General features: G+C 46.9%; 1 protein-coding gene across 2 annotated transcripts; it reads right to left on the minus strand.

The window, feature by feature from the left end:
• Window positions 1-9,219: 9,219 nt before the first annotated feature.
• On the minus strand, window positions 9,220-61,195 carry FITM1 (fat storage inducing transmembrane protein 1). 2 transcript variants are annotated; one of them, XM_069634007.1, is made up of 3 exons: window positions 61,101-61,195; window positions 60,453-60,728; window positions 9,220-10,183 (listed from the first exon to the last, which is right to left on the minus strand). In XM_069634007.1, the coding sequence occupies exons 2-3, from the start codon at window positions 60,641-60,643 to the stop codon at window positions 9,565-9,567; spliced, it is 810 nt and encodes a 269-aa protein (XP_069490108.1). In that variant the 5' UTR covers window positions 60,644-60,728; window positions 61,101-61,195; the 3' UTR covers window positions 9,220-9,564. The 2 variants fall into 2 exon arrangements, with proteins under 2 accessions (XP_069490108.1, XP_069490107.1); XM_069634006.1 differs by lacking the exon at window positions 61,101-61,195 and having other exon boundaries at window positions 60,453-61,094.
• Window positions 61,196-144,179: the final 82,984 nt, after the last annotated feature.

A 144,179-nucleotide genomic window follows, 5' to 3' on the forward strand; every position in this document is an offset into this window, starting at 1 on the left:
CAGAGGCGAGACTTGTTACCACCCGATGGAATAATTCAGAGTTGCTGTTATAAAGATAAGACCTAAAGTGCTTTGACTGTGATGTAACTCTGGACATGATGTAGTGTATCTGGTGGTTTTCAATATATCATTGTATTTCTATGTGATGAATTATTCCCCTCCCGCTGTTGTTATTATGATGATGTCACAGGCTCTCATTAATGCTGTGTTTATTTTCGGCACCATCGACAGATAAGCCCAGCTGAGGAGAGCGAGGGGTACGGGCGTCGTACCAGATTGGCACAGGCGTTTCACACAGAGTGCAGTGTGGCCGGAAACTCGCAGCTTTGAAAGAGGAAGGAGGAAGAGGGCTTCAGCCATTTAAGGCGCTAGTTCAATTAGGAATGGCGTTTTGGGGTTCACATCTTACACTGGCTGCAGTGAGACTAGCAAAGACTCTCTGGAAATGGACTACAGTTGTGGTTTTCATCACAGTTCATTGGTTTTGGTCATAATGTTTTGGCTATTGGACGATTCCAGCAGTCAAGCAGGTTTTCAGGATTACTTGAACAGTTTTGCTTGGCTAAAATCTTGCTGCTGAGTTGTTTGTAATAAAGAAAGAGAAGCTTAATGCTTGCCTCCATATTTTTAATAGAATCAAGACTTTTCTAAATGTTTCCCTGGAAAATCTTAATTCTGTGTTTCTTTTGTCTATATATTTTCGTTAAATAAGTTTGTTATTCTTTAATCTAACTTCTCCTAATTTGTTTTATGCTTCCCCACCCAATTTCCGTCAAACAACCCAGAAATGTATTTTCCATATACACAGTGTAATATTTTGGGCCTTGTTACGACGCAGGCGGTAGGGGGTTAACGGCAACCGCTGAGCTGCTAGCGCCGTTAACCCCCTACCGCCTCATTACGAGGTTCATCTTCCTTGGGCACCAGGCTAGCAAGGAGTCCTTCATTAGAAATTGCATCACCAAATCCCAGTCCATGAGGAATTTCTGATGCTTCCCCCTGATTGTATATTTTGTTTTTCCATGGCTGCCAGGCTCTAAATTTTTCCCAACCATTCGTGTTCCATGGGTGCCTCTTTTGCTTTCCATTTGCCGGCCACTAGCAAGACCTCGGATTACATATATTTTCCGCTTGGCTTTCGTGGGCAACATTTCTAGCTCCCCATCCAAACCCATTATAAACAGGCCCTTACTTGCCGTCTTCTCTATGGCCAGTATATCCCTCATCGCTTCTTGAATCATCCCCCAAAATGGTTCGGTTGTTGGGCATTGCCACCATATGTGACCGCAAGTCCCTTCCTCCCCGCACCCCCTCCAACATGCTTTGGATGTCGTCTGGTACATTTTGGACAGTCTGCTAGGAGTGAGGTGCCATTGATACATAATTTTTATCCAGATTTCTTGAATTTGTAGAGAGTGTGTCAATTTGGGTATATTCGTCCACAGGCTTTGCCATTGTTCGGTGTTGATCTTGTGTTAATTTCCCTTTCCCAGTTGAGCATGAACTGTCTTTCCCCCGAATCCTCCCCTTGTTTGATAATTCTGTATAGTGCCCCCACTAGGTGCCTGTCCTCTGCATTATTGCAAACAAATTTCTCGACCGGGGTTAGTTTGCATGTTGCTGCTTCCTTTACTTCAGGATTTTGGGCCCAGTGTCTCAGCTGGGCATAATGAAATCTTTCCCCTTCCTCTACACCAAAGTCACGTTTACATTGGAGAAAGGATTTTTATCTCCTCACCTTCATATAGATCCCTTAGCAACCGACATCCCCCTTCCTGCCATTTGTCAAATACTGTCCTGGCCCACACTGGCATGAATTACGGATTCCTAAAAATCGGTGTAAGCAGCGATGGGAACGTAGTGATTTTTGACCGATTTACCACCTCGTCCCACGTTTGCCCTACCAGGGATTCAATGTCACTACATTGTATTTTAAGGGTTCTGTCTTCCCGGGGTAGCCATAGTACCTTCTCCAGATCTGTACCCACCACCACTCTATCCATTTCCATCCACTTTTTTCCTCTGCCCTCCTTTGCCCAATACCTCAATACTCTAATGCTGCGCGATAATATGCTATATGGTCGGGCTCTCCCATCCCCCCTTTGATCCTAGGCGGCAGCATCAGTTTATGTGAAATTCTCAGTTTCTTCTGCTCCCAAATAAAGACCTTTGTGTGTTTGCCTAGCTTTCGGAAAAAGGACGCTGGGACCTTAGCGGGGATTGCCATAAATGCATATAGTAGTTTCGGCAGAACAACCATTCTCAGGGCATTTATCCTACCGATCCATGATATGGTTAAGGGGCTCCAGCTGTGGAGCATGTTCTTGATGACCTCCATCAAAGAGGGAAAGTTAGCCACGAACAGTTGATCAATGGTTTTCGTAATATAAATTCCCAGATATCTTATTTTAGTCAGGGCCCACGAGTATGATAATCCGGCTTTTATCGCCCCTTCCCTTCCTGGTGGTATTTGAAAGACTCAGTACCTCCGATTTGTTCCTGTTTATTTTCAGCCCGGCTAGCAGTAACACCACTTTTGCTCCTTCCATTGAGGGTGTTATTCCCCTCCCTCCCCCAAAACTGTTGAACGGGGAGGCCAGGCGTGGAGCCAAGACCTCCTTGTAAGTCTTATAAAATTCCAATGTGACGCCGTTGGGGCCCAGAGCTTTGTTGGTGTGGAGTGCAGAGATTGCCTTGTACACCTCTTCTCTAGATATCCCTTTCTCCAATTCCTCCCTTTCTTGGGCCGTTATCTCCGGTAACTTGCAGTTTTCCAGGTATTGCGCCTGGCTCCCCGCATCTGGGGCTGCCATTTTATATACTTCCCCATAACATTTCTCAAATTCCCTCTTAATTGTTCGCTCATCCCCCACTGACGTCTTAATTTTCTATAATAGTTCTTTCTTTTTCCTCTCTCGTTAGCATTTTTGCCAGAAGTCTGTACGCTTTATTCGCCTTAATGTAGTAATTCTGTTTGAAGTGCATAAGGGCACTCTCTGCTCTGCTAGTTTGTAGTGTTTCAATCTGGACTCTGACTGCTCTATACTCTCTTTTTGTCTCTCATGATTGCCTTCAGCTTTTCCTCTACGTCCTCTTCCAGCTTCCTGCTTTCTCTGTCCCTCCATGCCTTTATTTTCCCTCTTATAGAAGCCTTGAAAGCGTCCCAAATTGTGTGTGGGTCTACCTCCTGGGTCTCATTTGTTTGGAAGTATTGGTCTACCCCCTCCCTCAATTCTCCCCTCAGGATTTCATCCTTGAAAATGGGTGCTGGGTACCTCCATCTCCAAAGCCCCGTCAATTGTTTTGGTTGCGTGAATGTCAAAGTGATGGGAGCATGATTCAATAGGGCGATGGCTCCCAGCCCACATCCGTCACTCTTCCTAGCAAGGAACGTGACACCCACATATAATCTATCCTTGATGCCATTCTGTGGACATGGGAGTAGAAAGTGTAACCCCTGGATCCCCCCTTCTTTTCCCTCCAAGTGTCTACTAGTGACATGTTTTCCATTTTCCCCTGTAATTCCTTCGACGGTTTGTTTTGGGTATGGGAAATTCTAGCACTCCTGTCCCTTACTGGATCCCATGCTAGATTTGAATCTCCTACGAATATTATGTTGCCCTTGGCGAACCCTTCTAGTTTTTGCACCATTGATTGTATGAAGCGATCTTGTGCTGTGTTGGAAGCGTAGAGTGAGGCTAGGGTTATTATCTCCCCCTCTCTCTGGAGAGTTATTACTATGAATCTGCCATTAGTGTCACTGCTCATTTCAATAATTCTCAGCTCTAGATTATTTTTAATTGCTGGAAGAGTGCCCCCTTTCTTCCCTGGGTTATTTGACTGTTGTATTCGGTCATAGCCCTGTATTCTAATTCTGTGCTTGTTTTTTGTTGTAAGTGGCTCGTGTCATACGAACGTGGAGTTCTACATGTAGAACTCCACGCTCGTAATTCCAAGGTTCCAAGATTGTTTACCTTTGGTTTGTGGGCTGTTAGAGGACTGTTGAAAGAGCGGAGGAACCCGTGGCACGGCTGGCTACAGGTTGATCAATAAAGGTATTGTTTCACCACAAGCGTGTGTCATTGTTACTACACTGGTGACGAGCGATCAACCTGTGAACCCACGCGCCTGACCACCAGCCGTGCCGTCCTGTCTTTCCGCACCGCCGGCGGCTTACTTCCTGTTCACGGCCCTGAGCTCATGGAGCTGTTGGAGGCGGAACCCTCATCCGGACCGGGACCGTCTTCCTTCGGCGGCGCCGCTTTGGGACACGCATCCCATGGCAACCGACTGCGCTCCCTGCTGGGTTTGAGTGCGGCGCGGGACGGTGCCGCCATGTGCTGCAGCGACCAAAGTAACGAGGAACAAGAGCGGAGCCCGGTGATCAAGGTGAGGCGGCGAGCGCTGCGTCTGTGTCTCCTGGCAGGAAGCGCCACCCCGTTCACATTAGCACGTCCCTGTGAAGTCTGCCACTCCTGAACTAGTGCGCGTCCACGGCAGAAGGCAAGTGAAAAGGGGGCAGGGCTCCGGTCTCCAACCAGCGTACAAGCGAAGACGTGCCTCCCAGGGAGGCGGGCGTGCTCTGGCCTTCAGCACCAGTTAACCCTTCCCTGCCTGGGGTTTGCTAGGGTGTAATTGAAAGAAATGGGAAGGGATAAGGGAGAGAGGTGGGCACCCACACAGAAAAGATCACTCTGTAATGGAACCCAGAACAAACTCATTATACTTAGAAGGAAACTTCCTTACGCTCACCGGGGCGGAACCCACCCGTACCAAACCCAGAGCTGGGCTCTCCGGGAGTTGTTACTGCTGCCTTCCCATAATTTGAAGAACTCCACGCTCGTAATTCCAAGGTTCCTAGATTGTTTACCTTTGGTTTGTGGGCTGTTAGAGAACTGTTGAGTTGAAAGAGCGGAGGAAGCTGTGGCACGGCTGGCTACAGGTTGATCAATAAAGGTATCGTTTCACCACCAGTGTGTGTCATCGTTACTACATTTTTCTCTTGTATATTAGTTTCCTGCAGGGCTATTAAGTTTGGGTTCTCCCTTGCCAGAAAATATTCCAGTTTTTTCCTCTTGGCAAGTTGAACCCTTTAATATTTAGGGATCCAATTTTTAGAGACCTATTCCTAGCCATTGTTTACAGGTATTCTGAGTGTTCACTTTCCTTGGGTGGCATATTTGAACACCTACAGACCTGGTTCCCCCCTTTTCCCCCAGGCCCCCCTCTCCCCTCACTGGGGTGGCTCAACCGGCCTCTAGCCCCTCCCGAATCTCCTCCTCGGGTGTTGAGATCCTTTTCTCTGCCTGTGCCCCCTTTAGCAGGTCTTCCCTGACCCATGTGTCGAACCAAGATTCTTCCCCTCTACCCCTCCATCTGCACCGCTTATGTTGCTTTACCTCTCCCCAGGCATTCTTGCTTCTCTCTCTGAGCCGTGGGAGTTACGTATTGGAGCTCCTTTCCAGGGGCTCCGATTCATGTGCTGAGTCTTTTGCTGGGGGTCTCGGGCCTAGTGAGCCCCTCCTTTTCCTTGCTTTTCTCTTTGACTCCTGAGTTGACCATTCCCATGCCTTCCTTTTTGGGTGGTCCCTTCCTGGGCTCTGCGATTCGCTCTGTGTCGGTGTCTGTGTCGGTTCCACCTCTATGCCAAGTACGTCTGCCCCTTCTTCCGTTGTGGTGATTCTTCTTTGCCTTTTGCCCACTTCGAACAAGAGGCCAAAGGGAAATTCCATTTATATCTGATGTCTCCCTTCAGTAGCTCTTGCACTATCGGGCGCTTCTACCTTCTCTTGGTGAGCGTAATTTGGGAGAGGTCCTGATATAGCTGTACTCGTGCATAGCTACTAGGACATCTCTCGGCCTGGCTCCCGGCTCATTCCTCTTTGCCCCCACTCTGTGTACCCTGTCCACCAGGATTTCGTCAGGGTCAGAGACATCAATCAGGGTTGCAAATATTTGTTTTACTTATTGTTGCAGCTCTGCATCACTGACTGTTTTGGGAATTGCCTTGACCCTGAGTTTTGCCCTCCTTGACCTGTTTTCAAAGTCTTCGGTCTGGATTTCCAGGTTGTGCATGGCCCTGGAAAGGAGCTCCATCATGTCCTCCATTTTATGAGTGTCGTCCGCCAGCTCCTGCAGGGATTTTTCATTAGTGTCTACTCTTGCTTCCAGTGTATTTAGTTCATCCTTTACCTCTTTTAATGCTCCCGTCAGTTACTCCTTCATTTTGTCCATTTGTGCTTGCGCCACGTTTGCCATCGTGTTTCCGAAGTTCTGAAAACATTGTTCCATAAATTATTTTTGTGACCCCTCTTTCTTCTTGGTCCTCTTCCTGGGGGATTTCTTCCTTGCTCCTGTCTGCTCCCATGTCGCTATCTGGCTGGGATCCACCCTCTTTCCTCCACCTTTTCTGTAGCGCCCCCTCAAGGTTATTTTTGTTTCTTTTCGCAGGGGTCTTTCCCTCTGTTTTTGACATCTTAACTCGTCTCTGGGGTATCCGGTCAAAGAATTGCAAAACCCTGTCTGGTGTCGCTGTCTTGCCGCTTACCGCCCCGCTGGTATACCTGGGCAGACTATTTCTTTATTGTTTGCTTTTCCTGCTTTAGTTTTGGGGGCGCAGCATATCCTGGTTTCCCCTTGTCCCCACTATTGGGGGTGGGTGGATCTTAATGCTTCCACTTATTCTGTACCTCAGATTGCCCCCCCCCCCCGGCTGACTTCCTCCTGCCTTCTTCTCCGGATGACCACTGCCCGAGGGGGGATGCTCCCTTTTGGCCCCCAGCCTCTATGGAGCCAGACTGAGGTCCATGCAGTTCTTGTTATTGTATTTAAAAGACTCCTGTTATGCCGGATTCAGGCCTGGGGTTCCACTAACTGGCCTTCTTCCTTATATGTCCAGTGCCCTTCTCCCATCCACTGCAGCTCCCTCTGATCTGTTATGTCTGCACTGGGGGGGGGTTAAGTTCTGCAGTGCTGTTGACCGTTGCCCCCCTGCTTTAAGCTTGGGGCCTCTCTTAAATGTTCACTTTTCCTGGAAGGGGGATCTGCACTTTGCTGAGGAGCTGGGTATTGGCATGCCAGCTTAACATATGTTCTTCAGTTTCGGCCCGCTTTATGGAGTCTCTGCATCCGGCTCGTGTTCCTCTGCTACTCCGTCCCTCGCCGAGTCAAGCTCCCTTCTCCAGCCTTGCCAGTGCTCCATGCTGTCCCGAGCCACCTCTCTTCTTTCCACCGCCTTGTGGCTAAGTTCAGCCTTGCTGCTTCCCACTGCTCCCTGTTGCTCCGCCGGTGGGAGCCGCTCTTCTCCCGCTGGTCTGCAGTGGTGCTCAGCTTCGCCTCCTCCTGCCCGCCGGCTGGATCTGTTCTTTCTCCGGTCCTCCCAACGCACACGGTCCGGCTCTGGCTCCTCCTCCACTTCGCGTCTCCTGGGCCACTCCGGGCGAGAGCATCTACCCTCTCCCTCTGTCTGCGGCCCGCGGTCATGGTCTTCCGCTCCGCTATCCTGACAGCACCACTGCCACTCCACTGGGCTTTAGGTTCCTTTTTGCGGGTCCCGGCGGGATTAGGCTCCAGACCGTTGCAGCTCCACAGCGTCCCTCCGACAGGCTTTCCCTGTGTCGGTCGTCATACAAGAGCCAACCCGGCTTCCCCTGAAGCAACTTGCCGCATTCTTCCTCTGTCCCTGACTAAATTTGCCCGGGGAGGGGATTTTAGCTTGTTATTTCCTTATCTAGGGTGGTGGGGGTGTGGAGAGCACAGTTTCATTCACAGTGTTCTCACCCTGGCGGCCATCTTGGATCTGGAATAGCTGTTTTTTTAACACTTTATGTATGGCAGTTTAAAATGTGCATCCTACTGCTCTTCTTTTTACTGTTTGTTCTTTCCTACTGTGCATTTATTTTCTGTAGTAATGTGCCAATTGCGTTTGTTTAAATTATTGTGCCATATCTTATAGTATGGGCAAAAAAGACTGATTCTTTAAGGGTGTAAAATAATATATCTAAGATGGTGGTCGTTAGAGATGGTAATAGGTGTGGGTTTTGTTTACATTTACTGATTTTATTTTCCTTTATAACAGCATTTAGTTTTTGCTTTTTTCTGTAAAAAGTATGCATTTTCGAACTTTGACTTTGTCATTGAATTGTTTACCTATGTAGATTTTTGTAGCAATGAATATTCATGGAGATAAATGGAATAAGATGAATACACGTAGACTGATGTGTTCATCTTCTTAAAATCGGAATACTGGGTCTATCGTAGCTCCAATAGTAATTCTGCAGTAGCATGCTAACATGGTTCACTGGTGACACGTCTGACTTTTTCAAAGCCCCACAATAGCAAACATATGACCCTCCTCGCCCCTTGCTTTGATGCTCAGATTGATGCTCAGAAATTTGAAATAGTGAGAGACAGTGATTATATGGCCACTGATGAGACCAACAGCTGCCATCTCTTCCCTTTTACATGCAGCCTCCTTTTATTGGAGAACAATAAAAGAGTTTCCCAGAATGGCACATGTACTTTTCCATACCACAAAAACTTGATTTGTGCATATTTATTGTTCCTTAACAGAGATAGTATCAACTGTCCGTTGTTACAGGACAATCCCTGGGATAGCTTTAGGCCTCAGCCATCAAACCCCAACCTCCAATCCTTCATTAGCCGTCGAGACCCAGAGGGCACATCTTTTAACAAACATAGCATATCTAAGCTGCAGCTGGATTCTGAGGTACTTGGAGCTCTGGAATCCAGGGGACTTATAGTCTTTTAGTCTCCAAATAGATGCAAGGTCCCTGGACCAATAGGGAAAAGAGTGACCCTTAGAACCCTCAAATAGCATTTTCAGCAAAGAGATTGTTCATTAGGCCTCTGGTTACATTGTCAGAGAAACAAGACCTTGAAAGGGCATAAAATCCTCCACCGGAACAGGGAAATCCCTGAGGGGTGAGGTGCAAACCTCGACCCAACAATAGGAACACTTCCAAGGCAGGACTGGGGATCCTCTTCAGAGACATCAGACAGTAAAGTGCCACAGTACACTTGCCAGAGCCAGACAGTAGACATGGCCATCTGGTTGCATCATTCCCAGAGACAGCAAGGCTATGAGGATGTCCCTCTCAGGCATCTAGCTTCCTATACTATCCATAAGGTCACAGGGGTAAATCATTACCGACTCTTAAAGATGACCACATTATTCCTCACATGACATTAAGAAAATCCTTTGGTACACAAATAGAGTTTATTGTTCAAACAAACTCTCAAGCATGCACTGTCTGTACATCTGTGCACCGAGCACATCAATATTGGTTTGATCGATCTCTTCAAGTGCATTTCATAAGTAAAAAAATGAAAATGCATAGCATGGTCAGGTGTTTATAGTCCATACAGGCACAGAGACTGAACATACTTCTACAGTCTATACAAGTATTTTCTATGTATACATACATGCACAGACCATAAAGGCGTGCACAGTCAATACAAGCATGTACAGTCCATATATGCATGCACACTGTACAGATTTGCACATCTGCAAAATCATGGGTGGTCCTGTCTTCCTGTTCACAATTAGTTTGGTTTCTGCTTATCTGTGGCCTTTAAGAAAAGTCCATGGCCTGGCCGGCCCGGTGACCAGCGGCTCCGGTACCAGTAGCGGTAGGTAAGGTGCCAGCACAGGGTGCCAATGGCGGCACCCACAATCTTGTGTGAATACTCATGGAAGTAGATAACAGTACAGAATAGCATGAAGTTCCAAAGTGCCAATAAGGTGGCATTGAGCAAGAAAACTAAACGCAGTGGTATGCCTGCCTCAGCCCCCTGTGCAGTAAGGTAGCGGTGAAAGACAGCCATCTCCTCAGCCAAGGTCAAGCAACAGTAGGTCAGCATGAAGGCATGACCCGAGACGTCATATCCATGCCAGCGGTGGCCCTCACGTTGACAGGAGGCTTTATCATGTAGGTGACCCAGAAGCAGCAACCCATCTGGTACCGGTTGGAAGCATGAACCTGTGACATTCTCAATGAGCAGGAAGAGCTGGCCAGAGGAGAACCAGACCGCTGCGCCCACTGCCAGACGGCTAAGGTGGCGAAGGGTGATTAGTATGCTTCCACTGGCAGTGTACGCTACAAGCAGGATGAATCCTCCTACAAAGAGGCACGTCCAGCCCCATGCCGACTGTACAAACTTACTGCAGAGAAAGAGAAGAGAATTGGGTCATTAGAGAAGCACAAAGTCTGGAGAAAAGCACACATCCTCCCTCCTCCCAGAGAAAGATAACAGGCAGGTCATGAGGACAGGGAGACGCATGGAAACAATCACAAATGCTCCCTGGGATATCATGAGAAGAGCACCAGATGCCAGCAGGGTACAAAGAACAATGGAAACCAAACCACAGGCTTCTCTTATCACCCATACCTCCAAGAAGGGAAATGGGTCAGAATGTTAGAGAGAATCATGGGACAAGAACGTTTACCTCACCTCACCCACCCAGGTAGCAGGATGTGACACCAGACAGATAGGTGAGATGGCAAAGTGCTAGACTGGCACCATACCAGCCCCCTCTTCCCCAAATGCAGCAAGTTACAGGGAAAAAGCACTTGGGTATAAGGATTTGATATCTTATGGAGAGAGACAGGAGACCTAAGAGACAAGTGAGAAGAGCTGAGAGAAGGCAGAGGAGAATCATACATTCCAGCTGTAGAGGGAGAGAAATGAGAAAAGGTAGAAAGAACAGCACATAGTCTTGCAATATACACACAAACTACTTCATAGAGGGAAAGAAGGGAGGCATGGGGCAATATAGATCAAGTGGAGAAGGATACAGGGGAGTCTTGGGACTAGCAAACATCCTACACTTTCACTTGCAAAAGGTTAAGGGGAACGGGTGTGGAAAATGGCACTCTAACTATGGAAACCCAGATTGTATCCGTAGGGAGAGGAAAGGGGCACACGTGAGAAAAGCAAAGAAAACTCTGGCGACATATACATCAAATGACAAAGAAGGTGCTTGATAAAGGAAGTCATTTGTAAAGGAGCACTGCTATTCCTCCTCTAAGGCACCACAGTGCAAAGTGCAAGGGCCCTACAATGTTTATTTTCTCACTTTACTTTCTATCTTGTACTTTCAAGTGCCAATCCTTTAATTCAAATGTTGGTACTACTCACAAGCAATATCACAAATGTGTTTGACTTTTCTCAGTATACCTGTCTGCTCCTCCTACACCCTTTTTTTCTGCAACGAGGTAGGGAGGGTACTTACAATTTATAATTTTATTACACAGGGACAAAGGGAATGGATCCTAAAATGGGATTTTCCTTTTTTAATCTGTCAGTCCATAGGCTCTCCAGGAGATAATCAGCTAACATTGTTTTCTTTTATAAAAAGTGGGTGGGGACAGCAAATACGTTTGCCATCGTCCTGGGTTTGACCTAGATCAGGCAGGGGTCTCCAACCTGTGGCATGCCTGATGTTTTTTTCAAAATTAAATTGTATTGTAATGTTCTTCTCACATGAACATTCAATACTCATTATTGCATGTTTGTTAACAGCACCATAACACATTTCCGTTCTCGATCTTTCCTCATTAAGACCATTATGATGCCCTCATTAAGACCATTATGATGCCCCCGTGTTCATTAACTGCCAAAGCCCTCCAATCCCTCCACCCTCACACTTCCCTTTTATCCAAGTAACTCATGAACTTTTAGAACAATTCAAAACACCTTATGTGGTCCCACCTTGCCAGGCTCCTTCTATATTTGATCCGGATTCATCTAGGAGGTGGGTCAAAAACTCCATGTCATACATACTGCACACTTTTGAAACCCATTATTTCTCAGTGGGGGCGTTACTTCTCTTCCAGAATTGTGCCAGCAGCTCCTGGTGGACACAAGGAGGATTCTCAACATATACCCCATGTTGCCTCTTTCCTCCCCCCTCTCCTCAACCCCAAAAGGCATTAATAAGGGAGAGAGTTCTATCAATCCGGTCCATTCCCTTTATCCACAAGAGAAACTCTTTGCAGTATTTCTGGTCAAGACTTCCCATGTTAGTTGCACACGAATCTTGGGATGTAAAGGGGCCCCGCGATCCACTTTCTTCAATAGCTTTGTTTATCATAGAAGAACGTTATGCAACCACACCACAAATGATAGCAGTCCCTGTTCACCTGCCGACATTTCCAACAATGAGAATCCACCCCGAGAACATCCTAGCCAGGCTAGCCGGCGAATAATGCTACCTATGGATCAATTTTAAACATTGCATCTCATATTGGAGACATTCTTACTTATCGTAGGCCATAACAGATCCGAGATGTGTCTGTCGAGATCTTTTGCCTAGTTGTCTCTAGCAACTAGTTGGTTCAGTGGGCCAGCTCGGAGCTGCTCCACATATAACCCTGCTAACAAACCCCTTGTGCCTGTAGCCTGAAGTATCCTCTTCTCAAATGCAGTCGGCTCTATTTGAAGGTTTTCCCCCCATTTAGAATCTGTGAGTGCCCCCTTGAGCTGCAAAAATCAAAACATCGATAGCCACTCTATTCACAGGCATTCCTCCAACCTCTCCAAGGATATGAAAATGCCATTTTCCCATAATTGTCCCACCTTACTGAGGGCCCCCTTCATACCATAATTGAAATTGAAGCGGTTCTGCTGTGTAGTTTCTCAATGGGGGAGCCCATATACAAGTTAGGAGCGAGGGCTGTGTTGTAAGCTATTGAGTGTCACCTCGCTCCTTCCAAATCGACCAGAATACCTCCAGAAATAGGTGCTGTAGGACCCTCTTCGAAATCATGTCCTGGGGAACCTAAAACCACTCCGCCAGTGAAACCAGGGCCAACCATATTGTCCATTTCTATCCACTGTTTTTGGGGTACAGAGCTCAAATGATCTACCATTATCTGTAGTTGTGCTGCCTTGTAGTACACTCCTAGATCCGGGAAACTCACCTCCCTTCATTGCGCACCCTAACTAGTGTCTTACATGCTATCCAGGGCTTTGCCCCTGCCCACAGAAACCTAACCAGCACTCGCTTGATTGTCTCCACAAATGTTTGGGGGGACCACCACGCAGGGATGACATCACATTACCCTTGACCTCCAATGACATCACAGGAAGTAATGGCACACAGCCTTTCCGCCTTGACAAAACAGTAAAAGTGGCATCACATAGCATTGTTCCTCAGCAAACTAAGAAAAATATGGTTATGATATCACTGTAATATGATATACATTTAATGCAAGAATGGATTACCATATGTAGCGTTAATATCAGTGTGTATAGGGCCATATTACCAAATTACTGTGAATGTAAGCAGACGTCCAAAACAACAACATGGATTATTGTACATCACACACCGGCTTTTTACGTCCTCCCCAAATACACAAGAACCCACTAGTACCACCAGGAAGACCCTTTGTGGCAGCCATAAATTCGATCCTAGAACCACTGCCTATTTATTCTGACTGGTTCCTAAGGCCCTTTGTCTCAAAAATGACATCTTATGTTAAAGACACTAAAAGCATGCTAAGGACTCTTCAGACCATTAAGCTAAACCCCAATGAAATCCTAGTGACCCTGGATGTGGTGAGTCTCTACACCAGTATCCCCCAACACGACTGTTTAAGGGTGATGACTAAATACTTGAATGATCGAACCCAAACACTAACGAAAGTCCCAACTGCATTCATCCTAGAATGTATTAGGTTGGCTTTAACAGACATGTTTTTTTCTTTACAATGGTTGTTTCTACAATCAGCTACAAGGCACAAGCATGGGTGCTACATTTGCACCGGATTTAGCTAACCTTTATATGGATGATCTGGAACAACAATCGATCTAGGGGACTAACAACCTTTATTCCAAATTCATCAAGATATGGTTTTGCTAAATCGACAACATCTGTATGATTTGGAGCGGTACTTCTGAACAACTAACCTCCTTTTGAATGGCTTAACACACAAAACTCCTTCATTCAATTTACAATACACTCCAACCCAAAGAACATAGCCTTTCTGGATCTCGAAATACAGAAAACAGATTCAGGCAGTTTAGAAACAGTCCTGTATAGAAAACCGACTGATAAGAACATGTTATTTAACTACCACAGTTTTCACCCGTGTAGTCTTAAAGAGAGACTCCCATACTGCACACAACTCAACATGTACAAAGAACATGGAAAGACACTAAAATCTAGGTTTAAGGATAGAGGTTAACCTAAGACCACTGTGCAGCGGGCATATAAAAGGGCGCTACATGTAAACAGAGCCAGCTGTCTGGAACCGTCACAGCGACATGTAAACAGAGCCAGCTGTCTGGAACCGTCACAGCGACATACCCTGGATAAAATGACCTGTGTAAGTACATACAGTCCTATCAGTAGCCATTTGAGGAAGACCATCCTAAAACACTGGCACATGATAAAAATGGATGATTTTAATCCATCTACACCACGTTTCGCCTTTAAAAGGCAAAACAATCTTAAAGACACCCTTGTACATACATATCCCTTTGCCATTAGGGATAGACCATCACAAACACCTCTGTGGGGTTTTCCTCCAGTAGAAGGTCATCATTGCTGTGGTAAATGCTCAGTATGTGCGCAAACTTCAAATATGAAAAGTATCAAATTGAGAAACACTGTAGTCAAACTTACATCTTTCACCAACTGCCTCAACCAATGGGCAGTCTATGCCATTAAATGCCCATGCGATCTGGTCTACATTGGGAAAACCAAGCGCCAAATACGCCAGAGAATTTGCGAGTATAAGTCGTGCATCCAAAACAAGATAGAGACCAAACCATTAGTGGCTCACTTCATAGCTAAACAGCACAAATGTACCGATATGCTATGGTGCGTTATCCAGGTTATCAAACAATCTCCAAGAGGAGGAAACCGAGATCTAAACCTCACCAAATGTGAACAAAGGTGGATTTATGACATGGATATGGTAAAACACGGCCTTAACATCGCCGTGGAATGGAGTGAATTTATTTAATATCGACATCCCTAGAACAATAAAGGACTATCCTCACTATATGTTACATAATGGCATAAATACGCCGAATCTTTGATGGTACTATTATCTTGACAAACCAAATGCTCCTTTCTTGACTCAGCCCTAAAATATATTTCAATATGGGCCTCCACTGCCTGTTGCGTTCCTATAGGCATATAGTGCTGCAGTGTAGCAGTCAAATTTAACAGCATTGCTCTGTCACGTGATCCACACGAATAACAGCTATGGGAGCCTTAATTTCTTTGTATAAAAACACTTTCTTGTAAAAATATCTTATTTGTAAACTCAGAGAGAAACCAGTACTCACACCTCACATCATGAACGATACGGTCTTGTCACGGGAAAAATCTCGTTGGTACTTAAACTTAGACAATATCACCAGTATATGCAGCCCCTGAATATATTGTAACACGGGCTCTAACTGCTGGGTGCGCATTGTAATACTAATAGACACACAGCGCCTTAGCGCAACAATATCAGCCAGTAATCAATGTGACCCGTAAATTTAAGAACATTACGGTGCCACGCGGCTCACACTAGTAACCAGTGTGGGAGCCCCTCCCAACTTAGTGAGAAATGTATAAGATTTACGGTACTCAACTAGAAGACCCTATACTACCTATTATACGGTAATGACGCGTGAAACACCCTGGTTTACATTTTGTGAATCAGGTGAGTCTTCTTATTTAATAGCACAACACTATACTATATATCGAACTAGTTCAGAAAACATGTAAAATATACTCTCCTCACGCAATATGTCACGTGACTACATAAGCATAGACCCATGACCTCGAACGAGGCAGACAAACACGGCCAGCCCGCTAAGGCACCACACACAGTACGGAAAGGCTGACGAGCAGTATTCACTCCTGCAAATACTACAAGGTAAGCAATGTAGACAGCCGCGCACCCAACAGCAGTTAATCGAGCACAAGGATACCATTTTTTAAAAACCAGTCAGAGATTGAATGAACAAATTCTGCCGTGTAACACAACCTAGCAGTATGTTGTTCTATCCGACCAACAGTACTAATGAAAAACATATAGCAACCAAACAAAGGGGTAAACTGAAACAATTCACCCTTGTATTGACAGATATCATTAAAAAATCACTTTGGAAGTGCCGCTCCAATTCAGTGGATTGCCACACCGGATCTCTGACCTGTCGAGATGCTAATAATAGAAGGCACGGCCTGACACGTGAATCTCTGTAAGTCCTCTCATGGTTTCTAATTAAGGATATATCCATACCCTAAATGAATGTTGGAACATTTACAAGTTCCTTTTTCCTTATTTCCTAAGCAACTGCATACTGGATGTCCAAATTAAATTTCCCAGTATACAAGCTCAGAAGTCCCAAGTAACATTATATGGAGAACACGTGGGTGAAGTGGTTGATTCTTCCAGTAAACAACACGAGTCATCACCTTTACAAACAGTTGGGTAGCACAAGCTCCTTTTTAAAAAAATCCTTTGTTTTGTATATTTTTGTAGATCATTAAACCTACCTTTGGGGAATGAAACTGATCTTCCAGAAAAAACAATTTATGTCCTGAAGATGGCCCAATATTTCAACCAGTGACTACCCAAGACAAGGGTGGTACACATCCAAGGGCCGAAACATATGTCGACCTTAAAGGGAATTTAATGTATCTTTACCATGTTCTATATGCATAATTTAGTGACTGTTATGCCTGAATAAAAACAAATTTAATTTACCCCGCGATTGTATAAATATATGTTGTATGGAAGTGGTGAATGATGATCAAAGGATCAAATGTTTAAACGTTTTTTTAATATGTTTTTATAAAAATTAATTAACGAGAATTTTGTTCTGCAATGAAAGCTATTTGCTTAAATATCTAAGTCTAACCAGGTGACCCTTCTACTTATCAAAAAGGTAGACCCACATCACTCTAGCCTGTTGAACATAAAGGACCTCTAGAGAGGGGTAGTCAATCTGTTCTTTACTCTAATACATTGTACACTCTCCCTTTAATACAGATTTGACCCCCCGTCAACAAAAATTAGGGAGTACCCAATTCTATATTCCCACCAGGTAGAGTGGCCTTTTCTCAGTTATTGTTATGTTTACCAGCATAGACAAAATAAATCAATTCACCTGGGTACCCAGGCTCTTCCTAAACCCAGACTGTTTAGGATCGTAATGTCCTACACTTCTCGTCCAAGCATCCAAGGCCTCAAGAACCAGTGTTGAGAACATTCTGCTGCATGAGTCAAGAAGGGCAATATGCCAATAATACATGGGTATAAGCCTATCGCCCTTCTTGAAAATGGGCACGAAGATAGCGGTTTTCAAGGACTCTGGGATCCTTTTCCATTTCAGAATGTCTTGAAATAAGAGTATCTAGTATATCCGCCCAGAGGGCTGAGGCAGCTTTAATTGTTACGTTTGGAATCCCGTCAGGCCCTGCTGCCCTTGAAGATTTTCACCCCCAAATCAGTACTCTAATTGCTCTATATCTAGATGAGTTCCCACCTAACAGGGGCTACCTCCAGAATGAAGTTACCAATATTATTTACTAGAGCATAAGATTTCTTAAGATGGTGCACCCACGCCTCTTCTGGAATACCATTTGCCTGCATAAAAACTTGCCTGTCTGGATTGTCGTTCATAATACTCCAAAATTCTTTAGTGGCAGGGGTGGACTGGCCTATAGGTAACTCTGGAGATTTCCCGCCAGCCCTCTTCACCCTGGGCCTCTTTTGTGTAGTAAACTATTTTATTTCCGAATCTCCTCATTGGAAAATGGGTGGGCTTGCTGAACGTGTGTAATATAGGGCCATTTTTAACATTATTTCCCGGACCTCTTTTGGTTCCCTATCGACCCCCGTTTAGTGGCCCTGTTCTTTATGATCTGGAGAATCCTCTCTCCCTCTTACTGAAATAGGAGACCCTTCTGGCGTTTTACCCAGGTCCTTAAAGTCTGTTTCATTTTTTTGGCTTTGATTCCATATTCCCTAGGTGTCGCTACTTTCCTCAAGTCACGCAGCTTCAACCACAACTCCCTTTTATGGTCCTGGATTGTCCAATCATAAATGCAGCCCCTGGTTCTCCCCCTAGGCATTCCTAAAACCCCCATTGTTATCTCTCCGGTACCACCTTTTATTAAGGGCAGGGCATTTAGAGCAGAAAGAGAATCCTTTACCTCCTCCACCGAGTTTGAATTCAGCCATCCCCTAAAAGAATGATTACATTTACGTAAGGACCTCGGACTCCAAATCAGCCGATTCCCTGAATGATTCACCTTTAGGTGGGTAGCAGAGGAAATTTTCCTCTCTACAAACCCCAGTTGTAACTGACAGTCCACCAGTGAATGTTCACTTCTGTATATGGAGAAATCAGTAGCAATTTTTAACAAGGAACTAGAGGCAAAAATGTCATCCAGAGTTGAGAAGACATTAAATCCATACCACGTTTTACACCAGCCATTTCCACATTCAGACAGTGGACATCCCACTCCCCGCGTGGCAAAGTGTGAGCCACAGGCTGCCACTTAGAGGAAGAAGGAAGCTGTCAGAGGAGGCTTCACCAGCCCTGACCACGCCGCAGGACTACATAATCTACCCAGAAAGCTCTTGCCGGCGATGCCTGGCAACAAATGGTGAGAGGCTGCTGTGAGCCACAGGCTGCTACTCGGAGGAGGAGGGAAGCTAAGAGGAGGCTTCACCAGCCATGAGCACGTCCCCAGGACGCAAAATCTACCCGGGAAGCCCTTGCTGGCAAAGAGTGAGTGGCTGTTGTGAGCGGAGGCTGTTAGCAGCCGAGGGGTGTGCAGAGATCAGGGCGAGCTGTCATTTGTTATTAATTTTTTTACATGTATTTTACATTTTCTGAATTCTTAACCAACATACACAACAGTCACCAGGATTACTTTTGTTTACAGCAATAATAAGTACTTCAAAAGGTATTGGGACTACAGCCTAAAAAAAACATTTCCCTAGCAGGGTACCAGACATGCGATTACCTCTCACTTCCAGCCCTCCCGTAACAATTCCATCAACACGTGATTCCCATTTCTCCTAAGCCAATCCATTCAGCGAGCTGTCATTTATAATTACTGTGAGCAACTTTTTTCATGACATCCTCCCTTATGGTGATTGCCTGTTATTGTGTGAGGTAACCTTCCCAGGGTTGATAACATTGCTACTTTACTTCCTGCTGTGAGTAGCCAGGAATGAGATGCAGACACAGAGAGCTCATATTTTTGGCTATAAACTTGTATTAAAAAATAAAAGGGGGTTGGCAAATTCCTAGCTGTCCCTATTCTAAGAGGTATTTCCCTACCGCAACCAAAAACAAAGTGTCTGTCCATTGTCAAGTTGCCCATAGCAAAATGTCCTGTGTCCGAAATCCTACTCACACTCCACAAGGAACTCTAATGTGATAAGGATAATGCCTTTGGGCTTGAAAGTGCACAAATGTTCAAGCTCAAATTTGTCGGCCCCAATCTGAGCTGCTAAATATTGTCCTATACATGCCTCCGCTCGTGCCTGAAAGGTTCATCGGCTGCTCTTGCTGCCTATTGCATTACACCCCGCCTGATTAACTACTCTGTGCTTGGGCTTATATATGCTTTTCATACCGTTGTTTATTGCCCCTATGTATACTTTTCTCTAGCACTCCTTGTCTTTGCCAATCATGTACGAATTACATTAATACACTTTTTACGTTAATACCCCTTGAATGACTGTGAACTAATGCTATCCCGCATCACCGACTCCTGCATCATACACATTTATCACGGTAATACGTGCTGATAATTGCTCCGCATGTTCCCAATTGAGTGTTAGCACGTTGCAGCATTCTCGCTGTGACTAGTTCCTGCAACAACTGCCTTCAGCTGGTGCTTTACTTACTCTCGCCTCACCATGTTTCGCCAGCCTTGCTGTCTGCTAGTGCGATGCGTTGCTTTGTGATGTCCATCATACATGCCTTGCAGAACTGCCCTTTCGAGCCTTGAATACACCTACTCGCCCCAGCTCCACCTACTCTACAGGAGACTTGGGTGCACCCTATGCCTTTATAGCACATCCCAGGGCACCTTTAAACTGTTCTCATGCTTATTATCGTGTGCAAGTGATGCCACACGTGCGACACCATTGCATTGCACAGCTGGCTTCAACTGTCTTTGTCCATACTACTTCGAACTTACCTCACTATGTCCATGCCTCACTTATTATGCTGCTCTTTTATGTTACACTATTTGAAAACATTGTTGGCTGGGTCTTATTTCAGTAGTGCTGCTCACTTACACACTACCGTTACTAAGAAACCTAATCTCACTATGCTGGGCATTGCCAGCTCCCTAGGCCTTTCTAGGCTACCACACACTAGAGTTCCCCTTCCTTCTTCTCGCCTGCCTTACGGCCTGCTGCACAGCACCTGTACCAAGACCAAATCCATGCCTCCACCTAATAATCCCTACCTGAATTCCCCTGCCTTATGGCTGGAACACTTCGCAGCCAAACCCACCCCCAACCAACCCTGCTCTGTGCTCCTCAGGAACACCAGACTAGGTTCCAGATTTATTCACGCATCCCATCATGCGCACTCTCTCAACTCTACTTCGAAATCCACGAGCAACACAGGCACCAACTCACACAGCCTTAAGGCCCCAGGCCTCACTAACACCTCTCCCTTAGGCACCCCCAACAACACCTTGTTTAAAACCCCCATCTCCATAGAGACCCTGATTAAAGGCGCCCTTGTCAACGCCAGGCCCCTCCCAGCGCAAGCACTGGACATTGCTGTCTTTATCACATTGCATGATCCAGACTTCATTGCTATCACAGAGACCTGGTTACATGCAGCATCATGTCCCTTACTTTCCCTTGCCTTACCCAGTGGTTATGCCATCGTTAGATGTGACCGCAACACCAACCAATCTAAAGGCGGTGGTGTTGCCATCATTCACAAAACCTCCCTCGCTCTCAGAGTCATCCCTAATCAACAAATTGTGTCAGCTGAGTTAGTGACGGTTAAGTTACCTATCTCACCTAACCAAACCGCCACCTTGCATCTTATCTACAGGCCCCCAGGTCCTATCACTACCTTTGCAGATGATATTACATCCATCTTTGCAGATAACACCAAGACTAACTCGCAAATTATTTTACTAGGTGACTTTAATCTTGGTCACCACAACCCCAATGACCTCAAAGCACTAGACATCGCCAATACCCTAACATACATGGGCTTCTCCAATCACATCTTCGAACCTACCCACATCAAAAGAAGAACCCTTGATTGGCTGGTCGACCTGAACTGCACCATTAACTTAGTGGCTAACTCACCGTGGGTCTGGTCTGACCACCACATAATCTACTTCAATATCAAAGCCAACGACCAATGTCAAAATCAGGACATTGCACCTGCAATACACACCAGAAATAAAAGGGACATAACAAGAGAGAAACTCCTCCCTCTCATCCTACCCATATTAAACAATGTTTCACTGTCATGTACAGATCCCACAGTCTTAATAGATACATACAACCACATCATACTCATAGCCATGAACTCTATTGCCCCAATCAAACGGAGGAAACCTAAATCGCGTGCTCACCTCAATTCTTGGTTCACGCCACAACTGAGAGTGTTACGCAAATAAAAGAGAAACATGGAAGTCCGCTGGAAAAGTCATCCTTCTGATGCCAACAAAGACAGTCTCATTATAGCCTCCCTTAACTATAAAGAGACTATCTTTCAAGCCAAAACAGAGACCTATAATAAGAGTATCATGCAAGCTGAATCCAATACGAAAGAGCTTTTTAAGATAATTAAAGAACTTGAATCACCATCCACCTCTCCAGACACCTGTAGCAAAGACAGTTTATGGTGCTCTAATATTCAAAAAGTGCTGCTTGACAAAAATCGCTACACTTCAATCCAAAATTTACACTAATAAAACAGCCTACAGACTGACCTGCAGCCTAAGTCCCCCGCACCCCCTGGGAATACTGCCCCTATACCTCACACCCTCAAACCATTCAGCTTCTCACCCCTAACCATCTCTGAGGTTGAAAACCTTATCAGCAAACTCAAACCCTCCAACTGCCAGGGTGATTCATGTCCTGCTCCCATCATCCCATCATCAAGGAGGCCACCCACGAATTAGCCCCGTTTATTACTGCCTTTATAAATTCTGAATTTATCTCAGGCATAATCCCTGATAACCTCAAGGACGCATGGGTCATCCCTCTACTCAAAAAACCCTCCCTAGACCCTAGCATACCCACCAATTATACACCCATCACCACGGTCCCCTTTCTGCTAATAATTCTGGACCAAGCTGCCTATCTGCAGATCCAGAGCTACTTAGAAACCAACAAACTACTTGGTCACAGGCAATCCGGCTTCCGACCAAGGCACGGAACTGAAACCGCCCTCATTGATTTAAAAACCCAAATTGACGATTTAAAAGACAACGGAAAACTGGTCCTCTTGCTATTACTTGACTTATTGGCTGCATTTGACCTGGTCAACCACCAAATGTTCTGCCGACATCTAAAATTAGCAGCCCATTTCTCAGACAAAGCTACCATCTGGATTAGCTCCTTCCTGGCCAATAGATCCATGAGGGTCTTCTCCCCGTCTGCTTCAGCTGAACCCTCGCTAGTTCCTTGCGGGGTCCCTCAGGGATGCTGCATCTCACCCACACTCTACAATGTGTTCACGAAACCACTCTTGATATTCTTGACTATCTGGGTGTCACCTACACTAACTATGCGGATGACACCCAGATACTCATCCCTATCACAGGAGATCCTACGCTGGACACTAAAGCCTTAAATGATGTATACCTGGTCATTCTGGCTTAGATGGCTCAACACGAACTCTGTCTTAACAACGACAAGACAAAGCCCCTCATATTGGGTTCCCACCACCGACTTAGTAGACTTGATGGCAACACCATCAAAGTGTCCAACGATACCAAAACCTTAGGCATCTATCTCGATTTTACCCTATCACGTTCCAGACAAACTAATGCTGTAATCTCAGCATCCGCCTACACGTGCAAACTCATTACAGCTTCTCGTCCCTTCCTCACCACACCGAACTGCATCACCCTTGCTAGAACCCTTATCATGTCGAAACTCGACTACTGTAATGCACTCTACTTAGGGACTAGCCAATGAAATCTTAGCAAGCTTCAGGTCACTCAAAATAACGCTATCAGGGCAGCACTGAACAGTCCTAGGAATCAGCACATATCAGACACCAGACGTAGCCTACACTGGCTTTCAGTAGCCCAAAGAGTCTCCCTCAAATCACTTGCTCTTACTCACAAGTGTCTTGCCAAACAAGCTCCTAACTATCTGGTGCGCCGGTTCACACCTCACACCTCTTGCCGACCTCAGAGAGAGGCTCAAGCTAATTGCCTATCCCCACCCAGATTCAAGCTTCAGAAAGCTGGTGAACAGCTTCCCGGTCCTTGCCTCCAAACTATGGAATTCACTTCTCAACCATCTTAGAGCAGAACCTTCCTTCCACTCCTTCAAAAGCAAAGCTAAATTATGGCTCATTGAACAAGACACGCAAACTACCGGTTTCATCAGCCACAATCCCACCACATAATGACCTCCTAAGTCACCTACCAGCATCTTCCATGTATATATTAATGTAAATTCACTGTAATTATCCTGTAAGTATTTTTTGTATGAAACTAGCTTTAGTATTATTTATGCTGTATTGATGTTTGACTGTTTTTTTTGGTGTATAATATGTCATTGTAACATTATGTAACCTAAGATATGCGCCATGATGCCTTCGGGCCAGGCGCGCTATACAAATGAACTAAATACAAATACAATCATGTATGTCGCATCCAAGGAAAAAAACAAAAAAATTCTAAAAGCAGCAGGAAAGCTGCTCTCTTTGGTTTTCAGATTATGTGCATACAACAATGATGAACCAATAGAGGAGAAATCAGGTAAAAGGCAAAAAGGGAACTTGAGATTACCGAGCAGTGGTAGACAACACGGACCAGAGAAAAACCTCTGTAAGATCAATGAAATGTATTCGCTCATCTTTTCTGCCCTGGTGAAGTACAACCTTAACATTTTGAAATAATATGTCTCCAAGAGACTTGGCTGCGGGAACATCCAATACTGGAGGGATATGATTCTATATTAATCACGTAGTGAAGGGGAAAAAAGGGACACCCGACTGCTGGGTTACTAACGGCCTTAAAAAAGAATATTAAAAGCCCGGTGATTAAAGAATACTGTCCATCGCCTCTGATTCAAGCCCTCGTGATTGAAATTAAGACAGAAAAGATTAAATCGATCAGAAATCTTCTACTCTTAGATCTAAACTGGAACCCCGTGGAAAAAACAGATGAAGACTTTGTGAAATCTGTATTAAGAACCATGGGCGATGCATCCGAATCAAGAGCAGATTTGGAGTTTCTCATATGGGGTGATTTAAATTTTCACTACTTTAGTGATAAAGGTAATATTATAAAAAACCACTACATAAATTCAACCCAACAAGTTCTAAGAGGACTCTCCTAGAGAGAGGAGATGGGAGAGAGAATCATTAACATGGGAAATGGGTCAATACAGGGTGATGTTCCTCCTAAAGCCACCTGGAAAAGAGGGAAAGATCGACAAACCCTTGAATATTTGTTTGCTTCAGACAAACTGTTTGCAAACTTAATAGACATGAACATTAAGGAATCTGAAGCAAGCGATCATGATATCTTGACTGTAAGTATTCGTAACTGGCTACATTGTAAACCGACTGAGGATACTCTTGACCTATTTGTTGAGCATGGACGTAACAGAATTCAAAGCAGTTATGGAGCCAAGGAAAAAACTCAGATAAGTCAAAATTTAGAAATCTATATGGCCACGAATACTGGAACCTCAAAGGGTGGCTTTAAGAAAAACCATGTGTTTGATATAGGGCTAATGAGAAAGAAGAAGACATTAAGATGTGAAATACTTCAAGCTAAAAAAGATTTAAAGGGCCATTTGTTTATCAACAAAATAAAACAACAATATAAAATTGGTTAAAGAACAACAAATGGCTCCTACATCAGCGCGACGCAGAGGAGATGTTAAGACTGATCTCTACTAAAAATACTATGGGAATATGGCGAATCATAAACGCCTAAAACGCACCTCAACATTCCTTAGTGGCGAATGGAGAATCAGCGATGGAGAGACTACTTTCAAACACTGTTTAAATCAGATCTGGTGTTGGAAAAGAACCCACAACTTTCCAATACAGATTGGTCCTTCCTGACAAAAAGACAGCACATCAAAGCTCTGATCCTAGCCGCAAGCCACTCAAGGGCGCCAGAGCCCGATGGCTTGACTAATTGAAAACTGAAAGAGGATCCAGATGGTTGGGCCAATGTAATGTTTGACCTGTTCAATGAAGTTAAAAAAACAAAACTGATCCAATTATCATGGACCTCATCAATAATTGTGCCAATTTTCAAGAATGGCGACAAGCCGGAACCGGCCAATTACAGACCTGTCGCCCTTCTTGATGTAATGGGGAAGATCTTTGGAGCCTTAATCCTTAGGGCTTTTAATATCTGGAGAAAGAGCTCAGGCCATTACGACAATTGGCAGGCTGGCTTTGAAAAGGGCATTGGAACAGCTCTGAATGTATTTATAATCAATCATATCAAAGCAGCTACAAAAGCTAAGTGCGGGAGCAGGGTATATTTGGCATCAATCGATCTTGACAAAACCTTTGACCTGATTGACAGAACCAAATCGTGGGATAAATTAAAACTCTGGAACTGTCCCAACGACTTGAGAGAAGTATTGATGGCCCTCCATTCGAATACCAATGTGAAGGTAAAACTAGATAAAAAAGGCCTCTGTACAAGTTCAATTAAAACAACAATAGGCCTTAAACAAGGGTGCACTCTGGCGCCTACGATGTTCAACCAGTTCATTTTAGACATCCCAAACGCCTTTGATAACATCAGAATGTTCCCCCCCGAGGCTACTTAGGGACACTTTAGAGGCCACTTCATACGATGGCCACCTCCCCCTTATCTCTAACATCATGGCCTAACAGATAGGTGAGGACACGATACATAATCAGGTATCTCAACAGCGACCTGACCATAAAGACAAATAGACAGGCCAAGAATAGTAAGTTCAGTTAGGGTCAGAAAGATTAACTCACTAATGATGTGAATGTTTTGTGGAAAGTGCAAGGGTGCAGAAGGTGGAGATAGACACACATGTGGCATGTTAAAAAATGAAGGGAGGCGAGGCGCGCACTCCAGGTCCTGGTCAATTAGACCTGTTGCAAAAAAATATATATATCTGGGTTAAATCCCAAAATGAACAAGTTGCTCAGTGTTACAGGGTTAGATCCCTTCAGCTGCAGTTCTGTTGTCAGTAGTTGTACACCTTCAAGCACTTTCTTATCTCAAATAATCATCAGGAAGGCTGAGTTTCATTAGCAGGTGTTACTGATTAGTCTCAAAGAATTCTGGTAGTTGCAACAGGTCTAATTGACCAGGACCTGGAGTGTGCGCCTCGCCTCCCTTCATTTTTTACACACATGTGGCATGATTGTTGGCATAGACTTATTTGCTCAAAATAAAGAAACATATTACTCCCTAACTATAAGAGGGTTTCCTTGCCTCAACTAAGGAACTAAGAAATCTACCAGAATGTCCACGTAAATGAAAAAGAGTCGACTGTCGTGTGTCAAAATGCCTACTTCCATCCCTTACACTGGTAACTAAACTAAAGAGATACTGCATCTTCTTGGCCCAGAAGAATGGCTCCCTTCTTCTGGAAAACGGATTATAGTTTCAACTGGCAGGTGGGAACTGCACCTAAGAGAATGACTCCATTATCTAGGTCTCAGTTTCATTCCAAGATACACCACAAAGTTCCAGCTTGAGGTGCTGTAAAGCTGGATGTATACGGTTTAGCCGTGGCACAATGATTCGCAGCAGAACTGACCGTGGTCAATTCGGCTGGGAAGCCAATTTTGTCATGGCAAAATCTGCCCAAACTAAGACCCCCCACTGTCCCCCATACACTCTCTCCACCCAGCCCCTACCTACTTTTTCAGCGTCCGCTCATCTTCTTCCCCGCCTCCAAACCTCCGGAAGCAGAGGACACCCTGTTCCCTATGTTTGGTAGTGATTACCCAAATTGATTGTTTCCAAACGATCGAATGGTACTGGCTGAATTCGGCCAGATTTACCATACGGTCAATTGGAAACAATCAATTTGGGTACTACCGTAAAGCTCTCAGTTCAAACTCAAAAGTTCCAACTCAAACATCATTCCTTAATGCCCATAGTTTTCTTCGCTATTGGGTTCCTGGAGAATGCCTCCCTACTCCAGGTATCCTGTTCTCAGTACTTTCGGTGCCAGGAGAATGACTCACTACACGCGGCCTTCCTCAGCTCAGCTTCACAGTACACAACACCAGGGGGTCTGGCTTCCTTCCCCTGATCTCTCTTGGTTTGTAGTTTCACCGTAGTAGGGAGAAAGTCTCCCTTCCCTGGGCCCTTCTCAGGCTCTTTACCACAGTTCACAAAGGCTGGGGGAATGAATCTCTTCTCCGGGCCATTCTTAGGCGTTTGCAATGTCACGGGGACTGACTCTCTTGCCCTGGCTTCCTTTCACCTTGTTTTACTGGCTTGTAGGTGTGGGTCCCAGTCCCGTAGGATTCTGATGCTTTCCTTTGTGAGACCTGGTTCACTTTCCTGCCAAGTCCTGTAGCAAAGAGGAGGATTCGTGATGCTCTTCTCAATTGGGTGCGGGTCCCAGACCCATGCTTCTCTTTCTGACTGCTCTGGTCAGCCTGGTTCACCCCGCTGCCAGGTACTGTGCCGAAGGTGAGGATTTGTGATGCTCTTCTCAACTGAGTGCAGGTCCCAGACCCAACTTTCGTATCTGTTGAATCCTTCCAAAGCCCCACCAAGCGCCCCGGCAACCCTGGTACCTGTGAGGGTCTTGCCCATGCTCTCCGGTTGGTGTGCAGCTTTGTTGCGTCTCCAGTTGAGTTCCTGTAGGCTTCATTTGCCTTTCCATATGCTGCTGCAGCTCTGCAGCTCTCTACTCTTCGCTGGCAACGTACCTGCCTCTGACTGGGACGCCCTGCGGTCTTCGTCATCTGGAGGTTGGCTCTTGTAGCCTTCCGGCCCGTCCAACCTCTGTGAACTGTAAGAGAGGTTCCCAGCGGATCGGTAAGAGTCGCATACGCAGTCTTCGAGTCCCTCTGCTTTCCGGCTCTCATGATCCCGGCTCTTCCAGGGATGACTTCTCTCTGGGTTCCTCCAGGGAGGGTTGAACACTCTTTTGGGTCCCGTCTCACTTTTTGTGCTCATACAGTGTCCACATTGACTGTAATGCTTACTTTCGTTCCGCAGGGCCTTCCTTATTGCTCCGCACTTTTTGTCCATCCCAGTATTGACATGGTCAATCTCTACTGGGTTAGTTGGATTCTTCGTCGTCCCAGTCTTGCAGTGTACTTCAGGTGGGTAGTCCCTACTCTTCCTCGTCTAAGTATTTCTCAGGAGGGTTGTGATATATCTACCCTACACAAATACATGGAAGAGTGGGGGTCCAGTGTGCCCTCTATAGGGTAGGAGGATGAGAGAGGTTGTAGTGCAGTGTGGACATACCGCATTCTCCCTGGCTAGTCTTCCCAAGTCCCATAAGGGGGATCCCTCCCCATGAGATCCACCTGCTGATTGCCACCCCAGGGGGACTATTGGGTAGTGGCCTGACCTAATGGGAAGGAGCGCCCCCTCAGGGAGAAGGGACGACATCAATGAATTAAAATTCGTCACAACAGCTGTCCAACAAACTCTGGGCCTCTCGTGCATCAATGAAAAAGCAACTTTTCCCATGTAACACAATCAAAACTTTGCCAGGAATTAAATCGAATATGCTACCTTCTAGTCTCTTAGTTGCCAACTGACTGTTTTCAGGTTTTTTGCTACCCCTCAAGTTTGAGTTCAGTGTTGTCAAAGCACATGCTCCGAGCTTCCCTAATCCAACAGGATGCATCCCTGCCCCTTTAATTCATAAGGCAAGAAATCACAGGCCTGGTGCATGCCAGGGTTGAGACATAAACCCAGAGTACAGCACACTCCATCAATTATAAAGTGATGTTAAAGTAAAATCGCCTCAGCTAGGAGTTGCAGCAGCACCTTTTCCAGGCACTCATATTTGGTCTCCTCCCTCCCCCCCACCCCTTACTCTCAGATCTCAGACTTTATTGTGCCTAGATGTCGCTCCAAAACCTGCATCTTCTCATCTTTCCCCTTGACTACATCCTCCTCTAATAGAGATCAACTAGCCATTCAGTCCCCTTGGATATATTGCAAATAGCAAGGCACAGACTACTGCAGGTCTAGGTACCCCCAGAACATCAAGGTTCATGACTAAAAGGGGTTAGTCCATAGATGGTTTCAGCAAAGCTCAGTTGACATCAGGCCTCTACTGAATCACCAAATGCAGTGGTGCTGCCTCCATGGAGCAGTTCACGTGTAACACATTCAGAGTATGCAAATACCCTCACACACACACACACACACACTCACACACACTCACACACACACACACTCACACACTCACACACTCCATCATCCAGAAGTTCCAGCACACGACTTCTCACTGCCAGAGCACCAATTCAAGGATGAGCAGTAAGTGGTGAGGAGCTGAGGATCTGGAGCCATAGAACAAAGGTCAAGTCATGGATCCCAATCAGCTTGAGCCTCCCCGTGAACATCAGTTTCTACGTCACGAGCGAAACCTAGATTCCAAATGCTCAGCGTCTGCCAGCCTCTGTTTGAGGAGGGAAGTAGCATGGTGCAGAAGCCCTGACCTCAAGCCTCCAATTTATAATATACAGCAAGTCCCAGGGACAACACCAAATAAGGAAAGGTTCTTCATCTATCCCTTCACCAATCACTGGCTTCTGGGGGTTACTGGGGTGCAGCGGAATAATGTATTCGATACTGCACAAGAAGGGAGCTCCAGGTCCAGAGTCCCCTTCACTCATGTACCATCACAAGACCCTGATGCAAGAGTCATTTCCAAGCCCTGATGGAAGACGTTGCAAAATCACATTTTGCCAGAGTCAAGTACCCCGATTGATTATTGCAGGAAATGGTTTAAGATCCCAAATGGGTCTGCACGGTGGTACTGTAGCTTAAATAAGCATAAAAATATTTACCATTTTTTGTGCACATGCCCTCTCTTTGATCGATACCATAAACAATTTCCAAGACCTGGTGTAGAAACATGTATTGGTCAGAGGATAGTAACTCTGGACTGTATTTGTTGTTTAGAACTTGGATTGGGTTGTTTTATTTGTCTGTGGCTTAAGCTACTGTGTGGATTTATATTATTGAACGGTAGTAGGGAGGTTCAACATTTCATAGCTTTCTGCTAGATTGATTTTATTTATGCTATAAGTCAAACAACTGTTTCGGGCTGCTTATAGCGCTTTCTGAAGGCTTTTGGAAAGTCTGACCATTATATGTTTTGTGAAATGTCCCAGTATAATAACTGGCCCGATTTATTTTCTATTTATTTTATTGTGCATTTGTAAGGCGCTTATACATCAAGTAAATTGTGTTTCAAAGCGCCTACAGGACAACGGGAAGAGAACATGGGAATGGAAGGCAAATATAATAACAGTGAAGAGAGAGAGAGAGGTGGTCCTACTAGGCCTTGTGAGCAATCAGAACATGCAAGTGAAGAGAGAGAGAAGGGATGAGGGGGTGGGGAGAGTACTAGGGGGTACGTTTGTAAGAAGCTGGTAAGTGCCCGGCAGAGATCACTAGGTAAGAGTGGTCAACGGACATCGCGATAAGTGCAGGCCTGTAAGAGGCACAGGCCAGTGGGTGCCCAAAGCCAAGTGCTGGGAATGGGCATAGGTTGAAGGCGATTGGGGCGGTGGGTAAGGCCAAAACCCAGAAGGACACATAAGGGCCCTGGCCACCAATCTCAGCGACTGTGGGGTTTAGCACAGGAGGAGAGGGGGAAGGAGGAGGTGAAAAGGAAAGTTCTTGAGGAGCTTCTGGAATTTGAGCAGATCCCGCTCAAGACAGAGAGGAAGAGGGAGGCTGTTCCAGAGGAGGGAGCCCGCTGAGGGAAGAGATCAGCCACAAGCTCGCTGTTTAGAGAAGCTCTTGACACGCAGCAAGCTTGTGCCGGAGGAGCATACAGATCTGGAGGGAGAGTATTTGGTGAGAGCCAGTTGTAAATAGCCTGGTCCCAGTCCCCAGACAGCCTTATGGATGATGCTGAGGGATTTGAATTTGATCCTTGCAGCAACCGGGAGCCAGTGGAGAGATTTTAGGGCTGGAGTGATGCAGCCCCTGGGCTTGAGGTCAAGGATAAGTCTCACAACCCTATTATGGATATGTTCGAGGGGACATGGAGAGGAAGAGGGTAAATTAAGGAAGAGGCTGTTGTAGTAGTCCAGCCTAGAGAGTACTAGAGCTCTAGAGACATTGTGCTTCTTGAGGAAAGTGAGGAAAGGAAGGATTCCTTTGAGGGGGTGCAGTTGAAAGTGGGCTTTCTTGGCAAGGTCTATATGTGAGAGAGAAAGGAAAGTGAGGAATTGAAAATGACTCAAAGGTTTCTGGCTTCAAATGCAAGAGAAGGGGGATAGCAACATACAGGGTGGCCAAAGTGAAAGGAAGAAAGAGGGAGCAGGGCTCCCAATGGGAAGGATCTCATTCTTGCTGGCATTGAGGCAGAGATCATTGGAGGCACATCAGGACTGGATAGCAGATGGGCAGTCAGGAATGATGGAGGAAGTAAGGAGAGGATCAGAGGGAAGCTTGAAGAAAAGTCATGTGTCATATGCATACCAGTGGAAGTGAGGGGAGAAAGTGGAAATTAGGTGTGCAAGCGTAGCAAGATAGATGTTAAAGAGCCAGGGAGAAAGGTTGGAGCCCTGGGGAAAGCCACATGTGGAGATAGAGGTGGGAGGAGAGAAAGATCCCAGGATAACTTGGAAGGGACGGTCTGCGAGGAAGGAGGTCAGCCAGTCCAGTGCCCGCTCCGATATACCAAGGGTATCGTGGAACCATTCGATGAGGATGGAGTGGTTGATCGAGTAGAATGAGAACAGCTGGAGAGTTAGAGTCAAGAGAGGCAAACAATTCTTCACAGGTTCAGCAGAGCAGTTTCTGTGCCTGTGGATGCTCAGAATCCAGATTGATGCTTGTGTAGGCAACCGACAAGCTCAGAATGCTGGGTCTGTTGGGGGAAGACCAGCTTCTCCAAGAGTTTCCCAAGGAAGGGGTAATAGAGATGGGGTGGTAGTTAGACAGACATGAGAGGTCGGCGGAATTTTTTTTAAGGTGGGGGCGCACAATAGAGTGAGCAATGGGTAGACAGGTTGTCTTTTTTAAACTTTTTCCTTCCACACTTTGTGAGAGAGGGAGGATAGGTGATAGTATAGCAGTTAAAATAGATAGGGGAGATGGTGAGTGCCAAAGGGGTGGTTGGCAGAGAAATAAGGATGGAAGATAGAGGAAAGATGCACGGTACGAGCACAAGCTCACCAGGCAGCCTAGTAGACAAAAAAGTGAGATAAACAAATGCGATAGAAACACTTGAGTACCAAAACGGCGATGAAGAGTGGTTAAAAGCACACCAGGATTTGAATTTACCAGGCACAGAAATGCATTAAGCAGAAGGGATAGTAGGCACAGGATGGCAGAATGGCAAAGGCACACCGCGATTCCACAGTTTTGTGAGTTACTGAGACGGCATAACAATGTCCAAGACATGACTCACAGATTTTCTTGGTGGGAGACCAAAGCGCCAGAAGCACAAGTACGTGGGGTAGCTGGCTGCATGCTGGGTAGCTGTTCCATGGGGCTGAGAGGCAATGGAGCGTGAAGAGATGGGGGCTCTCAGGGCCCTCCACGGCCCAGACAGGCACAGACAGGAGCCTTAAGAGTGGGCCTTAGGTGGGGCCTGGCGTTCACATGCCGGCTCCGGGATTGATGTAGATGAAAGGCACTGCAGCCAATCATATTGCCGCATTGGCTAGATGCACAAAAGCACTCCAGTGCTTGTGAGTGGGGCGGTCATCTTGGAAGGTGGTGATTCCCAGTATGAATATGGCCCATGTAGTAAAACAACGAGATTTAAGGTGCACACCCAACATAAATCTGATGTTTTCGAGGGTATATTGTTCCATTTCATAAATATATATCCTGTTCAAAGTTGCCAAAATAATTGAGACTGTGCCATGAACAGGCGGGACGCATTTTGCCAATATGGCATTATAAATAAAACCAATCTGAAGTGTGGAACATCCCTTTTTCCATTTTTGAGACTTGTTTCCGTTCAATATTGGTTTGGATCAAGAAGAGAAGTGTTCCACCACTAATGTTATGCGAGGAGCTTGATTGTTGGAAGCAATTGCACGATTTATGAAAGTGGCATTGCTAATGAAGCCTTTCGAAATGGGTAGATGGATCCTTCAATTGCATTGCAAGCATTGAGTGTCCTAGTAAAACCAGGCCTGTAATATTGTAAATATGGATGCACAGAAGAACTTTGGGTGTGTATACATTTTAGCAAACGTAGCCATAGACACAACTATATACCATGTTTTAAAATGGTGGTATCAGGGCACAAGTCCAAACAAATAAACATTGGCAAAGCCAACAGATTTCGCTTTTGTGTAGGCTTTGTGTCAGGCAATGTCATAATGGTACTACCTCGACATAAGAGGGCAAAAGCTGGAAAATGGAGCAATTTCCTGGACATAAGATAGCAATGCATGGCAAATGTGTATCCAATACCTACTGTAAGGAACTCTTGGTGGCAACAGTAAAGACAGACACACGTGATCACAGTTCAAGGGTGTTAATTAAACTGTTTGAAGGGGTGAGAATAACGCCTAATCTAAATTTAGATCTAAGATGGGAGCAAGCTACGACCATCAAATAATAATAAGGCAGTCTTAGTGGCGTCTTGTCAAATAAAAAGGGCCTATACTAAAAACAAACTATTGCCAATCCTTACCACTAAGTTACAACAGTGTGGGATAAAGTTCACCGGAAAAGAAAGAAGTGTTCACAAAATGATGAGTCAGGATGGTATGGCTGGGGTCTATCTTCTGCAAGTTTTAAGTACGGGACACTGTGTGACTTCTGAGCACAGCACACTTCTGGGCCTTGTTAGCACGAGGTTACAGTTCAGTTCCAAACATCAGGGCCTTCTGTGGCCAAGTCTCTTTTACACAAAAAGTCTCTTGCCTCAGAGGACTTGAAGATCCAAAACAAACAAAAAGTTATTTCAATAAATCTTCCACATTGGGAGATTACCCTTTGACTTAGGATCCCCCTCTGCTGGGCTCCGATCCTTCTCTCAATGTTGGCCTCCCTGTCGAGTTCACTACGGCCTTTCAATCACAAGTTCAACAATCTTTCACTATGTACAAGCCTCGGCCGGGTTCACTCTTGTCATCACAATGTTCAGCTTGCTTTATCACATTACGGGATTCATTCTTGCTTTCCCCTTGGAATCCCTCCGTTGGGTTCACATAGCCATTCTAACACAATATTCAAAATCTCATCAGAAAGTGGGGGTCTCCCTTCCCTTAGCTTTCTCTTGGCTTCGGGTCAGGGACTTTCGATTGTACAAGGGATTTGACATGACGCTTGTAGGATAACTCTGACACCTCACATCATCCTCTCGTACGGCCTCCTGGTATACTTGTAGTTCCAACAAAGGGGCCAGCCAGAGTCCTTCAAATGTGCACTCTTGCGTCGCCTGACCACTCTGCATCTGGCCCTTCAGTGGCCTTCCCAAAAGCTCAAACACACACAAGTCCTTTGTTCAAATGTCCTTGCATTCACAATATGTTGCCGATTGCAACCTTCAGCTCAACGCAGCCCGGCTTCCTATCAGCTCTCTCTCCGACTCACTGGCTGTGTTGAACTCCCTGGCATTTCTTGTCTCTGGAATCAAGGACGGTACCATGGTAGTTAGCATGCCTCCCCGCCTGGGTTATTAGTGCGGGAGGCCCCTATGTACTGTTGACATCTGCTACGCCGCACACCAGCTGTATATATCGGTCTTATGATCCCTTTCACAGAGGATTCGCAGGTCTGGGTTGAAAAGGGCAAGGGAACTTCCCTCTTTGTCGTCCTTTCGGGTCTCGCCACCTTCCTTCTCTGTTTGAACTGCCAGTCCAGTATAGCTGGTTCCTCGTGCGTTTGGCCTTGCTCGCAGTGTGCTCTCGTGCCCCACTGGGGAAGGGAAAGGGCCGTCAGGTTTGTGTAGTTGTTGTCAATTGCCTGACTCTGCCTGACCCTTGTTTTGGGACATGTCAGGTAAACGGCTCTGGTGTAAGTCTGTTGTTTGACATTGTGTCGGAAAGTGTTTGTGTTGGAAAGGGGTCTAGAGCTTCTAGATACATTATGGGGTATGATGGGGAAAAGGTGTTACAAGAAAGGGGTAACACATCTCACCTGTTGGTGTCCCATTAACTTCCACTCCTGTAAGACCCCTCGTTCAGGTGATCCTTCCCCGCTGGTGCACCCCAGGAACTGGATCCAATAGCGATGGCTATGTCCTGGCCACCTGGATGACAGCACTCTAGGGACCAGCGGGTGAGACACCTTCAGGTTTCTCATACTATACACAAAACAATATTGTTGGCTTTGTCAATGCTTGCTTTTAATAGGACTTCAGTGCAAATAACAGATATACACCAAAAAGGCATTCACAGTTGCAGTTAAGCCATTAACACTCAGTAGAACGCTTATAACACTGGCACGCCAAAGGCTGATGTTACTGTTTGAAACAACTAGTTGAAAGAGATCCAAGAAGGATGTGTTTTGGGCTGGGGTGGGCATAGCGTTAGGGATCATATGGTCATGGGCAGTCAATGGTGGGTAAAAATAAAAACAAAACCAACAACCTATGTGTTCCTCCTCACATGTCATCTCACTCCTAACTGTACTCCAAAGTACTAGTTTCAAATTATATGTGGCACTTTAGCACCACCTAATAGCCAGAACTAATAAGGGAGTAATTAGCATACCTAGCGACCCTCAAACTTCAGCCAATTGGAATTTTCACAACGCATGAGCTTCACTTCTCAGAACATACTTCTTCCAAACCCTACTACATTTGCTCCCATGACCTCAGAATCTTACCAGCCCAAACAATGCCACTACTGAGTTTCATCACTTCGAACCCGCCCACCTATGAACCGAGCCACCTGGAATTTAACTTTTATGCATTTAGTCATTTTTAATCTCTATGGTTTTGAATCTATCCACCTGTAAACGTGTGTGACCACTGAATATAGACACCTTTAACCTTAGCCACCCTAAACTTGGCCACATTGAATTCTGCTCCCCCAACTCAAGCCACTGTACAGTTCCACTACCTCAAACTCAGCCATCCCAAAAATTACCAATGCTGAACACAAAGCCACAAAGGTGATCAACAACGAGAAGCACCATGCAGAGGCTTTCAGCCCCATGGAGCTCCATCTCTTGGCACTATAAAACATCAGCCACTTCCAAAATGTGCTTCCATGAATCTGAGAGAAATGCCCCACCATAAGGGTTGGTGGCCACAAAACAGTCCACCACATGAGGGACCCCCACCACACTGGGGACTTCCGTCCCTAGGCCAACCTCACAGACTACAATGCCAACTGTTCGGAAGTATACCACGACGAACATCAGAAAACCCCCGAGACCACGAAACAACTTCACCAAAAGACAGCTTTTGCCCCCTTAACAAAGGAGCAACCAAAGAGCATATGAGGCTCCACCCCCACCATGACCCTCTAACTACAGCAAGGCATTTGCCACTGCGTTAGCCAAATAAACAGGGTCGACTGTTTTTTAATTGCTTAACGTCACATCATAACCAGCATGATTAGAATCAACAGGACCTATCAAAATCAATGAACCCCCCCAACCAATGTAGCCGACCACCAGAATAGCATAACGCACACCAACAACATCGACAGACACACAACAATCACGAAACATCCATAACTACAAAAATGCCCCGATTCAAGAAGGACAAACAAACAAGGCTGGAAAACAGAACAAGAAAGACAAAAGAAAAAGAAAAAACAAGAACTACCCATAACAAATCACAACTCCTTTAAATCACCTCCAACCCCATCTAAATGAACTAAAGATCCAGACAAAAGCTAGAACAAGATATCATACATCTCCCGCTACCTCTCCACCTACAAACCAGTCACACCAGAAATCAAACAGCTCACAAGAAAGGACCAACAGAATACTAGACTAGTCAAACCACTGACCCCATCAAACAGAGCCAGACAATGGAGAAAACAACTTCAGAAAGACTCCTATAAGAACCAGAGTTAGACTAGAATCCGTCACCACCTACCCCCCTTACATAACCAGACTTCGGAAAAAGAACCACCCCGACAACCAAACATCTAACTACATTGACACGGAACAGAGAAACCCATTGCGCAACCTAATGGAACTCCTCAACGCTGGGACAGATGACCACTGCACACCAGGCAATAAACAGGCAGACCCAACAGAGAGTCGAAGGACTGACAGACACTGCGCCCACCAAAACACCAGAAACAACACCTAACACAAAATAAGCCAAATCACACACACTACACTGCAGCCTACTCATGGTCTATGGCAAATCACAAAAAAGATATGTATGACCTCCTAAGCGAAGGCGGCACGGGAGCTCTGTTCTTCACAGAAATATGATTCTTAGACTACTAAAAAGTAATCGCTCATGAAGCCATACTGCACAACTACAAACTATTGCAATCTAACAGAGAAACCGGAAGAGGAGGAATCATTCGAGCACACAAAAATCACATCAGCTTCTCATCACTAACCTCAATAGACATAGAAGACTGAAAATCACTCCTAGTCAACTCTAAGCTCAACGACCAATTGAACTTACTCTGTCTTCTGATCTACAGAATGCCCACCTATAACCCTAACTCTGCCGCAAAACTCACTGACGCCATAGCTAACCTTTCCACAAATCACAATAACATAATTGTTCTGGAAGACTTCATCATCTGGTTTGAAAGAGAAAATGAAACCATAAAAAATCCCTCATCGCCCTACTGCAAACTCTTAATCTCAAACCAATAGTGAAGGGACCCTTTCACACTGCGGGACAAAACTAGATGCAATTTTTTGCAGGGATGAACTTTCAACCACCGCCCCACCGGTACCGATCATATGAAGCGACCATCATATGATCTCTTTCACCATTAAAATTGTGAGCCACATGATGCCCACAAACACAAAACTCCTGGTGACAAACCCACTATTCCCCAGAGATCTGTCATCCAGTTGGCCAGGACACGGCCATCGCTATTGGATCCAGCTCCTGGGGGTGGGCCAGTGAGGGAGGATCACCTGGATGAGGCCTCTTCGGGGAGTGGAAGTGGGACATCAAGGGTTGAGACACGGTGCCCCCTTCCTTGTAACACCTTTTCCCCATCCTACCCCGTAGTATATTTGAAAGCTCTACCCCCCTCCTTTTCTGATAAAAACACTTTCCTACACTGTGACAAACAACAGACTAACACCAGAGCCGTTTACCTGACATGTCCCAAAACAAGGGTCAGGCAAAGTCAGGCAACTGACACCAACTACACATACCTGATGGCTCTTTCTCTTCCCCGCAGGGATAAAAGGCAAAGCACGAAAGCAAAACTTCGAGCAAGACCGAAAGCATGAGATAGAGCTATACCGGACCGGCAGTTCAAGCGGAGGAGAAAGGCGGCGAGACCTGAAAGGATGAGGACGACAGAACTGCCCTTGACCTTTCAACTCAGATCCACTTTGCCTCCAAAAAGGGAATCACAAGACCAGGAACTACAGCTGGCATATGGTGTGACAGGTGTCAATGGCACACAAGACCCTCCTGCACTGATAGCCTAAGCAGGGAGAAGCGCTGGCTACCGCGGTGCCGTCCTTGACTCCCGAGACAAGAAATTTACAGCAACTTCAGCACAGCCGGTGAGTCAGAGAAAAATGATTAAAAAAATGAACTGTGCTGGGTGCAAGGTTGCAAGTGGCAACATTTGAACAAAGAACTTTAAAGAAAGCCCAGTTAATGTCCAGGTGCGGAGGGGTCAGGTGCCATGTGGGCGCTCATTCGAATAAGACTCTGACTGGGACCTGTTTTGAAACCAAAAGAACCTAGAGGCCTTGGGGAAGGCCGGCGTAGGTGTCAAAGGGGTCATACGAGGGTCAAGCAAAACCCTTCGTACAATCGAATGTCTTTGACACGTGAAAGAAAGCGAAGTGCATTGGGGAAAAACAAGTGCACATTATTGTGTGAGCAAGAACTGTGTGTAGCCTCACTAGGGTGGAGACCCAGACTTAGGTAAAGGGAAGAACCTAAGGGATCTAAAGAGACTGTCTTGTGAACATTGTGTTAGATTGGCTTGGTGAGCCCGACGGAGGAATGCCAGGAGGAAAGCAAACTAGAGTGAATCCCGTACTGTGATAAAGCAAGTTGAACATTGTGCTGACAAAAGTGAACCCAACCAAGGGATGTCCATAGTGAATGATTGTTGAACTTGTGATTAAAAGGCCATCATGAACCCAACAGAGGGAGGCCAACACTGAGAGAAGGATCGAAGCCCGACAGAGGGGGATCTGAGGCAAAGAGTAATTGCCCAACGTGGAAGATTGATTGAAGGAACTTTGTTTGTTTTGGCACTTCAGGTCCTCTGAGGCGAGAAACTTTGTTTAACAGAGACTTGGCCACAGAAAGCCCTGATGATTTGGAACTGAACTGTAACCTTGTGCTAGCGAGACCTAGGAGTGTGCTGTGCCCAGAAGTCCCGACTTGTCCCGTGCTTAAAACGTGGGGGAGGGAGACCCCAGCCATACCATCCCGACTCATCATTTGGTGAACACTTCTTTCTTTTCTGGTGAACATTGCCTCACACTATTTTGTAACTTAGCGGTAAGGATTGGCAAAAGGTTTTGTATAGGCCCTTTTTATTTGACGAAACACAACTAGAACTGCCTTATTATTATTTGATGGTCGTAGCTTGCTCCCATCTTAGATTTAAGTTTAGATTAGGTGTTATTCTCACCCCTTCATACAGTTTAATTAACACCCTTGAACTGTGATCACTTGTGTCTGTCTTTACTGTTGCCACCATGAGTTCCTTACACCGGGCAAAGCAGTAGCCGGATGAAGCGGGATTACCATCTCTGACCTTTCAAGAGGGAGTGGGGGCGAGATTTGCATATAGGAAGTGTTTGGTGCAATAAGGATTCTCTCCTGGGGTAAAACACCTGGGATAGATGGGACAGCGGTGGAAGTGTACAGGGAGTATGGTGATACCATACTCTGGCTCCTAAATTACTCAAGGCTTCCCTGGAAGCCAAATCAATGGGGAGGTTCCCAGAGTCCATGTGGGAGCACTGGTAATAACTCTACCCAAAGAGGTTAGGGATCCGGCTTTCGGGACTGACCATCAATAAGTCCAAATCGGCTGTTTATGCACTCCCGGTGGAAACTAAAGGGGAATTAGCCCATCTGTGGATGGTGGTGTCATCTGTGGGGTTTAAATACCTTCGGATACTGGCGAGTGTGGATTGGGAATGGGTCTATGACAATAATGTAGGGAAGATGGTTACAATGTTTGAGAGACTCACAGGGTTCTGGCGTAAGTTTCCTATAAAAACAAAAAAGTAATAAAGGGAATAAAAGAAATAAACCTCCCCATCTTTTGACCTCCTGGACCATCATACTGTGGTAACTGGTGGATTCAACAAAGGTTTTTGAGTTTCTTTGTGGATGTATATCCTATAGAAAAATTGTAGTGGAACATTGATTGTACACCATTATTTGTTTTTCTCTGTAGATAGAATTGTATTGTTAGTGACCCAATTGACGTGTTGGTTCTTGGGTTTTTTAGCTACCACAGCACTCCACAGTGCACTTACTGTAGACATAGACGTGACAATTCCCTGACGAATTTCCCTTCATTTGTGTTTTATACCCCTCTTTGGTTGTATGGGTGATGGAAAGAAACATGTTGGAAGATTGTATGTTGAGAAGGGTGTGTATGAAATATGTTGAGTGAGATATTGTTTGAGAAAACTCTGTTAACTGGGTTAAACCTATTGCGTAATTTCACTTGCACATAGACACTTTATGTGCATTTAATACCTCAAATGTAAGAGGAAAATCACCTTGTTCTGTCCTCCATACCCTAGACTGACTGACTGTGCTTTCTCTATGTTGTTGCACTGATGTCTCGTTTTACTTTTATTGTTGTTGAAACTGAAGAGCAAGGGAGGTCTATTTGAATAGAAGTAAATCACAATTTTCCTCTCTTTTGAATCACTCAATGTCAGTACAATTTCTACACATGTACTGCTTTGCTCTTCATATCATGTATTGTCTTTGCATATTTTTATGATTGACTTTTCGCTTATCAATAAAAATGTATTTATTTTTCTAGAAACTGTCTGCTAATTTAATGAAATAAGGGCAGATCTTTTTTCAATTACGTTGTTGATCCAAAGGTTACCGTTGTGGAAAACAAACAAGATGCCTGTTTGACCCTAATGTAAAGTAATAAAGGTTGTTGACCTTATTTTGAGGGTGGTCTATTACAGGCTTTCCTTCCCTTCTACCTCTTTTCGTCTTATTGGTAAGTTTCCTATCTCTCTGATGGGGAGAATGGCCCTGGCAAAAATGATTATGTTGCCCAGACTATTAAATATCTTTCAGATAATGCCGATGGTCTTGAGAGCTTCCTGTTTTTAAGCACTACAAGGCACCCTTAACAGGCTACTCTGGAAGGAGGAAGATGTCGAAGATTGCTTTAGCTATGTTACAATTGCCAGCAGGTAAATGTGGGTTTGGAACGCTGGATTTTAGAGCATATTACTGGGCTTCGGTCTTGCAACACATGGTGGAATGGTTTGCCCAACCACATAAGTACCGCGATACGATTTGGATAATGAAGGAGTCGGAGCCGCAACGGATATTAGAATTGTTCGGGGGGCGGCACTCCTGTGCGCACTATTATTTCGGGTTTGGTGGCTGGCTACTGTATGTGCTCGACAGAGGTTTCCCTTCCTACCAGCGGCACCACTGAGTTGCAGTAGTTTGAGACGGGTATCGGCTGGAAGGAGTGGGGAGGCGATCAGGAGATTAGGGCAGGGTTGGACCATGGACGATTTATATGAGGGGGACAAGGCGATTACACCTGCAGAATTCAAAGCCGGTCATCGTTTGGTTCGGCTGTACTTATTGGAGTTTGACACATTGAAGGCCAGGGTTTCGAGGAGCTTGTGGGGGTCCCTGATAAACCACCTTATCAGTTGATAAATGGGCCTTTTTTTCGGTTAACAGAGGGGGCGAAGTGTGTCTCGGAATTGGATGCGGCAAACAGGGCTGAATGTGTGGTCACTGTAGCAAAACACAGATTGAAGTGGGTGTCAGATATGGGTGAGCAACTCACAGATATTGAGGGAGGCAGGGTACTTGACCATACCAAACGAGTCTCAAGAAAAGTCAAATTTCAATGGATACAATACAAAGTGGTGCAGAGGGGAAATGTTACGCCGGTACAAGTGGCTAACATGGTGTTAGGAGCGGTCCGAAAGAAGTTGGGACCTTTCTCCACATGTGGTGGGGATGTGATCGGGTAATGGGTTTCTGGGATAATATTTGTTCGGAGGTGTCTGAAATACTCGGGATGCGATTCCAGTTTACAAATAAATACTGTTTGTTGGGGTTGCTGCCGAGGGGGAAATGCAGACAACTGATGGGTGTAATCAGAGCTATGGTGCTGGGATTATTGTAAATCAAGAGAGCTGTGGGCATGGCATGGAAAGCACATGGCGGCCCCAAGATGGGAGACTAGCACAGAGCATGGCGCAAATGGGTGAGAGCTGAGAGGGATTTGAGTCTTCGGTGTATCCAGGGGAAGGTGGTGAACCGCGATATAAGGTGTGGCATGAGATATGGGATAAATTGGAGTTAAATCCAGACCTGAGGCCTCCATGAGCAGGTGGTAATCCAGGATGTTGGGTGTGTTTATGTGTTTGAGGTGGGGTGGGATTGATGTGGACAGTGGGGACTCAAAGGGGACAGGGGGTTCCTGAGTGTCATGGTGTTGTATTTTTCAGTAACAGGAAATGTTTTTATGGAACTAAGTGTTAATATATGGTGCGGCCCTGTAATTCATTATCTACTGTTGGACAAAGTTGATTTTTAAAATGTAAATAAAAGGTTTAAAAAAGAAAGAAAAAGCTACTCACACACAAAACACTAGCTAGCCCTCTACATCCGACTACCAATCAATCTATCCCTAAACATGGGAACAGTACCAAAGTCATTCCAATCAATGTACATCAAACTGGGTGCTTTGACCGAGCAAAAGGCTCTGCTCAGGATAAGAGCTGGGAAGACAACCGTATTCTATGGTGGCGTGAACACTGAAGAGCAGTGGTGGGCCGGGCGTCCAGCAACCTATGCCGAGACCAGAGACAGGAGAGGAGCCAGGGTCACCGAGCTCCACCCGTCAAACACCTGTTCTGCCAAAGGAGGTATCGGGGGGAACACGGATGCTATTGAGTTGTGGATGCCAGTAAAGCCTATAACGGATGGTATCACAGAGTAACGAAACCTACGCAGGTACAGAAAACAGGGTGAAAGAGATACTAACACTGTATGTTATGGCTGGAATAGCCGCCAATAGCTTAAGAGAAGCTGAGAGGCTCAGGGGCCCACTGCAACAGGGTGAAAGAGATACTAACACTGTACGTTATGGCTGGAATAGCCGCCAATAGCTTAAGAGAAGCTGTGAGGCTCAGGGGCCCACTGAAACAGAGTGAAAGACTGTATGGTACGGCTGAAATAGCCACCAAAAGCACAGGAACTTAAGAAAGGCTAATGGCACATGGCCCCTACTAAAGGAGTGTGAAAGAGATAGGAACTTTGTATATCAAGAATGGAATAGCCGACAAGGCTACTAAAGGGAACCAGAGTGAATGGAAAGTGAATGTTATGCAGCAAGGATAGCCAAGGGCATAAGGCAACAGGAACCTGCAATACACAAACAAGCAGACACCACAAGTTACACAATGTTGTGGAGAAACAAGACATCTAACAGAGAAGCACCAGACTTTGGGGAGTCAATGTGCTACAAAAGTGGGAGGAAGAGACTTGTTGAGTAATCCTAGAGGGATTTGGACATTTGAAATAAAACTGAAAGAGGAACAATTAAGCAACCGATTTTCTTTGTCGCGGGGGAGAATGAAACCCATACCGAAGATACCTATAATTTGCACCAAGGCAGTCTATCAAAAAATTTTAATTATTATATTATTGTTTTCCAAAGGAACTTTGCGACTGAGAAGACGTCCAATGCAAGTTGGGCCAGGCAGAAGCCCATACCGAGGCTATTGTGCAAGCCTCCCCTTGTTCTCCCTTTATTAGGTGTTTTCTAAAGTGATAGGGCCAGTTAGTTGTTTGGGATTCGGACAAAAGACTTTACTTTGGACGTGCACCCTTAGCTTTAGTTTTGCCAGGTAGGGAACTTCCCTCATGCCAATAGGGATAGTTAGGCGTTTTTCTTTTGATTTAAATAAACATCTTCAACTGTGACCCAATCTAGTCCGAGTCCTTCTTCTGGTTCACTGAAGTACAAAGAACAACTAAATCATGTAGAAAGCAATGGAATACTCAACCAATTCCAAGTTGGCTTCAGATCCATGAGAGGAACAGAATCAGCACTCCTCTCCATTTGAGATGACCTAAAAATCAACGCGGACAAAAACACCGAATCGCCCTTCACACTACTGGAGATGTCAGCTGCCTTCAATATGATCAAACACACTCTTCTAATCAAGAGACTGGAGGACTCTGGTATACAAAGCTCAACACTACAATGGCTGAAAGCTTTCATCACTGACCCCAGAGGGCTAGTGAATCAACCCACCAAACCACGGGAACAGTACATCAGTCTCTAACCAAGCTACGAACCCAATAACCTCTGACAACAAACAACTCAAGCACTGGACATCACCCTTCTGGGTACAACAATCCCAGTGCACAAAACAAAACACGCGAGAAACCTAGCATGCACAGACGCCAGTTCCTCCTGGTTCTACATGCATCAACAGATGAGCACAACCAACCCAGCAACTTTTCCTTACAGAGCCACGTGATGGCCTGGAGACCATGAAAATGGCAGCGGTACGCAGTATAAATAAACTTAACATAACATACAAAATATGCAATTCCACAGGAAGTTACATCACAGGACAAAATGTCACATCAAGGAAATGCCAGCCCTTTTAAGTAAATGGGGTATCTCTGGCCCCTTTGGATAGTTACTTGATTTACAGCAGAGCATGTTTTCATTTCTGACACAGTTGTAATGTGCGTCTAAATGAACTGCTAAGTAGGGAATGTGGATTTCCAATAAACCTAGTCATTAATGTCAACAGACCACTGCCTACTTTTCTCACTCCTTGATTACTCTCACTTATTTTTTAAAAAGATGCAGAGCCTGTGAGTGATGTTCTTGAAGTCCTGGTGGATTTTAGCTTGTGTCACGTTGAATTAATGGAATGTATATGCAGTGTTATTTTTACTTTATTCATTTGGGAGTACAGTGTAAGCTTAAAAAGCCATGACTGACTGACGGAACAGCTACATCGGATACTGGGAAACGTGAGATCTCTGTAAACTCCTCTAGTAATTTAAAGTCTTAAAGTCATACTTCAGAAGACCGTGTGATAAAGTCACCTGCTTTTAGTCATTCATTATTTGAAACAGATATGCAGCATGGTGTTATACCGGATGACATTAAATCTGCAGCTTAACAAATCAAACGTGTTTTTTCACCTGCGAAAACAGCAGTCTGCCAATTAAATGGAATAGACAGCTGGGAACAGCATATTCATTGTATAGATTTTTTTCTCTACTTGAATGCAGGTAAATATTGGGCAGTCAGTTGTAGGCTGCTCAATATTGTGATGCAGATGTGCCGCTAAGAAACGCAGCTCAAAGCAAAAAGCGACAAATGATAACAAATAATTGCAGCCCGGTGTTAAATTCTAAATGAGGGTCCCCCGTGGCCCCACTCCAAAGGCCCATGCTTAAATGTGACACTTGCTGCTACTTTTCTGTTTAGCCTAAGAACCTCAGTCACAATAGTACAGGAACTCTTCCCGCTCTCGTGAGCCCTCGATTGGGTCGGTGGTATAACGAACTGTCTTATTGGTGCTTTTACATTTTGTTCAGTGTTGTTTGGAATTCATTCAAGTTTGGTTTTATGGAAATATTCTAATGAACAGTTCTCGTGTCTATTTTACTATTGATAGATTTTAAAATTAGAGGGAGAAAAAAGATCATAGGCACTAGCTACCTTGAAGGGGATTAGTCTGCCAGTCGAAAGAGGATTTACTGGGATAAAGAAAATCTTCAGTCACTTTATGGATATGAATTAAGAGAAGCCTTGCCCTTAATTTTAGAATGTTTGAAAGACACATGGGTCGACATTGAAAGTTAATAAGCAGGGGCTAAAAGCAGGTCGTCTGTATTAGGCATCACCCGGTAGGCAGGAGCTACCTCAGTAGAACTTGAACATGAGATGCAAATACTATATTTCTGTCCATGATGTATGTGCCATTCTGATTCAAATGTCCATTAGATGTGTCCTTTAGTTGCCTTTATTCATATTATCAAACATACATAGTTAATATCACAAGTGTATGTTTGTAGGGTGCTCCTGATAGTTTCGAGCTAAACGGGCACTCCTTGGGTAGGTGCCTACCCACCTACCAGCAATGTCAAACCCTGAAGACATGTTTGCAATTAGATATATTGCAGCTTATGAAGATATGGTAAGAGTCATCTCCAAAAGGCTGAGCAAAAATGTCTCACTCAAAAGGTCCAATAAGGGTATAGGTTGGTTTGATGCAGGGCGTAAGGTAGAGAGGAAATAGCTATTGGAGGCCCTTCGCACTATTCTTAGGGATAGTATATGGATATGTAAAAAGGGAGCGGTTATAAAAGAACTCAAATGATTAGGAAGAATTCATTGGTCAATAAGGCTTGGGAGGATCTCTTGGAGGTAGTAAATAACAAGGATCATCGGGTCTTTAGGAAATTGGTCTCCAAGACATCAAATCCAACAAGGAATCATCAGAATGAGGCCAATGTGCAAACAGTAGAGTGGGTTTCCCATTACAGTAACATATTCTCGACGACCCCCAAAGCCGAAGTATGTATTCCTAGAATGACTAATAGGTCAAGGAGATTGGGGATATGAGGGTAAAGTCCTTATTTTGTTACTCTGATGCAATAAAAGCAAATGAGCATCAAAAATAAAATAAGTCTCCTGGGCCTGGTTTTATTCCCTGTGCCCAGTTTAAGTCAAATATTTACCTATGGGATCTGTTTTTTACAAACCTTTTCTAGCCATAACACAGGGTACCTACCATAATACCAGGCACATGGCATTGTGCGATTATTGTACCAATTTATAAAAAGGGGTACAAAGCTCAACCTAAATCATATTGCCCAATATCCCTATTAGACGGAGTCTCAAAGATCATGGGGAATGATCTTCGAAAACGTCTATTGTATTGGGTTACTTCATTAGATATCATGAGGGATACCTAATTTGGGTTCAGGGATGGCTTGGGGACATTAAATCAAGCCCTGAATGTATGATTATTACCTCCAAACATATTATAAACAAGGAAGGCTCTATGTATTTGGACTTTATGGATCCCTACAGCATTTCATTTAGTAGACAGGGAATTGCTCTGGAGGATCTTATTAGAATTGTGCATGCCGGAGGGGTTGATAAGGTTATTAATAAAGCTATATACAAACACTGAATGCATTGTCAGATCTGGGCTGGGTGGACGGTGTACAAACCCCTTTGGTACAAATAGGGGCCTCTGACAGGGATGAATGTTAGCAGCAATTTTATTTAATGTATACATTAATGCTCTCCAAAATACTACTTCTATTGTATTATGCAGACAATGTTGTACTTTGGTTAGGACACCAAATGCCTTAGAGATCATGTTGGGTAACGTTGAGGTCTTCATGGCCAGTAGGAAATTCAAAATCAACGTTGATACGTCAGCAGTTATGATGATGGGCAAAGCTTGCAAGTACACTAGCGTTTTATGGTAAATGGGTCCCCATTGGATAGAGTCCAGTACTTTGATCAATTGGGGATTCATTTTGTTCTGTGTGTGGTAATGGCAGATTACACATCGAGAAACTGGAGATCGGGATGACAATCTATAGCGGGTATGCATCAGTTTGCCAGTGGATATAATGCTTATAGTCTATAAAGTAAAGGCACTTGTTATAGAGCTTTATGGTACAGAGATCTGGAGGAAGAAGTCAGTGGTTAGACTGCAACAAATAGAGTACACCTTTTTCAGAGATTTACTGACTCTGCTTCAGGGTGTGGCCCCCTTTTCTGTACACTTTGAACTTGGTATGAGGTTTATTGAGGATCAGTGCCTGATAGCCCCAGCCTTGATGTGGCTTGCCACTTGGGTGAACCCAAAAGCTGTATTATCGAGACAAATAATTAAAGACGTAATGGCGAATTCTGGTTCTGAAACAATTAATTGTTTAACACATGTTAAGAACACCTTAGCTTCCATAAAAATCAGCCATTGGTTCCAAAATCCTGAGCTTGTTGATAGACCCAGTAGGGGAAAGGCTAAGGTACTACTCCTGGAGCGAATGAATCTCCAAAGAGAACATTAGGACCTGTTAAAACCCTCCAATGAAGCGCACCTAGTAATTTCTTCCCCATTTAGCCTGCAACCTTATTTGGAGTGGTGTTTGACTAGTGGGAGTCGTTTTAATTTAATTTAAGAATTAATCTCCTCCCTCTATACATGGTGGTAGGGAAATGGTTGTGGAAAGTGTAAGACTCCCAGATGCATCCCTTTTATCCTTCTGTTCTGGAAACTGTGGGTCATTTTCTTCTTTTCTGGCCAATTTATTGTCTCATTAGAAGGAAAACCATAAAGTATAGACGTTTTTATCAATTCAAACCTGCTTTGCTTTATTGCTTCAGGCTGCAAGATGCTGCAATAGCAAGGGGGCATTCGTTTTATGTATTACAGAGGCAATGCGCATCAGAATCAGAAAGCCTCTTATGAAAATGCATTCTTAAAGATGGGAAAGATCACAGGCAGTGCTAAAAGAGTATTTCATAGAAACAATCGTTATGTCCATAAACATAATCTTAAACGCTGATGGGATTATTTTATACAATACTTGTTATGGTTTTTATCTTGTCCTGTATGTTTTTATGGTAGTGTTGGAAATGTTTTCTGTGATTTTATATGTCAAGTGTTTTATGATTGTGTATCAATCGAAATAAACATATATGAATTGAATTTTAAGATGTTCAATAATGCAATTTTTTGTTCGCCATCTAGATACCACAACCCCCGGGAGCCAGAGGCATAAAAGGTTGAACAGAAAAACGCGGCATGCTGTATGTCAGGCTTCCGGGGACGCAGTATCTAGACCGCAGGAAGGAGGCAGCCAGAGCCTGCAGCAGGTGAGTGGGAGGAGTGGGAGTGTGTGATGGGGGAGGATGGTGCTACACAGCAATGAAGGTGTCCGGTGGGGTGGCACCTAAAGTGACCGGGAGGGAGCCGGGTGCAAAAGGCTGAACCTGCGGAATGCACCCTTTTGTTCTGGAATCCGTAGGTTCACCCTTTTGTAACCGGACTTTAGACATAGATCCCAATTGTTGTGTTGATGTTAGGAAAATATTCGTTTGTTTACCCTTGTTTAAAGGTTTTTGCCAAATAAGAATTCTTGCATCAACCTATACCTTCCCCCTATGGCCCTCCTTCACATGTCTCTGTGTCCGCCTTTCCCTAACTTAGGTAACTGCTGAAATCCCCTGCGCCCCCTAGTCTTGCTTGAGCATCAGCTCACCATGTCCCAGCGTTCATTCAACTTACACTAGCGCTCTGGAATGCTCAGTCTATATGCAACAAAACTTCCTTTGTCAACGACTATTTTCACGCCAGCTCTCCTGCCCTAGACCTCGTTGCTATTGCTGAAACCTGGATTTCTTCATCTGACACTGCCGCTATGGCAACCTTATACAACTCCAAACTATCCTTCATTCACTCTCCTCGTCTGACTGGCAGAGGTGGAGGCGTCGGACACCCTCTCTCTTCCCGCCTCACAAATCTCGAATACCATGTCTTTTTCTACATCTTTTGAATTCACCATCTTTACTATTGCTCTGCCTCACTCAGTTCATATAATTTCCATCTATCGCCTTCATGGTCCCACTGACCATTATTTGATTAACTTGGGCAAACCCTTGATTCTCTTTCCACTAAACATCACCTCATTCTCTTAGGTGACTTTAACCTTCCCTCTCCAACTACTTCTCAGAAATCTGAACTTCTGACATTTCTTAGTGACCACGCTCTTGACTCTATCCATAACCTACCTAGCCACACAGGGGGGGGTAACTATTTGGATCCCTTATTCATCTCCACCTCTCTCAGCCACTAGTACTAATGCCCCACGATCCCTATATGATCATCCCATTGTTTCCACCACCTTCTCCTTTCCACCCTCTGACCTCTCCTTACCACTTCACCTACTACTTAAAGGAAATGTAAACCTGTTGCCATTTCGCCCTTTCTCTCTGACCTACAGTTGTCACTCTCCTCCTTCACTAACACTGCCTTCTCCAGCTTCCAACCCCTAATATAATGACTCGTTCTCCTCTCACTTCCTACTTCTAACTTCCACCCCCAGGTCTCAGCATCCTCAAACATGGGTCACCCCATTCATATGCTGCTTCCACAGAGACATGCTTCGTCCTCTGTGCAAATGGAGTCATACCCACTTGCATGAGGACCTGCAACTCTGCTTCTCTGTCCCAAACGTTCTCAAGTCTCTCTTGATAGAGCAAAACCGGATTTATATTTCAACCATTTTTGCCAGCTATATGGCATCCTAAACTCAATCTTCCTAAACGTATGACTATCAACTCCACTCTCACAGCCAATGAACTAGATGAATACTTTGCTGCTAACATTTTAAAAATTAGAGACTCTCTCCCTCCTTTTGCATTCCGCCTACTCTGCCATAATCTTCTACCTCTAGCTCCCACTTTAGTCACACTTATACGGAAGAAGTCATATCTCTACTAATGAAAGCTAACCCCTCTTGTGCCCCATCAGACCTTCTTGCCCCTCAGGTAGTCAAGTCTATTGCTGCTTTAGTTGCCTATCCTCCTCTTTACACTCCAAACCTCTGCTCTTGGGGCACTAATGCCCTCCTTTGGGTTCTCGTACCAACTCTTCGCGGATGACACACAAATCTTCTCTTTTCCTAAACTCTCATCTGATCTCTCTATCAAAATGTCCAACTGTCTCTCTGCCGTTAAATACTAGACGGCTTTGCCCACTAGGGTGTTAAACTCTACCAAAATAGAGGTGCTCTTCTTCCTTGCCAAATACTCCCTCTCAACTCTTCCCATGCCTATCCAGTTCTCACCTAACACTCTCCTCTACTCTTCTTCATCTAGAAACCTTGGCATCATCTATGACCCCAATCAAACATATGGGTTGGAAAAATAATGAATTAAATCAGACTCTACTCATAGTCTAGGTCAGAACACATAATATATAAACCAAAAATATTTTTATTATCACAAAAATAAAACAACCATAGAAACTATATAGTCCACCTTAATGGGACAAGACCTTTCACAACCACCTTTCATACACTTGCATACCAACCGAAACTCTCATATTATACACGCTTCTTTCTAGCACATATCATTAGTGTATTACACCCAGCAAGTACCCTCAAGTACCGCTTGGCCGCTCTCCCTTGGCATCTTCAAGAAAAGCTGCACCTTTCTACTATTTCTTGGATATTTGGCTCCGTTTTACTCTGTGGACTTCGACTTCCAGAAGGTGATTTATGTCAAGAAAAATATAAACCTCATCTATACTATATCTAATTACATTCCTTTACTTTGTTTAGGCTTTGCGTGAAAGGCGTGTATAAAATAGGATGGCCGAGCGCAATGCGCGCGCACCCAGCAAGTACCCTCAAGTACCGCTTGGCCGCTTAGCTGCGGAGCTGCGGTGCTGTGGGCTTGAGAGGATTATTTATTTATTCATTTTATTTTCATTTTTATGTTTCGTTCATTTTTGTGGTTGTATTAACACCACTAATTGCATTATTAGAGTGCCTTGTTCACCGAAGCTAAAAATTCTGAGTTTTTAAAATAAATTTACATGCTCACATATACACTCAAATCTGATATGCCTGATTTGCGCGGCCTCCCGCATACACCGAGGCAAAATTCCCCCGCGGTTAAAGCGGGTTCGGCACCAGCAAAAAACAAAAGAATGGCGACTCGAAAATCCATAATCCTTACTGCGATTGCCAGAACACCGCAGCCAAACCAAGACATCTGTGCCTTTTGCACTCCACCTAAACAAATCGAACAACAAGTAATGACTTCACCCCCATCACTGAACCAAGCCGAACAACGAGTAGAGACTCCATCTCCTCCGTCGGCACAAGTCGAACAAGGCTTGGAATTTCTATCGACGCAGAGTCTACCGGTGGACAAGCCAGCGCAAATCTCGAGTAATGCAAATGCTGCCGAAACAGCTCTCCCACTGAATAATGGGCAAGATTCCTCACAGGCCATCTCAGACAACACTTTATTACAAACTGTGCAGTCTCCTGGGCAGAGAACCCAGCAAAAAGAACAGCTGCTTCAAATTGAAGAGATTCCGGAGAATGATGAAGTGTTTGCGAACAACCTAACCCTTGTCAGTAAAGCTAACACTATAACGAACATCACTCCTCATCAATCTCTAACTCACCGGATTATCGAGCTCCGTGTTCTATGGATTCGAGCATATCTGTCGTGGTATCATATAATCAACCTACCCCGAGACGACGTCCTTCAACCTCAGATAAAGCAGCTAAAACAGTGACAGACAATCTTCTACAAATTACCTTAACAGCGGTAAACTCAACCATCAAAAATCTATACAAAATGTTGGAATCTCTAGACTCTAAACTCAACCAACATTCAAGACAAATCGACAAAATCATTGCATGGATGGATACAAATGCTGGTGCTCTGCACGCAGCCAACGCGACAATTAACTCCAAAAAAAGTGATGGGAACTCTACACTTCTTAAGAACTCCGTGGAGGCAATACCAACTACAGTTCCAATATACAAACATATTATGCGACCAAAAGAAGGTGAAGAACCGGCTACTGAAGATGCAAACTCATCATGGATTACTGTTGATTGTTCCATACCCAAAACTGAACGACCTGCACCGGTGGAGTCCTATGATGTTTTCATCAAACAGCCTCGTCCAACCACTCGCCCGAAACTACTTCTCACAAAGCCTTATCAGACTAACACCAAGTCAAGAAAGGCCGCTACAAAAGTGAAACCACGCAACTTGGTGGTTGACCTCACACGGGCACTGCCGACTCTGCGTTTACAGACTCCAATGCCATTGGAGCAGGTTCCAAAAAGCCAGCAGCCATCGACACGCGATATAGAACCCCCCCAATCATTGTGGCAGGTATGCCAAAGAAACAAAACCCGCGAATAGCTAATCCCCCAGCACACTCACCGCTGAATGCCCTACTTGCGCTAGCAGAGAAGTCCAACTTGGAGCACAAGGACACTCCAAGTGGTGGGCTCTCCGCAAACGCGTCAGACCATCCCAAATACACTTTCTGGTACCTTATACCAAATAAACAACGGTTCAACAATACCTGCATGAACAAACAGAACAGATCAAAGCAGCGGTGGATGAATACTTACAATCTAGAATAAAGAACTGCAATACTGCTCTCCCCATGAAGTCAACATCGGTACATACGACTTCTCAAAGAGACAGAAATCTTGACTCAGCAGATGACATCTATGATCCACCAGGCCCTTGTCATTTCCAACCAAAGGAGACGCAATTGCCGGAACAGAATCAACACTGGTATGAAAAAGCGGGAACAAGATTGAGATCCGACCTGTTCCCCGGAGATAATAACGGAACACAAGCAAAGCAAGATACCAAAACAAACAAATTCAAGCAATTCCACACATTAATATTTAAATGCAGAAATGCTCCATATGAGAAATATGATCTAAGCAGATCTAGTATCTTGAGCATATTTAACGAACTCCAAGAATTAGAAGATATTTCTTCTGCTGACATCGATCAGGTAGAATTCTTGTGTGATACTAATCTTTCGAATATGTGCGATTATGGATTCGCTCTGGCCTAATTTTAAACACCTTATGGCAAGCAAAAATGGCCTTATTTGAGATGGGCTTTTTACTTGCTCAAGATCCTGAAAGAAGCACAGAGAGATCAGAAAATGTGAAAAAACCATCAGAAGAAAAGCATAGAAATAAACAGCTTCAACCGGAGTGTGGATGTGCCTTTTGTACCTTACCATTAAAATCCTAACCACCAGCGACTCCAATAAAGTGTGAAGTGTCATTGGCATCATGGAACTCTCGAGGTCATAACCATCTCCAAACAAATCAAAACAGTGACCTTAATAATTTCGAAATTGTGGCCTTAATGGAGACATGGATGCTTTCAAAACCAATATGGGATGATCATTCCATAGCCTTTCTTCCTGCCATTAAATCAACTAAAGGTCGGCCAATGGCCGGATTTCTGGTTGCAGCTAAATCTAGTAGAGACTTTACCTTTGACGAATGGGAAACACCAAACCAATTTATGCAAATGGTAAATATTTCCAAAGGCAATGTGAACATAGCCTTAATCAATCTGTATAGAAACCCAGCTGCCATTACTGATAATCTCTTTTATAGAGATATCTCGTCCCTGTTGGAAACAATAGCCAAAACACCAACAATAACTGCTACCTTCATCAAAGGTGATTGCAATTTAAAGAATATGACCTCTAACTTCAAGCCAATATGTGAAGACTCAATTAGAGGCCTACGCTTTATGAACAATTGAAAATTTCACATGGCTAATGGATCATTACCGGGAGACATACCTCCCAACTCGACCTGGAAGAGAGGCTCTTCCACAAGCATCATTGATTATACATTCGTGACCGAGGAATTGTTTATGAAGGCTACAAAATTTGAAATTCAAAAACAGGCAACAAGTTATCATAACATCCTGATCCTCACTTGGCCTTGGCAAAACGACATCATAGCACAACCACATCAATGGATGACACCAAATCTGATCATCAACAACTCCAGAATAAGATTCAGATGGACTCATGATGAGTTGAAAGCTCTAAATCAAATTCTACAGACGCAAGAATTACAACCATCTGTTCCCTCCTACTCGGACACTTTGTTGATGTTCAAGCATGTCCATCACATCCAGAACGTTGATTAAAAAAAAAAACATACGTACGATAGTCAACTTCATAAAGAAAAGACAAGATATAGGCGAGCCCTAAGAACCATCCTCAAATTACCAATGAATGAAAGACAGCAAGCTAAGAATGGCATGAAATGTAAATATAAGAACTGGATACGTGCACACAACAGCACCATGTTTCAACGCGATGGAGAATATTTCCTGAAATTAGAAAACAATAAAAATACAACACAGATTTGATCTATGCTAAATGAAATTTCAGGTCATAAACAACTGGACACTCAACTGAATGGTGTCACAGAGGATCAATGTGTCCAACATTTCTCCACTCTGTACCAAGATGATCAATTTGAAAAATATCAATATGTTAGACAATCATCATCACCATGGCAGATGGAATGTTCTCCAGAAATTATTGAAGAACTGATCAGTAAATCTTCATCATTGCGTGCAGTGGGCCCTGATGGCTTAAACTTTATGATGAAGGAACATCCTAGACAATGGTCCTTCATTCTCCATAACATCTTTGCAGATATTTTATATACACAATCTAAACCAAGGTCATGGTGCACGTCACTAATTGTCCCCATCTTTAAAAAAAGGGAATCGGGCCGATCCATCACATTATCGACCCATAGCCCTCCTTGACATTCCAGGGAAACTTTTTTCGCGTTTAGTATTGAGGGACCTCAATCTATGGATGAATTCAACTCACCAACGTGATCCAAACCAAACAGGTTTTATCCCAGGAATGGGTACAGCGATAAATCTCCTTACAATCAATGCAATAAAACAACAAGCACACTATAACAAAACACCCATCTACTTTGCCTTCATTGACCTAAAGGTGGCATTTGACTCGGTATCAAGAGTCAAACTAATTAACAAATTGAAAGAAGCAAAATGCCCTGGTCATCTGATTGATATCATCTACGCGCTACATTCTGAGACATCTGTGAAGATTCGACTATCCATCATGGGCCTACTTCCGTCTGCATCAAAACTGCAAAAGACTTGAAACAAGGTTGTATTCTTGCTTCTGCATTGTTTAATTTTTTCATTCACACTATAAAAATAGCTTTACAATATCTCGCCTTGGACTCTCCAAAGTTGAACAATGTAGCTATAAAAGAGCTGTGATATGCAGATGATCTTGTACTCATTTCAAAATCTCCCAGTGGGCTTCAAAAACTGCTCACAACTGTTACACTGTATTTTGATAGTAATGATCTGCAGATAAACCTGAACAAATCTCAAATTGTACTGTATATTCCGAAGGCTTCTAGGTACAGTAAAATGACTTGGCAAATTAAAAATGTAAATCTTGAGATTGTGCCAAATTATACCTATTTGGGTGTGGCCTTTGATGCTGTGTCATCTACAACAACCCAATTGAAGATAGTCTCTAACAAAGTGATCCCGGCTATATCCCAAACCAGGCTAATTTTGTATAAATTTGGCAAATTTTCCGTCTCTGCGGCCATCTTATACTGGCGACAGAAAGTGACACCAACCCTATTATATGGGCTCGAAACAGATACGCCCATCAAAAATCAATATTTTGAAAAATTAGAAGCCAAATATTGGCGTCAGATTCTGGGAGTGCCCCAAAGCACCCCGGGAGCCTGGTTAAAATATGAGCTGGGTCTCACTTCCTTGCATGCTAAATATCAAAGGCAACTATGCGCCTTGTATCATAAATGTTTGGCATACGATCAATCTCATACATTGTTATCGGTACTAGCAAATGTTTAAATCCACACACTATTTTGTCAAAGAATGGTCTAACTATGTAATGCAAATTATGACTGGAGCTGAGGTTACTGTGGACAATTTAGTGTGTAACCCTGATCTTGCCAAAACAATAATTTTCAGGCAAGACGGGATTGATACTCGTACTATCTGTCTCTCCTACAAGCATTTCAGCTCTAATCTCTTTGGCGATAACGAAATGGGTACCCCTGATTTGTATCTATGTAAAGCTCAAAGTCCAAGTATACGATCTGCAATATTACGATTGCGCTTGAATCTATGGCCAACTTGTGATATTCTGGCACAGAGAAAGCAAATTAGCCAAGAAAGCAACTGTTGTAGATTTTGCTGTGAGCTAACTGTTAAAGAAACTTTGGAACATTTGATCTTACAATGCATAAACCTATCTCAGTTGAGAAACATTCACTTTGCTAATCACATGCATGAAATAGCGAATACTTCTCCTGAACGCAGATGGTCTCTGATTTTGAGCACTCGATCCATGAGCATGTATATAGCCACTGTTGGCTTTCTTAAGGCCCTCAACTTGGAAGCTTAGATGCTATAAGCGAATTGTACAAGAGGCGATCTAGAAATTCAATATTGTTGCATGAATCAGTTTAAGCAAACACTCTTTTATATATTTGAATATTACTTCTTTGTATTCGTATTTTATCTTTTTGTATTCTACTGAATGTAACTTAAAAACTGTTTTGCATAAATTGAAAAGTTGAGCAATCAGCTAAATCAATAAAAAAAAAAGAAATTACACACTACCAAATTCTGTTATCAAATATTAGATTCAGCCCTATATTTTCAGATTCGGACTGTAAACAAGGCAGACAAAGATCAGTGCTGCGAGTTGGTGGAGACGCGAGAAGTGAGGGGACTGTTTTTTTCGAAGACACTGCATTGAACACACAGTGTCCGTCTCCTACATTGAAAGTGTTGTGAGCCTGGCTTAAATATGGGTTAAAGATCTTGTGCCCTGGCATACTCCAGATGACCTATTTGCTGTCATCTCAGTGACAACTAAGAAGTTACTTTTGAGAGCTGAAAAGTTTTCCCATGTGGTTCCAAGACCACTACGCAGTCTGTGAGAACCAAAAAGGACAGTTTTGCCTGACACACACGAGCCCCCAGCAAATTGTAGCCGGAGGGGACCGAGAACTATATGACCTGTATGAATAACATCACCCACATTTTGGCACGAACAGAACGATTTCACTACTGTTCTATGTATTATATTTTGTCCTGAAGAAGGTCCAGACAATCAAAGGCAATATTTGTGCCACCTTAGGACCGAAACATATGTAGACAGAGGTCACCTGTTTTAGAAAGGTGGTCCGAATTTCTTTGTACCTAATTGTAAAGGAAAATATAGGGCTGAATTTAATATTTGATGTTAACAGAATTTGTTACAGTGTGTAATACACTGATGACATGTGCTAGAAAGAAGAGTGTATAATATGAGAGTTTGAGTTGGTATGCAAGTGTATGAAAGGTGGTTGTGAGAGGTCTTGTCCCATTAAGGTGGACTATATAGTTTCCATGGTTGTTTTATTTTTGTGATAATAAAAATAATGTTTTTATATATATTATGTGTTTGGACCTATACTGTGAGTAGAGTCTGATTTAATTCATTATTTTTCCAACCTCAGCGCTTCCAACCCATATGTTTCATTGAAGTTATATTGTTTACCTGAAGGGGTTGGTAGCTTTACAGGCATCCCTTTGTGAGATTTATCATCTATGACCCTACTCACACATTTTCTACTTTCATCTCCAGGAATGCAATGGTGGCTCGCCTCAACCCTCTAAATATTGCGTAAATCAGGCACCTCCTTCCTTTCAACAGCGCCAAATATCTGTTAACCACTCTTGTCTTCTCTAAACTGGACAACTGTGGCAGCATCCTCTTTGCTCTCCCCAACTATGCTATCTGTCCTCTTGACAAGAACATTAACTTTGCTTCCAGGACTCTCTTCAAACATCATTTCATACCTACTTCCTCGTACCATCACCAGGCTGGATGGCTGACGATGCAAAACAGGCAGATGTAAATGACTTCTCCCGGTCCAAAAATCTATCAGGGTAAGGCACCACTGTATCTATCCTCGCCTAGCCAACTCTACAAGTCTTCTCGTAATGTCTGCTCTGCTTCCTCGACTACCCTTGTGGCACCTTGCAATGCCCGTGCTTCCTCTCGTTTCCACTATTTCTCTCTTCTTGTTCCCCTTGCCTGGAATCCTCATGCCCCGGACATCCGAGGAACAGTCTGCACTGATTTGTTCAAATCCAAACTAAAAGTCTACCTCCTCGGCCAAATTACCCTCATAACCTACCGTTCATCTACCTTCTAGTTAAAATGTTTCCCTTGCCTCTAACCTGCCTTTGTCACTCACTTTCTCAGCCACCATGCTAGCACTTCATCCATCATGGTCACATCCCTAAAACAGCTGGCCATACTGCCTACCTGCACTTACACATTTCTAATGTTGATTTACCTTTATGTAAATCCACTCATGTTTTGCCCCTGGTGACTGTTCGATGTACTCCCTTCCGCAACCTGGTTAGAATGTCCCTCAAGCTCGCCCGATGATACCAGCAAATCTGATTTTTGTATCTATTGTATGTTCTTTTGTGATCATAAGCAGGCTCGGACTGGCCTATAGGGGAATAGGGCAATGCCCGGACCAAAAACGCAAAATGCTAGTGTGGGCCAGTTTTTTGGGTCAACGTGGGCCCCTTTTTAGGTCAAAATGGACCAGTCTGATGAGTTACTTCACTATAATGATAGTAGTTTTGACCATGGTTGCTGAATACAAAAATTTGATTTACATTTTTCAAAAATCTCCCCCTTGTTTACTATTCAAACAATCTGTCACAAAAGGAATGAATTGCCATTTGCAACTCTGTGCCACTTTTTCATTGGTGCCCGAGACAATGTTATGCCCCACTCCTACCCTGATCATAAGAGCATTGTTCCCTCCCGTATATAAATTTAAAAAAAGAATCCCCTGTGCTAAAAAAAAAACCTGGTGTACGCTTTCCGCAACCGCCTTCTCCATCCCCTCACCCCTATATAATTCACACCAGCCCAAAAAAAAACCGTCTGCATTCACCCACCCTGGGGCCCTATAAGGTTAGGAGTTATGCCTTAAGGTTCCAGTATTCCTCCCTAGGAACAACGCTGTCAAGCGGCCCAGTGTTTTCCAAGCACTCCCTGCACTCACATGTTGAAGAAGTTCCGGTGGTTGGCAAAGATGGTGCGTGGGTTAACGTAGTACTGCAGAAGGGGGCCAAAGATGACCACAGCCGCTATCCATAAGTGGTAGCCACGCCGCACGCAGGTGCTCCCAAGCGCCCGGGACCACAGGTCACTCCAGAAGAAAACCAGCAATCGCAGCAGCGACAGAAGTGCCATGGCGGAGGCCCAGGGTGGAGGGGGGCGTGGCGCCGACAAAGTCAGTTCTTGGAACTATAGGACCAGGGGAAATATAACAGGTAACCTGCCAAGGAGAGCGAGATAGGACAACGCTGTAAGAAGGACACTGCGGGAAAAGCAGGAGGCGCGCAAGGACAACGACGCAAAGAGGGTGAAGGGGGAAACTTTGAGGAGGGCAAGTGGCTCAGCGCATGGAGAGCGAAGATCGCGCAGAGAAAAAGTGGAAGGCGCGGGGCTGCAGAAGAGCAGTGGTTTTAGTGGAAGAAGAGTTTGGGAGTGACGGAGGAGCAGCAGGAGCAAGGACAAAATGTGCGAGGGGAGAGCTAAGGGATAGAGCAGTGAGTGAAAGGCAACGCGGGAGCGGTAGGGGGGAGGCACGGTGGCAAGGCTAGGAAGGGGAGACACCGACAGTGAAGGGAGGGGACGGCCTACTGACTGTCACAAAGTCCACTGTTGGCGAGCTTCCAGACTGGTGACAGCAAAGAACAGCTGAGACCCCCGCCCCCTCAGCTGTGCCCGTGCCCTTCAGCTGCCCGCAAACCAAGTCGGGAGGACGGTTTCACCCCCAGTGCTACTCTAAATGCCTTCTGGGGTTTGAAGTTCCTGTAGCGGAACGTCACACGATAACACACCCGAATCCTCCCTCCAATTACCCGAAAGCCTCACCGAGGTGTATGCTTTAGGTGGCATTGTAATCCACGAATTTTTTAAAAACATTTTTTTATTGTGTTATCGGATGCACAAGAAATCCTTACACAAGATTACACGCATTCAAAAACATAAAATTTCAATGTAAAATGACATTTGGTTCCATTTCATCATCAAAATACTTTCACAATGTAGAATAAAAACGATTTACTAAAATAAATAGAACCCATTATACAAACACAATATAAAACTAATATTTGAGTCACAATTCCGCATGATTTAACAATATCAATTGACAGGGAAGTGTCTTCGCCATTTGCTAGCCTAAGAAACAAATTCTTAGGATCTGAATATGCAAAATCGTAAACATAAGGCCCCAACTATTTTTCTCTCCTTCTGAAGAGCCACACAATCCAATAAAAGATGCTCCCTTATTTCAATCATACACTTCTCACAAGATCCAACATATTCATTGCTTATTTTAGATCTTGCTCGATGTATCTCCCCCGTCAGCCGCAAGTTCAACCTGAACCTCAGAAATTGGGAGCGCCAGTAGGAGTTAGGAAACTTCAGACAGTATGAAGGGACGGTTCCTAACGGTTTGTCATATGGTGACAAAGTCCTATGTAGTTTCAACCCCCTCACTCTACATCCACGCAATCCCCACCCAGAGCCGGCCCTACGATTTGCAGGGCCCTTGGTGGCAAAAGATGTGTGGTGCCCTCTTTTTTGCATGGCAGAAACTGATGTCACAACATTTGTCATTAATACCTGTGGGATCAAATAAACTGACCTTCAGTATTTGAATTTGAACTGTTAATATTGATTGTAGCGCCCATCAGTATAGCTGCTCCTGGTCGTTGTGGACTTTTGGGATGACAGGTCACGTAACCAGAGGTGACGACATGAGGGGCGGGACAAAGTAAATTTAGTAGTTGACAGACCCTGAAACTGTGTCAGCATCTGCTGTCTCAGGCCTGTGTGTCGTCCAAAAGGGAGACACTAAACTGGCGACGAGGGTCGCAGTACTCGACCTAGAAACACTCCATGTGCCGCAGGGACCTCCTGCCGCGCTCCCTAAGCAGCAGCCATGATGGATGTGAACCATCCAACGCCTCCTCCAGGATCCGTGGTCATGTTGTGCGAGGGCCGCAGCAACAGCGGGTTTTCGGCACGACTGGGTGGAACCTGCAGAGCGCATCCTGCCCCCCCCACTTAGCAGGGTGCGAGGGCCACAGCAACTGAGTGGCCAGTGACCCAGACTACGGGAAGCAACCTCACGAGCATGGTGAGAGGCCTGTGGGGAGGGGCAGTAGACCCTGAACGAGACTATTTAAAAAAGTGATACACATGCAGCCAAAATAGCTATTGGCCATGATTGGCACTGAAGACCTGACAGAGTGGCCACGGGTCCCATGCTCACGAGCACCAGAGCTACCCCAGATGTAGGCGAAATGCGCCTCTCACATTTCAGCACATAATTAGGAGGTCAACATGGTAGATCAAGAGCAAGAACAGGGAGGCCCAGCACTGGCTCCAGGAGGTTTCGTTCAACAAGTGAGAGATATTTTCTCCATACCCACACTCTTACCTTTCGAACTTACCTAACCTGGGCCCCCGATGGTCCAGATAGATCAGAGAATTCGATGTGTACTTGGACGCACTAGGACCACAAGAGGACAAACGGGTGAAAGGACTGCTCACATTAACCGGAGGTCCTGAGAGACATCATTTTTGAACTGCCAGAGGATATAGAGAATACATATCCAGCACCAAAATGCATCTTGTATGAATATATTGCTATCCTTAAAAACATGGAATAATGAACACTACATATTCCACTCGACTATGCAACTACCAGGAAAATAAATGGACACATTCGTAATGCACCTGAGGTCAAGAGTAAAACTGTGACTTCCACCAATATTTCAAAGAGGAGGCCATCAAATCCCAGATCATCGCAGTGTTTGAGTCTGTATCGTTTAAAAAGAAGTTAACACAGAAGACGCACACTCTCGCTGAAATACTACTGCTGGCAAAAACGACCACCACTCTAGAACATCCGGTGTCCATAATGATCAAACTTCAAATTACACCCACGGCCACGATCAAAGAAGAGACCATGCACAAGATTATAACGCAACATGAATCCATCAAAGAGGAAAAGAGAGAAAGATGCCAATGTTTTCGATGTGGGTAGGACTGCCTGCACAAGGGCACGTGCCCAGCGCTAGGACAAGACTGCTCTGGCTGCAGTGGAGAAGATCACTTCACAGCCATGTGCCACGCCCCAAGAGCAGTGGGGCTTCATCACAGAGATTCGAAGTCCAGCAGAAATAAATCTCCTACCAAACACTCAAGGGAAAAAAGACAGAGCCAATGAGATAGACGCTACTAAAGAAAGGCATAGCACAAGATCAAGACGCTCACAATCACCGGACAGACACCACAAAGAGAGGAGACCTAGGCGTAGTGTGCCTCTCACATTTCAGCACATAATTAGGAGGTCAACATAGTATATCAAGAGCAAGAACAGGGAGGCCCAGCACTGGCCCCAGGAGGTTTCGCTCAACAAGTGAGAGATACTTTCCCCATACCCACACTCTTACCTTTCAACATGACGGACCCCACTAACCTGGGCCCCGATGGTCCAGATAGGTCAGAGAATTCGATGTGTACTTGGACGCAATAGGACCACAAAAGGACAAACGGGTGAAAGTACTGCTCACATTAACTGGAGGTCCTGAAGTGAGAGACATCCTTTTTGACCTGCCAGAGGATATAGAGAATACATATCCAGCACTAAAACGCATTCTGAGTAAACATATTGCTATCTATAAAAATGTGGAATAATGAACACAACATATTCCACTCGACTATGCAACTACCAGGAAAAAAAATGTAAACCTTCGTAACGCGCCTGAGGTCAAGAGTGAGAAACTGTGCAACTTGGGCAAAGGGACAAGACAGGGCTGCCCCCTATCTGCAATTCTGTTTCCACTAGTGATTGTGACCTTGGCGGTGTAAATGAGAAATACACAGTCATGGAGAGGATTTCGTTGGGCACATGGTTTGGAGGATAAAATATCCCTGTATGCCGACGATTTATTAATTTATTTGAGTAACCCAGCAGACTCCTGTCCCGTTGTCACACAATTATTGGAAAGATATGGATCATTTAGCAGGCTAAGTGTGAATTGGAGCAAATCAATACTATTTCCAGTGAAGGGCATAAGTAACTATTCTAGATAACTGTTCATACAGAGTGGAAACACAATTTCGATACCTGGGCATACAAATCACAGCTAACCTTGAAGACTATGTACCCAAAAACCTATGCCCAATAGTTGTCAGATTTGCGAATGATGTGAGCCACTGGATGGCTAGAGCGGCACTGTTCAAGATGCTGGCCCTCCCGCATTTTCTATACATCCTACAGAATGCGCTGCTGCACATCTCCACAAAGGAATTTCACAAAATCGAGAGGATACTTGGGAAACTACTTTGGGGTGGAGGACACCCCCGGATAGCGTTGCAAACTCTCCAACGCTCCATATGGGAAGGAGGAATAGGGCTCCCACACTTATTGACATACTACTGGGCAACACAAATGGCTGTTGTAAACAATATTCTACACAGCAACAATGAACTTCCACACATCTGTGCAGAAATGCACACGAGACAAGGAATATCCCCACAAGAAAGTCTCTATCAGACCATCAAACACCCACCTTCTGTCACAATGGCAACTCACACAACACAGATTTGGATGGAAGCACATAAACATATAGGTTGGGAAGGCAAGATTACCCCGGTTCAACCTCCCTGGAGGAATAAACACCCATGAACTCTCCACACTCCCAAAATGGGTGAACTGGGAGAAGGTTGGGATAGCCAGGATCAGTGATATAATACAGGAAGGTAGATAGTATCCTTTGAGAACTTAGCAAGTAAATTTGGTCTCCCAATATGAGAACCCTACCATTACAGACAAATATCACATGCACTAAGAACACACTTGCCAGATCTCGCTGACATGCCTGAATGTACACCAATTGAAAGAAATATTGTGTTAGAAAGGGTGGTTACGAAAATAACCTCTGTAATGTACAATGCAATCTCCTCTTTTGCAACACAACCTCTCTGTAGCTTGAAAACCAAATGGGAGAAGGATGTGGGTTCACTACAACCTGAGGATTGGTCCACAGCCCTAATGCGCCCAAGAGAAATTGCCATATCTGCAAGAATTAGACTTGTACAACTCAAAATACTACATAGGGTATATTATCCAAGAGTAGCGCTATATCAATGGGGTAAAAGCACAGACCCAAACTGGCTGAGATGTCGTCAAGGGGAGGGAACCTTTTTCCATATCTTATGGGAATGCCCAAAAATTCAACTCTTTTGGCAGAAATGTTGTGACAGACTATCGTTGGTCATAGTGCAAGTGGTACCCATGGATCCCAAATTGACGTTACTGGGAGTGGAAATAGATGGAGAAATGTCGCGCTTTGAGAAACTACTGTTTTCGACGGCCATGGGCCTCGCTAAAAGGAATGTGGCACAATTATGGGGGTCAGACCTTGCTCCACAATATGAACAATGGGTGGCTAACGTTGATGCATGCATTGCAATGGAGAGTTGAGTATACACAGCCAGAGGATGCCCAGGGAAAGCTCAAAAGATCTGGCGAAGATGGGAAGAATGCTAGCAAAGAAAAAATAGATGTCATAGTGGTTGATAAAAGTCAAAATTAAAATGTTGTAAATGTATTTTGAAATATACCCCTTCGAATTGTACAAAAATACCCAGTCAAGAATCAGATTTATGACCCAAGCACTATGTTTATATCGTATTGGATTGTTTGATTCTATTGAATGTTGTTGCCTTCACCAAAAGAAAATAATAAAATGTGTTAATAAAAAAAAAAAAAATTGAGAAACTGTAAATTCCACCAATATTTAAATGAGAAGGCCACCAAATCCCAGACATCGCAGTGCCTGAGTCCGTATCGTTTAAAAAGAAGCTAACACAGAAGAAACACACTCTCGCTGAAATACTACTGCTGGTAAAAATGACCACTCTAGAACATCCGTTGTCCACAATGAGCAAACTTCAAACTACACCCACAGCCACGATCAAAGAAGAGACCGTGCACAAGATAACGCAACCTGAATCCATCAAAGATTAAATGAGAGAAAGTTGCCAATGTTTTCGATGTGAGTATGACTGCCTGCACAAGGGCACGTGCCCAGTGCTAGGACAAGACTCCTCTGTATGCAGAGGAGAAGATCACTTCAGAGCCATGTGCCACGCCCCAAGAGCAGTGGGGCCTCATCACAGAGAGCCGAAGTCCAGCAGAAATAAATCCCTTACCAAACACCCAAGGGAAAAAAGAGAGAGACAATGAGAGAGACATTACTAAAGAAAGGCATAGCACAGGATCAAGACGCTCACACTCACCGGACAGACACCACAAAGAGAGGAGACGTATACACCACCTGCACATAACGACTCCATCCACAAGCGGGTCCAAAACAGCATCCAGCTCAGAAAGAACGAAAGGCTACTTGTACGCATTAGGAAACCCAACCACCACTGCACAAAGCCCGACGCTGCCACTCACAATACAAGGAAAACCGTATGACTTTTTGATAGACTTGGGAGCAGCAGTCAATGTGATGCCTGAGAAGGACTTCAAAGCACTGAAACAAATCCTGCGCCTGTAGGAAGTCCAAATAGACATATAGGTCTATGGAACCAAACAACCACTTAACTGCAGAGGTGCGTTCACCACCACGTGCACATATAAAGGGAAGTCAGACGGCATCACCATCCACGTCATTGACACCAAGAGCACGTGCAGAGGCATCCTAAGCTTCGAATCAGCTATTCAAATGGGTCTTACACATGTTCTATATCAAATTATGGCCATCAAATACATAACATCCACAGCAAATATTGAAGCCACTTTCCCAGCATTATTCAGAGAAACTGGAAGACCCAAATGGTGTCAGATCAAGCTGCACATCGACCCCTCTGTCAAACCCGTAGCCCAACACTTCAGAGGGATACCGTTCAATGTTCAAGATCAAGTCGAAAATGAACCACAAGCCCTCATCAAAGCAGACGTGATCGAACCTGCCACCGGTTCCACACCTAGGCTATCCTCAGTGGTACCTGTGCTAAAAAAAGGTACGGACAATCAATGCGACTATGCATCGACATACAAACCATAATGAGAGAACACCATCAGACACTGCAAATCACTGACCTGATGCACCTGTTAAACAGGGCCCCAATATTTTCCTGTTTATACTTGAACAAAGGGTACCACCAACTTGAATTGAGTACAAAAATGACAATATATCACTACATTTACCACACACTTGGGGCTCTTTCGGTATAAAAGACTCAATTTTGGTATATCGTCGGTGGCTGAAATCTTTCAGGAAGAAATACAGAAAGTAATATGTCACATACCAGGGTGCCGGAACTACAGTAATGACATTTTGGTATACGGAAAGATCCAAGAAATCCATGACGCTACCCTACTTAAAGTGTGCAAAGTTCTAGAGGACGCAAACCTAAACACTCAACAAAGACAAATGTGCATTTAACAAGTGCACGCTAAATGTCTTTGTGGACATATTTTGAAAACAAGGTATTAAACCTGGCCCTGATCAAAATTAAAGCTCTGACAGAAGCCCCCCGCCCATTGAACGCAGCCTACGTACGCTCGTTCCTAGTTCTTGCAAGCTATTGCACCAGGTACCTACCCGACTTTGCCTCCACCAGCTCTCTACTAAGAACGCTCACACAACATGTTAGGCAGAAACCTGTGCAGTTCCCTTTGGGACCACTGCAAAAGATTTAAGACTACAGGTGTTGGCAGTAAACCCACTTGGTAGCAGTCTGCACCGCACAGATTCACGGTGGTAGCTGTGGCTGAGCAGCCAGACTTCCCTCAAGAAGAGTTAGGCAGTATACAGAGAATACAGAATAGGTACAGAGACAGAGTAGCACAAGCAAACACTAACCAGAGCTAGGTGTAAAAGTATAAACTTATTTATTAAAGGTACACTCATAAATTACACCAGCACACTAGAAAAGATAAGAAAGTCAAACACAGTTACTATTACTCATATGTACATTCCTAATCATTCGTTGGTCAATTCTAAGTTAACACCACTTATTTCCAAACAGAGGTGAGCGCTTAACGTTAGATGACACTCCAACAAGTATTACCAAAAGGGAGGGAAAAGGCAGAAATAAAGAGAGCAGTAAGGTAAAACACTTTTCACATAAGGTTAGCAAAGGCAGTCAATGGTGGAACAAGGAGAATTAGTTCGGGGCCCGCTTTAGAGGGAGCCAGGCGAAAAATGTGCCCAAGATCACACAATGTCATCAGTCTTTGCAGGTGAGAGAAAAAGGTTTTACTACGGTTCTGAAAAGTTTAGTTAGGGTGTCCCAGGCCTACCCAGGTTCGAGAGCCGAGGGCTAAATCTACCCCGTACAATCGGTGGCAAGGGAGGCCGGGCGGATCACAGTACCTTTAAAAGTGGAAAGATTCCTCCAGCAGTGGTAGTCGTTCCTGGTAGTGGGTGCAAGTCGCGGCGTCGTCCCGAGGAAGAGGTGATCTCGACGGGGAGGAAGGCTGCAGGTCGTTGCACTACTAGGGATGAGGCCAGCCGTGGAGTTCTTCGGTCACAAAGGATTTTACCCCTCTTTCGCGGTTGAGGTAAAAAGTGGTATCCCGGTTGCCGGGGTGTTTGGCACAGGCAAGGCGGCCACGAGATGCTTCGGGAAGGCGAAAAGAAGGCAGCAACTGGTTGTCCCCACCAGTTAAGGGAAGAAGACTCTCCGGCGGGAGATCTCCTCTGTCGTCGGAAAAAGTGGTGAGACGGTTCTGCAGGGCTTCACCGGTGGTGTCGTCTTGGCAGGTCGGCTCGGCTTCTCCCTCTTCGGCTTCTTAGGTCCTGTGGCGACTTCTGAAGTTCCAGTCCCCAAAGCCCTGCTTTTATGCAGCAAACCCCCATTCACCCAGCCTAGCTGTCACTCAAACATGCTAAGTGGTGAGCCGGCCGGCTCACCACTTGGGCCAATCAGGACGGAGTGCGACTTGAGTTACCAAGGTAACTCAGTCCAGGGTGCCTAATTCCCCCTCCACCCCTCCTAAGTACCCCAGACAAAGTGGCACCACTTTGGAGGGTTTCTGTGGAGAAGCCCGCCAAAAGTGGAACAAAGGGCTCCACTTTGGGTCAGCGTTACAGAGGTGAACACCAACGCCATTTTAGAATCAAGTTTTGGCAAAAAATACCAACCGGAGTTATAATAATAAAGAAATAACCCTGCGGTATGTTCAAGGCTACCGTAAATAAATAAATAAAGGTATTAGCCTAAAACAATGGGAAATCCCATAGGAAAATATTCGCGGTTGAATATAAAAAGTAGTTTCCACTGCCACCAGCCAAAACTCGATGAGGGGGGACGGAGACGTGCCCCCTCGATTAACAGACACCGGGGCAATGGAATTGCCCCGGCCAGTACGTCCACAATATGATGGTTTGTACTGGTTCTGTTCAGGATTTGAGACTAGTAAAGTCAATGGTGACTTTACAGACCCTGGGAGACAGTAGTCAGTCCCAGGGTATGGAGTCTATGTTGGGGGGTCCCTAGGACACCCCTGGGTTACGGCACTGAGGGTGCTGTGTAACCCATCTCACAAAAACACACGAGGCCCTATGGAGTAAAAGACCCCATAGCCCATTCAACACAAGGCAAACCAAAGAAACACACTTCAAACATGCCCAAGAGTGAGGGTAAAAGAGTCTCACTCTTGGCAGGAGAAAAAAATAAACCCAGAAAATCCAGCAAAGCTGCTGGGGGACTCAATAGGTTAGGAAATTCAGCCTAAACAGAGAATTCTCCCTAACACTCGCCCCCCCCAGACTAAGGGACAGGAGGATTTAATCCACTCCTGGATGAACCTCATACCTCTAGTCGATTACATACATCCTAGAGAGTCCATCAGCATTTTGATGGTGACACCCTGACCTGTGCTCAATGGTGAAATCAAACCCTTGGAGGCAGATAGACCATCTCAATAGTTTTGGATTTTCCCCTTTCATTTGCATTAACCATCTCAAGGGTTGGTGGTCAGTCTGAATGACAAAAGTAGAACCATACAAGTATGGCCTAAACTTCTTCAGTGCCCACACAATAGCAAAGCATTCTCTTTCGATTGTTGCCCACCTTGTTTCAGGATCCTTCAGTTTTCTACTGATGAAGCAAATGGGGTGTTCCCTACCCTTCTCATCCAGTTGGCTAAGAACTGCACCTATACCTACATTGGAAGCATCAGTTTGTACAATGAAAGTTTGGTGGTAGTCAGGAGCTCTGAGTACTGGAGCTTGGCAGAGAGCTTTCTTCAGGTTTTCAAAGGCCTGATGGCATTCCTCAGTCCATTTGACCTTCTTAGGGAATTTTGGAGAGGAGATCACATTCAGAGGAGAAGCTATGGTCCCATAGTTCTCAATGAAATTCCTGTAGTACCCAGTGAGGCCTAAGAAGGCTCTCACCTGGGTCTGAGTAGTAGGTGTTGTCCAATTTTGCACAGCTTCAATCTTGCTGAGCAAAGGCCTTATTTCTCCACCTCCTACCTCATGTCCAAGGTAGACCACTTTACTCTGACCAATTTGGCACTTGCTTGCCTTTATGGTCAGATTGGCCTGCTCAAGAGCCTGCAAAACATGTCCTAGGTGGGTCACATGTTCTTCCCAGGAGTGGCTGAAGACTGCAATGTCATCCAAGTATGCCATGCAGAAGTCCTCCATCCCAGCTAAAACCTGGTTCACCATCCTTTGGAATGTTGCAGGTGCATTTTTCAGTCCAAAAGGCATAACCTTGAATTGGTATAGGCCAACTGGGGTAGAAAATGCAGTTTTCTCCTTGGCATGGTCCGTCAGGGCTATTTGCCAGTAGCCTGACGTAAGGTCCAGTGTGCTGAGGTACTTGGCTGCACCAAGTTTATCCACCAACTCATCTGTCCTTGGCAAAGGGTGGGCATCAGTCTTGGTGACTGCATTAAGAGCTCTATAGTCCACACAGAATCTCAACTCTTTGGATCCTGTCTTTGGTACTAACACTACTGGGCTAGACCATGGGCTAGTAGAGGGCTCTATTACCCCGAGATCAAGCATCTTCTTGACCTCCCCATTGATGTGGGTTCTGACATGTTCTGACATCCTATATCCCCTGCTTTTGACTGGCAGGCAGTCAACAGTGAGTATCTCATGCTGTCCCCAAGGGGTCAAGCCTGGTGAAAGCGAGAACAGGGAGGCAAACTGATTTAACATCGCTTTGCACTCCTCCTGTTGCTCAGGGGTCAGATCTGAAGAGAGATTAACTCCTTCAACCTTTTCGTCCAAAAGTAAGCCTCTCAGGAGGTCAGGTAGAGCGTCACTCTCCTCCTCCTCTTCCGATGAAGCTAGAAGCAATGCTCCTACTTCTGGTCTAGAGACATAGGCTTTGAGGCGGTTGGTGTGGAAGACTCTGGGAGCTTCCCTGGGTTTGCCCAGATCCACCAGATAGTTGACCTCTCCAAGTTTTCCCACAACCTTGAAGGGTCCCATCCATTTGTCTTGCAAGGCCCTCTGCCTTGTTGGAAGCATAACTGGAACTAGCTGGTCTTGAGTAAACTCAACCATGTTAGCCTTCTGATCATGCCAATGTTTGATCAGAGCTTGGCCAGCTTTCAAGTTGTCACTTGCTTCTGCCATCATGTGTGACATTCTCCTTCGGAGACCTATCACATAGTCAGTCACTCTGACTGGCTTGGGGGAAGGAGCACTCTCCAACCCCTCCTTAATCAGGGCCAAGGGGCCTCTGACGGGATGGCCATAGAGAAGTTCAAAGGGAGAATAACCTACTCCCTCCTGAGGGACTTCCCTATAAGCAAATAGAAGGCATGGCAGTAGAAGGTCCCACTTCTTCTTAAGGGGTTCTTCTAAGGCACCTATCATGCTCTTCATGGTTCTGTTAAATCTTTCTACCAACCCGTTGGTCTGAGGGTGGTAGGCGGTTGAGAACTTGTAGGTAACTCCGCAGGTTTTCCACATGGCTTTCATGTAGTTGGACATAAAATGTGTCCCCCTGTCAGAGATCACCTCCTTAGGAAACCCAACCCTGGTAAAGATACCAAGGAGGGCCTTAGCCACAGCCTGAGCCGTAACAGTCCTCATAGGAATTGCCTCAGGGTATCTAGTAGCATGGTCTACTACAACAAGGATAAACCTGTTGCCTGAGGAGGTTGGGGGATCAAGGGGACCAACAATGTCAATACCTACCCTCTCAAATGGGACTCCCACAACTGGGAGCGGCACTAAAGGTGCCACATTCTTGGAACCAACCTTACCAGAAGTCTGGCAGGTATGGCAGCTCCTGCAATACCTATCTACTTCAGCCCCCATTTTTGGCCAATAAAAGTAGAGAGAGAGCCTTTCCTTGGTCTTCTTGAAACTCAAGTGACCAGCCAAAGGAATCTCGTGGGCTAGTTGCAAGAACTGTTGTCTGTTCTCTTGGGGCACTACCAGGCGTTGGTATGCTCCAGGTTCAGATTCGGTTGGTTCACTGTAGAAGAGGCCATCTTCCCAGTGTAACCTATACTTCCCAGGCTCTTGCCCATCAGCCTGAGAAGCTGCCTGTTTGGCGAAGGCCCTCCAGAGTTGGACATTCTCTTTGCCCTTACGAAAAGCTGTCCTGCTGGGTCCATCTTCTGCCAGTAAAGACTGCAGCTCAGGATGGTCAGCCGGGTCCAGGTCTCCAATAAGTTCTGGGCCTCCTACTAGCTCTTCTTCAGAGTCTAGTTCAACCACACAGGGTTGTACCTCCCTCTCAGCCTCAGCTGGAGGTGGAGTTACAGGTGTAACTTTGGACAACCTCGGGGAAGTCCTTGTTGGAAGCACTGGAGTGCTTGCTGTAGGCTTTTTCCTAGGAGTCTTGGGTTGCCCCTTTGCTCCTGACCTGGTACTTACTGCAGTAAGTTGCTCCAGTGGGAGAGCAGTGATTTCTGTCATCATCTCCTGAGATAAACCTCGCAGGGTTTTCTCTCTTGCAGACTTGGTGAGCTCCCGTAACCTTTTACTAGGAGGTCTGGGGGTATGTGACACAACTCCCAGAGCTTTCAGGTCATTTCCTAGCAGAACTCCTCCTGGCACTTCACATTGTATACTGACAGGTATCTTCACAGCCATATCATTACACTGGATGAGAACTGGTAACTGGGACACATCTGCACAGGCCCTCCAGCTAACTTGGTGAGGCATTTGGGTGCCTTAGCAACATCCTCTGCCTTGAAAAATGATTCATCCACCACAGTTATGCTGGCCCCAGTGTCCCTGATGGCAGGAGTCTCCTGACCATTCACGTGGACACTGTCCTTATAATACTCTTTAGTATTATCTGGGATAGAATTATACACATCTAAATTTTGTTGTTCCCACAACCCCAGAGAGACTAAAGAAACACTGGCTGAGACTCCAGTGGGTTCATCAGCCAGTAGTAGAAAGTTTCCACTTGCCATAGTGACTTCCTCCTCTGGAGCGAAGGCTAAGGAGACAAGTTGGACCCCTGAAGGTTTACCCTTACATCTGGGATCTCCTTTCACATGGTCAGTAGCCTTACAAACATAACAGGCCCCAAAGGTCCTTTGGAATGGAGGCTTGTTCTGACCTCCTTCTGGTTTAGCACCAGAAGGTATACTACTCTGCTGTGGTTTCCCAGGTGGCTTACCCTTATGGTTTTGTTTGGGGCCCTCTTTGGAATTAGGATTATTAGAATTCTCTTTGGAGTCTTTCTTAGGCTGTCTTCCCTCATCCTTCTTCTGAGTTACCCCAGAATCCTTGTGAGTAGCCCTGTTGGCAACCCACAAGTCAGCAGCCTTAGCTAGTTTCCTAGGATCTAATTCCTGTGAATCAGCCAAGTGCTGTCTGAGCTCAGGAGAGCAGGCATCATAAATTGACTCCATCATTACAAGATTTCTCATTCCTTCATAAGTGTTCACCTTGTAACCCTTAATCCATCCCTCTAAGTTTTTCAACCCTTCACACACCCAGGTAGCCCAAGGGGTACCATCATGCTTTTTGAGGCTCCTAAACCTCTTAAGATACTGGGAAGGGGTCTTCCCAAACCTAGCTATCAAAGCTAGTTTCACACATTCATACTCTTTCCTATCCTCCTCCCCCAACTCCATTACCACATCAGTTGCAACAGGGGGAAGCCTAGAGAACAACCAGGTGAGTAACTCATTACCTGTGATGTTCTGGAGCCCATGATTATACTCAAACATAGACAACCAATCCAACACATCCAACTTAGGCTCATACATACCAATCAATTCCTTAGGCATCCGGGGTCTTTTAGGACTGCAACTTCTAGAGGAGCCAGAGAGAGAAGCATTCTCAACAAACAATTTCTTCATTTCTAGCTCATACTTGAGCTCCATTTCCCTTAGCCTTAGTTCTTTGTCAGTTTGAGCATTAAGTTTCTTGTACTCTAATTCAAGTTTCATTCTCTCTAGTTCAAAGTATTGAGGGCTAAATGTGGGACCTGGCAAAGGTCCAGTAGGTACAGCTGGTAGAGCAGACAGAGGCCTAGAGGGACTATCTACAACAGTTTCATCCTCCTCTTCTGGTTCTGACCCAAGATCATCAATACTTTGTGCCATATCAAGATCATTGCTGCTTTCTACAATTGCTGGAGTGATAGGTTCCTCTGGACCATCCTCCAGACTTTGGTTTTCTAACAACCTTTCTATTAGCTCTATTTTCTTTCCTTTAGTCATGAGATTCTTATGCTTACAGAGAAGTCTTAGACAATCAGCAGTTTTTGTAGCAAGGGACTCTTGACTATAACTTTCCATAGTAGACAGGTTAAAAATGACTTTTTCTTTCTTGTGCTTAAGCTTTGTGGTTAGTTGCACTAAGGTATCTCAAAAGTACTCTAAAGTGTATACCCAATACAGATCCCACCGCTGTACACCAGTGTTAGGCAGAAACCTGTGCAGTTCCCTTTGGGACCACTGCAAAAGATTTAAGACTACAGGTGTTGGCAGTAAACCCACTTGGTAGCAGTCTGCACCGCACAGATTCACTGTGGTAGCCGTGGCTGAGCAGCCAGACTTCCCTCAAGAAGAGTTAGGCAGTATACAGAGAATACAGAATAGGTACAGAGACACAGTAGCACAAGCAAACACTAACCAGAGCTAGGTGTAAAAGTATAAACTTATTTATTAAAGGTACACTCATAAATTACACCAGCACACTAGAAAAGATAAGAAAGTCAAACACAGTTACTATTACTCATATGTACATCCCTAATCATTTGTTGGTCAATTCTAAGTTAACACCACTTATTTCCAAACAGAGGTGAGCGCTTAACGTTAGATGACACTCCAACAAGTATTACCAAAAGGGAGGGAAAAGGCAGAAATAAAGAGAGCAGTAAGGTAAAACACTTTTCACATAAGGTTAGCAAAGGCAGTCAATGGTGGAACAAGGAGAATTAGTTCGGGGCCCGCTTTAGAGGGAGCCAGGCGAAAAATGTGCCCAAGATCACACAATGTCATCAGTCTTTGCAGGTGAGAGAAAAAGGTTTTACTACGGTTCTGAAAAGTTTAGTTAGGGTGTCCCAGGTCTACCCAGGTTCGAGAGCCGAGGGCTAAATCTACCCCGTACAATCGGTGGCAAGGGAGGCCGGGCAGATCACAGTACCTTTAAAAGTGGAAAGATTCCTCCAGCGGTGGTAGTCGTTCCTGGTAGTGGGTGCAAGTCGCGGCGTCGTCCCGAGGAAGAGGTGATCTCGACGGGGAGGAAGGCTGCAGGTCGTTGCACTACCAGGGATGAGGCCAGCCGTGGAGTTCTTCGGTCACAAAGGATTTTACCCCTCTTTCGCGGTTGAGGTAAAAAGTGGTATCCCGGTTGCCGGGGTGCTTGGCACAGGCAAGGCGGCCACGAGATGCTTTGGGACGGCGAAAAGAAGGCAGCAACTGGTTGTCCCCACCAGTTAAGGGAAGAAGACTCTCCGGCGGGAGATCTCCTCTGTCGTTGGAAAAAGTGGTGAGACGGTTCTGCAGGGCTTCACCGGTGGTGTCGTCTTGGCAGGTCAGCTCGGCTTGTCCCTCTTCGGCTTCTTAGGTCCTGTGGCGACTTCTGAAGTTCCAGTCCCCAAAGCCCTGCTTTTATGCAGCAAACCCCCATTCACCCAGCCTAGCTGTCACTCAAACATGCTAAGTGGTGAGCCGGCCGGCTCACCACGTGGGCCAATCAGGACGGAGTGCGACTTGAGTTACCAAGGTAACTCAGTCCAGGGTGCCCAATTCCCCCTCCACCCCTCCTAAGTACCCCAGACAGAGTGGCACCACTTTGGAGGGTTTCTGTGGAGAAGCCCGCCAAAAGTGGAACAAAGGGCTCCACTTTGGGTCAGAGTTACAGAGGTGAACACCAACGCCATTTTAGAATCAAGTTTTGGCAAAAAATACCAACCGGAGTTATATTAATAAAGAAATAACCCGGCGGTATGTTCAAGGCTACCGTAAATAAATAAATAAATAAAGGTATTAGCCTAAAACAATGGGAAATCCCATAGGAAAATATTCGCGGTTGAATATAAAAAGTAGTTTCCACTGCCACCAGCCAAAACTCGATGAGGAGGGACGGAGACGTGCCCCCTCGACTAACAGACCCCGGGGCAATGGAATTGCCCCGGCCAGTACGTCCACAATATGATGGTTTGTACTGGTTCTGTTCAGGATTTGAGACTAGTAAAGTCAATGGTGACTTTACAGACCCTGGGAGACAGTAGTCAGTCCCAGGGTATGGAGTCTATGTTGGGGGGTCCCTAGGACACCCCTGGGTTACGGCACTGAGGGTGCTGTGTAACCCATCTCACAAAAACACATGAGGCCCTATGGAGTAAAAGACCCCATAGCCCATTCAACACAAGGCAAACCAAAGAAACACACTTCAAACATGCCCAAGAGTGAGGGTAAAAGAGTCTCACTCTTGGCAGGAGAAAAAAATAAACCCAGAAAATCCAGCAAAGCTGCTGGGGGACTCAATAGGTTAGGAAATTCAGCCTAAACAGAGAATTCTCCCTAACACAACAGATCTCAAATTTACATGGAATAAAACATGTCAAGAATCGTTCAACAGAATCAGGAGACATTGCTACAGCAGTATACATGTCATACTTTGACCCTAGTCTAAACACGGAGGTGACGTTCGACGCAAGTCCAGTAGGGCTTGGGGCTATTTTGGCCCAGCACTCAGGTAACTTCACCTCACCAAGACGGATTGTCTCATATGCGAGCAAAAGCTTTACAGACACAGAACAGAGGTATTCCCAAGTCGACAAGGAAAGCCTAGCAGTTATTTTTTTTATTTTTTATTACAGATATGGTGAAACAGGCAAACCTTATGCACAAAAATTCAATTACCGTAAACACAGGTTAAAACCACAATAATAAACATGCAGTACAAAATTACATAACACCAGTGATGCAAATATCCGCAGTTACAAATTCTACCGTTCCATCAAATTGAAACCTTAGTAAAAATGTTTCAAACTGCAATACATGGGGGGGCGTGGCTAACTACCGACTGATGAGCAGCTGAATCTCCGGAGCTCCCGTGCAGCAGTGGAAATCCGGTTTAAATCCTGCGTTTATATCCCCATGAGGTGTAATTAACTGGTGGGAGACGGCTCCTGAAGTGTAAGAGCACCGGATGGAGTGTTTGGAAGGTGGCGGAGAGGAGCGATTGTCCTCCGTCGGCGGACTGAAAGTGTTGGTGCCTTGGCGGGAAGGAGCGCCTAAGATGGCTTTGGCGCAGCAGTGAAGGGAGTGGAGGAGAACGCCTGGTTGTGTGCTGCGGCCCCGGGAGGGGAGAGAGCGGTGGTGGCTGTAAGGGCGATCTGCGAGGGGGAGCGAGGTGTCGCGGCGCCCTAGAAAGAAGGTGATTGGAGGAGCTGCTCCCCTGGTGCTCGCGGAGTGTCAGAGACTCGACGGGAGGAAGTGATCGTTGGCTCTCCGGCGCTGCGGCGACTGGAAAGGAGGAGGTTGGTGTAGCCCGCGCTGCAGCGGACATAGAACTGGTGGTGGCTGTGAAGGCGGGTCGGACGGCGAGAGTAACCGAGTGTTGCCCTGCGGGTGGCGTTTGTGCGGATTGCCGACATCCTGGAGTGGTGACCAGCTTGGGAGCTCTGAGCTCAGTTCAGGGTAGAACGCCGTGAGGAGTTGGCGGGACGGACATTGACGGTTCCCCCAGAGGTACCCGGGGTTAGCCCTGCACGGAGGAACATAGAGCTGTGACCAGGGGCACCCTCGTGGTCAGTCCCTGCCGGGAGGTGGGCTGGAGCTGTGGCGGCGGCGCGGAAGTGGCAGAGCCTCCACTGCAGGTGAGGGGAGCCTGGTCCTGCACAGAAGAGGGGCTGCGGGCCCTCATTAGTACAGTGGTAATTCCGGAGGCGTTGGAGAGTGGGGAGCGGCGCCTGGCCCAGACTGTTTCTTACCAGTGGGGGAAGCGAGGTGTTGTAGGAGCCCCCCCCACTGGACTTGTGGAGGAGCCCTTTGTGTGGGGTGGAAGGTGGTGGATCCCCGGGTTGGACGGACCGGCACCGGGCTTGGATTTCTTCTTAGCAGTGGGAGGGGGAGGTGAGGTGTGGTGAGAGCCCCCCCCACTGGACTTGTGCTGGAGCGCCTTTGTTGGAGGCGGGCGGCGGAAACTCCCCAGGTTGGACAGACCGGTGTCTGGCCCAGACTTTTTCCTGTCAACGGGAGGGGAAGACGAGGTGTAGTGTGAGCCCCCCCCCCCACTGGACTTGTGGAGGAGCGCCTGTGTTTGAGGTGGAAGACAGAGGATCCCCAGGTCAGTTCATATGAGCTGTTGCTCCTCTTCGGGGTGCTGAGACGAATGGAGAACGCGGCTGAGACTTGGGACTGCTCGCTGCCTGTGTAAAGGAGGGAGGTGACCCCCTGGAGACTGAGGCGAGGGGGGGTGCGACTGTAAGGCCTGCCGCAAGGTAGAGAGGGCCAGCAGAGAGTCATAAGAGAGATGAGGTGTGACGGACCAGAGAAGACGGGTGGTGCCGGCGGCGGATAAAGTACAGACCTTGCGCCTAGGAGTGGGAAAAGGGCAGCAGCATTACAGTGGGTAAGAGCCAGCAGCAGATGGACGGATATGCCGAGCCTAAGGACGCTGCGCGGCAGCAGGAGGGCCCAGAGTGACAAGAGACTCCCCCGGGGGAGCATGCGAATGTGCTGACCCTGGACGCGTTAATGGAGGCGATACAAGTCTTGAGAGATACCCTCCAGGAGAGCATCAAGGAGGTGGGAGTGGATGTCTCTCTGGTGAGGGCAGACCTCTGTAAGGTTTCTGAGAGGGTAACAGAGGTAGAGCAAAGGGTCAGCACGGTAGAAGACGAGGTCCAGAAGCTGAAAAACCAGGTGGCGGGCTTGGTGGGGGCTACCCGAATGCGGAAGTCGGAGTAGAAGATGCTGAGGGATGCTCCAGGCGTGGTAATATCCGCCTGGGTGGGGTTCCGGAGAGGGAGGAAGGCCCTAGTGCGGAACTTTTTGTGGAAAATTTGATGCAGAAGGTCCTGGGGATTAAAGGTCTGTCGAACCTCTTCACTGTGGAGAGGGCTCATAGGGTTCCGGGAAGGCCCCCACCGCTGGGCGCTCCGCCAAGGGTCACTGTGGCTAGAATTATGAACTTCCGAGACCGAGATGCCATTTTACAGGACGCCCTCCGATGAGGCTATTATGAGATTGGAGGTGCGAAACTGAGCATCTTCCCGAACTTCACAATGGAGGTGCAGCGACAGAGGAGGTCCTTTGACGCAGTGCGCAGTGGGCTGAGAGACCTCACTGTGAAATATATTATGTTCTTTGCGGCAAAGTTGAAAGTGCTGTCGAGGGGAAAGTCATGGTTTTTCACAAGTCCAAAGGAGGTGTGGGACTGGTTGGATGTGAGGCAATATTGGGAGGAATCGCGAAAAGGGAGTCCTAAGAGAGAAGTGGATCAGGAAGGGGAAGGGCATGGGTAAAATCAGGTGCTTTGTTAGTGGTGGAGACCCCAGTAGACAGGGGTTCTCTAATAGGGAAGGGGCCATGGGCAAAAGCGGGGGGAATAAGTTGGTGGAGCTGCATGGGACGGGTGGTGACACCCTTACTTGAAACGACACTACCGACCACTAGCCCCAAGAGAGGAAAGGTGGAGGGGGCCAAGTAGGCCAGTGGGTCTATAGCTTTGGAAAGGGCAAGGGGGGAAGTTTTTGGGGGACATGTGGGGGGTAGGGGGTAAGGAGGGTCGGGGGGGAGGGTGGGTCAGTGGGCATCAAGTTGGGGTTCGGTGCGGGGAGGTAGGACTGTTTTAAATACACTGGAGGGGAATTTTGGCACAGCAGTTGGAGCGGAGGAGGCCGTGGGAGGTTGGGTCAGGTGGGCGGGAGAAGGGTGGCCTGGAGGCAAAATACTGTTGCCTGGAACGGGTAGGCTGGGAGGTTTGAAGGTTGGGTCATGGAATGTTCGCGGGCTGGGGAGTTATCAGAAGCGAAGGAGAGTGGGAGAATATTTGAAGAGGCAGGGAATACAGGTGGCCCTGTTGCAGGAGACATGCGAATGTGGAGATTTTGGGGAAGCTACAGAGACAATGGGGGGGTCAGGTACGGGGCACAACGTACTCCACTCAGGCGCAGGGGGTGCCGCTGAAATTAGAGCGCGGGTTGATGGATGGGGAAGGTAGGACGGTTCTGGCCCGTGGTACGTGGGAGAACAGGTCACTATGTTTGGTCAATTCATATGCGCCTAATGTGGATGATAAAGAGTATTTCCCTTCGGTGTTACGGTGGATGGGGGCTTACAGGGGGGAAATGATAATATGGGGGGGAGATTTTAATTGTCTCTTGGATGAGCGGTTAGATAGGTAAGGTACTGGGGGGGTAAAGAAGAATATGGTGGAATCCTTGCGGGGGTTACTGCGGGAATTGGACCTAGTGGAGCTGTGGAGGGAGAAACATGGGGAGGAGAGGGAGTTCTCTTATTACTCGGGAGTACATGGCTTCTACTCGCGGTATGGCTTATATGGTAGCGGGAAGGAAATATTGCCATTATTTTGGGGAGACTACCTACTTGGGGCGTACCCTTTCGGATCACTCCCCTCTGGTGACTATATTGTGTGAGCCCAGTGAGATCCCGCTGAGGTGGTTATAGCGGTTGCAGATGGAGACGTTGCGGGACGGCGTGTTTGCGGCAGAGGTTAGAGAGGAGATTGAGCGGTATTTTGAAGTAAATGAGGGAACGGTAGAAACAAGAGGGGTATTATAGGATGCCTTTAAGGCGACGATCAGGGGGAAGTGCTTAGCCATGATGGTCGGGATGAGGAGGCGCCTCTCGGAAGCACTGAGGTAGACGGAGTCCCAGATAGCGAGATTATATAGGGAGGCAGCAGGCGGGGCTGAGGCGGGGGAAGCTTTGGCACAAGCACTGGAGCTTTACCGGAAGACTCTGGCAGAGCTGTCTCATTTTGATGATAGTAGACAGGACGTGCGACTCCACGGCGAGGGAGATAAGGCGGGCAAGCTCTTAGCATGGCTTATTAGTAGGGAAACGCCGAGCCGCGTTATCACCCAGGTCCGATCTGATGGTGGGGAGATTGTTGGTACGCAAAGTGAGATCAATGCGGCATATTATAAGAGACTCTATACGAGTGAGGGGGGATATGTGGAGATGGATGTGGAGGATCTCATGGAGATGCTGCAGCTGCCGAAGTTAGGGGAGGACAGTCGGGAGGAACTGGACGCCCCCATAGGGGAGGAGGATATACGTTGGGCGATACGTTCTATGAGAAGGGGTACAGTGCCGGGTAGCGACGGGCTCCCGGTGGAGTTTTACATGGAATTCGCTGTTCTATTGGTCCCGCAACCTCAGAGAATGTATGAGGAGGCCTTTCAGGAGGGATGTCTCCCAGAATCGATGAGGGAAGCAGTGATTACGGTGATTCTAAAGGAGGGGAAGGACCCGAGGGACCGCGCAGCGTACCGGCCCATCTCGCTTTTAAATGTAGATGGGAAAATCCTGGGGAAGATTCTAGCGGCCAGGCTGGCGGCGGTGGCTCCGAAACTGGTACATCCTGATCAGTGTGGGTTTATAGTGGGGAGAAGTACGTCGGGCAATATCTCCCGGCTGCACCATGTGATGGACCAGGTGAAATTGCAAAGACGTGACATGGCCATAGCGTTGTTTGACGCTATGAAGGCGTTTGACACTATGGAATGGAAGTGGCTGTTTCGGGTGCTACGGGAATTCGGGTTCGGGGAGGGCATGGTTAGATGGCTGTCTTTGTTGTATACTAAACTGCGGGCGATGGTGAAGACTAATAACTGGGTCTCAGAAAAATGGGAGTTAGAGAGGGGGATTAGGCAGGGGTGCGCGGCCTCCCCAATTTTGTTTGCCCTGGCCCTGGAACCACTGGCAGCGTTTTCACGACAGGAGATGGGTGAAGCTGGAATCGAGGTGGATGGGCAGAGGCATATTGTATCCCTATACGTGGACGACTTGTTGTTTTACGTGGGGGAACCCAGATTATTCCTCCCGGACCTCTTAGAAATTCTGCGTAACTTTAGAGCAATGTCAGGGTTTTGTATAAACCTGGAAAAATCGGTTTTATTCCCGCTGGGAGGGCTGCGGGGTCATCCCGTGGAGGAACTACCAGAGTTGGGGATAAGATGGGAGACAATATCCTTTAGGTACCTGGGGATCCGGGTGTTCCATAAAGTCGTAGACACGTTTGTGCACAATACGGGGGGGGGGGCGCTGTCCAAAATAGGGGACTCTATCCAGTTTTGGAAGGTTCTCCCACTCTCATTGATGGGTAGGGTGGCTTTACGTAAAATGGTAATTCTCTTGCGGTTGTTCTACTTCTTCACAAATATTCCGTATGTGGCAAAGAAGGTATTTTTCAAAATGTTGGATATTAAGATCAGGGAATTGCTCTGGAACTCGGGAAGGAGCCGGTTGTCCCTACAGACTTTGCGGAGGCCGAGAGTGGATGGGGGATTAGGTCTCCCAGATTATGGGAAATATTTTGTGGCGGCGCAATTACAATCGGTACTGATATGGGATCACCCGGAGGCAGAGCTCCTGGGCACTCTGACGGGGTCGGTGCAAGGTGGTTACAGGCCGGCAGAGCTTTTGTGGTACCCATGGGGTAATGTGGGGACATCGGTGGTTTTTGAGGCGGTAAGGGAGACCTGGAGGAAGTATGGGGGTGGAACAGGGGTTAAGGGTTGTTACGAACCTGACCTCCCATGGGGAGCTGACCGGGAACTCCGGCAGGCCATTGGGAGGGTAGGGATACAGAGGTTGCGGGAGAAAGGATGTGTAAGGGTGGGGGTCTATTTGAGGGGGGAAAGCTCCTTACCTGCAAGGAGTGGTGTGAAAAGTTTGATCTATCGCAGGGGTTTTTTCTAGCATATGGGGCGGTGGTTAGAAGGTTAGCAGAGCTATGGGAAGAGATCCCGGAGGAGCCAGAGCCCTGCCCGGTGCTCCGAGTCTTAGTTGATCGAGCTGAGAGGAGGTCGTATCACACAAATTTATAAGGCTCTTGGAGAGAGGGAGATGGGAAGGGAGTTGAAAGCGAAGGAGAAATGGGAGGCGGATATGGGACGCTCGATTTCGAGTGAGGAATGCGAGAAGGTCTGGGAGTTGGTAAGGACGTCCTCGAGGAATGCCCGCTTCCAGTTGGTTCAATTTAATATCCTACATAGGGTGTATATTACCCCATTGGCGCTCAAGGCGATGCATGGGGACCATTTGGGGGAGTGCCCTAGGTGTGGGTCGGAGGAGGCGGGGTTTTGGCACATGGTGTGGGAGTGTGGGGCAATCGTGGAGTATTGGGAGGAGGTGCTTAAAGGCATAAATGAGTTATTGGGAGCCAGTTTGGAGAGGCGACCGGAGATTTGTTTGTGGGGGAACCTGCCGGGGGGAAACGTAACAGGTTACGGAATAGAATGGGTCGCTTTTTACTAATCTTGGCAAAACGCTGAATGGCGATTGAGTGGAAATCCCCCCAAGGTCCGGCAATCCAGCTATGGAGGAAGGATGTCAGGAGATGGGGTCTAGCGAGGTTGACGGTGCTGCAGAACCTGGGGGTGGAGAGGGATGCGGGGGAGGTAACGGTTCATTGGTCCCAACTGTTGAATGATCTTTCAAAGGATAATGACTTACGCCCGCCATGAACCAATGGGTGCGGAGAAGGGGCTGCGATGAGAGGGGGAATTCGAAGATAGAGATAACAGATGGATTGCCCCTGACCTCACAGGACTATGAACGTCTGGTGCTCGGCTGCTGTGCCTTGTGGAAAAAGGAAAACCGATGACTTATATGGGATGGTGGGAGGGGGGGAGGGACCTGGAGGGGGAAAATGAGAACGGATGGCTGAGTTTTGACATTTAGGGGAGGGGGGTTTGGGTGGTGGGGAGGGAGAGTGTGGGAGTTTGGGAACTGTTATATCAAAATGCCAATAAAAAGTGTTAAAAAAAAAACTGCAATACATAAAGAACTATCCACCACATTTAAAATTTGAAACTAAAAAAGTAGGATGTGAAGGTGGTCATTCCCCAAAATACAAACATATACTCATAATAAAAGGACGCACCCCATTAGGGAATGAGACCAAGAGAAAGGTTGTGAGTAAAACAAAGATTTACAAAGATAATTCATGCAGAGGACTCTGCCAAACAATACAAGAACAGTACATTATAAGCTTTGGAAATATCACTAGTGACGTGTCCCTATAGGAACATCAAGTTGCAGTGGGAAAGTTAGAAGACAGATACAGTATGGCAGTATATGGGCCGGCTCCACATGATTGGCTGTTGCAGGGCTGTTACTCCGAGCGGCACGTGGTCAGCTGGGCTCAACTGGATGGTGTGAAGGTTGGGTCTTTTCCACAAGGTGAGGTCACTCTGTCTAATCTAAGCCACATACTATCTCCAGACATGCAATGAATAATGCAGGATATAAACAATGTACTAGACTCTGGGGGCACCTCTAAATCGTAAACACTTATTCACACATTCCCGCCTTGGGTCTTTGTAGGAGAGAGAGAGATGAGGGTCTTGCCCTCCAGGTGCTTTATCGGTGGGTTTGATCTAGGATGTATTTGTCATGGCGCTCCAGTGCCTGAGTGAGTGGATTGATGGGTGTCGGTTTGAGGCGGGATATATGACATGAGACTATTTATATATTTTCTGGGGTGGACAGTTGGGAATGGTCACACTTCTGTTACATCACAGAAACCAAGGCGGTGCAAAAGGTTATACCAGCAATAACTTCCAACGGTGCCGGTGAGAGGAGCAGGAGCGGATTCATGAGGACGGTTGCCGCACAAGTCAAAATTCACCCCTGGTCACACACAGGGCAATGAGCTCAGAGGAAGGATAAAAGAATACAGTTTCTGTTTGCAACCATTCATGCCAGAGCATCCGTGAGAAATGAGCCTGGACGGCACAGACACGGGAGGAGGAGGTGGGGGTTGTCAGTGTGCGCAGTGTGCAGCGCTGCAAAGGGGAGAGAAGGCTTCTCAGGGCTCGGGATGCGGCCTAGTCCAAGTTTGGAGGTACATAAAATGGAGTCCTAATGTGTCTTGCAGTAGCCCCTCTTCTGCTGTAGCCAGGAAAGGGCAAGTAGGAAGTCTCCCCTCTACTGCATGAGTATTAAGTCTCCTTTGTGTCGAATGTACAGGGGGGCAAAACGACCCTTCCTCCCTTACAGATGTGAAGACTTTATCATATAATGCACATTTTCTTAAGTGAATCACGTTGAAGCTGCCATAGGTTGGGACCAAAAGTTAACAAATGGCAAAGAGTCTCAATGTCTCCTTTACAGTAACTATAATACACAATACAGACTGGAGGGTATTTTCTTTTTCAATGTAACATTTTATTGGCATTTACAAACAACAGAGGCTTCCTTATTCTTTGTGACATGCTTTTGAGTGAAGCATAGTAAACAAGAAAAAGAAAACCTGCCTCAACTGAGTTAAAAAGAACAAAAAGACAAAACGAAAGGGGAGAAAAGAATGGGGGGTGAGTTCCGGGGTGGTCAAGGGGAGGGGTCGCATCAGTCTCAGATCGAAGTTACAGGGTATGGGTGCTATGGTTGCGATAGGGTAGGCAGCCATGTGCGCCGGTCCAGGGGGCCGCTAGGAGGTTAGTCCATTTTAGTTAGCCAGCGTAGTGCTGGAGGTTGTCTGGCCACTCCTGGGAATCTTTCCACAAAGTCCAGGAATGGGGCACAGGTGCCGAGGAACTTGTTTTGGTTGCCCAGGCGGATGGCAGTAATTTTCTCCGCTGCGGCGATGTCCCAGCATTTGACCCACCACACAGGGATTTCTGGGCCTTCCTGAAGTTTCCACAGCTTGGCGATTGAAATCTTGGCTGCTATCAGTAGGTGTGTGCAGAGGTCCGCCAGGTTGCCGGTCATCGGGAACTGTCCTCCTCCCGTGTCTCTCAGTAGGACAATCCCGGGGTCCCACAGTATTGATAGGCCTGTGATCTGTCGGATTTGCTCCAGGACCTCCATCCAGAACTTCTCTGCCTTCGGGCATTCCCAGAGGAGGTGGAACAACATTCCTGTGTCCGTGCAGCCCCTCCAACAGTGTGGCGGGATAGCGGGGTTGCATTTGTGAAGGATTTCTGGTGTCATGTACCACCTGTAACAGACCTTAATGGCTCCCTCTTTGTTCGCTATGCATTTATAGGTCTTGTGGGTTCTTCTCCAGATGCACTCCCAGCTGGTCCTGTCTAGGTCTCGGCCTAGGTCTCTCTCCCACCGAGTCATGTAGGGCTCCTTAGAGTCGGGGTCTGCCCTGTCCAGCAGCCTGTACAGGGTGGAGATCTTCCCCCTGGGTGGGGTTGTTGCTAGCGTGAGCTCCAGTGCTGACAGTTCTCTGTGCCCATGTAGTCTCATTGAGTCATGTGACAACCAATGACGGAGCTGGGTGTAGGGAACCCTCTCGGTTTCCGGTAGCTGGAATTTTCTCCTGCAATCCTCGAAGGTGAGTAGAGAGTCTGCTTCGTAGAAGTCTGCTACGCACTGCAGGCCGCCCGCCTTCCACTTAGAAAAAATGTTCTGCCCTTGGCCTGGGGTGAAGTCCGGGTTCTCCCAGATCGGAGAGAGTGGGCCCACCGTGCTCCTGCAGCTCCTTGCCACCTGTTTCCAGCTGCTTACTGTGTTCCTGGTGGTTGAGAGGGGCCCGGCGTTAGGGGGATTTTTGGGCCATGTGATGTGTGGGAGGGAACCCAGTGGTTATTGGCTCCAGTCCTCCTCCAGATTTAGCCAGCGGGGCTTGTTGATGCCAGGTTGCCACATGAATGCCGCTGTGAGCTGGGCGGCTAGGCAGTACCTTTCAACCTCAGGGACTCCCAGACCTCCGGCCCTGGGGCTCCCAAGTAAGACTTTCCTGGATACTCGAGGCTTCTTGCCCCCCAACAAATTTTAGCATATTTGCTTGCAGTTTCTGTTTGGCTTGTTTGTGTATTGCTACCGGGAGGGATTGGCAGTGGTAGAGCAGTCTAGGGACCAAGTTCATCCCGAGTGCTGCGATTCTTCCTAGCCAGGATATTTCCTGATCTTGCCAGCAGGCCATATCCGACTGTAGGTCCTTCAGCAGGGGCGGGAGGTTTAGTTTGTAGGTGTGTTCTGCTAGCTTCGGTAGGCAGACGCCTAGGTAATTTAATTGGGATCTGGCCCATGGGATTGGGAGGCAGGCCACTATAGAGTCCAGCGTTGCTCTTGGAATGTTGATGCCCAGTGCTGTGGACTTCGTGAGGTTGATTGAGAACCCTGATGCTGACTTGAAGCTGCTTAGCTCCTCCCATAGCGCAATGAGGGATGTGCTTGGCTGCGTAAGTGTTAGTAGTACATCGTCGGCGTATAGGGCCGCTTTGTAGGTATCGTCCTTGAATTTGAGGCCCAGGATTGCCGGGTTCTGCCGGATTCTGGAGGCGCACAGCTCCCTTGACAGGGCGAAGACAAGAGGCGAAAAGGGGCAGCCTTGGCGTGTGCCGCTAGTGTTTTCGATTCTTAGGGATCTGGCGCTGTTGATCCTCAGGGTTGTGGTGGGGTGCTGATAGTTAGCCATCGTCCATTTCAAGAATTTTGGGCCAATTTCCGTAGCGACACAGTGTCTCCCTCATATAGCCACAGTCCAGCATGTGGAACGCCTTGTGTGCGTCAAGCGAGACAACCACTAGCTCTTCTCCAGTTCTATTGGCTGTCTCAATGATGTTTAAGATGCGTCTGATGTCCGAGGTGTTGCGCCCGGGAATGAAACCCATTTGGTCCGGGTGAATGAGGTCTGGGAGGAGCCCGGCGAGCCTGCGTGCCAGTAACTTCGAGAAGATTTTGGAGTCTACATTCAGTAGAGCAATTGGGCGGAATGACGCACAGAGTTCTAGGTTTGCTCCTGGTTTTGGAATCAAAACTGTGACCGATTCCTCCATGGAGGGGGTGGTGGAGCCAGTTTTGAGGAAGGAGTTGAAAAGTGAAGCTAGGTGTGGGGCCAGGATGTGGTTGTATTTCTTGTAAAATGGCGCAGGCAGTCCGTCTGGGCCAGGAGCCATGTTTTTCATGGAGCGGATCACTTCAGACACCTCCTCCGAGGATATAGGGTCTTCCAGTGTCCATATGTGGGTGGCGGGGCGGCCTTGGGATCGTGCTCAGGTAGGCGGCGTTTGCTGCCACTTCCGTAGGGTTCCCTGACATTACCTTCCTGTGGTGCTTGGTCATGATGGTCATCTTTTCAGCCTCAGAGCGGCGTGGGGTCCCGCGTTGGTCCCGTAGGACTGCAATGTTGTTCCTGGTGTGTACTTTCTTGAGCTTATGTACGAGTAGGCAGTTGGCTTTGTTGCTGTTCAGGTAATAGTACTGCTTCGTTTATGTCAACGCTCGGGCTGTACGGTCTGCCAGGTGCATTTCCAGGGCTACTTTAGCTTTGCGTAGCTCGTTCCATGACCTTGTTGATTGGCGTTGTTTGTGGTTTGCCTCTTTCTGTGCTACCTCAGTTTCCAGTTCTTCTGATTTTAGCTTATGCCGGCGCCTGTGTGCTGCTGAACAGTTCATGGCGACCCCTCGGATCACTGGCTTCATGGCATCCCACACCATAGCCTCTGTACGCCCTTTTCCCACGTTCTCCGTGAAGTAGTTAGTGAGGGCTTCCGACAACTCCTGGCTGTCTGCAATGTTCGTGAGGAGATAGTCCTGCAGCTTCCAGGCTCTGTGTCGCGGTGTTGGTAGGCCTTCCATCTGGGGCAGCGCTATGACTGGGGCGTGGTCGGAGATCACTCTCAGGCCGATGTTGATGTTCACGTGCTTGGGAACAGCGAGCTTGAGATGAGTAGAAGGTCTATCCCGGAGAGTCCCCTGTGGACATGTGAAAAGAAAGTGTAGTCGCGAGTCTTGTCATTCGCCAGCCTCCAGGCGTCGATTGTCTCTGTCACTTTTAGGAATTCCGCGAACCCCGTGCCTTCGTGAAGTCTGTTCCAGTGGGCGGCAAGGTCTTGTCGATGGTTGGGTCCGGGGTGAGGTTGAAGTCCCCTCCGATCAGTAGTTTGCCTTCGGCAAAGGACGATATGACTGGGAGGATCCTACGTAGGAATGGCTCCTGGGCTTCATTTGGACAGTAGATTGCTATGATCGTTATTGGGAGCTCAACCAGTAGGCCTTTAATCATTAGGAACCTGCTTTCGGGTTCCCGTTTGACCATGACCTTTGTCAGTGCGGCTGATTGACTGAGCAGGACTGCCACCCCTCCCCTCTTCTGGCCAGAGAATGTAAAGTATCTTTTAGGAAACCTTTGGTATTAGACTCTTTGTTCATCCGCGGATAAGAGGATCGTTTCGTGTAGAAAGACTACGTCCGCCACTAGCTGGCTCAGGCAGTGTTCCACAGACTTCCGTTTCCTGGGGTAGTTGAGGCCCTGAACATTCCATGTGTTCATGGTCAGGTTCTTAATGGATGACCCCGTTTTGGTGTGGGCGGTTTGCAGCTAGTGGGCACCATCATGCTCGGCTTATTGCCGGCCTGTGCGGGTGGCTTCCAGGTGAACTGGGACCTGTGTTGGGGGTTTGTCCCCCCCTCGGTGGCCACCCCTCTATTCCCCCCATTAAAACAAAACTTGGTCAACTGGGCCAGCCTTCGACCAACGGGGGCTCTGGCTGGGCCAGTGTGATCCTTTGAGGGTGATACCCTTAGGCCTCTTTTCTGTGGCGGTGAAAGCTGTATGTGGGTTTGAAGTGTTGTTTTACTTAAAGACTTCGGTGCGTGTCCAGTGTTAGTGGCTGGCGTCTGGTTTTTGGCGATGCTTGTCGGTTCCGGGGAAACCTGGGTGTCGGTGGCGCCCCAACCTTAGCCGTCGTTGCTTGGGCGCTTGCCTTTGAGTGGGGGTCCCCTGATTCTTCGGCGGCGCCTCTCCTACCGGGACCAGGACCGGTTAGAGTTCTGCCGGTCTTATTGGTCTGAGGGCGCTTCCTCGTTGTTGGTTTCTCCCCCTGCTGCCGGGTTCAGTAGTTTTTGGCCTCATGTAGTTTGCGTATGTGGCAGATGCTCCCGTTCCAGGGGAAAATCAGGGCAGTGGGGAAGCCCCAATGGTATGATACGCCCTTTTCCCTCAGCCATTCCGTCACTGGTTTCAGTGCTTTCCTTTTCAGGAGTGTGGTGGCGGCGAGATCTTGGTAAAGGGAGATTGAGGCGTCCCTGAACTGTATTCGCAGGGAGCTCCTACCCTCCTGCATGATCTCCTCCTTGACTTTGAAGTAGTGTGTTCTTGCCAGAACATCCGGCGGGGCCGAGGCATTGGATTTAACTCTTTTAAAAAAAAAATGTTTTTATTGATTTTATTCAAACCAAACAACAATACAAACCAAACACTCAGTGCAATTCACAACAGTTCCATTATTCGCCCATTACTCAAGGTCACTGCTACCCTCTTCCCACCCCCCTTATGAGCCTATTTGTTCCTCGCATGCAGTATCTATTGCACGTAGCAGGGTCTTGCTTCCCTCTGAGTCTGTCGGATCCGATATTGTTCCAAACAGTTCTGCTATTAACAATTTCCATGCCATCAGGGAACCCGCTTCTTCCTCCCCCCTTATGCTGCTCGCCTCTTGCCATACCATCGTTTCAGCCTCTGCCCATTTCTGCAGCTCCTTCCACCACACCTCCACCTGTGGCTTGTGACATGACTTCCATCCCATGGCAATCCTTCGTTTTGCAAGCACATATGCTAAGTCTTTTAGTTTCCCAACATGTTTCAGTTTCTGTGATCTGGGGAACCCACCCAGCAAGCAGGCCCACACTGTGTTTATAATGAGCGTGACCCCCTTGTTCGCTAGTTTTAGTGCCACTTCACCACAGAAATGCTCAATTACTGGGCATGACCAGAACATGTGTGTCATGTCAGCGTTTTCTTTGTCACATTTCGGACACGCCTGTCGCCCAGCATTTTCGAACTTCGATATTCTCAGAGGAGTCATGTATGCTCTATGCATTACATACAACTGTATTTGCTTTAGTCTAGCGTTCCTTGACACCTTCTTGTGGTATCCCAGGGCGCGTTCCCACATCCCATCCTCAACCGGGGTTCCTACTTCCGCTTCCCAATCTAGTCTCAGTTGTGTCGGTTCCTTTCCGACCTTAGTCATCATCATTTCATACAACCTAGAGATCTCGTGCCCTCCTTCCGATATATCATATATAGCTCCTATAGTAGCATCTGGTTCTTCTGCTAGCACTATTTCAGGCAACGTTTTCCAAATTTTCTGTACCATTCCATGATACGTAACATATTTGGCCAGTATGTAATCCCGCCTCTTCCCCAAGTCCTTTGAACTCCCTAATGGTCCCCTCTTGCCAAATATCCCCTAACGTCACCAACCCCCAGTAGGTCCTAATAATCAACCTCAGCTGCCTATCTCCCCCTTCCAATGCAACCAACGGTACCTGCGGGGAGCACGGGAAAAGGTCCCCCATCATCCAGCATGCTCAACGCCACATCTTCCAACCAAGCCTCATCATCCCAGGACGTTCATTAATTTCTGAATCGGGCAGCCAGATAATTTCCCTTAAGTAATACGGGCCACAATCATACCCAAACAACCTTAATTGCATTGGATTTAACTCTAATTCTGTGGACCTTGTCGAGCACCAGGGGGGAGTCGTCCGGCAGGGTGATTATGAAGCGGAAAAGATCGCTCACATAATGCTCGAGGTCCGCTTCTGGAATGGATGTGGGGATCCCTCTCAGGCGAATGTTGTTGCGGTGGGAGCGGTTCTCTGAGTCCTCCTGCTTGAGTTTGAGTGCTTCGCAGCGGGCTTCAAGTGCGCTCAGCCTGTCTGCCCCCTTCTCAATTTCGTAGCTGTGCTCTCACAGGGTAGTTTCCGCCTTCATTGTTCTTGTCTCTAGTTGCCCCACTCTCATTTTGAGCGCTGTGATGGTGCTCTTTACCTCCTCGGTGCCCTTCTGAAATTCTTTGGTCAATGCTGCTAGGAGGTCCTGGAGGCCAGACTTCGTGACCGCCTGAGTCGGGCCTTCCCGGGTTGGTTCTGCGTGTATGCTCCCAGCGTTGGTTTCCCCTGGTTCTAGGCAGTCCCCTCTCCTGGATCTGTCTGTTGCAGGGGTGGATAGGAGAGTAGCTATGTCTGCCTGCTTCGCTGGTTTTTTCGACATGATCGGTGTAGGTCCGAGACTCCGGCTGAGGTGTGATGTGCTGAGGTCGCAGCATGGAGATATGGGGCTGGTCCGGCAGTCTCCGGCTTAGGGATGAGGGGAGCTGTGACTGCTTTGGCTGCGCAGACTCTGGGTCAGCGTGAAGTGGGAAGCTGGGTGCGTGGGACCGCAGTAGTGGCTTCCCCACCAAGGATTTTATTGTCCTGTGGGCCCAGCTCCTGGTTTGACTATGGGGTGTGACCTGGTGTTCGCCTGGTGTTCGCCAGAGATTAGCCGCTTTGAGGCTTGGGTGTAGCTGGTGTTATCTGCCGTCTCTGAGGGTGCCTATGGGGGTGCGCAAGAGCCTTGTGCCTGACCGGCTTTTGCCTGGCTTTTGGTCCAGTGATGGGTGTTGGTCCGAGGGGTCGGGCCCTCAATGGTCTCTTGGCCAGGTGGTGTTGTGATTCAGCTCCTGGTCCTATGGTCCCCGGGAGAGTTGTTGACCGGGAGGTTCCATGGCCCGGCTTCCGGGCCTGGCTGTGAGGGGCGGCCATGGGTTTTCTGGTGGTTGGGTTGGTTGGATGCTCTGGGTTTTAGGGTGCTGCTGGTGGTCCCAACCTCCAGGGGTGTGAGGGCGCTTTGCTGCGGTGCAAATTGTTCCGGTTGGTGGCTTTGTTCTGGCGGTAACTCCTCACCCCCAGTGGTCTGTCGTGCGGCGGCCCAAGCCCCTGCTGAGATAGGGGGCTGTGCTGAGGGATGGTTATTTATGGTGTGCAATGCCCATCCATCTGTCTGCGCTGGCCGTACATTCCCACTGAGTGTTGCTCCACTGCCCCACAGCGAGAGGTTCCTCCTCCCGACCCGGGTATATGTTCTAGGTCTCAGGACAATGAGCGACCAGTTCTTATCCACTGTAGCAGGCTTGGACTGCGAGGTCCCTTGAAACCGTGTTGTTGCGTCTCACATATCTGTGTAACGTACACCGCTGGAGCTTGAGGTAGATTTTATCAGGGAGTGTCTGGTATAGTTCTTGATGGACTGCAAGGATCTGTGTGTCAGCTCACTGCGCTAGAGGGGTGGTTACCTTGCTTTCGTTTCCCCGATTTGTGGGCTTGTATGCAGCTGCTTTAACAATAGATTTGTTGTATGCCAGTTCTCTAGAGCACGAGTTTTGGGCTTAACGGAATTACCTTGGTAATGTGAGATTGTCTGCGGGCATTGTGTATGGTGAGCGCCTAACCATAGAAGCCAATTAATCCCTCAAAATGGTCTGTAGTCTCCCACGTATCCCCGTATACGGTTTTCAACAGTGGAAAGCGATGGTTGCTGCAACCCGTGTTGTTGCCCAGAGCGCACACAGGTATTATACTGATCCCAGCGTGTGCGGCAGTCAAGGTCAATGTAGAAGGTTGTGGGCCATGGTCGATTTCACGTGTTCAGGTGACAATTAGTGCAGGTTTGCACACAGGGTTCGCTATAATCTTTGGCAGGCGAACATAGAGCTGGTTGTATGACCCTATGTCCCGCTCCGTAGCGTAGTGAACACAATAAAACGATAGGAGAATGTGGACACTAGTGTTTGTTCACTTGTGATATGGACAGTGGATCCAGGTAGATTTCAGGCATTCATGGCTCCATGGATTCCTCAGATGTCCGTGCAGTTCGATAGTACGTAGTGCCTACCAGTCTCTCTGAATAGACTGTGCCCTCCCACGTATCAGAGCACAACCTATTTCTCACAGGGGACTGATTTGGTCGGCCATGAATGCTGGCCACCTGATAATTGGGCAAGGGATGTCTTTGTTCGCTTTGTTTCCCAATGGAGTGTGTGTGTTATATGAAGTTATTATATTTAATGGTGTTCTAGGTGCCTTGTTGCGGACGACAGTGCGGTGGATATTAGTGGTATTCAGATACCGCTGGCAGTGGTCCTCACTGGGGAGACATAGAAAAACCAACCAGATTTTCTGCCCAGGGGCTGGGGTCCAGCCCGTGGTGCTCTATCTTCAATGGAGTGTGTCCCAGGTTCCCCCACACTGCATCCACTTCTCAAGCTTATGTCCCTCCAACCCGCACCTTCAGTCAGCACATACTGGTTCAGGGCAGCACTCACCATAAATCAATATGCGGTGCAATCCTCACAGCCGGGTCACAGAGTACATAAGGGATGTGATCAGTATAGCATGGGTAGTAACATGGTAAGTGGAGGGTCCAGGGCGTAATTAGCTCATCAAGTTCATTGATCCCAGTAAGGTCACCAGACCTCTGGAATCCGGCCGCCGCAGCGCTGCAGGTGGCTTCCCCAACAACGCTCACGCCCCGAGCTTTGAGCCCTCTAGACCACTGGGGAGCAGGTGCGGGCGCAGTCAACTTTCTTTGCCGCTTAACCCGAGCCCACTACACTTACTACTGATGTGGCCCGGTTGCGGCCTATGGGTCTCGGTTTTCTTTTGCAGGCCTTTGTTGGCATCTTTCACCTGAGCTTCGGATGCTCACTCCCACTGCTTCTCCCGCAGCAGGTACCGGTATGGTTCAGGCGGTATGGCGGCCCCCGCCTCCGAGGCTGGGATCTTCCCCCTCAAACAGCTGCAGATGTGGCGTGGGCTCCAGGCAGGGGCCGACCCCTGACTGCCTAGTTGTACGCCCTCAGGACTCTGGTGGGCGCTGCAGGTCTCGCAGTTCCGGCGAGCCACTGAGAGCCGGCACGGGGAAGCCGGTGCGCGTCTTCCTTGTGGGCAGGATGGGGGGCCCACCCACACTCCACACTTGCTATCAAGTCAGGGGGAGGGAGGTTGGTGGAGAGTGGGGGCTCCCGTCCCTCAGAGCGTTACCATTTACCAACTGCTGCAGGGGGCCCGCGGATCCACCATGCCCCTTCCTCTTTGCGCGGGGACCCAGATCCTTGATGGGTCTGCCTGCAGCTGCCTCGGTGTTGCGCCCGAGCCCTCTCCGTCATTCTCGCACACCGCTCTGTGTGCCGGCTCCCTCAGCTCATAGTTTAGGGGAGCCCGGGACTAGCCGCACCCTCACGGCCACTGCTGCGCTCACCCAAAGGGGCCTCAAAGCAGGACCGCTCAGCCTCACCAGCAGCGCACTGGATTCACCCGTTCTCGCGGCCCCACCTCCCAGTCGCCCGCCCGCTCATACAGCAGGCTGCCAGGTACTTCGATCGTGCTGGTGCCACGGAGCTTCACCTTGTTGCCACACTTCTCATGGACCTTTTAGGGGTCAGATTCAGGGTTGCCAGGGCAGGGAAAAGGCTAATTTCTCCTTTATGTGAGTCCCGCCGGCCGGAGCACTGGGAGAGTACGTCCTTAGCAGGTGGCACCATCTTGGAATCTCGACTGGTTTAGATTAACCGCTCAATTTTAACAGATTATTAATTCTGTCCATATCATCCATTTAATGGTTCTTGGAAGATTATTTTCCATTTACATTTCTTGGCTTATTTCGGATTGCAATTATGCACACTTACCTACTAGGGGTATATTTTTTGACAAGGATTATAAAGCTCTGTTTCTGTTTTCAGGTGATATTTTGTCCAGTTGTAACAAGGGCTCACCGTTATTTTTTAATTAATAATTTCACTTCATCAGGGGTTCAATCTCTTCTAGTGATCTTATAATTCAGTTGGCTATAGGGAAAGAAAGTAAGAAAACGAGTTGTTCAAAATTGGTTATCTTGTACTTGGCGTTTATTTGCTAAATGTTTTATACAGCCTAATTCTACGAGACCCGTAACAAGTGGTCTGTTGCCTTCATTATTTGCACACTCACCGGCTATGGCCACGTGTTTTCACTTTGATTCATAAACTGCTGGTCACGGTGTTAATTACCGCCACCTCCGTTTTAATTCTGTTTCTCACTTGCTTTTACAGTCCAAAATGGAAATAAAGTATGACCACATTTTAATTAACATAATCCGTCATACTTCATCCTAGACACATATTGCTCAAGTCTTCAAAAACGGCATTTATTCGCCCTCTCCCTTCTTACCATGCTTTCACATTCCACTTTGGTCCATAGGTAGCCAGTCACAATATGTCTTCCTACGACTTTCTTTTTTAATTAGATTTTTCAACTGGTTCAATAATCCAAGAAATGAGTGATGTATATCCGTGTTTTAATTGACATCAACTGTCCTACTTCATAATAGGCGCATATTCCTCAAGTTATTAAAACAACCCTGTGAGTTCGCCTTCTCCCTTTAACTTCTGGGCCCTCGCTTGTTCAGCTGGTTGTTTTAGTAACCGTCCTTTCAGCCTTCTGAGTTCTAGGTCCTTTTTTCTAACCTACCCGCATCTTGAACTTAAGCATATAGTTAAGGGATAGCCCAGGGCTACTGCTTTTTCACAGATTTCGTATCCATTTTGTTTCAAGAAGTTGTTTGCATTTACATAATATTTTATGTAACTTCCAATCCAGCAGAAAAGAAGCTCCATCTACATGAACAACATGGGATTCCAACTTTAGCTGAATTTCTTTTTATCATCTGCAACTTGCTTCGTGAGATTTTCATTTTACATTGCAATTGGACCAGAGGCATACTCAAACCTATCCCCTATGTATTTTATAAGCTACATATCACCTTCAGCCACACTGTTTTAACACATGTTTTCAAATGGCTAGATTATTTGCCTAATGATGCAACTACATCCTAGTGAGCTTAGCCACACTTATTCTCTTTATGATTCTAGCCTCTGCTACTTGTATTCTTTGTTTCATTATATTTCCCATTGATATTTTTATTCCTCTGTGCATTCACTGAAGCATGCGACTGCACTTTTAGTCTGAAAAATCAGTTATTTTTCTTTCTGTACCATTTTTCTTTTGTCCATGTTCACATCTTCTCCTGGCCTTACTTGATATACTATGGTCCACCTCAGGTCCTCAGCATTGTGTATGAATTCAATGAAATGGATTACTAGAGGTTCTGTATGTATTTTGTTTTTATACAGCTTTATATTCAGTTATCCATGTTCCTATTTTACTCTCAGTTTTTTCCAATGTTAAGTTTTCCACAGGGGGACCATATGGAATAGACCACCATCCGCGAGTTACAATTAGTCAGAGTATGTTGTTTCCACATACTTGGTAAGCCTAAATTTACTTCCATGCGCCTGCTTGTTTGAATATAACTGGTGCAATTACCACAATGAGTATGTCCTATGGTACATGCCATCCCCCAGCTTTCTGTAATAGTTTGTTGTTTAATGTTTTTCGAAACAATGTTGTTTCGGGTTACTTGATCTTTGAAATTTTTACTTCTTTTATAAGCAATCAGGGGTCTTTCCAATGGATGTTTTACCTTTTTCCAAAATCTTCCAATTATTATGGATCGTTTTCTGGATTCGATTTGAAAGGTGGCTAAAGGTGTTCACAAAAACCAGTGTTTCTACTTTTTTATTGACAGTTGTTCTACCCTGATCCAACAGAGCTTCATGATTGTTATTATTAGCTTGTTTCATTGCCTTGACTGTTAAATGCAGTGGATACCCTCTGTCATGCAGTTTGTTCCTTAATATTTCTGCTTCTTGTTTGTAATCTTTACGATTCGTGCTATTACTCTTGAGCCTGAGAAATTGGCCCAATGGCTGATTGTCTTGCATGTGCTTTGGATGAAAACTGGTGTAATGCAATAACGCATTCTTGTCCGTTGGTTTGTGGAAGGATTTTATGAATACGTTATTTACACTGTCTACTTTTATGGTCAGGTCCAGATAATTGATTTCATTCCTGTTTAAATTATACATACATTTTAGGTATGCATCTTGTTTATTTATCAATTCAAAAAAACCTTTTAAATTCATCTTCATTTCCTGTCCATACAATCAAAATGGCAACTATATAACGTTGCCACAATCTGTGAAGTTTTTTGAAGGGGTTGGTATCTGCATATACTAGTTTTTCTTCAAAGTATTCTGTATACAGATTGGCTATGCTTGGAGCTTATGTTGCCCCCAACGCTGTTCCTTGGGTTTGTTTATAAAAGTTTCCATTAAAGTGAAAGGAATTTTCTGTCAATGCAACTTCTGCACACCAGAGGATAAATGATGCAGGGGCTCTAGTATGTATAGTTGTCTGTCATAGTCGTTCCTCTATCACTTCCAACGATAAGCCTTGTGGAATGCTTGTATATAGAGGTACCACATCTAGGCAGATAAGTATTTCTTTCTTGTGATCAAATGTTAGTCCTTCTATTTCTTTAATCATATGTGTTGTGTCTATTACATATGATGTCATATTTTTCACTAGAGATTTTAGAAAATAGTCGGCAGATTTCGACAGGGGCTCAAAAACAGAATCTATGTACGATACTATTTGGTGGCTAGGTGGCTTGGTCTGGGTCTTGTGCATCTTGGGAAGTGTGTAGAATTGGAGCATTCTCGGTTTATCCATTAGTAAGAAATCTGCTTCTCTTTTAGAGATCCATTCTCTTTCTTGTGCCTTAACTACCTTTAGACTAATTAAGCTACTTAATTTTCCTGTGGGATCTTCTCCCAACTTTTGATAGTTGTCTTTATCTCTCAGTTGTCTGTTGCATTCATGGATGTTGTCCATTGTATCTTGTACAACTGTGGGTACCCTTTTGTCCGCTCTGCGAATTATGATGTTATTATTTTCAAAAAGGGATTTAAGTGCAGCTTTTTCAATGTTACTGATGTTCTGGTAGACCTTTTCTTGCCCACTTTTGTTTTCTAATTCCTCTAGTTCCATTAGGACCCGTTTTTCAAATACTCTTGATTCGGGACTACGATTCATTACAGGAGGTATGAATTTTGATTTATTTTGTACACCCCATCTTCATCCCCATTCTCCACCTCTTTGTCTGCAAAATATTGTTTCAGATGGATGTTGCGCATTAGCTCAGAAAACTCCTGTCTAAATGTGAATCTATTGTGTTTATTGCTAGTTACAAAACCCAGGCCTCTGTCTAATAATAATAATTTAGCATTTATGTAGCGCTACGAACCCTCAGGTATCTGAGCGCTGCTTATTATTGCCCACAGTTGGTGCTCATTTATTGACCTCAGAAGGATGAAAGGCTGAGTTTGGCATTGGCGGAATTCAAACCTGCATCAGCAGGCTCTGCAGGGATGTCAAAGCGAGCGCTCTACTCGCTGTTCTATCGGGCCGGCTAGCACTGTCATTTCATTGTTAGTTAACTTGTGTGTCGAGAGGTTTATCACAGTGCTCTCATACTTCGGGTTATCCATGGCTCCATATACCAATTCCTTGGGTCCCAATCTAAAAAATGTAGTTGTCTTGAATATACTCTTCTGTTGCTATTATATCTGTTTCTCCCCTCTCTCCCTCTTCCCTTACAGCAACAACATATCCTTTCTGCCCTAGCCACATTTGATCGTGCTCCTACAACTTCTGTTGTGAGATTCAGGCTTAACCTAAATTTGAGGAATACGCTTCTAAATGGCCTAGATGGATGTTTCCATAAATATATCGGTAAGACATTAAAAGGTTTAATATCCAGAAACAAAATTGTAAAAAAGATGGTACTGCATTATCAAGGCTCTATTCTTAATCCAATCCAGTTAATTGATTTTGTGTTTCACTCTGAGGGGAACATATATCAACTCCCTCTCATGGGAGTCTATAGCCCCGAGTATGTATTTACCAGACAGGGACCATTGCCCCAAGGCTGTACAGCTATGTAAATTCATCTGATCTGCACGTTTTTCAAATAGTGAATCAGATGGGGGATTTAACATTTTAGCATATAGCTGCAGCACTTTCCAGTCCATATGAGCTTTCAAAGATATCAAGTCCAACTTGTGCCGAATAACCCCTATTGGCACTTATTTGGGCAAAACCAATACTCTTCAACGGATAACTGCTTTAATTCTTGGCCAGTCAACCATGACTGAGCCAATTTTGGGCCCATACACGGGACAATAGAAAACTGCCCAAACCATTCATCAAAGATTCCCATTTGAGCAGCTGCCCCCCTTGCACTGGCAAGCACATTATTCAAAACTTTCAATTTGGACAGAATAAAATGAAAGTCATGCCCAAATACTTGAAATGTATAACGATTTCAATGCAGGATTTACTTAAAAATGTAGGTATCTTTTCTCTCTGCCTCATTGATTTCATAATTAAATGTTGTTTTTCAGCACATTAATTTTAAGATCCAGTGATACAATTAAAGTTAATAACACCATTAATGCTCGCTGAAGGCCAATTGGCGTTTGGTCCCAAATGACCGGGTCATCAGCATATGCCATTTATTGAAGAGAGAACTGGCGCAAGCGTGAAGGGTTGTGTGCGAACATTTACAAAAGAGGCAGCCATATCATGAATATAGAAGTTAAATAAAATTGGAGCTTGGGCACAGCCCTGTCGCAACCCTTGAATGTCCCAATTCATTTGGTAAAGTGCCTGTGCGGATCTAGACGTATCTTAATCATTGTGCATAAGTGCCGGACTATCAAGATATTCAGTAAAGAGGCGGAACATCCCATAGCAGGCATTTTCCCCAGAGCTTAGACCTGCCAACGCAATCAAATGCCTGTAACAGATCCAAGAGTGACAGGTACAAGGATCTACTAGTCAGCTTAGCCTACACTGCCAAAAGTTGTAAGACAAAACAATTCTGGCAAGTCCCCAGGTTCTACTTAAACCTGCCCTGAAAGTTATCCACAACAACGCATTCATAGCCCAGACATGGAGATCTCCCAGAACCAGTCCAAAAAGCACCTTACGAGCTGCATACAGCAGCGATATCGGCCTGTAATTCACAGGGTCTATTCTACCACCCTTTTTCAAGATTACAATGATCACAGCTTGCCTCCAGGATTCTGGCACTAGTTGGGTTGCTAAGATGTTATTAATTAACTGGCGTAACAGCTGCCCATAGAGCAGGGTTAGCTTTGAAGGTGGCATTTGACAGCCCATCCAGACCCGCGGCCCGGGACGATTTGTATTTCGTTATAAGCTCCAGAATTAAATCATAGTCCAGCGTTTTGCCAGGAGTCATTTAAATTAGGTAAACAAATAGAGATGTACCGCCATACATCTTTAAGAAATGGTCATCCCAAGACGATTCCTGTATAGGTTGAATCTGTAACGAAGCCTGAGTACCCAATACTTTCAAATAGGGCCCAGAAAAAGCTAGCATGTTCTTTCGACAGGGATCTGATCATATTTTCAGAACCCCAGCGTAACATTTTGGCTTTATGGACAGGGGCGTGGCTAAGCAGCCATGAGATAGGACGTGTCTCGAGCCGTCTCCTGCTAATCCTTTTAAGATCCTGAGGTATACAGATGCCTAAACTACTACACGAGCCATAAGAAAATACCTAAAGCTGTGTGAAACTATGGGGAACAGGTGGAATGTTTCATAGAAGCAAACAGGACTTTGGCCCTGCAGCTACAAGAGGAAAGGTCACAAGCACAGGACTGCGGTGACTTGGAAGAAAATGGCATCCGGCTCCAATTTACAAACAAAGGACTGAGAAGATCCGCGAAAGGACTGGCTCCCGAGGGGAGCATAATGGAGGGTGCCAGCTGCAGTCTGCTAATGCGGTGCACACTGAAGACCAGCGAGGCCACACACCCCGATGGACCTGAAGCAGGTGGGATCTGCCGAAAGTGTGTGCAAGGCGCCGTGTGCGGGGTCCTGCAGTGAAAAAGCACAAGGCACCAGAACGTAGCATACTACACACAGCACGACGCCCGAGGTAAAAAGGGCTTTCAGACAAATAGCTACGTGGACCCCCACAATAAGCACAAGCCCCTAAAGAAACACGGACTGAGCGGAACCACTGAATAGACTGCGACATGCAGGGTAATGGACAAAAATGAAGTCCGCCCATACTGAGACCTGAGAAGCTGTACAGAACTGTAATGCTAAGGCAAGTGATCTGAAACAGTGCGATGCATGTTGTGTGCGGAGGAAAAGGAATGGCCAGGCTGTTACAACAACAAATGGGGCACTGCCCCAGCAGCACAACAGATTAATGGCAAAGGTGTAGACACTTGCTGGGTGGAGGATTACTTTGTATCGGACGGCCCGATGAGAAGTTAAAGGAAGGATAAATCAAGGAAGCGGATATAAAATGGCCAGCGGGGATTAAGAACAAAGGAAGCAGTCGGCTTCCAGAAGGCGCCGATACAGTAGCCGTGTGCTGGCAACATTGCAGGGTGCGATCGATCACGAACAAAGTGAAATGCGCACCGTTGGAGGAGACTGCCTGGCAGGGAGAAGAAGCTCAGCACATTTGGAAAAGTTGTCGGTTCACGGTGGGCAGTGGCACCCACGGCTGCAAAGGTAGAAGCCGCCGGGAAGGACGACTATGTCCCGGGCACATTATAAGTGTCGGACGGGCAGCGCAGTTCCCAGCGGATGTGAAGTCCACGGAAAATGGAACTCGCCAGGACAACGGAGGGAGACCAGCAGCAGGGTCCGGGACCGTGGGGACGCTGGACATATGCAGACGGCCGCAACGGCGCGCGGAATAAGCAGCGCCGTTGTGCGCAGCGGGACGAATGGCCCCTTTGAAGCAGCTGCACAATGGGTGGAGTGAACTGGCGGAGAGAGGGCAGGCTGTGGACCGGAGCCCCGAAATGGTGTAGGCTACAACAGCAGCGGAAGGGGCGAAAGGCCAGAACGACCACAAAACACGAGACCCGCTAGGCAGCCCATGGGGAAGGTGAGCAGGGAGAGCCCAGGCGCACAGCCGCCACATGCGGTAACAAAGTGCAGGAAGGACACCAAGCTGCACTAGAATATAAGCATGTGAAGAGGACAGGTACAGCAGGGGGATGTGCACATAGGTAGACACGGAACGCCTTGTGCGCAGACCAAGTGCCTGCACAGGACATTGACTCCGGTGGGAGTGGGGAGTGTGTCCCAGTCAGGTCATTCAGTCAGACTCCCTATGCTGTGGCTATGAACCTGTGGGCAGGCCAAGGGTGGTACACTCTGCACCGCATTACAACACCTCCTGTCACAAATACAGGTATATTGAAAGGCAAAATTGCCTTGACCAGATGAATGACTATTACTAGCGCCCTGGTGCTGCCCTGACAGCAGGGAAGAAGGGAGGCAGCGAACTGGCAGGCCACTGCTGGCCGCCCAGGACAGGTCGAGGGGGAGTCTGGATGAGCTGCTGAGGTACTGGTGCCCTTGTTCCTGGGTGGCGTCAACGATCTTGGGACTAAGGGTGCGCCCCCCCACCCCGAGGTGAAGCTGAAGTGGGGACTCACATGGTTACGTGGGAGAGCACAATCCATTGCGACAAACAAGGGCCAAGCATGGAACATCTGTAAAGCGGCCTCCCCTGAGCGCAAAGGACCACAGCAGGTTGCCCCCGCTAGAACTGCAGACCACAAGTGGTGGGGCAGACCTACAGTTGTAGCGCCATGTCCAACAAACCCCCAAGACTGAAGGGGAAGAAGCCTACGCTGGACGAATACGCCAGGACGCCACCTAACCCCTGCTGGAGGCATGGCTGTCACGGGCGCGAACCAAGATGTCCTAGCTGCGATTGCAGACTTGAAGATCGCTTGGGAAACCAAGCTTGAACTGGCTGTGACTGAACAGAAAACAGCACTGGACCGCAAGGTCGGAGAGGTGCAGGAAGAAGTGAATCTTCTCCGCCAGGATGTCAGGTCACTGGCGGAGCGCACTGAGAACCTCGAGAAGGAGGTGAGCCTGAACACGGCGGACGATGCCTCACAAAAATCGGAACTACACGCCTTGGTGCAACGAGTGGGCAATCTGGAGAATAAGGCAGAGGAAGCAGAAGGACGTGCCCGGAGGAATAACATCCGCATTGTGGGCTTGCAGGAGGGAGCAGAAGGCCACAATCCCAATGAGTTTATCGAATCCATGTTGTTGCAAGAGATACCTGTCTCAGGGGTTCGCGGTGGAAAGGGCGCATAGGGCCCTAACGAGGAAGCCGCCACCAGGTAATCCACCTAGGCCGGTGATCGTCAAGATCCTTAACTACCGGGATCGAGAGAAGATACTGGAACACTTCCGCAAAGGTGGAACAATCAAAAGAGGGGCAGCTAACATAATGGCCTACCCGGACTATATCCTGATGGTGCAGCGAAGTTGAATGAACTTTGGGGCTATCAAGAGGAGAATGAGGGAAGCGGGCCATAAGTATATGTTGCTTTACCCGGCGGAGCTGAAAGTCTTTCACAATAATAAAACTTTGTTTTTTGAAACTCAGTTGGACGCCATGGGATGGCTTGACACGCAGGGCTGCCCCCAGGAGTCGGTTATCCAGACGAAAGGAGGAGATAAGTAATGTTAAGTGGGGGCACCTGGAGGGGGTGCGGCTTAGGACTATGGGACTTGACTATAGTCATTGATGAGGCCCGTGGGCCAGTTGTATCAGATCGGTATGGAACATGAACCACAGGCACTGTGACTATTGCTTTATTAAGGAGCCTTGCAGAGCTAGTCTTTACACCACCATTTAGAGGTTAGTTAGGTCACCGATAGTGTGGTGACACCCTGCTGGGATCTTGACCTGGGGAACCAGGGTAGGTCCAAACGCAGGGGAGCCTGAGATCCAGGGATGGAGCTGGGCATTTGTTGGGGTAGGGAGGTGAGGGGGGAGGGAAGGGGTTGTGTGCAGGGGTTTGTTGTAGTTGAGAAAAGTGGGGCAGGAGGGAGAGGGGAAAGGGAGTTTGAGGTGTGTGTAGTTCTAGGAAGTTTGCATTGGGGAACGAGCCTAGGTATACTGAATGTCAAACAGACCAATGGCATCGGGTAATCTCAGAATTGTGACCTGGAACGAGCGGGGCCTCAATAGTTATCTAAAACGTAATAAGGTAATGATGTATCTAAAGAGAATGCGGATTGGCATAGCTCTGCTACAGGAAACCCACCTCACCAAGCAGAAGTTGGAAGTGATCAGGAGAAAATGGAGGGGTAATGTTATAGGGACCGCATACTCGGCATATGCAAGAGGGGTGATTACATGGGTGGCACCGCATGTGCCATTTCAGCTGCTCAGTTCGACAATAGACACAGAAGGCAGAATGGTGGTGGTGGCAGGACTCCTAGAGAACAGAGAAGTGAATATCATAAATTTGTATGCCCTAACCATTATACAGCGGCATATTTCAGGTCCCTATATCGTAAAATTAGCCCCCTGGTGGGTGGCGTGGTGGCGTGGGGAGGGGATTTCAATTGTACCCTGAACCCTAGGATAGACAGGTCAGATGACAAATCAGAAAAGCCGGCGCCAGCAGCTAAAGTGCTGAGGACGCTGCTGATGGACCTCGGTCTAGAGGATGTGTGGAGAAGGCTACACTCAATGGATAGGCAATACTCGCATTATGCAGCACCACATGACCTGCATACGAGGCTGGATTATGTGTTTGCTGCCGCCGAGATAGTGGGAGAAATGGTGGGGGCGGACTACAAGGCCCGGGTACTATCGGACCATTCGCATTTGGTAGTAGAGTGGCGACATCAACCCCCCAGAGCGCGGATCCCGACATGGAGGCTCAGAACTGGAGCTCTACAGAATGCAGGATTTAGAGAGGATTTGAGGGAGACCATTGAGGAATATTTCGAAATTAACACGGGCAGGGTACGCTCCGTAGGAACAGTATGGGAGGCATTTAAGGTGGTGGTGCGGGGGGCAGCTATATCAAAATCCAAAGGGCTCCAAGGGGGTATTGAACGGGGATTGCAAGAAACAGAAAGAGAGCTAGAGGGCCTGACACAAAGTGAGGGGATCTCCCGAGAGAACAGTGGCAAGATAAAGGACTTACAGTTAGCTTGTAATGAACTCTGGGATAGATTATGCAAACTAAATTATAAGAAATACACAGAGAGGTTGCATGCAGGGGGGGATAAACCAGGTAGATTATTGGCTTGGTTATACAAAAATGAAACCCCCCGCTCGGTGATCAGAGAGGTCAGGAACGTTGAAGGTCAAATCTGTAATACCCAGGAGGGGGTAAACTAGGAGTTCCTCAAGTATTACAGACGATTAGATGAGGATACAGGAGAGGATATGAGTCAAGAAATTCTGGAAACGATTGAGGATATAGGGCTGCCCACCTTAGATCTAGAACGCACAGATCTCGACTCCCCCATCACCTCAGACGAACTGGAGGCGGTGATCCAACACCTGCCTACATGTAAAGAGCCCAGGTCGGATGGGCTACCCAGCGAGTTTTATAAAACCTATAAGCAGGAGCTACTCCAGCCACTGCTGGCCATGCTTAATGAAGCCTATGAGCGGGGGGGAAGTGCCGACGTCCCTCCGCGAGGCACTGATTATCCCGCTCCTAAAACCTGGCAAGCCGGACGTGGAATGCGGATCCTATAGGCCCCTGTCCATGCACAATCAGGAAAGCAAAATACTCACGGCAGGGCTAGCCAACAGACTAAAGAGGGTAATTGGCAAGTTGATACACCCAGACCAAACGGGTTATGTCCCCTGAAGGTTGCCCAGAGCAATTGCCAGTGGTTTAGATTCATTCGAAACCTTCCACCCATCAGTTTTGTGGTCAGTTTGTTTCTCCTTGTGAGAGAGGGTATGCCCAGACGTGGGTCCCTTGCTCGCTGCGCCACAGGGAACCAGGCTGCACCTCACTGAGGAGGTCCAACAAGACCGAAACATGTATGGAGTTGCTTGGTTTTCTGTGCAGAGGGGACCTGGCCTAGCAGTTCGAGCTGGGCTGCTACCTTTGGTGGCGGCAGCTGCTGACTGATTTGCACATGGCTGGTCCCCTTTTGCAATGGCGCAGACGGGCTAAAAAACGGTGGTGTGGAAGGTTGCCCAGAGCAATTGCCAGTGGTTTAGATTCATTCGAAACCTTCCACCCATCACTTTTGTGGTCAGTTTGTTTCTCCTTGTGAGAGAGGGTATGCCCAGACGTGGGTCCCTTGCTCGCTGCGCCACAGGGAACCAGGCTGCACCTCACTGAGGAGGTCCAACAAGGCCGAAACATGTCTGGGGTTGCTTGGTTTTCTGTGCAGAGAGGACCTGGCCTAGCAGTTCGGGCTGGGCTGCTACCTTCGGTGGCGGCAGCTGCTGACTGTTTTGCACATGGCTGGTCCCCTTTTGCAATGGTGCAGACGGGCTAAAAAACGGTGGTGTGGAAGGTTGCCCAGAGCAATTGCCAGTGGTTTAGATTCATTCGAAACCTTCCACCCATCACTTTTGTGGTCACCTGGTACAAATATCACAGACAACCACAGGAGGCTGCACCATATAATTGATCATACCGAGGGAGACTCGGGTGAGTTGGCTATCGTGTCGCTGGACGCGGTTAAGGCTTTTGATTCAGTGCGGTGGCCGTGGTTGAAAGCGACCCTGAAAGGATACGGAATGGGACCAGGATATATCAGATGGGTCCAGATGTTATATAGCTCCCCGATCGCAAGAGTCAAAACCAGAACTACAATTTCAGATAAATGGCAACTCAGTAGGGGGACCAGATAGGGATGCCCCTGGTCACCCATGTTATACATAAGGGCACTAGAGCCGCTGGCAATATGCCTGCGGCAACAATATGGGGAGGTGGGGATCTGCACAGCAGGGGGCACACACCTGATATCGCTGTATGCAGATGATATGCTTCTCTACTTGCGTTACCCGGAGAAGAACTTGCAATATGTGTTGGAGGTGATGGGTCGTTACGCCACCCTCTCTGGCATATCGGTGAACCCCGGAAAGTCAAGTCTGTTCCCCTTGGGAAGGTATAAGAGTACCCCATTGGAGAGGCTGCCCATCCTGCAGATACCCTGGCAGACCGTGACATTCCGGTATCTGGGCGTAAACGTTTACCACAAGATAGAGACAGAGCACAAACAGAATACAGAGAAAGCGATTGAGGGAGTTGAATAGTATGGTGTTCTGGTCTAGATTACCCCTAGCCATGATGGGGAGAGCAGCCCTGCTCAAAATGGTAGTTTTTCCCAGACTCTTGCATTTTTTGTGAATGTCCCGTACCTGATCCCCAGACGCTTCTTTGTGAGACTTCATGGCAATTGCAGGGACTTCATATGGGGCAACTCCAGGAACAGGGTGGCCCTGTGGAAACTACAGAATACATGTGATAAGGGGGGCATAAACCTGCCGAATTTTGAATTGTACTATTTGGCGGGATATTTGTTGTATGTGGCTAGGTGGTTGTCTGCAGAGGACTCAGCAGAAGCTAGGCTTTTGCAGGGCGAATCAGCACCATACTTTTTGAGAGAGACAGTGTGGCTGCATAAAACTAAAATGGCGAGGAGGGGGAGATTATTGAAGTTGGGCTGGGAATTCTGGTGCAGGACATGGAGAACGGTGGGTGACCCAGATCCGCTTTCTCAGCAGATCCCGCTGGCGGTGCTATGCGGGGACGACTCCCAATTGTTTGAAGTGGTCCGTAAATACTAGGAACTGGTGGGCTTAGCCACCCTCAGAGATATATGGCAGGAAGGGGAGGCATTGGGATTCCAGAGGTTGCAGGAGGAGACAGGGGTGCATAGAGGCCAATACATTACTTATACTAGGCTCATGAAACGGGTGAGGGAGAGGTGGCCTGAGACGGTGTTAATGGAAGAACCTGATGTCACCCTAGAAATGATGTATGATGTCTCAGATGGTGGGCATGAAATATCCAGGATATATGAGCTCCTGAGAGCGAAAGCGGGGAAGGAACTGCTCCAATTGAGACATGACTGGGAGGATGAGGTAGGAGATCCCATGACAGAAAGACAATGGCATAGAGCTCAAAGGTACCATAAAGAGGTGTCCCGGAATGCGAGACTCCAGCAGATTCAGGTGTATGTCACCCATAGAGCTTATCTGACTCCCAGGAGAATGGTCAAGTTTGGAGGCTCGACTATTCAGAAATGCCCCAGGTGCGGGGAGGAGGAGGCAGGGCTATTGCACATGTTCTGGGCTTGCCCTGAGGTGCACAGATTCTGGGAACAAATAAAGATGAAAATGGCTGGTGGGGGAGTGGGGCTTGACATAGGATCTGCTTGGGCATGTATGCTTGGGACCTTCCACAGGCCACGTAATTCAAAGCATGTCAGTAAGATGAAGGACCTGGCCTATATCTTGGCGAAGCGAAGAACTGCAATGTGTTGGAAAGCGGCCCATAGGCCCAGAGTGGAAATATGGTGGGCAGACCTCTTGAGATGGGCGGAAGCAGAAACTGCGGTATGGTTTGAAGCTGTCACCATGTGGGGAGAGGAGGAAGTGGGCCCCCTGATAGCCTGGAGGCAACTGGTGACCTTAATGGCAAACCCCCACCAGGTCAATCACGAAACAGAAGACTCAGATGAGTCGACAAACACTGAGATTCCTGAAAATGCTCATGCAGATGACCCTGATGAGACGGCTCGAGTTTGTGGGGATGGAGGGGGGAGGACGGTAAATAACACTGTATAATGTGATGTTTTGATTATGAACGTCCTATAAAGTTGTAATGTTTGGTGAGTTTTTTGTTCAAAATAATAAAAATTGTTTATAATAAAAAAAACATTTTGGCTTTATGGGTCTTTAGCCAATTGTGTATGCTTGTTTATGTGCCTAATCTCTATCCCCCATTCAATATTCCTTGTACTAAGTCTCCTGATTGTTAAACTGAGCAATTTCTTTTTTGCCTGAACTTCTGGATCAAGCTAGTTTTTTCTAGTGGTCCTGGAGCTCTTAGATACCAGATCCCTACCGCTATTTAGGCCTCTCAGTATGCCCTGGACAGTTTGTATGAAGGATTCAGATTTAAAGATGCTTATATTTGAGTTGTGAAGTTCAGCTTCTACCATACTATTAAACCTCACCCTCAAGGACGGCTTCCATCACAATACACAGTTGTTACCTTTAACTTCAAGGATACCTACCCTCTACTGTTTCAGCAATAATGGCATCCCCAGCAATACACCAGTCTAAACACAGGATGCAATTATCACTTTTCTCAGTTGCGACCACAGACAATGAATTACACTTGTCCACAGCCTCTGTGGAAATAAAAATGTAATCCAGTGCTGACTTGCCCCCTCTGTCGCCACATCAAATTAGGAGGCTTAGCACCCTGAATCACCCCATTCAGGAGGTACAAATCCCATATTTCCATCTCATTCACAATTTGACACCCTTGGGTTCTTGTAGCCGCTGAAATCTTCAAACATTGCTCATTTATTTTTTACAGGTAGTATCCTGTATTCCTTGGGTGATAGCCCCTCCCACATATGAGGCCGGATGTTTCTCATCCTTTCTAAGAAAACGTTCTATTACAGTTTGAAAAATACATCCTAAAAACACAAGGTCAGCAGAATTCACTTCTCTTTACATCTCTTTATCATACACTTATCTACAGGTTTGGTTCAAATAAATAGTCCTTAGTTTTCTGGACCGATTGGAGTGTTGAATTCACTAATTTAAACTAAAATGTACATCATTAGGTTGATAACAATGTTGATGTCAATATTGAAGCACTACATAGATGTTACCCATATCATGTATTTATCATGCTTGGTTTTAAGATGTAGATTGTTTTGCCACAAACTGTTGTTGCACACTAGATTCATTTAAGTTTTATAATATTATTAATTAATACTTTCTTCCGTAATTTGTTCTTGCTTTTTTAGAAACTTTGAAAATTGTGAATCTTGCCCCTGATGAAGAGTGAATACTCGAAACGCATTGGGCCATCAAATGATGAATTAAATTAAAGCTCTTGTGTTAATCATGAAAGTTTTGGTTTATTAATACTTATGAAAGAATTCCATTTCAATTATTTTTGATGAACAGTATATAAATACATTTGAAGAGCATTAACTACACATGGTGTTTTGTATATCAGACACCATATGGTTAAAAATGATTGGTCCATTTTGACAGATCTTAGACAGTGTGCAGGGGACGGGAGTTCCCCACTTTGGGAACATCCACTTCTTGTTCTGTTATTGTACCAACCCAGATGCCAAGGTTGAGATCATCTCCCCCGCACCTCAAAACATTTGTAAACATTTTTCTCATAACCATTTGAGGATTTATTTCAAACTATTCACAAATATTGTTACTATTAGGTGTGCATAGTGTTGTATTTCTTTTCACTTCAGGTCTGTCTCCCGCCATAAAGGGAGACACTAAATTACGTACATGGCAATATCAGGAGTTAGGCTTATTTTGCAGTAGCTGACAGAAGAGAGCTGAATTATTTGTAGAGACGGATGCCCCAAAAGAAAGTACGGTGGCAAGGAAGAGCAGGACAAAGGATAATGAAGATAAGTAATCCAACCATACCTAATGTGACTGAACATTCCAAGAATGTAAGTTCAGGGATTTGCCCTGTAACAGGACTGGGCAAATTGTTTTTGCTGCAGGATTGCCTTATAGTGTAATCGAACAAAAAGCCTATTTACCAGGAAGGTACTGAGGCAGTCAGAGTAAGCAATTCCACAGGTCTTCAATTGTTAATAGGGCGCAAGTCCCAAAAAAGTGGGGGGCTCAATAACATACACACAGGGAATGAATGTATCTTTTTTTTGTTGTAATTTCTCTTCATTGATTTTAAAACAAATAAACATCTTAACGAAACAACCTCCCCTTCCCTTCTCCCGATCCCCCCCCGGGGCGGTCAAGTTCATACGTTTCGAAATCTCTCTCGACCTGAGCCAAACAAAGTCCTTCAGTTCAAGTCCAATAATCTCAGATGCTGGGGACACCACATCACACTGAAATCATCCCTCAAGAAAGCCAATATCTCCCTCCAATCCCCAGCAAATTTCACCAGATCCCCTTTCATTGCATATGAAGCCCCCTCTAAGGCCACTATTTCCCATACTTTTCGTAACCAGTCATGAATTGAAGGAGTATTGGTGCTTCTCCAGTTTTGGCCAATTAATAACATGGCTGCCAACGTCAAGATTGTTCTTGCCCGTTCTCTGCCACCTGGTTCCCCCAGATCATCGCCTTCTTGTATGCCCAAAAGTATCAATTCCAGTGGTCTGCCCCCTCCTACCCCAAATGCTTGGTTCTGCGCTCTCTGAACCTCCTCCCAAAATGTAGCAATTTTTGGACACTTCCACCAAATATGTTCGGCCGCCCCATCTTGCGCACACCCTCTCCAACATGCCCCAGATACATCCGGGTACATCCTGTCCAATAAGGCTGGTGTATAGTGCCAACCGTATATAATTTTATACCACCCTTCTTGCAACTGTGTGGCCTTGGCCAGTTTAGGGATTTTCCTCCATAATTTTGACCACTCTTCCGTCTCCATGACCCTTCCCAACATCTTTTCCCAACTTTTCACGAAGGGCCAGCTTGAGCGAGAACACGATTCATCAAGAATCCTGTAGAGATTGGAGATCAGACCTTTATCGCCAGTATTTGTAAGCAAAAAGTTTTCAAAGAGAGTAGCCTCTCTGGTGGCTGCATGTTTATTCGGCGGGTGCAACAGCCAATGGTGTAACTGAGCATAACGAAACCTCTCCCCTTCCCCCACTCCAAAGGCTTCCTTACACTCCCTAAAAGTGAGAATCGCGCCGTTCAGGAACATGTCCCGAAATCTCGCGCACCCCCCCCTCCTCCCATTTCGCGAATGCTCCCTTCTCAGTCTCCGGGGTAAATTCAGGATTGTTAAAAAATGGGGTGAACGGGGATGGAAAGGATGTAATACCCTTCTGTTTAACCAAGCGATCCCAAGTGACCGCCATTAATTCCGAAATTGAGCTCTCATACATATGCTTAAGCCTATGCTCCCTCCTCAACCACAAGACCTCCCCAAGATTAAACTTGGTCACCACTCTATCCATGTCAACCCATATCTGCCCCCCGGTCCTCTGCAGCCACTCTTTGATAATCCGCAATTGGGCCGCCTCATAGTACTGCTTGAAATTCGGCAGGGCTAGACCCCCCTCCCTCCTGGGGGCCTCCAAGAAACACCTATCTACTCTAGCCCTCCTCCCCTCCCAGATGAAGTCTTTGGTTATGGAGCGGAGGTCCTTAAAGAATCTCTCGGGGACCGCCTGTGGTATAGCCTGGGGGAAAAAAAAGCAAACGCGGCAACATCACCATTTTAATAGTCGCAATGCGCCCCATCCACGATAGGCTCAGATTGCGCCATTTCCGAAGATCCTTCTTTATCCCTTCTAAAAGGGGAAGGTAGTTTGCCGCATACCACCCCTGTAGCGTAGAGGTAACCCGCATTCCCAAATATTTTATCCCCCCAGGGGACCAGACAAATTGAGTCTTACTTTGGAGTCTAGCACCGACTCCCCTCCCTAAGGCTAGGTCCAACAGCTCCGACTAACCTAAATTAATGCGAAAGCCAGAAGCTTTGGCAAACTCCGCCAGAACTCCCTTCACCGCTCCCATCGATTCTATGGGGTTAACTTAGGAGAGCAACATATTGTCAGCGAATGCCGTTACTTTATGCTGCTTCCCGCCAAAACGGATGCCCTGAATCTTGTCCGCCTCTCGTATCGCTTGCAGGAGGGGCTCTTAATATACTGCATAAAGCAATGGCGAAATGGGACAGCCCTGTTTTGTGCCCCTAGCCAGTCTAAAGGAACGCGAGAGGGTACCATTCACAAGAATCAGAGTCTTTGGTTCTCTATAGTTAGCCCTCACCATTCTGAGAAAGTTACCGCCCAGACCAATCTCCTCCATGGTGCGGAAAAGGTACGACCACTCCACGCGGTCAAAAGCCTTCTCCGCATCCAAGGAGAGTAAGACCGTGGGAGTGTTAGTTTTCTGCGATTTTTCAACCAAATGGGCAATCCGCCTGACATTGGGAAAGTGGAATACGCAAATTTCATTCAACTGGCCTTTCCTAATAGAAGAAAATTCACAACACAAATTAGCACTATTTTCAAAAACCTAATCATAAATACCTGAAAAATAACTAGTTAAATGAGATTCTCCTGTACCACTGCTGGCCAAGTATAAAAGGTGCACACCTTTTAAACCCAAAAATCTATGTTGAAATATTGCATAGAAAGCAAAATACCAATACAAGACATGTGCTATGAAGACACTTTTCATGTGGTTTTGTTGGTAACTGTGTGCCCTGAGAACTAGAGGACCTGGGTCCAATTCCTGGTGCCCTAACACTTGAGCAAACAAGGTTTTTTTGCAAGTCTGCCTCAAAAACACCCGAAGGGGGATGATGTCTGCACTGTGTGAAATGTGGCCGGATGCTGTCAACCAACATGTAACCTGAAAATCATCACAGGACCAGGGAGAACATCTTCAGTCTAGCAACCTCTCTTCCCACATCCATGGACCTGGTAAATCATTACAACCATTTAGCCATCTGATTCTTTCCCCTCCTTGCCCCCACTCTTGGCTTTCAACAATACAGTTTTATAAAGAGGATTTGAAAAGTACTCACATCATTAAAGTACTCCAGAAATATAGGAATCCTTAAATAAAATATACTTAACAGAGTTCAACTGTTGCATTATTTTCACTCCATCTTGAAGACTAGAAATACCAGAATGCAATTCCGCAAAGTGACGAAAAATGGCTTGCATGCTTTCTTTCAAGACTTAAAATTCACAAGAAAAGATAATGTGAAAAAGTAATCTAGGTGTTTTGCATCATTTGACAAAAGCATGCTTTATATGATGCGAGTGAAATGTGACATTCTTCTTCTTAAAATAAAAATGACACACCAAAAGGGAACACATGAAAACCAGCAAAAGAGTTCACAACTCTTTTGTGTTAACATATTTTAATTGTCTTCAAAGAAGTCAGATTTGGGCTGAAAACTCGTTTTTTGTATGCATTTTCAGAACCAATTCCCTGTTTTGAATGCCTTGTCCAAAACAATGAGCCTCGTTACGAGTTAGCCTGTAAGAATTTGGATGCTGGTGCCACCATGTCCGTGAACTCCAGCTGCCGGAAACACCAGCTGATTTCACATTTGCGTGCACGCACATTCCGGCATGACGGATACGGTGCCACTGGCATGCCAGTAATTCTAACAAACCTCCCCCAAAATGCCAACACTGGCACGCTCTGTAACGGTGACTCCGATTCCGGCATCGCGCTCCCGGATCCACTGGCACCGGTAACAACGGTGTTGCAATTACCATGACCAGAAATAGAGTGATCGCTGGAACAGGCAGCCATTAATAAAACACAATCCATTGCAATACTCAGTGCACAGGACACATACCCATATCCTGATCACACATCTTGCCAATTGAAGATGACATCAAGAGAGTGCCTAACACGTAGGCGCAAGCCACGCTTTAGCAAGGCAGAACTAAACATGTTGGCAGACACCATTGTGGAACATGCAGACCAACTGTTCTCCACCGACCTACGCAGGCAGGCACAGCAAAAAAAAAATAATCTGGGAGGAGGATGCGCAGAAAGTAACTGCAGTTGGCACAAAAGGTGGGATGACCTGCTCTTCAGGGTGCACAACCTCCTGTCGGCCCAGCGCATCCAGGGTATGGCCACAGGTGGCAGCAGTGTGCTGCACCCTTGAATCCATAGAGGGAGTTGGTGCTGTGGAGGTCAGAGGCATGACATCCGAGGAGGCTGGTGAGTACACGTACCCCCCAATGTTACATCAACCTCCCTGTCCACCCTACACACACTAGAGTTGCAAAACAGGTCAAGTCCATTGTGCACAACACCAATACAGCCCTGCCTCCCCCTACCCCACCTGGATTCACACAACGACATACACCTTCACCCCAAACATCACTCATACCCCAACCACACATAGAACATAGCACCGGCACCCTGTATCACCAACACAACATGCTCCTGCTGGTACTCAGTCACACATCCCCCTGCCACAGCATAACTCATGGGGTTTCCCCCATGCTAGCACAGGCACAAAGTCACGTTAGTGCCAAGCACCTACAGCACCCACAAATGACCAGCGTCACACACCAAAGAAACATGCGTCTCCCTCATCCCAGCCAGCCCGACACATGACCACAAATTTCCACCAACGCTCTAAGTGCTACAGGCAGCAGGCACATGGGGACCCCATCCATGGCACAACCCTCCACAACACATCACACAGCTTGTGTGCCACACCTATAACACCCAACCCAGAAATCACATGTACACCACAACAGTATCTACGGCACACCACACATCATGTAGGCACATCACACATCCACCCGCACAGTGTCCATGACACAAGCATGTGTGCACCATTCCATGTCCCCGCCATGACCCTGACACAGCAGTGTCAGCAGAAAGCAATAGCATAAATGTCTGCCTCATCAATCCACACTCATCACTGATGCCCTTAATTTCTGACTGCCTCAGGCACATCATCTGGCAATGAGGACGGCCATCCCAGCACATCAAGGGGCATCAGGCATCAACGCCGAAGGACCACCACCACCTCAAACCACTCCACAGCCTCAACAGGCTAGCCCAGCAACTGCAGGCCCCTGTGGCCCTCCACCACTGCCATTGCAGGCCCCTGTGGCCCCTCCACCACTGCCAGCACAGGCCCTTGTGGCCCCCTCCACCACTGCCACTGCAGGCCCCACAAGCTGCACCCACCCCGGCAGCCCCAGAAGCAGCAGTGCCACCACCACCACCACTGCCACAAAGCCGTGCACATGGGTGCTTTGGAGACAAATCAGTAGACGAGGGTGGCCTTGACAGTGGCGACAGACAGACCGGAGCATGGAGGAGGTCCTGCCCTTCAGCCCCATGGGCCCAATGAGCCCCCAAGGTCTACCCTTCCACAATGTGAGGGATATTGAAGGCCGTCTCACCAGGATGGAGCAACGGGAGGATACACTCACATCCCTAGTGCAGCAACACCTTCAGGAGGCACAGCTAATGTGCAAGAGCGTGCAGGCCAGTTCCAGACGTAATGCACGTGCACTTGGTCACTGCACACGTGCCACTGTCCAGATGTCATGGAGGGTAAGAGAGGGCAACAGTGTTTTGTCTTCCATCGCCGAAACAATGGCCATGTTGCTACAGGCTTTCCTGGACCGACGGCCCATGGCACTACCACCCGCTCCATCAACTAGCACAACACCAGGGAGTTTTGTACAGAGCAGCCCAAGGCGCCGCTCCATGCGGCTATACCACCCTGCACACAGCCGCACACCTGAGCCAAAAAGGGGACGCAAATAGGCCATGGACCCATACGTTCCCTGTCTGTGACTCTTTCTACTGTACATAGCAAAACAGGACAGGAGTTGGCTACAGAGAGTTGGGGAGGAGAAGTGGGAGGGATAGTTGGGGAGGGGGAGTGGGGAGGGATAGATGGGGAGGGGGATAGTTGGGGTGTATAGTATTGGGAGTTAAGTAATTTCACATTTGTATATATTTCCTTATCACAAAATATAGTTGGTCTTGCAAAACAATTAATGAGTGGACACTGATTTTTCAGTGTGAGTGATTTTATTTATTCACAGTGCCCGGTGCGCTAGGTGGCCTCTGCCATGTGTGTGACAGAGGATTAGAAGTAGTGCTGGATAAATTAATCTCTTGCGACACGTCCATCCATGCCATCACAGCACTGTTTTTCTAATTTTATTTTTTTATTGCTTTCAAACTAATACGTGGTATTAAAAGAAACCTTTAACAATTTAAAAAAACAAAACCTCCAACAATCCCCCAAAACAGAAATGTTTCCCTTGCATTAAAAGAAGAGAAAAGCAAAGAGTAGATGATTCCAGCAAAACCAAACAGATGACCACAATCCAACATAGTATCTCAATCCTAATGTTTCACATATCTGCTGTCTCTGACTTGCTGCCGGGCACATCAAAAGGTTTTGCCCTGAGGCCAATTATTGAGTCCACAAATTTAAGCACAGAAAGGCCAATGACATCACTACGTAAAGTGTAGATCATTTTCTGTTCCATCTTCAACAGTTTCTTTTCGCGTGCTCCATAGTTGGTTCCTTTTAAGGCCAATAATACAGTCCATGAAAAATCTTCATGCTTGTGCTTCTGAAGGTAGTGATGTCATTGGCCTTAATGAATCTGTTGAGTGGCACAACATTTAACCTGTTCCCCTGAGGCCACCAGTATTACATCTTTATTTCCGTAGTCTATAGCTATTATGGTCATTCCGTTGACCCCTGACCTCTTTTCCTCCACCCTTCTTTTTTGGGGGATGTACCCCACCCGTTTCCTCCTGTGAGTCCTCTTCTACTCTTTTCTTCATTTGTGGGCCCACCACTTACTCGGTCTACACAGTGACTCTACCTTTGCGGCATATTTAGTTTAACCTTACCTTTCCCCACTCCAGTCCAATATGGCCGCCTCCTTTCCGCCCTACCTTGGGCTCTTGTGTACCCTACCAACATAGTAGAAGGACTATTGCATTGCCTTGACTACCCACGGGCATCGGATACTTTCGCGTTCTCACTCGATTCACAGAGCCGCGCTAACTGTTCGCTTGGCATTTTTCGCCGTGCTCGTTCCTCAATCGGTAAGCCATACGTGCTGTTGCTCGCCTAATCCTTTCCGATCACATTAGCCTTTCACTACTGACGTGATCCATGTGGGATTTCTCCTTTTGCGCTTCCTTGTAGCGTTGGACTAAGGGCTTTCTTCCCCGCAGCCAGCCTGATACGCGGACTCTCCGTAGATGCCACGGTCTCACCTACAAGGTATTTACCTTCCCCCGCCCCGTTGTTTGCTGTCACTACGGTCACTCCTTTACATTTTCGCTATTTTGGTGATGTTAGAAGAGTCTCGTCTAACTCATACACACTCACGGCTTTTGCGGATTGCATCTCTGTTCACTCTTTTTCCTTGCACTGCATTGGTTTCTCCACCTTTGGCCATTTCTTGCACATTTGCACCGCTACTTAGTGCTGGCCGCTATTGATCATGTTTAAGACCTTACGGACCGCAGTGTTCACTTTGGGGGACATGTAGACTCTGGGCCACCGCTATTTGCTGCTCTCCCTGCCTCCATCTTTTGACGTGTTGTGCCATCTACTCCTCTCTATCACTGCATGTTCTAGAACTATCTCACCGGATTGGTCTATTTATTCTGCGTTCACGATGTGAGCCCATTTACGCTTTTTTTTCTGAGCATACTTTGATGCCTAATAGATTTTTCTATCCTCTGTAGGACCTACTTAGTCGTCTACTACTACCTACTATTGACAGTAGAGAGCCTCCACAAGCACCATTTTAGGTAAATATTCCCCTTCATATGGTGCCTTTGTTCATACATTATAACTTGTCAAAGCATTTGGCTATCCACTAGCTAATTCTTTGTTTTATGTTTTTTAATTTTTCAGATGCTATGAAACTTTTGTTGTTGCTACTTTCATTCTGATTGTAACTAGGCTACGTTGCTATAACTTTTCCTCCTGATGAATGTTCCACACTAATACTTAGATGAACAGAAACATGTCGAGACAATTCTATGGACTATAAACAGAGATCTAAATCTATGACACATTCATTCTAACAGAAGTGGGTACTACACTATTTGTTTTATGAGTACCTTTTGTGTTTACTTTTTTTTTCTGTGACACCATTTTAACTGGCTATCTTAGCTTGCTACGTATTCCTTGTTGTTGTTTTATACATTGGATGTTTAAGTTTTGTACTGTGGACCATTATATTTAATTACATGTTTTAACCTCTATGATTCACTATTAAAATTGGGTATTCACCTTTTTAACTCTGATCGGTCTCCTTTTTCGAATCACTGTTGAACCCTCGTGTTCTGGTATTTCTAGCATCTGTATCTTAGCTTTGTCTCCCTATTTTATGATGTTTCTACACACCAGAATCTACTTAACGCCTGGTCCTCAATGCCGTGTTTCCAGCATTGTTTTCACTTTGCTACCGGCATGTCCATGCCGTCAATTGCGTGTCCATACACCTCAGAATGTGCACTTAACGCCATGCCCGTATGTCAGGCACGGCTGCCGCATATCTCTGATAATTCCGGCAACAGTGTTGCCGGATGCGGTGGGTCACTTGCGGTGCTGGTGTTACCGTAATCGCAACTCAGACTATGCCGGTCCGAAAAAAGGTGCCGGTACGGATCTACCGGCAATGGTATTTCCAGATGGGCATACTTGTAATGAGGCCCAATGGCTCTTAAATGGGCCATTAATTGCAACGAGTGACCACTTTAACCTCTCAGCTAAAACCAAGAGCGTCATGAATCCTAACTGTGAGGCCCTGCTGCGTGGTCTGATAGGCTGCTGGGAAGGTGGCGGAGGGGGGTATTTGTCTCTAGAAGAGAGTCATAGATGGCTGTGAGCGAACAGTGGGGTTTCACTAAAACGCGACACAATGAAGAGCCCTGTGGCTGGATGCAGCGTACCCCCTTTTAAAAAAGAATGTGAATTACTTCATATTCCCGCAGCAGCTGGTGGCTGCAGGCCTGGTGACAGTATGTAATGTCCCTGGCCCGGGGCAGCCAGTCCCCACCTATTCCTATCCTTTGGTTTTAGTCCCCTTGAAAACCTCTCTCCTTTTGTACTTGCGCTTGTAATCCTTGTTGTTCCTCACTTTACCAATATATGTCCACCCACCTGCATTCTGGGCCTTTCACTCCTTGTAGCCCTCCCCTACTCCCGTTTCTCCAGGGCATACCTTGCCTGCTGCATTCTGACTTTGAAGTTCCTACCTGCATTTGCAGCCCTAGGATTTGTGGGGCCCTGGTTGTCAAAATATGTGTGGTGCCCCCTAATTTCCATATGTAATGAAATCCATGACAACACAGATTGCGCCTTAAATACTTGAGGGGATTGTGTTAAAGGTGCTAATTCAGTGCGAGAAAGGGGGCCGCACTTAACAACTGCGGGAGTAAAGAAGATGCACGGTGGGGGTGGCCACATGGGAAATAACACAGATACTCTGAGCCACAGGCACACTGTATAATGGACTTCACTGGAAATGGTAGGGGGTAACGATACATTGGATGTAAACTTGGTCCAACACACAGCTCTATGATTAGCTAAAGGAGAGGAGGGACAAAAAAAAGCACAATCACAAATACACGTAATGGGAAATCCCCCGGGGTGGGCTGGATCTGGGAATTTTCAATTTAACACACGTGACCGCAATGACAGGTATGTGCAAAGGGGGGAGGAGGAGGCTCAATTTACTTGTATGGGAATTAACACAACTAGAACTGTGTAATATAACTGCAAGGCAGTCAGCCAAACAAGCCGCCCTGCACGATAGCAGGGAAGGAGACTCTGTTCCAGTGTGCCAGTGACATGACCGCTGATGCCCATCGGAAGGCGGCAGTGGGGAGGGAACACTGGACGGAGTGGCGTTCTTCGGAGGACCAATCAGACGGTAGGTTCCTGAGCTCTGACGAGGTGGCCAACCCTCAAAGTATCTACAACAGAGTCTGCGTAGGTCATTATCAAACAGGTATCATGTGAATGTCCCCTTTCCCACCAACTGCAGGGTGTCTTGTGTCCCGTTCTCAATGGTGCTGTCCAATGGCAGTGTATTAAAGTTCTGGCGGTCAGCACAAACGTTGCTTCATTAATAACAAGATATTCCGGGGTGGGTTGTGAATAAAATGTTGTACGACATGGGAGGGGAGGTGATGGGATACTATTGAACTGTTTGCTCTAATGACGCTTTCACTAATTAATGTAACTATTGAAAAAACAAATCCTCCAACTTGCAAGTGTTTCTACTGACTTCCGACTATTGTATTTCTTGTTATAAAACTACTGTTCGTAGTCCATTCAGATGTCAGCCTCTCGATCAGAGCTAATCCACTGTTCCGTTTGATTTGTGCTCACCCAGCTGTAATAAACAGTGTTGCTTCTTGCCCAATATTTGCTCAATTTTTCAGTACATGGTTTTATTATGCATTAATTGGTGGACCCCTGACTACATTTTTGGAGGCCCCAGCAAGATGTCTCAGACCTCCTTGGACTGCATACCTAGATCCGGATGCAGGCTGTTAAAGCACCCACTACCTAGATGCGCTTCAACAAGGATCACAGTGAATGCAGGTGGTGGTCTAGTGAAAGATACCACAGCTAACAAATAATTGGAAATGAGGTACACAGAATGCAATGATTAAGTAGATGGTCAGAGGAGAACGGCAAGAGAATGCAACACTTAGAGGTCAAGGTGAATGGAAGTCCAGCCCTCACTCACGTGAAGAGTAAACGGAGTGCGATGTGTAGTGGATCTTGTTTGTGGCCTAGGATGGTGGTACAAAGTCATAATCTTTTAACTAATTGTTGATTGAAATTTATTTTGATTAAGACTGCCATTATTTTGATTAAGACTGCCATTGACTCTGGAGGATAGCTCAGGGGTAACGTGTTCGCCTTGGAAGCAAGACGACACCGAGCACCGCAGGTTTGAATCCCGGGTCTGCACTTATAAACCTCTGGGTATTAAGCGCGTTAAAAATAACCTATCATATCATTGGAAGGGGCCATAACACATTACCAAAGGCTTTTTCTGCATCTACGGCCAAAAGAGCTCAGGAATTGTTACCTTTTCGAATTTGTGTAGCATAAAGCAAAACAGTACAGGGTTACGCTGGCAAGTTTTCTTTTTATGCAACCAGGCTGAGATGGGTGGGTGATCAAATGAAGACATTTTGCTAATATTATTGCTAGAATGTTGGCATACATTTTCCAATCCATTTTAAATTAAGAGATCAATTTCTAATTTCAGGGTAACCGTAGATCCTCATCTTCTTTAAGGATCACCAATATGGGGGCCGCAGAAATGGTGCCAACATTTATGGCTGAGGATATAATATTTTGGCAAAGGTCCAAGTGTTGGAGGGAGGAGGGGAACAAGGTGTTGTTAAATGTTTGGAAGACGGTAACAGTAAAACTGTCTGTCCCTAGGGCTTTTTTGGCACACAGAGATTCGATGGCGGCCAGGATTTCTTTTTCACAAATTGAAGACTCTAAATAGGAACATGCAGAATCCGAGAAAGCGAGAGGACAGTCATCTTTTAGATAGCTAGTTCTGCAGTAAGATTTTCTTTCATGGCATAGAAGTTTGAATAGAATGAATGAAATGGCTACGATTTACCATTATTGGTCACTTTAGTGCCCTGCTCATCTCTAATTGAAGCAGCTGTTCTATGGAATGTTTTAGCTCATCTGTAATTTGCAAGTAAAAACACAGTAGTTTGCTTTTATAGTTATCACGCCACGTCCAGGGGTGCCCAGGACTCCCTGCTTGCCTGGGAGGGGTTCGGCGAGGGCTCATGGCTGTTTACTTAGGAGCCCCTTCTACACCATACTATACAGTTTCATTTAAAAGACATTATACTCTTCTATCAGTCATTTTCACTAATTATCAAACTACCATCTTCTTCAGTACCATGACATGCCATTATATCACTCTAATTTCAGGTCATTGCCTGCAAAAAGACTAAGGTCCTGTGATCTCAGGGGCAGGGGCACAATTGTCCTATATCTCAGACAAGGTTTACACGCTTTGAGACCACTATGGTGGTGAACTTGAATAGTATAAAAGTCCATTCATTCATCATTAACAGCCCTGTAATCCCTAGGATGGACCCCTTAGGGGGTGATGGCAATTCGCACCCTGAGGCTCCCTCCAGAGTGTAAATAGTTTAAAGGTTTCTTTGCCGGGAGATAGGATCCACGTGTATTGCATCGGCCCAATCTCCCATTAAAAAAAACATGGCCATCACCATAGCAAAGAGAAAAGGGACTAAGCCCTTCTTCTATTTCTAGGGTTACAAGGCCAGAGAGCAAGTGAAACGGGCAGTAGAAAGAGGTTCCAAAGCTGATGGGTAAGTTGGGTGGGGGAGGCGAGTACAGTGCAGAATGTTGTAAGCATCGGGGAGGATGGGCAGAGAGGGAGAGCCATGCTGACAGAAACATTTCAGCATCTGGCAAAGGGGCATGAGTGGCTGAGAACATAGGCAGTCACTGGCAGCTTCATCCCGCTTTTCCAGCGACCCGATTGGCTGAGCAACCTTCCCCTAATTTTGAATTTGGACCCAAGTGCCAGCTTTGATGATAAGAATCCAATTATAATGACATTTTAATGATATGGGTTGTTTGAGGATTGATTTCACTTTAAGTGGAGTTAATAGGAATGAGATGCTCTAGTATTTGAATCGGTTTTAAAGGGAGGATAGTTTTGCATTAACGTCTATTTCTATCAGAAGAGACCCTGATCAGGAAGTCACTAAACAGTGTTCTCATGGCATCCCACACACATGGACCACATATCTCAATTGATTGGTTTTCATGGAAGAACAATTTAAGAGGACTTTATTTTTATTTAAATTTGCTTAATCATTCAGTAAGGTTGTCATTGGGTCTTCCTGCGTTTTGTCACAAGTGAGGTTAAATGAAAAATAATGCAATTATATGGTTTCTATCTGGTATGGGAGGATTGCAAAGGTAGGGACAAATTATGGATAGATAGTTGATTCTAGAAAATCTTTGCTGGGGATCAGAGGATACGAAATTCATTGATTATGTATTCTCCAAATAACTACTACATTCAGATGTTTGTTAAGGTTATGTAGAACATCAAGGTATTTGGGAGGTCTAAATTTACAATCACATTTTGGACTGTCCAGTTTCAGGTAGTATGGGAGGTTGAAACCACCTCTTATAATAAGACGATAGGTTAGGGGAATCAAGTCTAATTTATTTTCCCTTTTGGCAATGACAAAGAAGCTTGTAGTCCTCTGCATCTTGTTCTTGAGCCATAAGGTTGAGGTAGGGGTTGGGGCTTTTGGATATTAAAGTTACCACCCGTTTTTCCCCCAATGAGCTCAGAACATAGGCCAGACCTGACCCAATCACCATGCATTGTTTGTTTTTTTACTTCTACATATCTGATTCTTGGACCAGCACAATATCCCTTTTTAGTTCTGAACAGTAATCTATTTTCTTTAAAACAAATATTTCACTGGATGGTTGAGGCCCTTTGTGTTAAGGGAGAGAAAGATCAAGGTAATCCATGGCTATAATCGGTGCAAAGCTGGGTGAGTCAGGAGTGTTTTCTCTGTGGCACCAATGATGGGGGCCGATTGCTTGTCAGTTTGAGATATGTAACATAAATCAGGGCGGTTGAGCCTGGAATGAATATAGATTCATTGTTCTGTAGGTGTCAGGAACAGGTGCGGAGGAGAGGGTATCCATGGACTATTCCGGTCTGCTCCCCAAATGGGTTACCCCATGTCAAAAGACTGTGATCCACCCACCAAAAAGCCAACAAGAAAAAAATGACACCCACGTGATCAATAAGAAACAAACAAGTACAGAGTCAGAACAGTAACCAACCTCCCCTCAGTTCCCACCCTCACCTTGCAATAAATAGAAGAACCTGGAAGGAATCAGGAAAACAGCATATGAAGCAGTTGGAGAAACAGTCCAGGTAGGGAAGAGAGGGAAGACTGATACGACGGCACAAGGACGAAAACAAAATTAAAAAGCAGGGGGCTCCCAAACGGAATGGAGGCCAAATTGGAGGAATAAATAAGAGGGCAATATCCAGCAATGGCTAGAAAAACAAATCCGGAGGAAGGGTCTCAAGTCCCAAAACAGGGTAGTTCAAGAAGCAGGGAAACAAAAATAGAATAATCCAAAAGGAAATGTTTCTTCAATCCAAAAGACATGTAGGGATTCAGTACACAGAAAACCAGGCAAGAATGGTTTAAGCAAAGCAGTCCAAAAGCAAACAAAGTTAATACATGGGAAGTCAGTAGAAATTATCTACGACGTCAGAGAAAGATTGTGCACTCACTGGGAGAACCACCAGTCAAACAGGATCTAGGAATAGACACGTGAAACAGGAAATGAGACAGGCTCTAGTAGAGCACTCACCGAGAGTTGGTTGAGCGGCGTGTTCTTCCCGGGCGACTCCAGAAAAGCTATGCATGGGCAGTAGCCCTGCCTTATCAGAGGGCACCGCAATGCATGGCGCCCTCGGAACGCCGTCTCACGTGGCACAATGAGGTGTCATGGCATCGTATGTGCACTTGGGAAATGTAGTCTTGTTTCCCAGTTGCCACAGGAGGCACCAACGACCATAAGGCGGTCGCCGGGTCTAAGAGGCTCGGCGGCCCGGTACCTTGACAATTGGAAAGCCAACAGTAATGTGCTTTACACACCATGTGAAGAGAGTAAACATAACAATGCCAGAAATGAATAACCAAGAAAAGCAAGAAACAAGACAGCACTGAATAAACATTTGAAGCTAGATTTTAGATTTCTTCCACTTCAGGAAAGTTAGGTCATGTGACAAGGGCGGTAAGATGGAGTGCATAGGGACACCTCTCAGCCTAGGGCAGGAACCCTAGCTGGGTGGAAGCCAGAGCCACTCCTACATCAGCATGGGAAGGTGGCAGCTGGGAGCGCTCCAATCCCTGTCCCTTCTTGTAGTGCCAGTTTGCTTGCATACAGTGCCACTGTCAATCACTCCATTGCTATTGCACATGATGCTGGCCAGTCTTTCTTGATTTCTTCTAGAAAATTATGTATGCCAGCGTCCCCAGCGAGAGAGAGGGTAACCATTAGTTGAACCGAAGCTACACCAAGTGACTAGGAACCCGTGAACCTCAATCAGCAACATATTCAAGAGAAGCCACTGCATGAAGCAGAGCCACAGTTAATGGAGGACTGCACATGCACTGAATGATCCAAAGGCATTAAACTTACCTCGGGGTATGCCTCGGAACAGTTCCCCAGTGAAACAAGCGGACTGACAGGCCTTTGAGGGCCTCACACTAACTGGGACTTAAATAACTCACCACTGCAGCCTATCATTGCAAAGACCTGGTGGACCCGCACACGGAAAGGGGCAGGGCATAGACGCCTTTTTATGTGTTTTGATGTTTGTACCATCTCCCAGCAGAGGGAAATGGGGAGAGATTAGCCCAGGAAGAAGTGGAGAGGGATAGCTAATGGGAAGCACAAGGGGAGGATAAAGGGAGGTCTGGGAAACATGAAGTTGTGGGTTACTTAGGTGAAATCAGAGGAGTTGGCGGACCAAGAGACCAGGCAGAGGAAGAATGATGCAGAGGAGCGTGAAGGAGGATTATACAGGTGGTGAGGTATTGGTTGGTGAGAAGAAGTGGAGATGGGACTGAATACGTGTGTGTGTGTGTGTGAGTGGAATGGTAGGAGAAGAAGGGATTGAATGAGAAGGTGATTGGGGAAATGAAAGAAGAGTGAACCTAAGAGATGTGGGAGGAGGAGTAGTAGTGTGGATAGGGCAGAGGGGTAGCAGTGAAGTGATGGAATAGTAGTCGTGTGGAGTGTTGAAGTAATGGTAGTAAGATCGGAGGTTGGAGGTAAGCAGTAAGAAAGGAGAGAGGAGCATCGGAGGGACAGCAGAGCGAGCTGGAGGGAGAAAAAAGAGGTAGCTGGTGGACTAGAAGAAGAATTAGCTCAGTGGTAGAGAGACCTTGGGAGAGGAACATAAGGGTATGGAAGGGTCAGAGAGAGTGAATAACAGTGTCTGAAAGGCACAACCTTCGAGTCCTTCCTGTGGGAAAATCATCAGATAGGAACCCCTAGATTGTTCCCTGAGCTAGTTTAGATAGGGAAGGAGTCAGCCTTCAGGCCTTCACCCGAAGACAGGTAGTTTTCAGTTAGTAGGGTTACCGATCTCTAGTACCAGTCCGGGTTCGAAGGACACCTGGGTTAGGGTGGGACTGCCACTTCCTAGGTTAGAGAGAGAACGGGACGGTCATTAGGCACATTGATCAATTGAAAAGAAAAACCCTTGAACCATCTCTGGGAGTTACTGTGTTATTGAGGCCTTCCACGGCAATCATTTGTTGGGGCAATGTAGAGGGGGAGAAAAGAACAAATTACTTACCTCTCAGTAATGTTCTTTCTGAAGGATGTTCATCCCACGGATGCCTCATCTATGATAATCCTATCCACAGTGCAGCTGATTTTAGGAAATGTTTCTGCAACTGAGGGGCGCAGTGCCGGTTCACCCGATGTCCCTATACGCCCCTTCCTGGACAGGATGTCTGGGGTTAGTATATATCCAGGTGCCGTGCCTAGTGACCTTAGTTCCACTATTTTTACCCAAGACCTTCGACACTGAGGGGCAACAGAGCTGGTGGTATATAGGCTATCCACCAAGATGGGCAGGTTGGGAGGGCGATGAGGAATCCATGGGAGGAAAATCCATCAGAAAGAAAATTACAGAGAAGCAAGTAATTTGTTCTTCGAACAGATTTTTTCCTCGCGCAGATTACTCATCTAGGAAAAAGACTCCCATAGTAGTGGGCCTGGAGGAGGGAGGAAAGCAATGGAACCACCTCAAACCAGAAAACTCTGGAGGACCAGCCTACCAAAATGAATATCCTGTCCTGAGTGGGAATCCAGGCAGTCATGTTTAGCAAACGTGTGCAGCGAGTCCCACATAGCGGTCTTGTAAATGTCCAGAACAGGGACCCCTCTCTGTCGAGCAGAGGTGGAAGCCATCTATCTTTTAAATTAGCTCAGAGATGGTCAGGCACATCCTTACCTGCCTCATCATAGCATCCCGAAATATAGAAACGATCCACCTTGACAGAGTCTGTTTGGTCAAACCCCTGCCAGCACGGGCACCAGCATAACTCACAAAAAGCTGGTCATCTTTCCTGATGTCGCTAGTTCAAGAAACAGTGGCCACACTGTGTGCAGACAATGGAATCGTTCCTCTGTCTTGGGAGGATGGGTCAGAGGAAAAACACAGGATGATGGATCTTTTGCGAGAGATGGGATTTGGAGACCACCTTTGGGAGGAAGGAGCGCCTCATTCTGAAGGTCACCTTCTCTTTGGAGAAACCCGAAAAGGGAGGTTTAACAGCAAGGCCTGGAGCTCACTCGCTCATCTTGCAGAAGTGATGCCAATCAGGAAAACCATCTTAAGGGTGAGCCATCTAATAGAACAAGAATGTATGGGCTCAAAGAAGCACCCATAAGAAACGTTAACACTAAATGTAAATCCCCCGCCAGGACCATGAACTGGCGTGGAAGAAATTGATTGCACAATCCATGTAAAAGCTGCATAACTGTGCGGGTCGTGAAGAAAGAGGGCTCACGGGACTGTTTTAGACCGAGATAGCGGCCAGGTACCCTTCACAGTGCCAATCTGCAAGCCCGATCGGGCCAAAGACAGCAGAACATCCAGAACAGAGGATAGGAGACATAAAATAGGGTCCAGATCCCTCTCCCGGCAATAAGCTTAGAATGTGTGCCTTCTATAAGCATAAACAGACTTTGTGGCAGGCATCCAGGTCAAATGAAGCACATCCAGGATGATGTCCAACAAGTCCCACTTCTTGTATCTCTGCCTCTCAGTAGCCAATTATGAAGGCTCAGGCTTGCTGCTTTGGTTTGGGTGGAGGCGCCGCCCCTCCGACTGGGAGAGCAGATTCACTCTCCTCGGAAGGTTTCAGGCAGGGCAAATGGACATGTCCAGAAATTACGGGTTCCACGTTCTCTGGGTCCAGTGCAGAGAGATCAGAATCAAAGTGGTTTCGAACAGGCACAATCTCCTGAGAACCAGCTGTTAGGAAAGATGTTTCTTTTAGGCAACTTTCCCTCCATATTCTATGGACCCCCACACATTTTGCTGATGTTTTTGACCTTGTCCTTACTTTATACAAAGAAGTGAAGACTTCAGCCTCACGTTCCTGGCTTTTTGCTCATTTTGTTATGGTGACTGACTAGTCTTTCAGACTGTCAGTACTGGGAAACTAGGTTTCCCTTTAGTCCATCTACTTTTTACTTAACATTGCAACACAGCATATTTCCATACAGTACAATCGGGTCACTTTTGTATCATCCTAGCCTTTTAACTATGGGATTTTTGGTTACTTTTAAACGTGCCTAAAGACAAGCCGATGGAAACAGATACAGGTTTTCCATTTTTGCTAGATTTTAGTTGGCTCAATCACTTTTACCGTGCTTGGCTACTAACAGTGGCTAGTGTCCTAACATGGCCGTGCCACAAGACTTTTTACTTTTTCCTGCCTTTTCAGATCAGGAAATCCCCAATATGGCCATGCATTTGCCTGGGAAAGCTACTGCTTTCCTGGGCTACTGTATGCCATATGTGTGTGGACTCAGGAATTGGGTTAGGACTATCTGGTCCCAATCCGCAAACTGGTGCCAGAAAGTCTAGTGTGCATGCACAAAAGAAACACACAGTGGTCCCTGATTGGACCACTGCTGGCTGAGTGAGTGGTGCAGATCCTTACCATTGGAAGGCTGAGTTTGATCACTCGCCTACATTTAGTATAAGAAGAGTCCTGTAGCCATTTCACAGGATCAGAAACGGAGCCTAGTATCCTGTGTAGCTGTGCAGCTGACTGAAGACCTGTGGACGACTTCTGAAGAGGCCTGGCAACCTTTCCTGCAATTGTCCCGGTGAAGCCCTGTTGGACTATCTGGTCTGAGAAGGCCCTTGTCAGTGCTTCGACCCATGGTCTGGTGAACCAATCAGTCTCAAAGTCTTATCGTGCGCCTGCAGCTTTTAGCCTTCGGAATCGTCCGTGGACCACCCAGTGGACCGACCATCACTTAATTGGGCTTCTGTGCCAGAACAGTTGCCGTTTTGCGCTTTCATCTGGAATTTTGGTGGCTGCCAGCTAGTCCAAGAAGTCGTCTTCCTGGTATTTGCCTATCTGACTGAAAACAATTGACCTAATGACCAATTTGGTCGAATTTTACATGGGTCATTTGGCCTCTGGGCCAATTTGGTTGCATATATTGCAAAATACCAGCCCTTGAGAGCTATGGTTGCAGGGGTGGTCCCTGCTATCCATGGTTGGTATTTTCCAAATTTGGGGGCACAGGAGTCCCCCATTTTCTTAAAATTGGAGGTGGGGGATAAACGTTTAAAAAACCATGTGCGTTTAAATTGGGCACTGACCAAACTGATTGTCAGTTTTCCACAACCAAATTGAATTTGGTTAAACATACCCAAACCGCCTTCCTGCCATGTTTCAGCTTCCCAGCATCAAGGGGTCCTGTCCTGGAAGACCGTCTTAGTTTCCGACTGGAGAGACGCCTGCTGTTGCCCTTCTGCGGTGAATGTCGCTAGAAATGGCTCCCCTCCCTCTGGTAGTGTCCCCTGAAGAGCACTGCATCAGGAGCTGCAGCATTTCTTCTTTGTAAAGGGTAGCACTTAGCTCCTGGACCCAACTAGAAATGTCCTTGAACCCCCAGCTCCTGCGCATCTTCTACTGGATCCAACAGCGGCAAACCCTACATCCAGCGACTCCCAGTCGACCTGCCAAATCACTTGGGAAAATCAGAATAAGGGCGTTGAATAATTGCAATACTTACATCTGCCCTTTCCTCCTATGTCCCGTCCCCTTTCCTCCATACTTATGGGACATTCCTCCATCCTGTGGGTCATCAATCCTTTTCTCCGCTCGTTCGGGACTGGACGCACTTGCATCCGCGGAAGATTTTCTTCCCTTTTTTCCTCTATGGCTCTCGCTAGCGATCATGTACTAGTCTGCCTATGTCGTTTAAACTAGACTTTCCAGATTGTTAATCATGTCACCGACGCTTAGCGAAGGCGGAACACATCCTCTTTGTCTCGAATTTTTGGGTCCGGACCACCGTTGGGACTCCTGTTTTTACTGTGATTCCCTTTCGGTCCAGGCACTTCAACGTCGGTTGGAGCGCTGGGAGGAGGTGTTTCGACGTGCCCCTCCTTTGCATTTTCAAGCTTTTATCGACGAAAAGAAGAAACGCCGGGGGCGCTGTTGCGCAGCTCCCGAAATGGCCGCAGCCTGAGAGTGCTCCGGCAAGGGCTCGGGGAAATATTGGACTTTCCTATGATCCTGGCGGTGTGGCTGTTCTCCGGACGCAAGGAAGAGACTATTGAATTAGCTGCCACGCATTTTTTTCTTGAAATTTGAAATGTGAGAGCTGGTGGAGAGCGGCATTGAGGACTTTGTTCTGGCCGCTGGCCCCCTTCCCCCACTGTGCCAGCCATTTTCCCTAGGGACGGCCCCATGGCACTCTCTCCCGCGGTGTATGTAGTCGGGGTGCCTTGCCGCCCTGGTGTGCACGTGCCTGCTACCAGTTCTACATTTCTAAGGGGCCCTGTGTTCTGTGAGCAGTGATCGGCAGTGGCTCGGAGGCGAGCGCGACTGAGCGCACTGGTGCGTGAAGGGATTCATCTGCGTGCCGGGCTGGGCGCTGGCGCTGGCGCGGTGGTCCGCTGCCGCTCGAAGGACTTGTCTCTGTGGAGCCTTTGATCGCGGGGCAGTGGCGGCAGTGGCTCAACTCCTGCGCCTGTGGGAGGGTCTCTTGGTCATTCTGGCCCACCCGCGTCATTTCTGGCAGCTCCTGCTTCTTCGGCCCCCCCCCCTTCCTGGAACATTTCTGTTGGTTGCGAGCTGTGCGGGATGGCTGGCTTGCGGGAGGCCTGCGGGCACCTCAACTCGTCAGTATTGGAAGAGACACCTCCCCTGTTGGTTGATGGGGTTTATCCCTCTTACACCCTGACTTGGAGACGGGCTGTCGGCCATTGGGGGCTCCATCCTGTGTAGTTCTATTTGATTTAACAGAGGTACGCGTAGCGACTATTTTGATGCTTTGTGCCCCTTTCTGTTTATTTGCTCTTTGCTGAGTTGGTACACTGCTGGCTTCTGATCTTGGTCTCGAGTCTGAGTGGAGATCCTCGCCTAGATTTGCCGGTCCCTGAATTATTGTGAGCTACATCTACATCGGAGGGCATAATCATCTCACCTGCACTGCCTTCTGGACATCTAATTACAATCAGATTTTGTGTCCTGCTGTCCTGGGCCCTACTTCTCGCCCTCCCCTGTCTCCATCAGGGGTGTCTGCGGGGAGAAATGCATTTGGTGCACACCTATTTTAGATATGGGGAATCAGAAAAAACAATCTAAGATGGATCACTATACTCGTGCTGACCCCCCCCCCCCACAGCAAAGCAACGATCCTGCACCCTCTCTCTTGGACGTTTCTACCCTCAATCAGACCCTGCTGGCGCTCAAGAGTAGCACGGACAGCTTGGGCGCAAAAATAGATGCACTTACTTGCAAAGTTGATGTTTCGGCAGTTCAGATTGATAAACTGTGCGGCAGGATGACTGAGGCAGAACAATGGATTGGGTCCGGCGAAGATAAGATTACGGACTTGCAGCAGGAGGTGGCCTCATTACAGCAAATGGTCAAGAAGCTGGCTGCTAAGAATGATGATTTAGGGGGAAGGTCGAGGAGGAACAACATCAGGATTACCGGGGTGGCAGAGTCTACTCCAATAGATAACATGGAGGTGTTTGTGGAAAACCTACTTAAAGAGATCCTGGAGAACCCGCCAGTCTCGGACATGTTTATGGTGGAGCGCGTCCATAGATCCTTGGCGGTCAGACCTCCTCCTGGGGCCCACGAGAGAGCTATAATCACCCGCATTTTTAATTACCGTGACCGGGATATATTGCTTCGGGCGGTGCGGGCCAAGGGGCTGCTGAGAAGGGGCTCTGCGACTATTAGATTGTTCGCAGATTTCAGCCAGCAAGTACAGGAGCTCCGGAAACCTTTTCAAGTACCAAAGAGCGCTCTTAGAAAGAAAAATGTACAATACTCTATGATGTACCCCGCTAAGCTCAGGGTGGTGTATGAGGGGGAAGACCATATTTTTCACGTCGCCGCAGGCAGCGGAGAAATTCGCTCAGGAAATTCGGTCCCTGGGGTCATCACCCAGCCGCACACCATAGCTGGTTTGGAGGACCCCTTGCCCGCCTTGTGGTGGGGATCGGATCTCTGTCTCTCAGCTGAAATGACCACCTTGCGTTCAGTGTGATATGGTCTAACTTCTTTTGGTATGAACTGCCACATTGTGCCAAACAGAATATGTGGTACCCGAGCCTCTTGCCATTGAGAGGCACAGCGGCCGCCGGCTCATCCCATCGCCCAGCAGCACTTTCTTGGGAATTAAGTGGTATGGTTGTTAGTTGGGGGGTGGTGGGTGGGTCCTTGAGGCCGGTAGGTTGTTGTTTCTGGCGTGGGTGGGGGGTGGTGGGGGTTAGTTTGGATTGTGGTGTTGTATTCTGTTCTTGGGGTTGGGGTGGGGGGGACTTCCCTTCTGAGTGTCTAACGTTCTCGGTGGGTCATAACTTTGTAAATTGTCTTTACAATGCAATACTAATTGATGTCCTTGCGGTATCTGTCATCTTGGGTAATGCCACCTCAGCCGTAACGTGGTAGTCACACCGGGCCTACATCCCTCTGGTAACTCGGATATAACATTGCTTACATGGAACATTCGGGGCTTCACTAATGACAAAAAGGCACGGCTAATTGCTAACTATGCAAAGAATCACACGGTCAATGTCCTTTGTTTGCAAGAAACCCTTTTAGGAAAGAATCACAATCTCGCCGCCTTGTCGGGATGGGGTGTCCATAGATATGGGTCCTCCTTCTCAAAGCACTCCCGTGGGGTTGCAATATACATGCATCGTTCTTTGGAATTTAAACTTCATAAACAGGTCTTGGATGGGCAGGGGCGGTTCATCTTAGTAGCTGGAGAGATTGCTACTTGGTCTGTCATATTTATAAATATTTATGCCCCTAATTATGATTCTCCCGACTTTTTTCAAGCATGTTCGGAACACCTGCGGGCCTTTGCAGGTTATGAGATAGTTTGGGTGGGGGACTTTAACTTAGCTCTTTACCCAGTATTGGATAGATTTTTGGTGGTCCAGAGGCAGCCCCCTCGTGCAGCACAAAAATGGCAGTCTATTGCGTCAGATTACTCGTTTGACATTTGGCGTTTGCTTCACCCTGGGGAGCGGGAATTCACATTTCACTCCCATGTCCATGGGAGTTCGTCTAGGATCAACTACATATATATGTCCATGGGACTGTCCCGGGTGGCAGACGGGGCGGCGATACTCCTTCGTACTCTGTCGGACCACTCTCTGGTGCTTTTGAGATTTAGGGGCCCCTCTTCTCCTCTCAAGACACTCCGATGGCGGTTTCGGGCTCGGGCTTTGGAGGATGCGTTGTTCCGGGAGGATCTGCGCCAGTCTATCACTGAGTTCTTCCAGTTGAATTCAGCATCTGTCCCCAGCCACGGTGTGGTATGGGAATCTTTTAAGGTGTTCCTACGGGGATGGTGTATATCACGTGAGTGGGGGGGGCTCAAAAGTATTCGCAGAGCGATCGCTCTGAAAGAAAAAGAAATCAAAACCCTAGAGCTTTGGCAGGACAGGGGGAGCTCCCCTGCTCTTTTGGCCGATCTAGCGATAAAAAGACAGGAAATCTGCTCTCTAATGGATGGGGAGGAGCGGTTTCTGGGTGACCCCATTGCTGCAGCAAGGTACGCAGAGGGAGATCGTCCAAGCAGAACTCTCGTCTGGGCCATTAGGCAGGAGAAAAAACTTGACCCCCATACTGGAAATAGAGAACGTAAGGGGGGAACCCACCAGGGATGCTGAGATTAATGAGACTTTTCGCCAATATTATGAGCAGCTATATTCTGCTCATAGTTCTGCAGGACATGATGTCGTTCAATACCTCGACAGAGTGGCCCTGGGCTGGCTGGAACCGTAGGTGGGATCGCTTCTTAATGACCCCCCCACTGAAGAGGAAATTTGTGAGGTGATAAGGTCGCTTCCGAACGGTGAGGCCCCGGGTATAGACGGGATAACAGCTGAATTATATAAGGCCTTTCCGGACCTACTTATTCCCCACCTTTGCAAGATGTTCAAGGAAGCAGCATCCTCCGGAGTTCTTCCGGAATCCACTCGGACTGTGCTAGTTACTGTGCTACTCAAGCCTAATAAGGACCCCAAAAAGTGCACATTTTACCGTCCCCTGTCACTGATAAACATGGACAATAAAATGTTCGCGAAGCTACTCGCGAACCGGCTTCTCCCTCATATACCTGCACTGATTCTTCCGCATCAGGCGGGATTCATACCGGGCAGATCTACTCCGAATAATCTCCGTTGACTTTTTACATTAATGCATAATGTGAATCCAGATGTTCCTATTGCAGTGGTGGCCTTGGACGCGGAGAAGGTGTTTGACTCTGTTGAATGGCCTTTCCTGTTCGAGGTCCTCCGCCGCTCGGGCATGGGCATCACGTTTCTTCACTGGATCCGCCTTCTTTATTCAGCTCCCCGTGCACTGATATACGCAAACGGGATTCAATCCGTTCCCATTTATCCCACACGGGGCACCAGATAAGGGTGCCCCCTTTCTCCCCGACTGTTTGCTCTTGCTATTGAGCTGGTGGCCTGTGCCCTGAGGGAGTTCCATGCCCATCGCGGGTTAACACTCCACTCGCATGTCTCTATTGTCTCCCTCTATGCGGATGACATGTTATATATAAAACACCCTCGGATCAACTTGCGCCCCGTAATGGAAGAGATATCAACATTTGGGGAGCTGTCCGGCCTACAAATAAATTGGTCTAAATCTGAAGTACTCCCGCTTACGGCCGGGGTTACCCCGCAGGATGTGGGTGAGTCCTTTGCATGGTGCCCACAGGGTATTCGTTATTTGGGTACAAAAGTGTCTACCTCCCCCACACAGTTGTTTGAGGAGAATTATGCCGGCGTCCTGAAACAGAGTAAACACGTGGGTGCGTCTCCCTATTTCGCAGGCTTCCCGCATCTCCCTATCTAAAATGGTTATTTTCCCAAAACTGTTAAATATTTTTAATAATGTTCCGGTTTGGCCTCCCGCCTCCTTTTGGAATCGCACAAATTCCCTTATGTACAGGCTGATTTGGGTGGGGAAGCATCCCCGCATATCATTGCGTATGCTGTGTAACACATGTGCCTATGGGGGGGTTGGAGGTTCCCAACCTGTTTATTTTTTGGTTCCCCAGATACAATATTCAATTTGGTGGTGGTCCCCAACGAGTGAATCCCCACACTCGCTCCTGGAGAGGTCGATCGCCCTGATGGAGGATATCAGGGGCTTCCTTTGGGTGGCCCGGGAGCATCATTTGGGTGTGGAGGTCCAACCCTGGGAGATTACGCTCAAAGCTTGGGATCAATTGGCTAAATAGGCCGGAGTTGGACCTTGGTATTCCCCCAAGTTGGCCATATACAGGGTCAGAGGGATTCCTTTAACGCATGAACAGGTCTTTATTCGTCATTTTCAGAAATTGCAAGTTTACTCCTTGGAGATGTGGCGCCGCAGGGTAAATTTATAACCTGGGAGGGACTTAAGGCCAGGGGTGACTGGACCCCGGTCACCCTGTTGTTGTATTTTCGCCTCCGGGAGGTGGTGAAAACTAAATGGCCCGACTTCCCACATGCCCCTGAGGTGTCTTCAATATTAGAGTATGTGGTGGCGCCGACCTCTCTTAAGGGGGTACTTTCGACCCTATACAGCCTGGTCAGATCGCTTGGACCTCCTGTCACATCATCATACAGGGACAAATGGGAGGGTTGTTTGGCTCGCTCACTAATCTCATTGGGGATATATATCAGCCCAGAATATATTGATCTCCATCAATAATAGATTTCGTTTGATCCACTTTAAATTTCTTCACCAGTTATATTACTCCCCTCTCACTTTACATAAACTGTTCCCACTCAGACCTTCGAACTGTAAGAGATGTTTGCAATCTTCAGCTGATTCTTTTCATGTGGCTTGGGCTTGTTCTCATATTCAAAGCTTTTGGGAAGCGGTTGCAGACGTGATTGAGCGTGTGGTGGAATCTTCAATCCCCTTTGTCCCGGAGACCTGGGTGGACCTGCAGGTGCATAGCGACAGGCGCTTGATCGGTATGGCCTCTGCAGTTGCTAGATCATTGGTGGTACGCACTTGGGGGGGCAGCTTTAGCCCCTTCTGTAGAACAATGGCTGAATCTTATTGTGTCATTTGAGCGGAGACACACAGTATATTCAAACGCTCCCCTTACACAGTAGACAAAGACTATTGGCAAGCCTTTAGAAGTGTTATGTCTCATGAGTCAGACTGCGAGAAGGCTTCACTGTCTCCAGATAATGGGGTAGTTTAGGAGTTGTCGCTCTTCTACTTGGACCAGACTCCGGGCTTCGACGTGGGGCCCGGTTGGGGGCTCGTTTACTATATTATGATATTTGGATTGTGATAGTTATGTGCTGTAGTGTATACCGAGGATTATTAGATAGGTCTTAACTGCATGAATTCAGAACTTAGAAGGGAAGGGGGGGGGGGTTGTTTGGGTTGGGGGTTTTACCCCAAGGGGTGGTTTTGTTGGTGTTTTCTTTTCTCCCCTTTGTTTTCATGGTCTGGGTGTTTGCTTTTGCCCAGCTGTATTGCATTTACTTGAAAATGTTAATAAAAAAAGAGATTAAAAAGAAAAAAAAAAAAAAGAAGAAACGCCCGGTAAATTCTTTACTTTTTAGAGCACCCCGGCCGTGAGATACCTTTCCGGGCTCTTCCCGAGCCGGGAGGAGCGTTAGTCACTCTGTCACCAGGGATTGCCCCAAGGTGCCTTCTGGGTCTAAAAATTGTACCAGAATTTTCTCTGAGGGTCCCCGTAAGGGGCCTGTGGATACCAGAGTACACTCCGAGGCCCCTCCTGTGGGGGCTGCTTGTAGACCCAGTTCTACTGGGTCGTGGGGTACCAGAGCTAGCTATGAGGACTCTTTATCGGCTACCCTCAAAAATAAAACCGGGGTGCGCCCCGAGGCCTTGGTGTTACCGAACGGATGTTCGAGGCCTGCGTTTGTAAGGCTTTTACCGGACCTGAGTCCGAGGTCCCTCGTACAGAGGCTAAAGTTACCGACATTTTTGAGGCACCTGGCAAGGCCTTATCGGTGAAAGTTGTTTCTCACCGTTCCCGCTCTTGTGGAGACACCAGAACTGTTGAGGGCGCACAGAAGGAAAGTTCTTCCTTTACCGGCAGTGCTGAGGTCCTTCCTGAGAAGGCAAACTTGGCTATTATGTTGCAGAAGGTTGTAGGTCATTTGGTCGAAAACCAAATGATCGAATGCCATTTCATCGAGAGTCAAATTGTCGAAAAAATGTTTGATTTTTTTTTTATGGCGGTGGGGGGGTTCCCCCCAACCCCCTTTTTCTATATTAATTTTTTTTTACCAAACAAAACTAAGAAAATATATAAATAAATAAATAAATAAATTCGACCATTTTTTTTTCGACCATTTGACTTTCGATCAAATGGTCATTCAATCTTTTATTTTCGACCATTTGACAGGACAGCGTCGCAGAAACATTCCAGGCCTCATAGTACTGGCTTGGCCGAGGTGCCTTACATAAAGGCTAAAGTTAAGAACCCTGATCCATCGACGGGGATCCCTGCCTCACTTCCTCAGGTGCCGCAGTTCCCCTCAGGTGATGGAAAAATAAAGGCCGTCCCTGCCACGACCACGGCGGCCATTTTGGGTGCTTCCCCTGCAACTACGCTATCGCCCTCAGGTGTAGGGGTTGGTTCTGTGGGTGAACATAAAATTCCTTGTGCGCATCCGTTTCACCCAGTTTACGACTGGAACAGTCGGATGCCCCTTCCGCACAAAGTTTCGTTGCCTGTGTGGCAACCCTCCCCTTTCCATCCCTGGAATTATCCTCCTCATGAGAGGCCTCCTCTGGTAGCTCCAAATGCGTCTCCGGAGGACGCCTTTTTCGGCAAATTTCAGACGCGCATGCGTACCGACCCCATGAAGGAATATTTCAAGGGTCTTTTTAGGGAGATATGCCCACCTGCGCCTCCAGCCCCACCCGCTCCTCCGGTGGCTCCGCCGGCACCGCCCTTGCCTACGGTGCCTCCCCCGACCCTTCCGCCATTGCCCCATTGTCCCCTGTGGACAAGGCAGTGCCTGACACGGTTCAGCAGGATCCTGACCTGTCGGATGAGGCGCAGGGCGATCAGGTCAACGAGGACCTGCCCCGCTCTATTAGAGCTTTTCATGACCGGGTACTGGACATGATGTGCTTTTTGGATGTTCCAGTGCTCGAGGCACCCGCTCCGCAGGAGCGTGTGCTTTCTGGGGCGTTCACCCTGTCTCCTTTGGAGCGTACCGGCCTATTCTTGCAGAAGGACGTTTTGGCTGAGGTCCATAGGGTCTGGGAAAAACCACACTCTGGACTTTTCGTCAATAAGAAAATTGATGCGCGATACAGGCTGCATTCTTCGGAAGAGGTGGCCCTGTCGTCTTGTCCGCCCCCTCCTTCACAGTGGTGGCTGCGGCCACTTTACAGTCCAGGCCTGCAGCATCCTCTTCTACGACAGTTACTCAGGTTCTGGGGAAGGAGGACAAGCTCCTCGACTCCCTTGGTAGGAAGATTTTCGCTAACTCGGCCTTGCCGCTCCGGCAGGCCAATGCAGAAATAGTGTTAGCGGGGGCGAATATGAGGATGTTGAAAAGTCTGTCGGAGTTTGAGGAGTTCATTCCGGTCAAGAAGCTGGAAGACTTTAAGGCGGGATTGTCCGATGCCAGGGTCTTGGCCCAGGATCTGCTGGAGACCGCAGCTCATCATGTAGACACTTCAGCTCGGGGCCTTATGCTGGGAGTTGATACCCCCCCTCAGGCGTGGTTGCATGCCACCAAATTCTCAAAGGAGGTGCAGGGCAAGGTGTTGGACCTTCCGTTTGATGGTAAGGAGCTTTTCCATTCTACAACGGATGTGGAGCTGACCAAAATGAAGGACAGCACCCAGACAGCTAAGTCCTTGTCAGTCCTGGTTAAAACTCCTGTTAAGACCCAAAGACCGTTATCGCAAAGCCGTCCCTCTTCTGGGTTTGGAGGTTTTCTAGACCGGAAATCTCGTAGAGGTGATACCCCTTCGGGTAATAACCGCCGGAGGCAGCAACAGACTTGGTTTTTCTCCCGCTCCTCAGCCTCCTCCTCAGGCTCAGGTGGTTAACACCACTGAAAAGCCTGCAAAATTAGGGTTATCCGCTCTCGCACGAGACCCGGTGGGAGGACACATTGCGTCTCATTGGGAGGCTTGGCAGACCATCACTGAGGACAGGTGGGTCTTGTCAGTCGCTCGGACGGGCTTCCGCTTACCCTTACCCCCTACCTCACCCTTCAACCCTCCTTTCCAGCAGTCGGGGTCGTCCTCCCTAAAAGCCGAGATTCAGAATCTTTTGGATCTCAGAGCTGTGGAACCTGTTCCCCTTGGGGAACGAGGGGAGGGCTTCTACTCCCGGCTGTTTACGGTGCCCAAATCCAACCAGGCTGCCCTGCGCACCATCCCAGACCTTTCCCAGTTCAATCTTTTCCTACCCCAAGAGAAATTCAAGATGATCACGCCCGGCCAGATACGGTCCTCCTTGCAGATGGGCGATTGGCTCAGCGTGGTGGACCTTCAGGATGCGTACATGCATATTCTGATTTGGAATCCACACAGGCGATATCTCTGCTTCTCTGTGGGAGAGGAGCACTTCCAATTTCGAGTGCTTTCTTTTGGCCTCAGCTCGGCGCCGCGTATCTTCACGAAGATGATGCCAGTGATCGCGGCCTATCTTCGTCTGCAGGGTATCCATGTGTCCAGGCCTGCAGCATCTGCTGCATCCGTATTTGGATGACTGGCTCTTACGCAGCCTGTGCCCTTTGAAAGCTGCCTGCAATCTTCAGTCTCTCCTCCAGCTCCTGTTCCAACTTGGGCTGTCGGTGAACTGGCGGAAATCTTCCAAGACGGTCTCTCAGGACTGGAATTTCCTGGGTTTTTCGCTGGAACACGATCGACTGCAGAGTGTATCTGACCGGGGACAGGATGGCGGATCTGCTGGCCGCGTGCCAGATGTTTGTGCAGTCAGAGAGCATGTCGGCCTGGTGGTTACAGAGGCTTGTGGGCCTCATGGCCTCGTGCGTGTTGGCTCTTCCTCTTGCCCGTCTCAAAATGAGGCGGACTCCGATGGCTCTTCCGAGTTCTTGGCTTCAGGCTGTGGTTCCGGACTCAAGTTGATAACGATTCCGGCTTTCATGAGAGCAGACCTGAACTGGTGGTTGTCTCTCAGCAACCTGTCGGTAGGGGCGGGGTTTCAGGACCCAGCCCCGATGGCAACGGTCACGACAGACTCCTCCCTTCTGGGGTGGGGTGCGACGTTGGACCTTCTTCAGGTCTCGGATCTTTGGTCGCCTCAGGACAAGCTCCTTCACATAAATCATCTGGAGCTTCTGGCGATTTTCCTAGCGCTCAAGGCATTCAGACCGATCATTGCCAACAAAGTGGTCCGTATCCGCATGGACAATGTGGTGTCGATGTATTACATCAACAAGCAAGGGGGAACCAAGTCTCCCCCCACCGTGGACCTGTCCATCCAGATTTGGGAGTGGCCGGTTCTTCATGGTGTCTGGCTTCTTGCAGTACACATCCCGGGCCAGCTGAATGTTATGGCAGATGCCCTCAGCTGGTGGACAATGGTCAGCTACGAGTGGGAGTTGAAGGCGGAGGTACTCATGGATTTTCCTGCGTTGGGGCACAACGAAAGTGGACCTCTTCGCTACGACGGCAAACAAGAAGCTTCCTCTGTATGCCTCCAGAAGCAGGTTGGGAGCCTCCTCTCTGGGGATGCTCTCTAGATTCCATGGCACAACATGAGGGCTTATTCTTTCCCGCTTCTGCCTCTAGTTCACCGGACGATTTGCAAATTGAAGAACTCTGAACTGTTCTCTTCTACTCATAGCCCCGTGGTGGCCGGCCAGGTTTTGGCTCTCAGAACTTCAACACCTGTCAGTGTATCCGCCGATCAGGTTACCAGTGACCCCCGATCATCTTCACCAGGGGGAACAGCAGCTGTGGCACCCCTCCCCACAATCGCTCAGCTTGGCGGCATGGTGCCTGAGTTCAAGTCTTTAGAGTATCTTAGCCTGTCTGCGGATAACACGCGTATTATCCAGGCAGCCAGAAAACCCTCGACTAGGTCCCAGTACAGAAGCAAATGGCTTCTGTCATTGGTGTTTAAACAAGCAGTTGGACCCAAGAGGGGCTACGATTGACACGGTACTGTCCTTTGTACCCCACTTAGCAGAGTCGGGTGTTCACGTTCTGTCATGCAGAACTTATCTTTCTGCGGTTTCCGCTTACCCATCTACGGACCAACGCTCTTACTCTCTGTCTAACCCAGTGGTTAAGAGGCATTTTGCAGGTTTTACGCGCCTTTATCCTCCGATTCGTAGTCCGCACCCGGCGTGGGATCTAAATGTGGTCCTGACGGCATTGTGCCATAAACCTTTCAAACCAATGGCCACAGTGGACCTCAAGCACCTGTCGTGGAAGGTGCCCT

This window comes from Ambystoma mexicanum, chromosome 13 (assembly GCF_040938575.1).
Source record: "Ambystoma mexicanum isolate Mex_15411 chromosome 13, UKY_AmexF1_1, whole genome shotgun sequence".
Lineage (NCBI taxonomy): Eukaryota > Metazoa > Chordata > Amphibia > Caudata > Ambystomatidae > Ambystoma > Ambystoma mexicanum.

Bases quoted from the DNA above. Each gene is read 5' to 3' on its own strand.
- FITM1 (XM_069634007.1), bottom strand. From the start codon at position 60,643: ATGGCACTTCTGTCGCTGCTGCGATTGCTGGTTTTCTTCTGGAGTGAC. The intron at 10,184-60,452 runs GTGAGTGCAGGG...CTTTCTCTGCAG, and splicing joins CACCGGAACTTCTTCAACAT to TAAGTTTGTACAGTCGGCAT.